Source organism: Telopea speciosissima, chromosome 3 (assembly GCF_018873765.1).
Source record: "Telopea speciosissima isolate NSW1024214 ecotype Mountain lineage chromosome 3, Tspe_v1, whole genome shotgun sequence".
Lineage (NCBI taxonomy): Eukaryota > Viridiplantae > Streptophyta > Magnoliopsida > Proteales > Proteaceae > Telopea > Telopea speciosissima.
In genome coordinates, this window is record NC_057918.1 from 35,149,671 (window position 1) to 35,293,849 (window position 144,179).

General features: G+C 40.2%; 2 protein-coding genes, 2 long non-coding RNA genes, 1 other non-coding gene and 1 pseudogene across 6 annotated transcripts in view; 1 reads left to right on the plus strand and 5 right to left on the minus strand.

The window, feature by feature from the left end:
* LOC122656122 (probable receptor-like protein kinase At2g42960) overlaps positions 1 to 5,552 on the minus strand; it is a 9,337-nt gene extending 3,785 nt beyond the window's left edge. Inside the window, exons 1-7 of the mRNA XM_043850572.1 lie at positions 5,508 to 5,552; positions 5,426 to 5,474; positions 4,205 to 4,875; positions 4,006 to 4,110; positions 3,318 to 3,440; positions 3,058 to 3,228; positions 2,735 to 2,864 (exon numbers count right to left, since the gene is read on the minus strand). Of these exons, the coding sequence (XP_043706507.1) occupies positions 2,735 to 2,864; positions 3,058 to 3,228; positions 3,318 to 3,440; positions 4,006 to 4,110; positions 4,205 to 4,851 (1,176 nt within the window). The 5' untranslated portion in view covers positions 4,852 to 4,875; positions 5,426 to 5,474; positions 5,508 to 5,552. The remainder of the gene's footprint in view (positions 1 to 2,734; positions 2,865 to 3,057; positions 3,229 to 3,317; positions 3,441 to 4,005; positions 4,111 to 4,204; positions 4,876 to 5,425; positions 5,475 to 5,507) is intronic.
* Positions 5,553 to 25,600: 20,048 nt separating this feature from the next.
* LOC122657053 (amino acid transporter AVT1C-like) lies at positions 25,601 to 56,817 on the minus strand. 2 transcript variants are annotated; one of them, XM_043851805.1, is made up of 13 exons: positions 56,612 to 56,817; positions 56,168 to 56,386; positions 53,198 to 53,508; positions 50,357 to 50,571; positions 44,661 to 44,684; positions 43,857 to 44,037; positions 42,622 to 42,841; positions 41,958 to 42,093; positions 40,724 to 40,743; positions 40,454 to 40,599; positions 40,069 to 40,112; positions 39,899 to 39,961; positions 25,601 to 25,848 (listed from the first exon to the last, which is right to left on the minus strand). In XM_043851805.1, exons 2-13 carry the CDS (start codon positions 56,347 to 56,349, stop codon positions 25,753 to 25,755), a joined length of 1,638 nt encoding a protein of 545 aa, XP_043707740.1. In that variant the 5' UTR covers positions 56,350 to 56,386; positions 56,612 to 56,817; the 3' UTR covers positions 25,601 to 25,752. The 2 variants fall into 2 exon arrangements, with proteins under 2 accessions (XP_043707740.1, XP_043707741.1); XM_043851806.1 differs by having other exon boundaries at positions 56,168 to 56,383; positions 56,602 to 56,817.
* Positions 47,622 to 47,693, plus strand: TRNAN-GUU. Its single transcript has one exon. It is a non-coding gene; the product is annotated as a tRNA-Asn (tRNA).
* A 15,402-nt stretch (positions 56,818 to 72,219) lies between the features above and the next one.
* LOC122655117 lies at positions 72,220 to 93,135 on the minus strand (annotated as a pseudogene).
* Positions 93,136 to 101,598: 8,463 nt separating this feature from the next.
* Positions 101,599 to 130,112, minus strand: LOC122656817. Its single transcript, XR_006332175.1, has 4 exons — positions 130,102 to 130,112; positions 124,617 to 124,624; positions 108,510 to 108,520; positions 101,599 to 101,714 (listed from the first exon to the last, which is right to left on the minus strand). It is a non-coding gene; the product is annotated as an uncharacterized LOC122656817 (long non-coding RNA).
* A 12,148-nt stretch (positions 130,113 to 142,260) lies between these two features.
* LOC122653684 lies at positions 142,261 to 142,624 on the minus strand. The gene is made up of 2 exons (XR_006331844.1): positions 142,519 to 142,624; positions 142,261 to 142,405 (listed from the first exon to the last, which is right to left on the minus strand). It is a non-coding gene; the product is annotated as an uncharacterized LOC122653684 (long non-coding RNA).
* Between the last annotated feature and the right edge of the window lie 1,555 nt (positions 142,625 to 144,179).

A 144,179-nucleotide genomic window follows, 5' to 3' on the forward strand; every position in this document is an offset into this window, starting at 1 on the left:
GTGGTTAACTCACCAGACTCGAGTCGTGCCCTTCAGCTTGGCCTCTGCAAATAGAATCTTTCTGGCCTCAGTCAATTCATACCATCTAAAAAATATCTCCAAATTGTGAACCTAGCCAAGGTATTGTTCTGGTTTGTTATCCCCATAAAAATCAAGGACGTCCAACTTCACTTCTTTTTCAGCTCCATACGGTGGGGGTGTAACATGAGACAGACGCTGTGAGATGAAGTTGGAAGAATCCCCAAACTGCATGGACCTCTTCCCTATATCAGATTCCACCAGTTGGTCAATAAAAGCTTGCATGGATGCCATCATTGTTTGGATGGAACTGACAACTGTGCTGAGGGTATCAACACGATCCGTAAGGTTGGCAATCTCCATCCTGCTTTCATCTTTATAGGAATTAAGCTGTTGGAGAATCCCAGTATTGGCCATCATGCTTAGGATATGAATAGAATCTCCAAATTCGTGATGATTCTGTGTTCGGAAAGCCTATTTTGAATCACTAGGGACCCACACAAGAGAACACTCAATTCAAAGTATCAGTGGAAAACAGTAATTAACTGAAGTTTAGGAGAGAATGGCACAACTGTAAATATTAAGAATCTTAAATGGCTTGATAAGGAAATAAAGAAGGGATATGAAAGGGTTTTGATTTATTAAATAGGGGTAGACTTGGAAGCCAAGAAAAATATAGGACAGAAAGGGTGGGCCAATTTAGGAAACAAGGAAAAAAAAAAAGAAAAGAAAAGAGAGACACGAGGGGAATCGTTGGGGAGGTTATTGTCTCCTACCTCACAACACCAGAAAAACCAGCAAGCGAAGGAGAAATCTCCCACACAAGAATATCAGATCACACTGAAATTTTGGGATTGGATTCTCTGCTATGGAGCTTCGGAAAACCAGGTATGAACACACATAAACACTAATTCAACTAACAGAGTAATTTTCTGAGGGTTGCTGTGACGGAAAAGATGGAGGTTAAGTCATTTGCAGACTCGATCTCACAACATGAGGAGTGTAGAAACTTGGGGATCTGGAGTTTGAATCACCCTAAGGGAGGAAGCTTACTCCCTAATTTGGAGAGAGAAGGATCGAAGTTGGTGGATTCAGTTATGCAGGGCTTCGACAAGAAAGCTTTCCTTCACTGGAAAGGCCAATTAACACTTGGGGCTTAGGGTTTGAAGTGCAACCAGGAATCAACCAGAAACAGTTGATTCCCTTCTTTCAACAGAGTAAATATTTTCTTCTTTTTGAAAAAAAAAAAGGACAAAGGAAATAACGAACAACAAAGAGAGAGGAGAAACAGGGAGAAGAAAAAGAATTCGGAACTTAGTGTGGGAAGAGAGAGATTGATAGGGAGGGAGATGGATGTGTTTCGGCTCTAATACCAAATTGGTGGAGGGCCGATCAGAGAAGGGGATGAAATCTGAGATTCTAGTTGCAGGGGAGTGAGAAAATCGCAGAATTACGCCACACTTACAGTGGTAAACCCAAACAACTTTTATTTTCCAATCTCTTTTTTGTTGGTTGCATGCAAATAAAACAAAGACTCCTAACTAGACTCTAAAACTGAAACTAACTTGCAATCAAACTGTATCTCTCTATCTCCTACAGTCCTACTCCTACCGTCCTACGCATCCAACTCAAACAAAACAAAACATGAATAAAAGGCATAAAGACTAATTAAACTACTACCAACCCTTAATGGACCAAAAAATCGGGTTGTACCGGTTCCGTCTGGGTTTGGGTTTCCAAACTGGTCATACAGGTCCAACCAGTACTTTTCCATGCTTTATTTTATTTTCCCTCACTTGCTCAACAAAGAGACAGAACCTCTGTTTTGAAAACAGTATGAATGTATACTTATTTGATCATCAGCCAGAGGGTAATCAGAAGGAAGCAATACTTGCATTAGATAAACCATCTATTTCTTGTGGATGTTCAGAACATAGTTGTCCAGGACACTAGGTGTCCCAAGGCACCCGCCTAAGCATTACCTAGGCACCCTAGGCGTGCAGTATATGATTATATGTAATATAGCAATGATAATTTTATATGATAATGCTTAGGGAGAGGGTTCCCTCCAAAGCCTGTGTGCAGTTTCAAGCAAAGGAGGGTGGTAGAATAGCAAACTTTGTCAAATACGGGGGTATTTAGGACTTTTTAGAAGGGGGTGCTACAGTTTTTCGAGCAGAGGTGTGCAGTTTCGGCCTGGACACTGGCGTCGTGGGGATCTTTTCCCCTAATGCTTATATGCAATATAGAAGCCATATCAATGTAATATGATATAATTATGCTAGTAATGACCTAATATGAGCAAATCAATATATAATAAACAAAGTATAGGATATACTATATGCATATTCATCAAAAAACAAAGCAATAAACATATATCAGCATATACTCATGAAGTGTCAACAAGGCGTGCTGTCGCCTTGGACCCAAGAAAGAGCCTGGACGACTAAGCAGTGCCTAGGCAACGCCTTGACAACTATGGTTAAGAGTGGATCAGGATAGAAATGAATTTGAATTTACAATATATGTCATGAACTAACTGAACTTGTAAGAATTACTTTAGGCAGAACGGTTATCAAAGATCAAGCAAAATCAAAATTATCAAGAAATTAAGATGTTTAATAGATATTCCATAAATCCCAATAGCAGAAACATACACATGCAGATGCTGAACAACAAAATCCTGTAAAACTATCCTCGCAACCTTTTACCATACCTCATGAGCAGGGCGACCATAGTCCACAGGATCTCTTCCCGTAATTGCTTCCAACAGCAAAACCCCAAAGCTGTAAATGTCACTCTTTTCATTCAAAAGGCCCGTATTTGCATATTCTGGAGCCACATATCTAGAAAATTAAAGAAAAAATATACATGTGAGAGAGAGAGATAATTGTTCCTCTACTCATGGCATCCACAACTTCTCAATTGAATTTTAAAAATGTTGACACTCAAATAAATAAATTCTGAAGAAAAATAGTAGAGAGAGAGAGATGATGATCATAAAAGTATCCACTAGATGTAGATTGCAAAATTAATTACCCAAAGGTGCCCATAACTCGGGTCGTGATATGACTTTTGCCGGCACCTAGAAGCTTAGCCAGCCCAAAATCAGACACCTTGGCATTGAACTCATCATCAATCAATATGTTACTGGATTTGATGTCCCGATGGACCACTTTAGGCTCAATAGCTTCATGTAAGTAAGCGAGCCTGAAGCAAATATCAAATGCTATTAGAAAAATGAAGCAACATGGAAGAAAAATAAATCGACAAATTCAGATATGGATGAATCAACTTACGCCTTAGCAGTGCCAAGGAGAACCTTCATGCGGGCTTCCCAAGTAAGATATCCATGCTGACGCATAGCTCCATGAAGCCATTGCTCTAAGTTCCCGTTGTTGACATACTCATAAACCAACAACCTACATATATTTAATACAAAGTAACCAGAACCATTACTAGAGCACATACTGATAAGCCAACAATCTACACAATTTTAATAAAAGTAACCATAACCAAACCGAGACCAACTACTCACACAATAACTGAGGGTGAATTCATTCAACCTGCTCAGAATACTCCATGAAAGTTACAACCAATGTAATTGGTGGTGTTCCCTCACATGAGCAGTATTTCAGTACATCAAGTTTCTAGGTAGTAATTTCCAGAAAAGGCAAAGTAAAATAAGTACATGGTTCGTTCTGGTACAGTACGAAGTAAAATATATATATAAAAATATTAATCTATAATAATTAAATTGTAGTGGGTTATGTCATGTGCATTTGAAAGCTTCCAGATCCATGCAGTTATGAAAGGGGTTTTGGAGACAAATGCATTTCATGGACATAAAATAATATCCTTGCTACAATACAACATACACTTACATATACGTGCATAACTGTCAAGTTTGGGGGATGGAAAGACGGATTAATAGGTATACTATGAATGCTGGCCATGTTCCTCACAAGCATGGAAAGGGGATCATACCTGTGAGTTCCTTCAACACAGTACCCCAGTAGCCGAACTAAATTTTTGTGACGCACATGGCCTATAGCTTCCACCTCCACTCTAAATTCCTTCTCTGCTTGGCCTCTGTATGGAAGGATCCATTAAGTTATTGTAAGTACACAAATTGAAATAAGGGAACACAATGCAATTGGGTATACAGAAATATTTTTGAACTTACAGATTGTTAAGGAGTTTCTTCACAGCCACTGGAGTCTTATTGATCAGACAGCCCTGGTAGACAACTCCATAACCACCCTCGCCAAGAACATTTTCCTTGGAAAATTTGTTTGTTGCAAGCTCGAGATCCCTTAATGTAAACCAGTGCCCCCAACCAAGGTGAGAGAATTCAGGCAGGCCAATTAGAGGTGATGGAGCAGTTATGGGATATGAAGATGTCCTGTGGACAGCATATGCTCCAGAATTCCCTTCTTCTCCAGATTGAGACCCAACACCGTCTTTCTCCAGGTGATGAAGTGAACCCGATTGTCTGTTATTATCCCCATTCTTTGTTTTGCCCGCACCCACATGAACCATAACCTTATCTGACTCTTTATCACTGGATTTATCATGAACGGTGAGAGTGATCCCATCATTGTTTAACACTTGGTCCATCTTCACCTCTTTGATTTCCTTTGAAATAGCTGGGATTCGGCTGAAGGGAAGCTTATCAATGGACCTTCTCGATTTCCTCCATGAAGTAAGGCAAAAGGAGAGTACAGAGAGAATGACTAAAATAAACACGCCCACAGCTATCCCAATTAAAACCCAAACCTTGAGATCGAAAATATCTGTTTTCTTGGATAGTTCAGCGTTAAGACTCACCATTTTCCCTCTCACAAACGTCAAGACCTACAAGATGGAACGCAAGAAGTGACACTGTATTCCAATTTCCAAGAATGCGAAAACTAATTTTTTAGATCTTTCTTTTTCATTATTACTAGGACTGGCCTAAGCTTCCATTCTTTTCCCATCAACCCAAGAATAGCCCAGGAGGTTAAGAAGGTGAACAAAAATTGATGTAACTAGACATCATACCTAAACCAAAATAGGGCATTTTGGGCGAGGGAGAGACCAGAAATTGATCATTAGCGACCTCTCAGAAAGGATCAGTACAACAAAAATAGGAACAGAACAAATTCTGATTCCTTCACCTAGTTTCACCAGTAGAAACAAGAAAACTGGAAACAAACTCAAACATGAATCAAGAGCATAATGTAAACTAACAAAAGCATAGACATTCTGTTTCTTCAAATTCGTTTCCCCAATAAACAAGTCAAAACAACGCATTCTTCTGATAACTAGTCATACAATATCTTCCCAAAACAAAACTAAAAAAGTATACTAAAACTAAACTAAGATAGAAATGTTACACCATTTCAACAGATTGTCATTTTCGTACCTGCGACGGGTTTCACAAGATCAAGCTTCAGAACCCAGATCTCTGAACTTTACCCCCAAAAATAATCCCAGATCTCCGAACCCTCTTCTCCACACCTAGTCCCACAGGAAAATAACTGAACTTTAACGCCGGATCTCTAGTCAAATAAACGCAAGAACCCAAGTTGAGAAAAGCCAAAAGGAGGTCCAAATCAACCCCATTGTGAAGAACACCAGATAAAAATGCAGTTGGTTAGGGTTTCCTCTCTGGGTTTTCTGTGTTGTTCAGTAATGGGTCTATTTCTTTCTCTTTCTTTTTTTTTTTTTTTTTGGTGCAGCAGTAATGAGTCTTTGAATCTAAGCTCAGAGGGAGCTTTCTGACACCACACCTGCTCCTACCTGAAAACCTTAACCCTAACGCCAGATGACAACAATAATACTCTACTATTGCTGAAGATGGGATTTGCAGGAATTACCTGGACATGGTATTCAGTGTTTGGAGGGTGTGAGGGGTTGGGTGGGAGGGATTATAAGAAGGGATGGAGTTATCAGTGGTTGGTGACTTGATAGATGCCTTAGTGCCTTACAAACAGTAAAAGAGAAGCATTGAAGTGAAAGGTTTCTTGGGCTTTTCCTTAATTTATTTAGATTGCTCCCTATCGATGATGACTGGTAATCAGAAATTTAATATAGAAAAGCCAAAAGGGCACACAGACTGAAAAGATGAAAAAAATATCCAAATTCCAAACTTTAGTATGAATTTTTTTCCCTTTTCTAAGTTTTTCATTCCCATAACAATTTATTAGGCTTTTTTGCTGGTCAAACGTCAAAGAAAACATTGATGATGATGGCTTAGCGAAGGTAATGAATGGAGTTAGTACTCAGTACTGTAATTTAATCTGAAAATCTCTAAACCAATCTAACGTGAAAGGAACAGTTTATGTAAAACTATTGCTCTAAAGTATTGGTATCGTATACTGGCGATATTTTTTTTGGTTTTGCATGTAGGTGATCCCGATACTGTGTTGATACCGTATCAATGATATAGTACGGATAAGGAGTAAAATGGACAAAAAACTTATTTTTGTCTGATACGACCGATCCATTCTAATACTGTATTGATATCATATCAGTTTTATAAGTGATCGATACTCAATCTGATACCGTACACTAGAACCATGTGTAAAACCCTTTGGAATTGGAATTGGATAGCCAGACTTTCCCAAACTACTGCCATGAAAAACATTATAATATACTTACCTCGTGTTTGAAGGATTGGTAAAAAAAGGCTTAATAAAATTAAAATAATTTTCAAAGTTAGATTACTTTGTTAAACATGGGCTCTTAGAGGGTTGACCTTCCTAATCTTCCCCACACAAGAAGCTGCCAACGTGGGATTTGCATCATGTGTAATAATTTTGCAGAGAGGGTCCATCCTAATAAGCTAATCTCAACTTTTTTTTATATATTTTTTTTGATGAAAGCTAATCTCAATTTTTGAAATTATTAACTTCCCCCACCCAAGGAGCTCTCTATGTAGGACTTGATCATGTACGATAATTATGGGAAAAAGATCTGTGTCCGAGAGTGTGGCCTATGTCAGCACTCTCATTAGTCTATCTCTCTCCTCCCTTGTTTTAAGGAGGAGAGAGATAGACACATGGGAGTGTTGGTGTAGACCACACTCTCGGACAGAAAACTATTTCCCATACATAGTAAGCTAATCTTAAGTTTTTAAATTATTAGTGGAGATTGGAAAAGTTTTCTTTCACCCATAGTGAAGGAAACGGATTTCAATCCTTTGCAGCCTGGGGTTGAACGGCTGTCGTGTTGCGCTCAACTCACAAGCCGCCACGTGGATTTGATGCAAATCTAGTGGTTGGTAGACAGTAGCTTGGCATTATTGAATTTTGAATTGAACCCGTTTACCAACCATTGGATTTGCATCAAATCCACGTGGCAGCCTGTGAGTTGAGTGAACACAAGGGTCGCCCAATCCCAGGTCACAGAGGATCCAAATCTAAAGGAAACACCCGCGAATCTACTGTCACTTTACTCAATTCAATCTTATTCCAATTAATAGGGTTAGCTACATGGATCCTTTTTATTTCCAATCAATTTAGTCAAAGCCATACTTGTCACATGTGTTAAGCTTCTTGTAGAGTCATTTTTGGGCATGCCCTTGGTTTTTTTTAGCTCATTTAATCTCAATCAAATCACTCTTTCATAATGCAACATTTAAAGGCCTGTGAGTTGAGCACAACACAAGGGTTGCCCAACCCCAGGGGATCAGGATCGTCTCCAGGGAATAGGGAATTGCTAGGGCGCTGCCAGCTGTTGGGTTATGCTGCACACATCCCTAGGCATGCATCGAGATGTGTGCGGCACAGCTCAACCGTTGGATGCCCCCTGGCAGCACCCTGGGCACACGCCTCCCTAGAGACGAGCTCAACTCAACCTCAGGTCACAGAGGATCCAAATCTAAAGGAAACACCCGCAAATCTACTGTCACTTTACTCAATTCAGTCTTATTCCAATTAATAGGATTAGCTACATGAATCCTTTTTATTTCCAATCAATTTAGTCAAACCCATACTTGTTACATGTGCTAAGTTGTGCTTGTCTTTCGTCACTATTTCTCAGTCTTTTATCAAAAAAAAAAAAAAAAATTCTTGTAGAGTCATTTTTAGGCATGCCCTTGTTTATTTTTAGCTCATTTAATCTCAATCAAATCACTCTTTCATAATGAAACCTGTAAAGGCCTTTGTTCATATGTCCATGCCACCACTCAAACAACTTTCTCATAATTTAGCAGAGTTACTTGTAAATTAATTTTAATTTGTTCATTCAGTATTTTATCTATTTTTATTTTACTACTCATTCATCTCAACATCCTCATTTTAATAACACTAAAGTTGTTTATATGTTTTTTCTTCAATGCCGTACATTCAGCTCCCCCCTATTTATTGGAGGTTCGAACTAACCTTCTTGTTCCCTACACCCATCCAAGCATAATGATACCTAATAGTGAAGGAGGAAGTGGCTTGAGGAAAACTCGTCCTTAGTTAAGAATTGCTTCATACATATTAATAAAATTTTGGGCAAGGGATCTACATATCACTTGCATGTAATGGCGTCTTTCATGTCAAATCAATGGGCAGATAAAGAGAGGTGCCTCATGACTAATATATAAGGAGTTCACGTGGTCAAGGAGGAGGGAGAGTATGAGCAATGTACATCTTTCTTCTAGAATAATAATAATACTATAAAAATGTTTTGATACTATTAAAAAATGTCAATTTGATGCAAAGTTTGCTCGTTAATTAACAAATAAAATTCCTAGTCTAATGGAGTGAAACACATCTTGTCCCAAAAAAATGGAAATAAAAATTGTAAAGGAAAAAATTTAAAAGGTTTAAATGGAAATGAGGCAATTTCATACTTTTGCTTGAGTTTGAGTTAGTGGAATTGGTAATCGAATCAGCATCCTGGGATTCAAATGATCGGAATCAATTAGCTATAAGTCAGAAATTGTTTGAAGTGAAAATCAATAATAATCATGAATCAAATCCAACCCATTCTGGATTCGATTCCTGATCCGATTTGATCAGAATTGACGATCAGATTCAGATTCTTAGAACCGTGTTCACAACCTGTTATATTTGTCTTCAATTCTTGTACCGGTTTCAAAGATTGATCCGCTCCAATATATTTGTGGCGATCCAAATGAGAATTTTTTTCCTTATATATGTGATGGACAATTTGACCTGATGGACCGATTCAACTTGGAGGAGCATTTATATGTTGGACAAAAGATCTCTACTTGGTCGCATGGTCTCTGGGCCAATGGGGAAAGCACGCCTGGGTAGATACCCAGGAGGTAGAGGCGTCATTTCATAGTGCCCTATGAGAGGGCATAGGAAGCCCCATCAAGTAGAGATCTTTTTTCCTTTATATATTTTATCGTCTTGTTGTGCAAACAAGTAAAACAAGTAAGATTTGATTTTTCGTGCTAGAATTTTTAAAGAGAACTCTTATCCATTTTTGGGTGTTCTTGAGAGATCTCTGCTGTTTTTCCTAACTTGGGACTACATTATGACATTACCTATAATGACTTTTTTCTGTGTCTCTTCACTTTTTCATTTGGCTTTTCTTGTTTGTTTTTTTTAAGTAATGATCAACTCCTCCTTTGGCCTTTAGTTATGAAGCATTTATTCTATAGTCCAAACGTGAATAACGTAAGAATATTCCAATCATCCACCCAAAAAAAACGAAAACAAATCAATATGCATTAGGGATGTGAACGGATCGAATTCGGTCGGATAGTGGCATTATCATATTCGTATCCGATTATATTCGGACTGATTCGGATAATATCCTATCGTTTTCGGACGAATTCGGATTATTTTCGGATAGTGATTTTTTGAATATAGGTTCTCCTAAATGGATATGAATACGGATCGAATATGATTTTTCGACTATCCGTTGATATATTTACCGTTTTTATGATGAGGGTTAGGGTTGAGACTTGAGAGTTCAGTAACTGCCATTTCTTCTACTCTTCTTAGTCTTTTATTCTCTTACGTTTTTTACTTTTGATTTTTTAATAGATATGTAATTCCATGTATCGCATTGCATAAAATAATATATATAAACCAATAGCAAATCTAGAAAAAGAATCACATTATCTTAACTTATAAATTTATAAAAATAAGATAACAAAATCCAATAAGGTAACTTAAAAGGATAGACAAACATAGAGTTATATTTCAGATATTTTATTAATGTCAGACTGCTAAACGAATCGGATAATAATTGGTCGGATAGGGGGATTATCATATTCGTATCCGATTAGTTTCGGACGGATTCGGATACTCCTAAACGGATACGAATGTGGATCGAATACGGATTTACGAATATCCATTTACATCCCTAATAAGCATCATAACAAATATAGAAACAATTAAAGAAATAAATAAACAAATGAACAAATAATTAAAAAAATTTGTGTGTGTGTTAACCATGAGCCGCGGCCACAAAAACAGAACTTGTCATTCCAAACATGAAACATAGAAAACGAATACAGAAAAACAATGTAAGAGGTGCTCTAAAACAAATGCAGACATTGTAACACCTCCAAGTTGGGGGGAGAGAATAAAACTAGTGGGAATTCAAAAAAGGCTGCTTTAATCTTCAATGGCTTATGACCTTTATATCTATTTATCCCCTAATCTGATAAAATTTAGACCCCATGGACCCAAATGATATAGATCTGAATGTGGATGGTTTGTTTGTTGTTTGTTTTTTTAACGCGATTTCTGAATCATTTGCGATGGCAAGAGTTTTTGTGTGTTCATATTTTCATGTATGCGTGTGCGGACAATAAAAAGTCATTATAAATTTATGATACTTAAGGAGGGAAATGAACAAATTTATCTTCAAATTCAAGAGTTACTGTTGACCCAGAATGCAAATTGGTCGTCCAATTAATCTAACCATGTTTCAGCCTGATTTTATTCCAATGAAACAAGAAATTTAAATAACAAAAAGGGCGAGTTTTTTCCCCCACCCATTGTGAAGAGAGAACCTCTTAATTCAAGGGAACTGACCTTCCAATTGAACCCAAAAAAGGAATTTTGGATCTAGGAAACAAAAGTTAACGATGAGAATCCAATCATAGCATCAAATCGCCTTGGGCAAAGAGATTTTTTTCTTCACCTTTGGTTGACTGAAAACCTTTTCCTAACAAAGATATTGTTAAATATGGTAAGTCACATCAGCTGTTAGTTGAGCAAAAATTTTAGTGTGTTGATTAGAGAAAATCAATATTTCAATTTGCTACTCTTATGTATAGATTTGGATTTGGTTTCTTTTATTATTCCATTCCTAATCACCATCCAATTCATATGTCAATAATGTTGGAGATTTTAGCAAAGGAAGCCGCAAAAGAAGCCCCCATTGTCTCCCACCATCTTTAAATGTCTCTTTTATTCTAATAAGTTGTCTATATTGACAATCATAAGTAGTGTGTTTTGTCTATATGGATTGTGGAGCCCTTGTGCCCCTAACCAATGCCACTAGAGGACACTGGTTGTTGTTCATTGTTTTTTATTGTGAGTTGATACATGGAAATCTCAATCCAGATTGACTGATCTGATCCTGAGTCTTAAAATGATACATCTCAGGGGCCACGTGCGTGCTGGCATCTCAAGGGTAGAATTTTTTCTATTAATGGGGGTGGAGAAGTCATTTCGCCCACCATTGTGTCTGGACGTGGCCTGCACCCTACCCCACCCCACACCACCCGCATAGGATCTGCTGGTGTTGATTAACCAAACCCTTTCTTTTAAGAAGATATAATGAAAAATCATGATTGGTCTCCACAAGAGCATTCCTATCCTATATATGCCATTTGGCATGAAAGAAATGTTGGATTTATGTGTTCATCAAACCTGGTTTACTTTAAATTAAATTGTTTATTTGTTTTGATTTAATTTTATCACATATGATATAATTTTTTTAAGCATTATGTGTCTTTAAGTATATACTTTAAATTGGAGTCACGATTAGGGTTTGGGTTGGACGCCCTTATCATATGGTCGTCAAATTGGGTACGCCTAGACATGTTGATGTCAGGGTACGAATGCGAATACACATATGGATATGTATTGGCAAAGAATCTATTTGTGTTGATTTCCTCATTTTTTACTACCAGATGTAGGTTTGGGATAGATATGTATCACCGAGACCCAGTAGCTGAGAGGATCTTGTCACTGTAAAATGTGATCACATACTTTGGTTCATTAATGACTGAGGCTCTATGAACCAAACCAGATGTAGGTCTGTGAATGCTCGGATGAGAATCAGGATTCTCTGCAATTTTAGAAATGGTTTGGTTAAAAATGTTTGATAGTGTTTTGTAGATTCCAATCACATGCACATACACTTTGATATGGACATGTACTATGGAATGGGGTTTGGCAGTATTTAAATGCATGTCCTAGATTCCATAACGATGATGTTGATTAGTGGAGGGCCGGTACTTAATAAAGTGTCATTATGTAAGGACATTTTTTAGATTTTCTAATTAAATATTAATGGACTTCTTTTTTTGGAAAGATTGTTTGTAGGTGGAACTGTTATGGCGGAGCTCGTTGATGAGTCATAGAATCCCCATCTGACAAAAAGTGACACATGGACAGTTTGAGGCTGAACCCGAGGGCCGAGCCGAGCACAAATGGTGCAGTGCCGAACCAAGCCAAACTTGAGGACCGAACCGACCCGGCCGAACTGAGCCAAGGGAGTCCAAACCGAACACTAGGGGGTAATCACCCCACTAGATACGATCGAGCACCAGGGGCGAGCATCGTAGTCGCCGAGCACTGAGTTGAGCGCAAGAAGCACGGTCAAAAGGGCAATCGTCGCTAAGCACAAATGCCTAGTCAAGCCCCAGTCCAATCCGAGGACCGAGCTGAGCCAAACGGTGTGGCATCAAACCAACCTCCGAAGGAAAAGGCCATCACCTTGATCATCAACACGGCCGAGCACTATGGCTAAGCACGGCCGAGCCATGAGCTGAGCCCGCTCAAGTCAGCCATAGGCCGAGCACCTGGCAGACCCGAGTTTGGCCGGGTTTACACATACGCCTGGAGGCAGCTCCCATGCCAATTGTGCCTAGCATGAGGCCAAGCACCGAAGACTCGATCGCCCGAGGCAGAGCACCGAGGACACAGTCGCCCGAGCCTGAGCACCGAAGACTTGGTCACCCGAGACCGAGCACCGATGACACGGCTATCTGAGGCTGAGCACCGAGGACACAGCTGTCCGAGGCCGAGCCCTCCCCAAAAGCAACAATAACAGCCCATCGAGGACACAGCTGGAAGACCACCGCAAGGGGGAGTAACTCAGCGAAGCGTGGGCGTCACTGCCAACTCGGTTCCACCGCCGAAGGGAGGAAATGGTGGAAGTGTGCTTGAAGCGATGGCAGTCAAGGGCGAACCCCGAACTGAGCCGAACCAGAGTGCCACCACTGCCTTTACCGCAAAATTTGAAACCGGAGGCCCCAACGAATAATTGACAAGTTATGGACCTTCAGCTACAAGTGCTTCGCACTAATGAGATGTTGCGAACTCTCATAGGACAGATGTCCCAAGGCAGGTTGTTGGGCCAGCCCCCGACGGCACCCCCCTTGGCACCAGTACTCATTAGGGGGAATTTACAGCAGAATGGTGGCCGACATTGGGCCGAGCTGAGCCAAGCAGCATCGTCTCATCCGCCCCGTCAAAAAACTCCTCCTCTGCGTCCCAATAGGAGTGCTCGATGGGATGAGCTGGAGCATCGTCAGAGCCCAAGGGCAGGGCGAGAGATTGAACCAGCGGCATCGGTTGCTAGAAGATCGGTATTTTTTGGATGGCTCAGAGAGGACGGGCAGCCGAGGGGACGCCAAGAACAACGGTAGGAGCCCAATGAGAGATGTGTAGTGAGGAATGGAGAAAGATCTCACCATAGCCCTCGGTGCCGAAGCCTGCCTCTCCGACAAGAGCAGCAGAGAAGCCCCCGTGGGTCCAACTTTTAGGAGGAAAGAAGAAGAGTAAGGAATGACGCTGATCGAGCCGACCACAGCCGCCGACCTCGACGGGACGAACACACTAGCCAATCCTGAGCCGAATAGCAAAATGGCCGACCTCGGCTGAATGAACAGGATAACTTGCACCAAGCTGAAGGCCGAAATGGCCGACCTAGGTCGGAGGAAGTAGAGGACCAATACCGAGCCGGGGATTAGAATGGCCGAGCCCCTGAGTCTGAGTTGGAAAAGAGGCTACGAGAGTTGGCCGAGCAGGTTGAGGGATTGAAGAAAGAGGCGACTCCGGACGCCTACTCCCTTGTCGAACAACACCCATACCCTCCCGAGATCATGACTACACCACTACCGGCTGGGTTCAAGCCACCTCCCTTCTACTGGTATGACGGGACGATTGACCCGACGAATCATATTAACTACTTTAATGTAATGATAATCATGTACGGGGGGACCAAAATTGTCTCCTGCCGAGCTTTCCCATCATCCCTCTAAGGTGCGGCGACCTCATGGTTCTCGTGGCTGCCGTTGAACTCCATCATAAGCTATGCTCAGCTCTACAAGGCCTTTGTGACCCGCTTCCAGAGTAGCATGAAGCACAAGAAGATGACGGTTAACCTCCTCAACGTTAAACAAAGGCCTGACGAATCGATCCGAGCATTCGTCTCCCGCTTCAACAAGGAATCCTTAGACATCAAGGATTTAGGCGAGGCCACGGCTCATACGGCGATGAGCAATGGACTCACAGATATGGACCTCATCAAGGACTTGGCCAGGAAAGCAACTAAAAATATGGCTGAGCTCTTGGAAAGGTGCAACGAGTTTGTAAACATGGCAGAGGTGCTCTAAGCCTGGAAGACGAGTGAAAATGAGGGAGAGAAGAAAAGGTCAGCGATTGATGACCGAAGGGATGAAAAGCAGACCAAGACTGACCGTCGAGCCGAGAGCTCAGATCGAGCTTGGAGTCCCGAGTACACTCCTTTAAACACATCGCAGAAGGAAATTCTGATGCAAATTCAAGACGACGGGTACATACGCCGACCTCGGCCGATGCAAGCCGGGTAATCCCAAAACCCCAACAAGTACTGCCTATTCCACAAAGACGTAGGCCACGAAACTGAGGAGTGCTACCAGCTGAAACGAGAAATCGAAGAGTTGATCAAAGAAGGGCACTTGAAGTGGTACATCAAGGGGAGCCGAGAAGAATGTGGAAGTCGACGACTTGAAGATCGTGATCAAAGGAAGTCCGAGCCGAGGTCCTAGAGTCGGAGGGCCGAGCGCAATGAGGGCAAGGTTCGAGCCAAAACGAAGGATGACGGATCCAGGCCGAGCAATGAGAAAGGAGCTCCCATATACACCATCCTCGGAGGGCTTGGACAAAAATTCACCCGGAAAGCCAAGGCAAATGAGCGGTTTGTTGGAGTCGCGGAGATGCCGAGTAAAAGGCCAAAGGCCGAGGCGACGATCTCCTTCTTTTACCTCACGATGATGCTTTGGTGGTGCAGGTAGAAATAGCGAGGAGACCCATTCACCGGGTATTGATCTATACGGGAGCATCGGTGGATCTTATGTCACTGGATGCGTATCAACAGTTCGGCTTTGGGGATGAGGCACTCAAATCGGAAGGCACCTCACTCCATGGATTCTCGGGGGCCACCGCCACTATCAAGGGGTCGATAGACCTCCTGGTCACGTTCGGGCAAGCTCCATACCAAGCAACGATCCAAGTGAAGTTCATGGTGGTACGGTTGGTGGTGGCCTTCAATGCCATACTTGGTCGTCCATCGCTCACCGCCCTCCAAGCTGTCATCTCGCTGATACACTTGAAGATAAAATTCCCCACAGAGAACGGCATCAAAAAAATTCGAGGTGATAAAAAGAGAGCGAGAGTGCTACACCACCTTTGTCAAGCAAAACAAAGGAAATGTCTGAGGAATGGCTATGTGCGTTGAGCACCTCCCTGAAGACCAACGGAATGAGCTCACCGAAAGGCACCGAAGGCCCGTGAAAGACCTCATCCTATTCTCCCTTAGTGACGAAGATCCAACGAAGATGGTGCATCTCGGGTTATTGCTGAGCGAAGAACAAAGAAATCGGCTCAGAAATTTCTTGCAAATGAATGCCGACGTCTTTACCTGGTTGGCCACCAACGTGCCCGATATACCAAGGCACATAGCCTAGCACAAACTCCATATGGATCCGAGCCAAAAGGGGATCCAACAGAAAAGAAGGAACTACGCCCTCGATCGGCAAGCCGCGATCAAAGAAGAGCTCCAAGTGAATCTAGCTATGACCCCGATAGCGGTCAATGCGGTACTGATCAGAGAGTAGGGCCGAGAACAAAAGCCCATATACTACATTAGCCATGTGCTCGTTCATGCTGAGACAAGATACTCCAAGTTTGAGAAAGTAGCATTCGCCCTTGTCACGGCTGCGAGAAAGCTGAGGCCCTATTTTCAAGCTCATCCGATCACGGTGTTAACCGATCAGCCCCTTAAGAAGGTACTGCACAAGCCCGATGTGTCAGGTTGGTTGATTGTGTGGGCGGTAAAGTGGAGCAAATACGATATAAGGTATCGCTTGAGGACCACGATAAAAGCACAAGCCTTGGCCGACTTTGTCGTCGATTGCACCATGCCTGACCAGGAGGCCGGAGGTGAGAGAGCAGCGGAAGGGGCCGAGGCTGAGGCCAAGTAATCATGGACCATGAATGTAGACTGCTCAAGCAACTCTGGTGGTGGTGGAGCCGGGCTGATCTTAGTTAGCCCCGAGGGATTTCGCATCCAATACGCCTTAAGATTTAAGTTCCCCGCCTCCAACAATGAGGCCGAGTACGAATCCTTTCTAGCTGGACTCCGAGTAAGCAATGTCATAGGAATCAGGCGACTGAAGGTACGAAGCAACTCCCAACTTGAGGTGAACCAGATCAACGGGGAGTATGAAGCGAAAGATGAAAGGATGGTAGCTTATCTGAGTCGAGCATAAAAACTAATAGCCGAGCTCGAGCACTTTGAGATGACCCGAATACCAAGAAAGGAGAATGTTGTGGCTAATTCCCTATCAAGATTGGCTGAGGCCGACCTCCCAAATCTAAGCCGATCAGTGTACATCAAAATTTTGGAAAAGCCATCCCTACAAGAAGAGAGAACGCTCTACTGCTGAATACAACATACCAATAGAAGACAGCGAGGTACTACGACTTAAGGGTGAAGGAATGACACTTTCGCTAAGGAGACCTAGTCCTCAGAAAACTCAGCGCGTCTCAGCCAAGGAAGCAAGGAAAGTTAGTGCCTAATTAGGAAGGACCGTACATAGTCTCCAAGCAAATTCGCCCAGGGATGTATCGCTTGCAGACTCCGGGGAGCAAGAAGGTACCGAGGCCTTGGAACTCAGAAAATTTAAAGAAAATTTTTCAATGAAGTATTCTGTTCAGCTCAGCTTTCAACAAGCACTTATGTACTCGGCTGCGGCCTCCACTTTTATGATTCAGTTAAGCTCAGATGTTTATTTGACGTTTGAAATCCAATAAAATGAGATTTTCCCCACTTTTGAGTCCATCTCAAATCCCCAACATGCCGAGTAGTAAGACCAGTCCTCATAGACTGGCCGACGTTAAAGATCGACCCTCAAAGATCGGTACCCAAGCCATAAATGCCGAGTCTTAAGACCAGTCCTCATAGACTGGCCGACGTTAAAAACCGATCCTCATAGATCGACAGTCGTGTCATAAGACCAGTCCTTATAGACTGGCTGACGTTAAAGACTAACCCTCATAGGTTGGCACCCAAGTCATAAATGCCGAGTCATAAGACCAATCCTCATAGATTAGCCGACGCCAAAGACCGACCCTCATAGGTCGGCAACAAGGTCACAAGGACAGCTCTCATAGGCTCGCTCACTCACAAGATTAACCCTCGCTGGTTAACTACCTTAACACCGGGTGCGACGATCGAGCTAACTGATGACTGAGTACAACCAAAATTGCCCAAGGCCTAAAGCTCGGTCGAGTGGATGGCACGGTACGATAACCCTCCGCCAAATGCCAAACACAGCGACCAAGCCAAGCAACGATTGTTTACACGAACCAAGTCTGTAGGCTCGGCTGGGAGATTAGGCTCAGTGCCTTAATATAAGGCAAAGGCTAAACGCGATGACCGAGCCGCAGGGTCGAGAGCTCGGGCTCAACTAGACATTTTTGCTTTATAGCCAAACGCCTTAGCCGAGCCAACAAACGAAGTAAAATTTCCTAAGGCATGAAGCTCGGCCGAACACTCGGAGTGAGTGCTCGGCCTCGGTACTCAAAGATAAGAACAACATCGCCAAAGTAATAAGAGGCGAATTATCACCTATTTATAACCTCCAACTCCCTAAGATCCGACAGTCGAGAAGAGCTCAGTGAGATTCAACGGTCTGGATCGAGAGATGATTCAAATTCTTGAATGCCATAATGTTGTCGAATGACGTGGCACTGACAACCCAACTGTCAAAGTCCGTACAACGTCAAATCACCACAGAGAAAGAGATCGGACTCGGCCTCAGGACGGAATAGTTAACACACCAAAAGACTATACTCATCAAGGACAAGCCGAGCCTTGATGAGTGGGGGCCTGTAATGAGTCATAGAATCCCCATCTGACAAAAAGTGACACATGGACAGTTTGAGGCTGAACCCGAGGGCCGAGCCGAGCACAAATGGTACAGTGCTGAACCGAGTCAGTCGAACTGAGCTGAACTCGAGGACCGAATCGACTCGACCGAATCGAGCCAAGGGACTCCAAAATCGAACACCAGGGGGTAATCACCCCACTAGATACGATCGAGCACCAGGGGCAAGCATCGTAGTCGTTGAGCACTGAGTCGAGCACACCAAGCACGGTTGAAAGGGCAATCGTCGCTAAACACGAATGCTTATTCAAGCCCCAATCCAGTCCGAGGATCGAGCCGAGCCAAACGGTGCGGCATCAAACCAACCTCCGAAGGAGAAGGCCATCACCTTGATCACCAACACGGCCGAGCACTATGGCAGAGCACTATAGCCAAACAAGGCCGAGCCATGAGCCAAGCCCGCTCAGGTCAGCCATAGGCCGAGCACCTGGCCTACCCGAGTTTGGCCTGGCTCACACATACGCCTGGAGGCAGCTCCCACGCCAATTGTGCCGAGCACGAGGTCGAGCACCGAAGACTAGGTTGCCCGAGGCCAAGCACCGAGGACACGATCGCCCCAGCCCGAGCACCAAAGACTCGGTCACCCGAGGCCGAGCACCGAGGACACAGCTATTCGAGGTCGAGCCCTCCCTAGAAGCAATAATAATGGCCCACCAGGGATCACGAAGCCACGTTGACATGCCCCGATAATCACGGGATAAGAATCGAGCTACGATCCCCACCGCGATACGAAGTTACACTCCAATAAGGACTCTTACCTTAGCGAGAGTCCGACCCCGAAAATAACTCTCCACTCTGCCCAGCGCGAAAGAGCCCTACCAACAGAGGACTCTTACCATACAAGGACTCCTCTAACCGCCTCACCTCATTCTATAAATACTCAGGTATGGAGCTCAAACGCTCATCTGACTTTTACTATGCAGTTACGCTGTTGCATTGGAGACCTGACTTGAGCGTCGAAGAGTCCTAAGCCGGAGCCACACCTGCTCTCTTGCGCTCACTCGGTTTTTGCAGGCTCATCCATGGGTGAATCGGACATCGGAGGTTTTCATCCGCAACTCGTGATGTTTGCATGCGTTGGTCACTTGTACCACGTCCAAATTTATTTAATTTAATGGATTTGTTGTAATTATTTTATTGTCCATTAAAATTAAAATAAATAATTATTTACTTTTCCTTTTAGATTATGCTTCTTTCCTAATTAGAAGCACACTAGATGGATGTTGAGATTCAAGTCAACTTGGTGGAGAGAGAGAGAGAGAGACAGTTAGACTCTCACAATGACTAAAGAGGCAACCTCACTTGGGGCATTATATAAACACAAGGGGAGGGGGGCTATTACATCTGCACCCAAAATTCCTACTTATTTGAACTTTCAGTGGGTGTCGCTCTGATGACTGTTGGCACCAGTGTTGCGTGTGAGGTGGCAGCCAGGAGGTCAATTGGAAGAAATGACAACTCCTCATATACGTGCCGTGGTGTGAGGAAGGCTGCAGGAAATACCCGAAGCCCTTTCGGGTGAGTGATGGTAAGTAACTTCACTTAAGATGCATGTGAAATGTATCGAAGAGAATCTCGGGTCAATTGAAGTTGAAATGAGTACTTGAGCATCATACCTTGGATACATGAGGACCCTCCTTGGGTGTACGATGTGTATTGGGGCCTGAGATATTCAGGCTACTTGCGAGGAAGTAGATTTGATTTTTGACCATAACAAGGCGGCCCAATCGGGATAGAAGAGCTACGCCAATGTTAGATGGAAGAATCTAGAGTTTGTACTTGGTGAACAGGTTTTCCTCGGGCATCACCCACCAAACGAGTAATGCCTTCCCACAATTCTTCATTCCATCCGATGAGCCAATTTCGAGGATGAAATTCTTATAAGGTGTGGGAAATGTTATACCGATGATCCAATTGTACTTATGATACATATGTGTGTGTGGTAGTGTAGCTTGGACAACCCTTCGGAGTCCTGGAAGAAGACTTCGACTAGGTAAGCTTTAGACTTAGACTTTGTACTTTGTTGTTTGCCCATCTTGCATGATTGATTCTTGATCATCGTTTTAGCGTCTATGCGCATTAATTATACTCTTGCATGCCCTCTTTTATTGTACAAACATCCCCTATTAAAACCCCTTAGAACCCCTACTGAAATATCCTTGAAGAAGGCAAGACCACCTGGAGTTGATTCAATTCTGGTTTGCTGTCAATGCACTACAGCCATCTTTGAACCCAATTTTTATGACCTCACTTTCTGAATTAGTCAAAGGGTTTTTCATAAAAAATGTATCCCTTTAAGTCTAGTTTACAACTCATTTTGAATCGTGTCATTTCGTTATGTATCGATCTAGTTATGGCCAAAACAGTGGGCAGAGGTCTGCTGCATTTTGTCCTGTGGACGAAAGGCTACAGACGAAGTGTATCAGTCACAGCCACTTCATCCACAGAGGCCAGAAACGGCATATTTTTATGCTTTTGACTTGGGCTTGAGCTCAAGGCTTAACCCCAGCCTAACCTAAGGTTATTTATGACCTAATAGACCTAACTAAACCCTACGATGGGAACCCTAAGACCTATTTGGATTCTAATGGGTTTTAAACCCATTTTGAACCTTAAAACCAACCCCAACCATGCTTTTATGCTTTTGACTTGGGCTTGAGCTCAGGGCTTAACCCCAGCCCAACCTAAGGTTATTTATGACCTAATAGACCTGACTAAACCCTAAGATGGGAACTCTAAGACCTATTTGGACTCTAATAGGTTTTAAACCCATTTTGAACCTTAAAACCAACTCCAACCAAACAAGGCCTAGGATCTTTAGCTAAGCCAGACCAAACCCTATCTCTGCCTCATTTCTCTCATTTTCAGCCATAGAGAAGAGAGGAAAATGTGGAAGACTAAGGAAGGAGGAAGAAGGAAAGAGAAGAAGGAAGAGAAGGAGGAGCCCTAACCTCCATTGGAGCCCCTCTTGAGTGCAAATCACCTCCCAACCAGCTGGAGATCCAAGCTTGGAGCTAGGAGCTCGTGGGAAAGAAGAGTTGCAGTCCCATTTCAGCCTTGAAGCTTGCCCCTTTGCTATCCTAAGCTAACCCCATTGTAAGTGAGCCAATTCATGCAAGTTCTAAGTCTTTTTCCATTTGGATTTGGTTGGAAACCATCCAATCCTTAACCAAACCCTTGGACTTTATACCTTACTGTAATGAGACATTCTATTTGATGTTAAAGGCATCAACTATTGACATAAAATCACTCATCCACAACCACATGGCTTAGTTGCCATGAAACCCTTTTGAAGAACCTCCAATTTAAGGATTCTTGTTGTTGGAATCTATCCAATCCCCTACCAAACCATAGGGCTTTTTATCCTCAATGGTTTAATGACCTTAATAGATGCTGGAAGCATCAATTGATAGCTTAGAGACCCAATTCCAACTTTATGCTTTAGATGTATTTGAAACCCCATTTATTGAACTCCAACTTGGAGATTCTTGTGATTTGGAACCCAATAACCATTATGGAATCTATTTGAATTGAATGCTTGTGTATATTATCACTCTATGAGTCTTATTACATTCCCCAAATGACCCCCTATAGCCCCATGGCCTTGAGCCAAGGCTGAGCTCAAACTAAAGCTGTAAAACAGTCTCTACGAGCCAGCGGACGAATGCCTGCAGACGAAGTGTATTGTCTACTGCCCCCTTCGTCCGCTAAGGCCAAATATTGCTTCCCTACGGACGATAGTTTGTGGATGAAATACTTCATCCATAGTCTATCAACCGCTGTGAACAGAAAAAAAATTGAAATAGACTTTGGTTTTGGGGCTTGACTCCAGACCCTATCTCACTTACTGTACACCTATAGAATGATTTGTTAGGATAACTTACTGTGGTTGCAGGAGTGTACGTGCGTTCAGGACCCAAGGATACATGTTATGACAATTGTGAGTGGATTAGATACTTGGACTTAATTTATGGAGTGTTTTTGTGATGACCTTCTTTGAATGCCATTCATGCATGTATATGATAAATGATATGATGATCTATGCTAATTTCAATGCATGTTACCAATGATGGATCATAGTAAGAGTGATTTAAGATTATCATGATGAATACTAGTTGTTTAGGGATTTACAATTATACTTGAACTGTTATCGTGAATGCGGATACTGGTTATGTGTTGAAACATGAATATGAGTTGTGATTTCATAACTGTTATGCGATGAGATGTATATGCGAATGATGGTTATGTGTTGGATATGCGATGTGTTTGATAAATGTGTGTATTGGGATTCAAGTGTCGTGAGTGTGTGTCGAACTTGGGATCGCTATGAATGTATGGGTTTGTGATCGGGCAGACCGTTATTCAGTATCACATCTGCCCTACTCTCGCATGTGCATGTGTAAGCTAGAGGGGACGAGAGGGTTGCTGGGCCGACCGTGATTTTGGTACTATGGACTCGACCTCTGGCTTATACGTGTGCATGCACCCTTCTTTTTAGATGCATGGTTAGGATTACATTTCTCCAGTGCTGCATCCCTTACCAACAGGGGGAAAGGTGTTGGATAACAGATGGTGACTTTTGATGGACTGGGGTGTCATTCTCAACAGACCATCGAATTTGGGTGAGAGCTTGGGTTATATTAGGGTTTGCGAACAACCTGATAGGGTCCGATCTCGTAGGCTTCCAATCGTAACTCGGGTTGCTATCGCCGGATTGTCATCTTGTTTTGACTCTGGAGGCCGGGGAAGCTACTTAAGGGATGTTGCAGTAGCACTTTACCTCATGGACTTATGCATTTTGATTGTTAGGTAGATGTATACTAAAATTGGAATTCATTCATGTGCATGACTGTAAACTGAATCTGATGTACGAATTGTCCTGGTGGTATGGGACGCTATGGGATTCGTTTATCAGGTTCGGGTTGCATCCTAATGGATTATGCATTTCATGATTGTCTGTGTATGCTCGAGGGACCTCTCTTTCTAGATATGGTTGCAGGTATGTTGGGACGGGTCGATGGTGATTCGACATATTTGTAAGTTAATGGCTTCAACGCTTGGGAAGTTCCTGGCGAGGAGAAGCATAGACCAGAGTGTATTTGCGGGGCCAGTGTTCATGATGTGGCTTAGTGCGGTCTTGAGGCCTATATGAATTTTGGATTGATTGCTGAAGATTGATGTAATTAAATGCAATTTTAACTTTTGAAATTTAATTGCTTGTATTTTAAATATATTGTAGTTAACGTTACAGACTTTGAAATGTTAAAATAAGATACCACTTACTATATGATATCACCTGTGTAGCTTTCGCACTTTGATAACTTATAATTGTTATATAGCTTCCGCACACACTCTGATTTGATTTGTTATGTGGGATTAGTGATCATGACACTGCAAAGTGTAGATCCTCAGGATTAGTGCGGAATACCGGGGTATTCCAGTTGCACGCCCCTAGGTGTAGGAAGCAGGGTGTGACAATAGCAGCCCAATAGCTTGGCAATTTTTGGCTCTCCTCCCTTTAGCCAATCTCTCTCTCTCTTGTCTATTCTCTTGTTCTCTTGGTTTCCATCTTAGAACCTTGAGAACTTAGGGTTTGGTGAAACCCTGATTTTAAATTGTTGAAGAGATCGTTGTTTTGACTTGGAGAATCTTGGCTGTATCAAGAAAGGTTCAATAACATCTTTCCCTGTGTGCTCATTGGAGGAAGAACCACTATTTGGAGGATGTACAACACTTGAGGCTCTTCAGGTTAACAAATCTAACTAACTCTTTTGTGGTTAATCTTATATGGTTTGGTAATCTTGGGATGTGAATCTGAATCGATTATTCTGTTGCGCATTCAGATATGAGATGGTTTCCTTTTTTCATGGGACGAAAGAAAGAGGTCAGTTTAATAATTTTTATTGAACCAGAATTTTTAATTATTGATCCCAGTCCAACAAGAAACCAAATGGTTTGCAATCAAAAGAAATGGAACCCTACTTCTATAACTAAAACATATGTTTGAGTCTTGGACCAATGAGTTAACCAATTATCCACCAGAACCTGATACATTGATGCAAGAATCAATTGAGTGGTGTTATATTATTTGATGGGTAAGTCGACAAACACATGCATTAGCTTTTGTCATTACAAATACAAGTTATTTTTCAATTGGTTCTTTGGGTTGGTGTGCAATTATCGTATGACCATGATCTTCCAAAAGCTATGTAAGGATCAGATATGGAGAATGTGCCATATCTTTTAAGATTGGAGAACCAAACTTCATACATTGCTATATATACTAGAAGTATTAGTTCTCATCCCACATTTTGTGCAGATCAATCTGGCCACTTGACTTAAAATGGTAGAAACTTTAAAGGTCGTATGATTTTTCTCTATTAATACTCCAGTTGCCCACAAATACTTAGGTGGCATACCTACTTATCCTCTCATGTAATGGTATACCTTCCCACCCATGTATGTTTATGCATATTCTCAATAATTCATGCACATTTTGGGTACTCATAAATTTTTCTTTGCTTTATTTCACCTTTGGCAAACTCTATTTGGGTAGAAACTTGACATGGGTAATTATAAGGGTTTACTTGTCCACCAAATTTCAGCCCCGTCTGAACTACCCACATGACAAATAATGATTATGGAAATGAAGTTACAGGTTTAAGACACAATGCAAGCAGGATACTTTTAGCCAAAGCAAAGTTTTCTACTCATTGAACTAACTATTTGGTAGTTTTGGTTGTTGATTGGATACGAACCTTTAGATTGATCGCAATTCACAAGTCAAGTTTGATGACCTTTCTTGACCATATGATCCACCATGCAGAGAGTTTCTATTTTTATTCTGACAGACTCCCTAATCTTCCAACAAATATAGGAGGATACCCAATCAAAGGCCTAAACTAACTAATAGATTCCAAAATGCTAAAATCTCTACATTATCAAATTGATAAAAACAACTTTTTCAATAGCCTATTTTCAAATTTCTCAATAAAATTTGTTGTTCACCATTCAAAATACTCAGCAAAATGGAAAATTAAACATTATTATATGTTTGTATAGATAATCCAAATGATTTTTTCTTGTAGGACGATCTCTCTGTTGCTTTAGCTTAAATTCTCTATTATTTTAGAGATGGCTGAGCAGGTCCCAAAGGCAGATGATACAACGCCTACTATAATAATCAAAATGCACAATAATACCTACATAGGGAAATAAAGAAGAATTAATAATCAGATAGTAAGAGAAAATATAAAAAGAGTTTTGAATGAATTTACAAATTTGTTTCAAAGCGCTTACTATAATAATCAAAATGCACAATAATACCTAACTGCCTTTGTGCAACAAGTAATCAATTTACAAAAGTTTTATAGCGCCATTTGGATCCAATGTGACTTTTCAATGAATTTACAATATGTTTCTTTTGGACTTCAAACCACTAAATGAAATGAAGAAGTTTCTTTTTCAAATATCATGCGAAACCAAACTTAAAAATGAAACACTTATTTTATGGTATTTTCAACTAGCCTCAAGAAATAAGTACTACAATTTGATTGTTCTAAAAGACGAAAGTAACAAAAATAATTCCTTCAAACAAGAAACTTATGATTTCATAACCATACAACAAAAATGGAACACGGAAGAGGGAGGGTTTTAAGTTTAACATTGGCTATCGCTATTCCATTCGAATCTGGGGAACCATCCCACTAAATGAATTATATGGAAAGGAGATTAGTATTAGTTATATTTTTTTTTGGGTAGAAGCATTATAATTATACATTAAGTGAAAAAGAGTATGTCATATCCATATCCATACAGTTAGTAAATATGTGTATTATATGTGTACTTGTATTATATGCTTAAATTTTTTTTAAAATAGAAATGCATTAGTATATGAGATTTTTATAAGATGGTGTATAATAAATTCTAAACATATTATACGCCTTAAATTCCGTAACTTTTGAAGGAAAAAAAAAATCAAAACCAAAAAACCGCCAAAACCCCCAAATCCAGATTTATGTTTCAAACCCCTTCTTCCTCAAGTATTGAAATCCTGAATCTCTTTCGACAACCTCTTTTCGTTTCTTTCCCAGTGGGTTGCAACAGCGGTTGGTAAGTCTTCATCTAAGAGTATTGAGCCCCCTACTCCCTTCCTCTAATTAGTCTCTAGTGGATTGCAGCGGTGGTGAGTTTCCATCCAAGGGTATTGAGCATTTGAGCCCCCCTGCCCCTTTCCCCCTTCCCCCTTTCCTCTTCTCCTTCTCCAGTGGATTGCAGAGGCAAGTCGGCGAGTCTCCATCTCCATTTTTCAGCGGATTGCAGTGAAATCTTTAGTCTATAACTCTTTAGTGGATTGCAGTGGCCCCTTACTCTTCTTCGTCTCTGACATTATCTCTCAAAGTATCTCAATCTCTCTCTCCTTCCCTGATCGATTATGTATCTATGGTCTCATGGGACTTGGTTGTTTACCTGTTGAATTGAATCACTCATGTAGAATAGATACACTTGAAGCTATTAATTTTGGATGTTGATTTCTCGATAGAGAAACAACCCACGGGTGAAATTTGATTGAGAGTTTTGTTTATAGTTAAAAATCAAACTCCATGGATTGTTTTGCTATGTAACATTTAGGAAAGGTTGAGAAAATTATTATTACACATCTAGAATTTTTTACCATGATTTAAAAGCCATTGTTCGCCACTCTAAATTGATGAATTGATTCGAGCATGAGGAGTCCTGTTACAAAGCAACAGATAAAACTGTTCCTTTATGGTGGCCATCACGATTATGACCAATATGCTTTACCATATATTCCTTCAACTAGAAAATATAAGGTCATCTACTATTATCCTGGTAATTCTTATGAATGCATCAAACTTATTTCAGGTTCTAACACATGGAGCTAGATTGACAAACTTAGTGATTTTTCAAACATATATTCTTTTATTGACCATTGTCATCTATCAACCAATGAGATTGTATATTGGAAAAAAAATTTCATCATAGGGATGAATGGTCATACATTCTTTCTACAGATGCAAATACTGAAAAATTCCATATAACAAATCTCTTTGAAGAGAATAGTAGAACATATATATATAATGATTATCAATTTGATAATCAACTTATGAAGATGAGGGAGTATCTAGCATTTATGTGTGCAACTCAGGGGTTCTCTAAAGAGAAGTGTATTTGAATTTTGGAAGATTTATACAATAGTAATTTACTTTTAATTACAACGATATATGGTAGTATTATTCCTTCTTTCCATTGCCTTATGCAAAAAAGGGTTTGTAGCTCCCTCACCATCAACTACGCAAAGGATTATGGCTTTAAAATCGAATTTTTCCAAGTTCGAACTGTCTTATTATCCTTATTTAGTGCACGAAGCGCCTATGTTTACACATCACTAGGTACGTTCGAACGTATTCCAATATCATTTTCTTACTTACAAGCCAAATAATCAATATACTTCCACCATATTCCTTATAACAAAATCTCTAACAACATAACAATCCAAATAGTGCAGCAATCTCCCAATAACATTATATTCCAAAACAATCAAACTTTTTCAAACAACAAATAATCAACAGTAAACAACCTTTGTATAAATCTTCTAAAATCCAAATGCACATCTCTTCAGGAAACCTTTCAGTTGCACTCATAAAATACTAGATACCCTCATCTCCAAGAACCGGTTAGCATATGGGTAATCATTTGGTATAAGTACCACTAATCTCTTTTGTGAGATTTGTTATATAAAATTTTTCAATATTTGTATCTGTAGAAAAAATGTATAAACTATCCATCCTTATGCTGAATTTTTTTTCCCAATGCACAATCTCATTGACAATTAGATGTTAATAGTTAATAAAAGAGTATATATATTTGAAGAATCACAAGGTTTATTAATCTGAATCCATGTGTTAAAATATGGAATCAGTTTGATGCATCCCTGAGAATTACCATAGAAATAGTAGAGGACTTTATATTCCTTAGTTAAAGGAATGAATGCTAAAGTAGATCAATAATAACTGTGATGGACACCATGAGAGGCAGTTTCATTTGTTGGTTGGTAACAAGACTCTTCACACTTGAATCAATTCACCAAGGTAGAGTGAAGAACAATGGCTTCTAAATGATGGTAAGAAATTTAGATAACTAATAATAATTTTCTTAAATCTTCAAAATGTCCAAAACCATGTATGAAGTTTGATTTCTAACTATAAACAACCCCAATCAAATTTCACCTCTGGGTTTTTTCTCTACCAAGAAATCAATACCCAAAATTAATAGCTTTAATTGTATTTATTCCACATATGTGATTCATTCCAAAGGGACACATCCATGTCCCATGAGGTTATTGATAATTACACAACCATTCCTCATTAAACCCCATATATATAAAAGACATACCTAGTGCACAAGGCCCCAACAATTGCGAGGTCTGGGGACGTATCTAGAATTTTTTACCATAATTTAGAAACCTTTGTACACCACTCTACCTTGATGAATTGATTTGAGCGTGAGGAGTCCTATTACTATGCAACAGATGAAACTATCCTTTTATGGTGGCCATCATGGTTATGACTAATATGCTTTAGCATACATTCCTTCAACTAAGAAATATAAAGTCATCTACTATTATCTTGATAATTCTCATGAATGCATCAAACTGACTTCAGGTTCTAACACATGGAGCCAGATTGACAAACTTAGTGATTCTTGAAACATATACTCTTTTATTGACCAATATCATCTTTTAATCAATGTTATTGCACATTGAAAAAAAAACTTCCATCATAGGGATGGATGGTCATACATTCTTTGTACATATGCAAATACTGAAAAATTCCATATAACAAATATTTTTGAAGAGATTAGCAGAACATCTATATAGAATGATTACCAATTTGATAACCAACTTATGGAGATGAGGGAGTATCTAGCATTTATGAGTGCAACTCAAACGTTTCCAGAAGAGATGTGCATTTGGATTTTGGAAGATTTATACAATGGTAATCTACTTTTAATTGCAACGATATATGGTAGTATTTTTCCCTCTTTCCATTGCCTTATGCAAAAAAGGGTTTGTAGCTCTTTTACCATTAACTACGTAAAGGACTATGACTCTAAAATTGAATTTTCTCATGTGAGAACTATCTTATTATCCTTATTTAGCACATGAAGTGCCTATGTTTACGTATCACAAAGCATATTTGAACGTATTCCAACATCATTTTCTTACTTACAAGCCAAATGATCAATATACTTCCACCATATTCTTTATAACAAAATCTTCAACAACATAACAATCCAAAATAGTGCAGCAATCTCCAATAATATTATATTTCAAAACAATCAAACTTTCTCATAGAACATATAATCAACAGTAAACAATCTTTATATAAATATTCTAAAATTCAAATACACATCTCATCAGGGAACCTTTTAGTTGCATTCATAAAATACTAGATACCCCCATCTCCAAGAGCTGGTTAACACATATCTAATTATTTGGTGTAGAATTATTACTAATCTCTTTTGTGAGATTTGTTATATGAAAATTTTCAATATCTGTATCTGTAGAAAAAATGTATAAACCATCGATTTGTATGATTTTTTTTTTTTAATGCATAATCTCATTGCCTGTAAGATAGCAATGGTCAATACAAGAGTATATATGTTTGAAGAATCACTAGGTTTATCAATCTAGCTAGCTCCATGCGTTAGAACATGGAGTCAATTTGATGCATCTATGAGAATTATCATAGAAATAGTAGATGACCTAATATTCCTTAGTTGAAGGAATGAATGCTAAAACATATCGGTAATAACTGTGATGGACACCATGAGGGACAATTTCATTTGTTAGTTAGTAACAAGACTCTTCACACTCGAATCAATTTACTAAGGTAGAGTGATGAACAATGGTTTCTAAATGATGGTAATAAACTTTAGATAACTAATAATGATTTTCTTAAATCTCCAAAATGTAACATACCAAAAGCATTCATTAACTATAAAAAAAACCCTCAATCAAATTTCACCTCTGGATTGTTTCTCTACCAAGAAATTAACACCCAAAATTAATAGCTTCAAATGTATCTATTCCACATGAGTGATTCATTCCAAAGGGAGACATCCATGTCCAATGAAGCCATTGATAATTACACAATCATGCCTCATAATACCCCATATATACAAAGTATGTACTTAGTGCACGAGGATCCAATCATTGCAGGGTCTGGGGAAGTATCTAGAATTTTTACCTTAATTTAGAAGTCTTTGTTCACCACTCTACCTTGATGAATTGATGTGAACGTGAGGAGTCCTATTACCAAGAAATAGATGAAATTGCCCCTTTATAGTGGTCATCACGGTTATGATTGATATGCTTTAGCATACATTTCTTCAATTAGAAAATATAAAGTAATCTACTATTACCCTAGTAATTCTCATAAATACATCAAACTAACTCTAAATTCTAACACATAGAGTCAAATTGACAAACTTAATGATAATTCAAATGTATACTCTTTTATTGACCATTGTCATCTTTCAACTAATGAGATTGCACATTGGAAAAAAAATTTCCATCATAGGGTTGGATGGTCATACAATCTTTCTACAGATGTAAATACTGAAAAATTTCATATAATAATTTTCTTTAAAAACATTAGCAGAACATATGCATAAAATGATTATTAATTTGATAACCAACTTATGGAGATGAGGGAGTATCTAGCATTTATGAGTGCGATTCAACCGTTCCCTGAAAAGATGTATATTTGTATTTGGAAGATTTCTACAATAGTAATTTATTCATAATTGCAACAATCTATGGTAGTATTCTTTTTTTTTTTTTCCATTGCCTTATGCCAAAAAGGGTTTGTAACTTCTTCACCATCAACTACATATAGGACTATGGCTCCAAAATTGAATTTTCTCAACTTCAAACTATCTTATATCCTTATGTATTGCACGAAGTGCCTATGTTTAAACATCATTACACATATTCGAATTTATTCCAACAATATTTTCTTTCTTACAAGCCAAATGATCAACATTCTTCCACTATATTCCTTATTACAAAATCTCTAACAACATAATAATCCAAAATAGTGTAGCAATCTCCAACAACATTATATTTCAAAACAATTCAATTTTCTCACGGAATAAATAATCAACAGTAAACAACCTTTGTATAAATCTTCTAAATCCAAATACACACTTCTTCAAGGAATCTTTCAATTGCATTCATAAAATGCATGATTACCCCCATCTCTAAGAACTAGTTAGCATATGGGTAATCATTTGCTGTATAAGTACTACTAATCTCTTTTGTGAGATTTATTATATGAAAGTTTTCAGTATTTGTATCTGGAGAAAAAATACATAAATCATCCATCCGTATGATGGAATTTTTTTTTTTTAATACACAATCTCATTGACAGTAAGATGACAATGGTCAATAAAAGAGTATATATATTTGAAGAGTCATAAGATTTATCAATTTGGCTCCATGTGTTAGAATATGGAGTTAGTTTGATGCATTCATGAGAATTACCATGGAAATAGTAGAGGACCTTATATTCCTTAGTTGAAGGAATGAATGTCAAAGCAGATCGGTAATAACTGGAAAGAACACCATGATGGGCAATTTCATTTGTTGATTGGTAATAAGATTCTTCACACTCGAATCAATTCACCAAGGTAGAATGATGAACAATGACTTCTAAATCATGGTAATAAATTTTAGATAACTAATGGTAATTTTCTTAAATCTCCAAAATATTACATACCAGAACCATCCATGGAGTTTGATTTCTAACTATAAACAACTTCCAATCAAATTTCACCATTGGGTTGTTTTTCTACCAAGAAATACACCCGTAAAATTAATAACTTCAAATTTATCTATTTCACATGAATGATTCATTCCAAAGGGAGACATTGGTGTCCCATGAGGCCATTGATAATTACAATCATGTCTCATTATGTCCCATAAATATAAAGCATGTATTAAGTATATGAGAATCCAACATTTATGGGGTCAGAGGATGTATCTATAATTTTTTGCCTTGATTTAAAAGCTTTTGCTCACCACTCTATCTTGATGAATTGATTTGAGTGTGAGGAATTCTGCTATCAAGCAATAGATGAAACTGCCTCTTTATAGTGTTCATCACAGTTATGACCGATATGCTTTAGCATACATTTCTTCAACTAGTAGATATAAAATCATCTACTATTATTACCTTAGTAATTCTCATGAATGCATCAAACTGACTCCAGATTCTAACACATGGATCCAGATTGACAAACTTAGTGATTCTTTAAACGTATACTCTTTTATTGATCATTGTCATCTTTCAACCAATGAGATTGCCTATTGAAAAATAAAAAATTCCGTCATAGGGATGTATGGTCATACGTTCTTTCTACAGATGCAAATATTGAAACATTTCATATAACAAATTTCTTTGAAGAGATTAGTAAAACATATACATAGAATGATTACCAATTTGATAACCAACTTATGGAGATGAGGGGATATCTAGCATTTATGAGTGCAATTCAAACATTGCTTTAAAAGATGTGCATTTGTATTTTGGAAGATTTATACATTAGTAATTTACTCATAATTGCAACAATCTATGGTAGTATTCTTCTATTTTTTCATTGCTTTATGCCAAAAAGGGTTTGTAGCTCATTCACCATCAGTTACGTATAGGACTATGGCTCTAAAATTGAATTTTTCCAAGTCCGAGCTATCTTATATCTTCATTTAGTGTACAAAGTATCTATGTTTAAACATCTATAGACACTTTCTTTTTTTTTTTTGTGAGATCATTAGACACATTCGAATGTATTCTAACATCATTTTCTTTTTTACAAACCAAATGATTAATATCTTTCCACCATATACCTCATTACAAAATCTTTACAAAATCTCTAACAACATAACAATCCAAAATAGTGCAGCAATCTCCAACAACATTATATTTCAAAACAATCCAACTTTCTCACGGAATAAATAATCAACAGTAAACAACATTTGTATAAATCTTCTAAAATCCAAAGACACATCTCTTAGGAAACCTTTCAATTGCACTCATAAAATACTAAACACCCCCTATCTCCAAGAGTTGGTTAGCACATGGGTAATCATTTGCTGTATAAGTATTACAAATCTCTTTTGTGAGATTTGTTATATGAAAATTTTCAGTATTTGTATCAGGAGAAAAAAATATATAAACCATCCATCCGTATGATGGAATTTTTTTTTTCCCAATACACAATCCCATTGACAGTAAGATGACAATAGTCAATAAAAGAATATATATGTTTGAAGAATCACAAGGTTTATCAATCTGGCTCCATGTGTTAGAACATGGAGTTAGTTTGATGCATCTATAAGAATTACCATGAAAATAGTAGAGGGTCTTATATTCCTTAATTGAAGGAATGAAAGCTAAAGCAGATCGATAACAACTGTGATGGACACCGTGAGGGACAATTTTATTTGTTGGTTAGTAATAAGGCTCTTCACACTCGAATCAATTCACCAAGGTAGAATGATGAACAATGACTTCTAAATCATAGTAAGTAATTTTAGATAACTAATAGTAATTTTCTAAAATCTTCAAAATATTACATACCAAAACCATCCATGGAGTTTGATTTCTAACTATGAACAACCCCCAATCAAATTTTACCCTTGGGTTGTTTCTCTACCAAGAAATACACCCGCAAAACTAATAGCTTTAAATGTATCTATTTCACATGAGTGATTCATTCCAAAGGAAGAAATCCATGTCCTATGAAGCCATTGATAATTACACAATCATGCCTCATTATGTCCCATATATATAAAGCATGTACTTAGTGCATGAGGATCCAACCATTGCGGGGTCTGGGGATGTATTTAGAATTTTTTGTCTTGATTTTGAAGCCTTTGCTCACCACTCTATCTTGATGAATTGATTTGAGCGTGAGGAGTCCTATTACCAAGCAACAGATGAAACTGCCTCTTTATAGTGGTCATCATGGTTATGACCAGTATGCTTTAGCATACATTTCTTCAATTAGTAAATATAAAGTCATCTACTATTACCCTAATAATTCTCATGAATGTATCAAACTAACTCCAGATTCTAACACATGGAGCTAGATTGATAAACTTAGTGATTCTTTAAACGTATACTCTTTTATTGACCATTGTCATCTTTCAACCAATGAGATTGCACATTGGAAAAAAAAATTTATATCATAGGGATGTATGACCATACATTCTTTCTATAGATGCAAATACTAAAAAATTTCATATAACAAATTTCTTTGAAGAGATTAGCAAAATATAAACATAGAATGATTACCAATTTGATAACCAACTTATGGAGATGAGGGAGTATCTAGCATTTATGAGTGTAATTTAAACATTGCATGAAAAAATGTCTATTTGTCTTTTGAAAGATTTATACATTAGTAATTTACTCATAATTGCAACAATCTATGGTAGTATTCTTCCTTTTTTCAATTGTCTTGTGCCAAAAAGGATTTGTAGCTCATTCACCATCAACTACGTATAGAACTATGATTCCAATATTGAATTTTTTCAAGTCTGAACTATCATATATCTTTATTTAGTACACAAATTACCTATGTTTAAATATCATTAGGCACATTCGAATTATTCCAACATCATTTTCTTTCTTAAAAGTCAAATGATCAACATCCTTCCACCATATACCTCATTACAAAATCTCTAACAACATAACAATCCAAAATAGTGCAACAATCTCCAACAACATCATATTCCAAAACAATCCAACTTTCTCACGGAACAAATAATCAACAGTAAACAACCTTTATATAAATCTTTTAAAATCCAAATACACATCTATTAGGGAACCTTTCAATTGCACTCATAAAATGCTAGATACCCCATTTTCAAGAGCTGGTTAGCACATGGGTAATCATTTGTTGTATAAGTACTACTAATTTCTTTTGTGAGAATTGTTATATGAATTTTTTTAGTATTTGTATATGTAGAAAAAATATATAATCATCCATTCGTATGATGGAATTTTTTTTTCAATGCACAATCCCATTGACTGTAAGATGACAATGGTGAATAAAATAGTATATATGTTTGAAGAATCACAAAATTTATCAATCTGACTCCATGTGTTAGAACATGGAGTTAGTTTGATGCATCCATAAGAATTACCATGGAAATAGTAGAGGACCTTATATTCTTTAGTTGAAGGAATGAATGCTATAGTAGATCGGTAATAACTGTGATGGACACCATGAGGGGCAGCTTCATTTGTTGGTTGGTAATAAGACTCTTCACACTATAATTAATTCACCAAGGTAAAATGATGAACAATGACTTCTAAATCATGGTAAAAAATTTTAGATAACTAATAGTAATTTTCTTAAATCTCCAAAATATTACATACCAAAATGATCCATGGAGTTTGATTTCTAATTATATACAACCCACAATCAAATTTCACCCTTGGGTTGTTTCTCTACTAAAAATCAACACCCAAAATTAATACCTTTAAATGTATCTATTCCACATATGTGATTCTTTCCAAAGGGAGACATCCATGTCCAATGAGGCCATTAATAATTACATAATCATGCCTTATTATGCCCCATATATATAAATGATGTAACTTGTACACGAGGCTCCAACCATTGCGGGGTCTGGGGACGTATCTAGAATTTTTTGTCATGATTTAGAAGCATTTGTTCACCACTCTACCTTCACAAACTGATTCGAGCGTGAGGAGTCCTGCTATCAAGCAACAGATAAAACTGCCCTTTTATGGTGGTCATCACGGTTATGACCGATATGCTTTAGCATACATTCTTTCAACTAAAAAATATAAGGTCATCTACTATTACCCTGGTAATTCTCTTGAATGCATCAAACTGACTCTAGGTTCTAACACATAGAGCCAGATTGACAAATTTAGTGATTCTTCAAATATACACTCTTTTATTGACCATTGTCATCTTTTAACCAATGTTATTGCATATTAGAAAAAAATTTTCCATCATAGGGATGGATGGTCATACATTCTTTCTACAGATGTAAATACTGAAAAATTTCATATAACAAATCTCTTTGAAGAGATTAGCAAAACATATACATAGAATGATTAAAAATTTGATAACCAACTTATGGAGATGAGGGAGTAACTAGCATTTCTGAGTTCAACTTAAGCGTTCCCTGAAGAGATGTTCATTTGGATTTTTGAAGATTTATACAATAGTAATTTACTTTTAATTGCAACGATATATGATAGTATTCTTCCCTCTTTCCATTGCCTTATGCAAAAAAAAGTTCGTTACTCCTTCACCATCAACTACGTAAAGGATTATGGCTCCAAAATTGAATTTTTTCAAGTCCGAATTATCTTATTATCCTTATTTAGTGCATGAAGGAATTGATAAGGCACATTCGAATGTATTCCAACATCATTTTCTTATTTACAAGCCAAATGATCAATATACTTCCACCATATTCCTTATAACAAAATCTCCAACAACATAACAATCCAATGATAGTGCAACAATCTTCAACAACTTTATATTTGAAAACAATCCATTTTTCTCACAGAACAAATAATCAATAGTAAACAACCTTTGTATAAATCTTCTAAAATGCTAGATACCCCCATCTCCAAGAGCTGGTTAACACATGGGTAATCATTTGGCGTATAAGTACTATTAATCTCTTTTGTGAGATTTGTTATATAAAATTTTTCCGTATTTGTTTCTGTAGAAAAAATGCATAAACCATCCATCCTTATGATAGATTTTTTTTTTTCACTGCACAATCCCATTGACAGTAAGATGACAATGGTCAGTAAAAGAGTATATATGTTTTAAGAATCACAAGGTTTATCAATCTGGCTCAATGTATTAGAACGTGGAGTCAGTTTGATGCATCCATGAGAATTACCATGGAAATAGTAGAAGATCTTATATTCTTTAGTTGAAGGATTGAATGCTAAAGCAGATCGGTAATAACTATGATGGACACTATGAGGGACAATTTCGTTTGTTGATTGATAACAAGACGCTTCACACTCGAATCAATTCACCAAGGAAGAGTGATTAATAATGGCTTTTAAATCATGATAAGAAATTTTAGATAACTAGTAGTAATTTTCTTAAATCTCCTTAATGTTATATACCAAAACCATCCATGGAGTTTGATTTCTAACTTTAAACAACCCTCAATCAAATTTCACCTCTGGGTTGTTTCTCTACCAAGAAATCAACACCTAAAATAAATAGCTTCAAATGTATCTATTCCACATGAGTGATTCATTCCAAAAGGAGACAGCCATGTCCCGAGGCCATTGATAATTATACAGTAATGCTCATGATGCCCCATATATATAAAGGACGTACCTAGTGCATGAAGCTTGCGCCACTGTTGGGTTTGGGGATGTATCTAAATGTACCCAGTCGTACCCCTATTTTCGCAAGGAGGTTGTTTCCAAGACTTGAACCCGTGACCATTTTATATATATATTATATATATATATATATATATATATATATATATATATATATATATATATATATATATAGAGAGAGAGAGAGAGAGAGAGAGAGAGAGAGAGAGGGTGTTGCAATCCATTAGAGCCGGAGACTTGAGAATTCGCTACAATCCATTAGAAGTGGAGAAGAGACTCACTGTTGCAATCCATTGGGAACAGAAATGGAGAAGGGGAAGGGGGCGGGGGGCTCGATCAATACCCCCTTAGATCGATACTCGTCGGTCGCTATCCCAATCCACTGGGAACATAGATTGAGAAGAGGAAGGGAGAAGCTGAGAAGGGGGCTCAATACCCTTAGATGGAGACCCACCGGCCTAGTTGTAAACCACTGGAAATAGAGACAAAGAAGAGGTTGCAGAAAGCAATTTAGGGTTCCAAAACCAGAGAAATCCGAGAAGGGTTTCTTTGGTTTGGAATATAAATCGGGACTTTGGGGTTATGGTGTTTTTGGGTTTTGATTTCGGTTTTTTTTTTCAAAGCAACGTAAGTTAAGGTGTATAATACATTTACGACTTATTATACGTGTTCTATACACTGTCTTTTAAAAATTGTGTTTATACCGTATGAATGCATTTATAGATAAAAAAGTTTTTTTGGGTAACATACGTACACATAGGTGTATAATACATGTATGTACTAACTATGGTATAACTTTGTGAATATTTTATAAATGGACATTGCATTTTCAATCAGATTTTTACAAGTACAAATTAATTATACCTAGATGTCTTCATTATATTTGTTGTTTCTAAATCCACTATTTATCAACAAATCCAACTCCCTCACCAAGTAAAAAAGTAAATAAAAGAAAATATCTTTGTTGAAGTATATTGGGTGATCGGGTCCAAGGGAGAAGAGGATATCTCGATATTCGCGAGATTCCTCTCCTCCTCCTGTGACTCCTATTTTAAGTATGAATCTGTCCACTTCTGGTCTGAGTTGTTAGTCGTAGTTCTAGTTTGAGTTATTAGTCATAGTTCTAGTTTTATTTCTTTCTTCTTTTCCTATTGTAATTTGGAATCCTATCATGATTAGGAATTCCTAACATGATTAGGAATTCCCTTTCTTATTGTAATTTGGTATTATAAATACAAGTAATGTGAGAGAGGCTGTCATATTCGAGAGTTTTCCTCTTCTCTCCCATCTCTCGGTTCTGGTTCTCTAATAGGTGCTCTCGCTACAATCTTAAAAACCCTCATTAAAAGAAATCTAAAAAAACTCATTGATTAATTTCCATATCTGTCAGACCCTTCTAAAATTCTCTCTCATAACTACTAACAATATTTTAGTTGTTAAAGCAATAAAAATATCTAAAACCTGTGATAGCATATTCAAAATAAAAAATTATTTATATATTTTGTCATAACATGCTATACTAACAAAAAATTATAAGAAGGCATAGGAGCTTGAACTTTGAAGGACATTTCCATCACTTAACTTGTGATTTTTAGGGTTACTTTGAACGTTTCAATAATTCCAACAACTAAAACATTCTAAGAATGGATTCTGGATAGAATTTTACCTTTTTATGGTTTACAGGTGTAAAAACTAAGCATTTTTTCAATTAGATATTTTTATTGTTAGGTTTTAGAGATAATTTCCCAATAAAATGAAGAATAAAAGCTAATTTAAATTTGGGGAGCAGATAGGATTGTACCTGCAACCAGGTTACTTTACCCCTCAGGATGCTCAAAAAGCAAGCGCAAGGAAGTATCAAAGTCTGCCAAAGAAACAATTATAAAGTGATTATCTAACACAATTTCAATAATCATCATCTAATGCCGGAAATAATATTTATTCTGCAAGGAAACCAAAAAAAAAACTCACCACAAGCATAGTAAGCAAAGATCCAATCAGTGCCATCACGAGACCTGAAGATGATAATAGAGGTTTTAATTGTTGACGAAGTTTGTAAACATGAACATTTATGGAGTTTGGACAAAAAACTTAGCCACATGGTACATATACATATTTTGATTCTGCTATTTCATGGCAAACATGGTAACCCCCAAAAAAATTACTAGTTGCCAAATAAATTCCCAAATTTGAAAGGGTATTCCTAGACCAATGGCAGTGGAGACACTTTAACAGTATTCCTAGTTCAATATAATGAAGGTACAGCAATGAAGTGTTCTGTTTCCAGTGGACAATGATATTAGACTTTCTGAAACTTCAATTATTGATTCATGAAGAGAAATTGAAAGAAACTTACCAAAGAAAGGGATTGAGAGACCCACAAGCAATGTAGAGATCACCAAAGCTGTCCTGATGAGGATTGCATACATGTGAGATTTGCGATGGCTGGATGGTATCAGTTCCTCCAAACTCATTGCCACCGGGGTCATGGTTAATGCATATGTGAATCCCAGTTAAGGAAAAAAGAATATAAAACTATTCTCTTTTTAGCACAAACAGAAGAGGACTATTTGAACTTTGGAAGAAAACATTTTTTTCTATCTGATAATTTCAGAGAAAAGGATATTTAGTGAATGGATTAACCACCTGCAAAGATTACAACATTCCCAAAGAAAATTAGTGCCTCAAATTTCAAGATTAATCATTTAAAACACTAAACAATATAACTTTTAATTAAGTTTTCCTCAATCCTCAAAAATCTAAGATGTGCTTGGTTACAACCTTGAAACTAACAAACTTAATATCATCAAAGAGAAAAATAATAATTTTTCCTCCAATATAATAGCACTGGTGTTCAAAACATGGTGGAAAGTAGTTACTATTGCCTGACAAATCATCAATCGATTCACTTAGACTGATAATCAATTGACTGTGAATTGTTTCCTAAAATGTGAACCAGGCAAACCAAGTTTTTGGACTTCTTTAGCACAGTTAAGGACATAATAGTTTAGTACCTAGTAATATTATGAATATGGTTAATGAACTAAACAAACTAAGTATCTCTGTTGGCACAGATCAAGTTCATGAAAGTAGCAAATTAACATTGTTAACCCGAAAAATGCTAAAGAGACTGCATTGGTAATTTACTGGCTCTTGAAGCAGTCCTATGGTTTTATATGAGTTCTCTTAGTCCAAATGCAGCGCAAACAGTAGGCAGTTCCTAGATGAGGGTGGTCTCTGTAGCATTATTCTTGTTGACTAGGTTGATGGACCTCCTGAACTTAATGAATCAAAATCATGAACTAAGTGAATTGATGCTGATTGACTCTGTACTTGGATACAATAGCCAATTTATGAATGATGAATTGTGAATGGGGGCATGCCTTGGATTAAATAATGAGCCTGAGAAATCTGTGCGTTGAGCACAAGAACCAGGAATGAATCACTCCCTCTCCAAAACCCAAAGAAATAAAGAGCATAGGACCGGAGGAAGCAATGCTCCTTTTTAAATGAATTAAGTATCGGGGATCAATCCTGAACCCCCCCCCTCCCCGGGGGTCATTCCTTTTGGGCAATGGAAAACAAAGTTTTCCTTTGCATATAACTTCAGTTGACTTTTAACAAAATTTGTAATGCTCTTCATTGTACCAACAAAAAACCCATCAAATGTCAGCAAGCCAGAAGTACTTGTTCCATTACCAATGTTATGCCACAAAATGAAAAATGTGTATCTAAACACTCTGCCCAGGGATCAATGTAGAGATTACTCCAGCCCCATCAATATCTTCAGATCTATTGTATAACTCTTCATTTCTTCATAAAAGGAAAGAGAAATTATACCAAGGAGTTTAGGGGTATACCGTAGTCCAAACAGCAATCTTTGTTGCAACTAAATCATGGGGCAAGTTGAGAGTGAATTGTGACTGTATTGACTCCCCAAACATTTTGTATCCCATCAAAGCAACTCCAGCATACAACAATGTACAAAGACCAAAACTGCAAAGAATAAGGAGAGAAATTATAAACCGAAACTAATAAAGTATGCGGAACTAGCAATGTTTTCCCTATTAAGGAATAATTGGGTAAGTAAAGCAGATGGCTGGTTAATATTCCCCCACTTCTATGGCAGAGATTGGGGTGATGATGCAGCTAGTGAGTCAAAACAAGGGGCATCAATTACGGTTTGGAAACAATGTGTACTTCCTCATAGGCTTGTGTGAGAACTTTTAAAAGGCTCCTTCAAAATGATGATCAAGAACTATGATTGTTCTAACCATAATATTGAGGATGGAGCATGCTTCTTGATCTTGCTTAGGGATCTCAACCTCAAATATCAACCTGTTATAATTGAAATATATCTACAAACTTGAAGAGTACCCCTATATTGAAAAGGTAGTGGAAACTTTGGTGCTAGCATTCAGACACTAAATTTCTAAATTTGCAAACATTCAAATTTAACTAAATAAGGCTTTCCTACTTTCAAACTTCAATGTTACATGAAATGGTTAAAAGCAGTAAGCTTACGTTGTTAGGAGAACAGATGGGAATTGGCTTGGTTTCGCCATTGAAGTATAAATATTTGGGAATACAGCATGTCCTGAGTAGCAATAACCATAAAGGCCAATTGCAACTGGAAAGGTTGAGAGATTTAGCGTAGTCCCCTTGTTGTGAAAGCCGACTTGATCCACCAATCCCACCCAGAACAAGCAGACAGCAACCAATATAGATGCAATGACTCCTCCAGCTGGAATGAGAGAGAAAACTTAAGTAAATGGCATCCAAAGGAATTGACCACAACTTTGATAACATTACGAAGAAAAGATAAACAGTGGTCTTAAGCCTGAAATCAGGACACATTTCATGTACACAGTGAATTTGGCATCATGGGCACTTCGTACAAGATTTGGTAGATCAAAGTCAGCATGATAGAATAATTTTCTGTCATCTGAGCTGCAAGATTTTCTATGAAACATTTGTGAGAACTTCTCAATTGTCCGAAGGAATAGAATATATTTTGATAAGTTGACATAAGCTAACTCTTTCGCAGAGAGGCAAGTTAGAGTCTGGAAACAGCCTCTCTGCGAAAGTAGGGGGAAGGCTGCGTACATTATGACCCTCCCCAGACCCTGCAGTGGCAGGAGCTTCGTGCACTGGGTATGCCCTTTTGGATGGGGAGTGGGGAGTGGGGAGTGGGGGGGTGGGAGCGACCCTATGAAACTCCTTGGTCATACCTATTAAATCTTGTAACCAGATCATCTGTGTGATAGATGCTTTTCCATATAAGGATTGTGTGCTTTTGAGTACATTTGCTTACTTACAATTCCTTAATTCTTCTAGCACAAAAAGTATGAGTTTTTAGAATGCATCAATTTTGCACCTATTGGAATGGGGTGTTGAAGTTTGGACACAAATAGGATATCAGCTTGATCATCTGTCTAAGAGATTTTCCCAAACAAAACTGGATTCAAAATTACTTCAGTAGATATGTATGTCTACTTAATTCAATAATATAATTCACTCAAATGCCCGGTGTTGGTTACTTTAGTAAAATGAATCTTGTTTACCATAAAAAGAGGTAAAATGAATTTTTAGAATCTGTTTTTTGTAAAGAAGATGTATGATCTGTCCACAGTTAAAACATAAATTCCACCATAAGTCGAGATTGAAGAATAATCAATCTAATTGGTGGTGCCTTGTGAAGGCTTACTTCACCAATATGCTGAAGCTCAGACTGGATTTTGACTACAATTGCTACTGACCTGAAATGTAACTGAGAACACTGAGATCCCGAAGCCACACAGTAGGAAGAACAGCAAGGGTGGCCATCAATGCGAAAAGATGGTGGGAATCCAACACAAATCCACCTATGCTTAGATGCGCATTTGGGAACAACGATGACAAGTTATCACTCTCCAAAATTATATATTCAACACAACAGGCCTGCAATGAAAACCATGTTATTTTAAAAGTTGAAACTTAGATTGGTGAAATGAGATGATGAAAGAATGCTAGAAAAGGAAAAATCAAATTGAAGAAAATTAATTGTGGAAAGGGAGCATCATAGATGACACTCCTACCCCCTGTACTATAAATGTAGCAAAGAGACTATCAAATAAAGTTAATCAATCATTCATATCAAGCTGAGAAGTACAGATTTAATCATCCATTGAAACTTGAAAGGTCATAGTTGACACCAAACACAAATAAATATTCAAGTGATAAGCAGTTGTTTCACATCCCATGACATTCTTACATTCTTGTGCAGTTCAGATAATTTCTAATTCTGGAAGTGTTCACTACAAAGAGATGTGAAGAAGTGATACATACATAATGAGCCTACGTTACATCCACTACCGGATAAGAATGTGTTTCATTAATGCCAATACACTAGTCACTGGGAAAATTGGTGATGGGTGACTTACAGGCTAATAGTTATAGTGCCAGAGCACCTTAGAATGTGCTTTCTGAATCATTTTCCTAGCTATGAAGAGAATGAGAGACATTTATATTGCAGTTCCAAAAAATTTAATTGGAAAAAAAAGTATTGAGTTCAGTGTGCTTACATAGAGTTCCACGTAGAGAATTATCTGCACCCAAAATAACATAGGTGAGGAAAAGTATGAGCCATTATCAACTTAATTGTAATCATTTTAAGAAAAAGAAGATTTTAGAAACAACACACCCCACCCCTCCTCCCCCCCCCCCCTCCAAAAAAAAAATTGCTATTTAGAGCAGTGAAGTACTGAAGTATAAGAAACTAAATGAGCAAATTTAAAATATAGGATATAGTGGGCAAGCCTTGGTGTAACAGTTAAGTTGCGCTATTGCAACCTATTGGTTGCGGGTTCAAAACTTGGAAACAGCTTCCAGTTGATCCAGCTCATCAGTTGTATTGAATTCTTTTTCTGCTTCTTTTTCCTTTTTTCCCCTTTCTGTCCCAAGTTCTTCTAAAATAGGTAAGGCCAAACACTACAAAAACGGCGGAGGTCTATGGCTGTGGATTCCGAGGACCATGACAAAAGAAAGTTTATAGCAGCGGTTTTTACCAAATACGGCCAAAAGTCTGCCAAAATTTGAGCCAAGAGACTGAATATATGGTTGGGTATAGATTTGGTAAGAGGGAAAAGATCGCGTTTTCAATGCTCTTCATACAATCAGTCCTTTTCATAGTTTTAATGCTAAGGGTGCAAATTGGTCTGGTTTTGGGTAATGGGGTCCTAAGGGGCAGGCTTATAACCGGTCCATGTATATCCATTTATCTATGTTCTTCTAAACTAGGCAAATGCATACACTACAAACGAAAAACGCTCAAAAATGCGCTTGGGCAGAGGTCTACGGCCATGTTTGCCGAGGACAGTGGTGAAAGAGAGTTTATTTATAGCAGCACTTTTTACCAAATGCGGCCAAAGGTCTGCCAAACTTTGAGCCAAGAGATGGAATACATAGTTGGGTATAGATTTGGTAAGAGGGAAAACATCGCGTTTTCGATGCTCTTCATACAATCGGTCTTTTTCCTAGTTTAATTCTAGAAAGATTATTAAGCATCAACAAGGTGCAAGGATCAACTGCGCATGTTATCGCATGCTAAGGGTGCAAATTGGTCCAGTCCTTAGGGGTAGGGCTAAAACCGGTCCATTTATCCAATGGGTTCCAAACTTGAGATGCAGAACAGTTTACTAATGGGCGGGCCGATTCTGATTCGGAATTGATCCAGCTCATCATTTGGGTTGAGTTCTAATTCTTCTTCTTTTTTCTTTTCTTCCCTTTCTGTCCTAAGTTCTTCTAAACTAGGTAAGTGCAAACACTACAAAAAAAGCACATTTGGGTGCAGGTCTATGGCCGCGGTTGACCGCGGTGAAAGAGAGTTTATAGCAGCGGTTTTTACCAAAGGCGGCCAAAGATCTGCCAAAATTTTAGCCAAGAGACTTAATATATGGTGGGGTATAGATTTGGTAAGAGGGAAAAGATCGAGTTTTCAATGCTCTTCATACAATCAGTTTTTTTCCTAGTTTTAATGCTAAAGGTACAAATTAGTCTGGTTTGGGTAATTTGTCCGGTCCTAAAGGGCAAGTTTAGAACCGATCCATGTACATCCATTTATCTAAGTTCTTCTAAACTAGGTAAGTACAAACATTACAAAAAAAAGGGCTCAGAAAATGTTCTTGAGCGGAGGTCTATGGCCTCGGTTGCCAAGGACTGTGGCGAAGGAGAGTTTATGGCAGTGCGGCCAAATGTCTGCCAAAATTTGAGCCAAGAGATTGAATACATGGTTGGGTATAGATTTGGTAAAAGGGAGAAGATCGCGTTTTTGATGCTCTTCATACATTCAGTCATTTTTCTAGTTTTAAAGCTAAGGGTGCAAATTGGTCTGGTTCTGGGTAATTGATCTGGCCCTAAAGGGCATGGTTAAAACTGGTCCATGTATAACCATTTATCTAAGTTCTTCTAAACCAGGTAAGTGCAAGCACTACAAAAAAAGCGCTTAGGCGGAGGTCTATGGCTGCGTTTGCCGAGGACCATGGCGAAAGAGAGTTTATAGCAACGCTTTTTACCAAATGCGGTCAAAGGTCTGCCAAAATTTGAGCCAAGAGACTGAATACATGGTTGGGTATAGATTTGGTAAGAGGGAAAAGATCGCGTTTTCGATGCTCTTCATACAATTAGTCTAGGTTAATTCTAGAAAGATTATTAGGCATAAACTAGGTGCAAGGATCAACTGCGCATGTTACTGCATGCTAAGGGTGCAAATTGGTCTGGTTCTGGGTAATTGGTCTGGTCCTTAGGTGCAGGGCTAGAACCGATCCATTTATCTAATAGGTTCAAACTTGAGATGCAGAACCGTTTACTAAAGGGTGGGCTGATTCTGGTTCGGAATTGATCCAGCTCATCATTTGTATTGAGTTCTTTTTCTTCTTTTTTCTTTTTCCCTTTCTATCCTAAGTTATATTTATCTAATGCGTTCAAATTTGAGATGCAGAACCGTTTACTAATGGGTGGGCTGATTCTGGTTCGGAATTGATCCAGCTCATCATTTGTATTGTGATCTTTTTCTTCATTTTTTTTCCCCCTCTCTGTCTTAAGTTCTTCTAAACTAGGTAAGTGCAAACACTATAAAAAAAGCACACTTGGGTGGAGGTCTACGGCCGCGGTTGTCGAGGACCGTGGCGAAAGAGAGTTTATAGCAGCAGTTTTTACCAAATGCAGCCAAATGTCTTACAAAATTTGAGCCAAGAGATTGAATACATGGTTGGGTATAGATTTGCTACTAGGGAAAAGATCAAATTTTCAATGCTGTTCATACAATCAGTTTTTTTCCTAGTTTTAATACTAAGAGTGCAAATTGGTCTGGCTCTGGGTAATTTGTCCAGTTTTAAGGGGCAGGGTTAGCACCAGTCCATGTATATCCATTTATATAAGTTCTTCTATACTTGGTAAGAGCAAACACTACAAAAAGCGCACTTGGGCGTAGGCCTACAGAAGCGGTTTTCGAGGACCGCATAAGAGAGTTTATAGCAGCGCTAGATTCCTCAGTAGCTCAGTGGTAGAGCGATCAGCTGTTAAATGACTGGTTGTAGGTTCGAATCCTACTTGGGGAGATTTGATTCATTCTAAATTAAATGAATTCAGAATGAAAGGGCACGCTTGATTTTTCGCGTCAAAGGCGCATATATCGCGCTTGTCTTTAGCCTGTTTGAGCTGAACAACACCTACCCTTACCCCCTTGCTTTCTATTGATATGGCCCAGCAGATTCCAGGTGTAAATAAAACTCAGAAAATGTCCCGCTAAAGCCCCTTGACAGGGGTTCTGTCGGGCCTGCTCATACTAATCGGGTACGTCATTCCAATCGTATTTCTGTTCCTCTTGTTCAGTTTGCTGATGTTGATACCTTTTTACCTCGACATAGAGCCTGAACTTGCTGCCATTCACACCTTTTGGATGATAAGCCCTAATTAAATGATTACCAAATGTGGCCAAAGGTCTGCCAAAATTTGAGCCAAGAGACTGAATACATGGTTGGGTATAGATTTGGTAAGAGGGAAAAGATCACATTTTCAATGCTCTTCATACAATCAGTCTGTTTTTCTAGTTTTAATGCTAAGGGTGCAAATTGGTCTGTTTCTGGGTAATTGGTCCGGTCCTAAGGGGCAAGGTTAGAACCGGTCCATGTATATCCATTTATCTAGGTTCTTCTAAACTAGGTAAGTGCAAACACTACAAGAAAAGCGCTTTATAAATGCGCTTGGGCGGAGGTCTATGGTCGTGTTTGTCGATGACCGTGCTGAAAGAGAGTTTATAGCAGCGCTTTTTACCAAATGCAGCTAAAGGTCTGCCAAAATTTGAACCAAGAGATTGAATACATGGTTAACTATAGATTTGAAAAGAGGAAAAAGATCGCATTTCTGATGCACTTCATACAATCAGTCTTTTTCTTAGTTTAATTCTAGAAAGATTATTTGGCATCAACAAGGTGCAAGGATCAATTGTGCATGTTACCACATGCTAAGGGTGCAAATTGGTCTAGTTTTGGATAATTGGTCCGGTCCTTAGGGGCAGGGTTAGAACCGGTCCATTTATGTAACGGGTTCCAAATTGAGATGCAGAACCGTTTACTAATGGGTGGGCCGATTCTGGTTCGGAATTGATCCAGCTTATCAATTGTATTGTGTTCTTTTTCTTTTTCTTCTTTTTTATTTTTTTCCTTTGCTGTCCTAAGTTCTTCTAACCTAAGTAAGTGCAAACACTACAAAAAAAAAGCGTACTCGGGTGAAGGTCTACAGCCACGGTTGTCAAGGATCGTGGTGAAATAGAGTTTATAGCAGCGGTTTTACCAAATGAGGCCAAAGGTCTGCCAAAATTTGAGCCAAGAGACTGAATACATGGTTGGGTATAGATTTTGTAATAGGGAAAAGATCACGTTTTCAATCCTCTTCATACAATCAGTCTTTTTCCCAGTTTTAATGCTAATGGTGCAAATTGGTCTGGTTCTGGGTATTGGGTTAGAACTGGTCCATGTATATCTATTTAACTAAGTTCTTCTATACTAGATAGCTGCAAACAGTACTTGGGCGGAGGTCTACGGTTGCGGTTGTCGAGGACCGTGGCGAAAGAGAGTTTATAGCAACGCTTTTTACCAAATGCGGCCAAAGGTTTGCCAAAATTTGAGCCAAGAGACTGAATTCATGGTTGGGTATTAAATTTGGTAGGAGGGAAAAGATCGTGTTTCCGATGCTCTTCATACAATCAGTCTTTTTCCTAGTTTTAATGTTAAGGGTGCAAATTGGTTTGAATCTGGATAAATGGTCCAGTCTTAAGAGGTAGAATTGGAACCGATCCATGTATGCCTTTATCTAAGTTCTTCTAAACTAGATAAGTGCAAACACTATGGAAAAAAATACGCACTTTGGCTGAGGTCTACAGCCGTAGTTGCTGAGGACCGTGGCAAAGGAGAGTTTATAGCAGCCGCAGTAATTCCACCATGAATTAATGGTGAAATGAACAACAAATTTGGTAGGAAAAAAAATAAAGGAGTTGTTTTAACTAAAACTTTTGTATGGAAGGAAGGGTGTCATTTGATTTGGTTTTGGTGTAAATGGTTCAGTTCGTGTATGGTTTTTTGGTAAAATCAAAACTGAACCATTTAGTAAACAGTTTCGATTTTACTTGATTTTATTTGTTTTTATTTTTATTCAAATGATTTCTTTTTCTTCTAATATTTAATTGAAATAGATGTAAACTTAACATTGCAATGACTTGATTATTGTTGTATGTTTTTCTTTTACTAATTGAAAAATTATAGTTGTTTACATGTTTTAATTTTTATTCCAAAGATTTGAATCTTTTAAAGGAATTTATTTATTCTGATCATAATTATTTATTCTAACTATAAATAACTTATCTTACTATGTATATATTAATCCGTATAAAAGGTTTATCGTCAATTTAAATAGTTCAGTTCGATTTAAATTCTTTAATTAAACGATCTGAATTTCAAATCTCAAACCAAACTATTTATTAAATAGTTACATAGTTTAGATGTAAACAATTCTATTTGTTTTCAATAAACTGTTTCGATTTAATTTTGATACGCTTAAGTGGGAGTGCCCAATCCCAGCCAAGAATGAAGCTTAAGTGGGAGTGCCCAATCCCAGCCAAGAATGAAGTTAGCCTAGTTAAATTAGTCCTCTCATGTCCACCAAAACCTTAAACCTTAAACCTTCCCTAGTGGTCAGAAAGATGGTTGTTTAAGAAATGACTTACAGATACTGCCAAACGACCTATGGTGCCAAAAGCTGCCTGACCAATGTCTGGGTAAGTCTCGAGCCCAGGTTCGCTGTCTAAGCAGTAGCGCAAGAGAACTCCAGTGTACCAAGACAGCGCCGCAAAGATAAATAATATGGACAGCCCCATCCAACCACCTTCCTTCGCTGCATAGGGAGTAGACAGTATTCCAACCCCACACAGAACGTTTATCCCTGCATTTACAATCCACTTACTATCACCAATTTACCAAATATTTGCAACAACTGGATAACGCTAATTTTTACAGTTCCGTTAGTAGATAAAGCACAAAGTGTATGAACAAAATAAAATAAAATAAAAAGATGCTCCGCCGTTTACATATATTGAGGGGCCCATCTAGCTTAATCTATCTAAATTAATAAGCCCCGTTATTAAAGTATTAAACATGGTCTTCTTGTCCTTTACGATAGAGGTTGAGGTCCCACCCAATAGGATCTTGAAGAGTACAGACCGAGTCAAAACACTGTTAAAAAATTAAGCACAAGAGACGTACGACAAGATTGGCTTAGGTCGGAGTGTCGAACCAATCGGCCCGGTTATATTTGATGGAAAGGGTTGATAGATTTCTAGGCAGTATAATTGTAAGATTTTCTTCCACTCACGGTGAGAGAAGGCAAAAAGCCATGAAGCCAAGAAGGGTATTGGGAGGAAAAAGATCCTCTGCACCCATGGCGGGAGCTGCACCTGTGTAGCATCAATGACAGCAAAAGTAGGGGTAAGGTAGTCATTTTATAGGTGGGTCCCACCTGGGCCCTATATGTAAAATGATCACCTCCCCCCCTCTGTATTTGGGGTGGTTTTTGTGCTGCACCTGTGCAGCTCCCATCACGGCTACACAAGAGCCAAATCCGTATTAGAAGGGTATTTTAAGAATATATTAAAACCCTATAAGGATTTGTGAATCTTAGAACAGTGGGTGAACCGCCTTGTACGGATGGAGGAAAAATTAGTCCAATATTTTGATTTCGTCCATAATCTCTCTCCACATTAAATATATTGTTTCGTTGTTTGCTATTGACTTTATTATTTGCCATGCTAATATAAACAAACAACATATAAATCCCTCCCGCCCAAAAAGAAGAAAAAAAAAACTATTTGCATACTAACCATTGAACGAGTGACCCCCCCCCCCCCCCTTAGATTAATCTAATGTAAAGTTTTGGCCTCCTGTCTCAACCAACGAACTACCCACGCACTAACCTTTCAGTGTTGTTTATTGGCTATTGGGTTCCTGATCAATAAAGTGGAGAGACAGAGAGCAATGCTAGTCTGGGGTACTTTATATTTGAGTTGATAGAATACATCAGTTATTAGGCAAAAACTTACTTTCACTTTTCCTGCTGATGTAACTGTAATTTTAAAAATCGGAGTTGGACCATTTTAACTTTAGTTTTAAAAGCAGGAATCGGACTGGATGAATAAATCCATTTGAATCGGAATTGGTTAAGCAATTAAGCCTGGTCCTGATACTGTTTTGGAGCGGTCGATTCACATTGCATTCTTGGGGTTCAGGCATAACTGACCACAATTCCCATCCGATTCTGGCGGAATCAGATTGGAATGAGCCAGACCCAATTTAGATATTTATTCCTTAATTTAAAACTTTAGTTTTAATAGTAGGGTATATCCAAGGTGGTGAAGTTAGAAGTTGTAAATTGTTCTATATTTTATTTCCAAAAAATATTTAAATTAAAAGATAAAAACATATTTTCAAAATAAGTCATAAAAGTAACTAAGTTTGACTCTTTTTTTTAACACCTATTTGTCTTGACCTAATTGTTTTGTAATTAGTTTTTTTTTTTTTTAATCTTGTAAATAAATTAAATAATAAACAATAAATTAACAGTTTAATTTTTTTTTTTCTACCTAGATGATAGACCTCTACCAATTTTTTTTTTCTTTCTCATATATCCACCCAAGATTGTTCAAGAAGAATAAAAATAAAATAAATCAATAAAACAATAAAAAAAATATAATTAAAACAACATCATCACAGTTTTAGTTAGGTTCATTCAGCAACAGGCAATAGGAGTTAGACTTAGGCATGGGTGTGGCTCCTATAGGGTTCTCTAGTTGCAAGTAATAGGAAAGGAAGGGAAGTGAAATTAATTTAGAAAAGAAAAATGAAGCTTTTGTAATTATGATTGCATAATTATTTAAAAAATGATCATATTTGTTAACTATAAAATCCAAGAGATTTAATTGCAAAGTAAAATAAAATTTTAACCAAAAAAAAATCATTTAAAATTAGTTAGAAAAGCATGTTAGGTAATGATTTTTTTTTTTGGTAAGTATTAGGTAATGATTCTAATCAATACAAAACAGTTTCATTTTAATTCATGATTTAATTTCACGTCACTTTCCTTTTAAATTCCCTTGCAACAAAAAAAAGCCTGAAAAATAATTTAAGGGTTCACTATCAATCATGTTATCTTCTCATAGGCCAATAATAGCACAAGGCGCAAGTGTAGTCCACATTGTGGTCCCAATTTCCAAATTTAATTCAACTGGATAATCTAAACTTAACATAAATGTCAATACCATTGTGTCATTGTTTGGGTATCTGATCAGTTCAAACGGGTGGACCCAAGTCCATTGTTTAAAACTAAATGTTAAAAAATAATTTAGGGAAATTTTCAGTAATTTTTCTACACTATATTTTGCACAATTAAACCCAATTTCTTAAAATTATGTGTGATTATTATTATTGACGCCCTAGTGCGACTTCCTAAATATGAAGGCTGCGTTTGGTTGTGAAGTGTAACAAAATTGGGTGTGAAGTGTAATATTGTAGCTTACCATTCAGCACGGTTTGTCCATAAGAGCATTGTCGAGACACTCCCGGTAGTTCATGTGGGATTGAGACCTGAGATACCCTTTTGGCTGAAGGCTTCTTTGAGGGAATAGGAGGAGGAAGCAGAGCATGAGAACTCTTGCGCTGCTGTTGTTGCTTCTCATCTGTGGATAATAAAGGCGAAGAGAGTACTTCAGGAGTGTGTCTCCTTGTTAGTGTTGATGAAAGGAAAGAGCTGCCTAATCTCGACAATGTAGGTGTCCCCAGAAACCCGACATTTGGAGAAGGTATGCTACTGTACATATCAATGGATTGCCTGACAAAATTAATGGAAAAGAATGTTAATAAATATCCTATTGAAGGAAAGAGAAAGGATTAATATAATGACAAAATTTTCCTTAAACCATGGTGAAGAGAGAATATCTTAATCCACAAGATTTCCCTTCCATTAAACTTAAGAAGGATGCTTTTGGATCTTCATTAATAATAGATGGTAGGTAATAATGCGACGCAATCAGAGCGTCAAATCACCTTAGATGATGAAATAAATTTCTCTAAAATAAAAAAAAGGCAAAAATTGTCATGCACCGTCGAGCAGGTACATGATCTGCAATAAATGAAATTAGATTGGTACAAGCCCATCTAAAATGACAAAAACACCTCTAACTCCCCTATTTGATGGAGATGATGGGGGAATCTCCCATATACAAATACCTTTCCCAAAAAAGAACGATGTTCCTTAATTTAACTTTCAGATGAATGGCAATTTGCCGAGCATAGAACTGATTAAAGTCGCATATGCTTAAAGGAAAGAGATTGAGATCATCAATTTCATCTTAATAAGGATGGTGAAGTGTGGCAGTTGTGAAATTCATATCTTGTGTGCTACATTCCATCTATGTTCAACTAGGATCAAAGGTTGGCGATCGAGTTTCTCTAACATTTCAACTTTTAAGTGTTCTGCTACTCAAAGCCACAAAAACTCATAGTGGAGTTCCATGCATTGTGGGTAACTGGATAGGGAGGTTAACAAAAATAAAACAGATTATAATGCCTCTATCGATTGAATTTAGACTAAATTCAATCCGATCATTCAATGGTTCCACTCCTCCTATGATCTTAGGATCTCAAAACCCAATTAAGAATCAGAAATACATGTTTAGAATTGGGGAAATAATTGAGTGTCATACAATCTATAGACAAGGCTAGTCACGAGAGATCCCCATTTTGTGAATTGTGACAGATGGAACTATGGATTGCCCCATTGGTGTGCTCTCTATTAACTTTCTTTGGAGAGAACCAAGAAATGTAAAATTTTAGAGCCTACAGAGGAGGTAACGAGTCCAGATCCTCTACCCGTATGCTGCAAAATTTTTACTGCTACACTTGTAGCAGAGATGTTTCTGCTACAAGGCTAGCAGCTAAGGAAATGGAATAATTCACTTTCCCTTTGTGTTCATAATTACCTTTGTAGGTTTTTGTATTTTCTAAAATACCCTTTAAGATCCCATTTCCTTGGCTGCCAGCTTTGTAGCAGGAACATTTCTGCTACTAGTGTAGCAGCAAAATTTCGTTCTGTCTTGCTGCTCTAAACATAGATATAAGATTTTCCTCTGTTATCTCTTATTTTTTTTTTTTTCCTGGACTCGGAATGGTTCCCAACTATTAACTAATGGACAGCGTTTAAGATTACCTGAACGATGTCACAAACGCAGCGGAGATGGATCGAAACGTCCTTGATGGACAGCCGATCGAATTATATTAAGTGGCCCCTTCTCCAAAGAACTCTAAGTGGACTCTATATCGGTCCACGGTTGCCCCAGGTGGGTGCACGGATTGGGTGAAACCGGATCCACTAACACCAACTAACGTAATATGATTGAAAACAACTCTTAGGCTCTGTTTTGTTGGATCTTTATCCCCTACAATTCCTTGCCCAGTCCAATTTCCCTAATGCCCCTAATAGGACGGGCGCAATGACCATTCCACCCTGCCCAGGTCGGATCCACCCCCTCTTATTATAGGCACCAGGGAATTGGACCGGATAGGGAATTGCAGGAGATAATTTTCCCTGTTTGGTAACACTTTTGTTTGATAAGGATCACTAACACTAAAAGTAAAAGTAACACTCTTATTATGCATAATGCTATTTGCTCTGTTTGACTTGTAGTATAAGCATCTCTTACCAAAAAATAGACTTGTAGTATTAGCATATAATTAGGAAAATAATCCTCTCCAATTCCCCAAAAGTGCAGTTTGGGGTGGAGATATTGACACCTGGTAGGTGTGACATCCAAGTAATCCAACGGTGTGAAGCTTAAGAAGAAAGAAAAAATAACTCGAGCGATATAGCTCACACCGTTAGATGTTGCGCCTGCCAGAGCTCGACTTCTGCACCTGGAATTGCACCATAAGGATCACCACCACTCATGGTTCTTGATCTCCGTATCGTCTGGATCAGATCGGATCGGGATCGGGATCGGATCGGCCAATACGAATTGGGATCGTCTAAAGTCTGGCAAATATGACACTTTTGTCTCTATTTTCTTATAAAAAAACTAATTTTTTTTATATTTTTACCCTTATCTGTACAGCTGGATCGGATCGGATCGGTATCGGGATCGGTCTTGGCCGATACCGATTCGGCCAAAATCGGCCGATCGGATCCGATACCTCAAACCATGCTACCACTACAAGTCATGCAGAGCAAAGCAAATTATTGCTACAGTAATAAACCTATTTATGGTAATGTTAGGCTGCTAGAGGAGTAACAGAGTAATAAGGTCTCCTTTTGGAAGCTAAAGACCAGCAAGGGTCGATGCTTTCAGAATTTAAGTTCCCAGGGAAATAAACTCAAAATCAACACTGGAAAAACTTCGAACTAGTGAAACAGAGAAAGACAGGATGAACCAGAGCATAACACACAAACAGAGAGAGAGAGAGAGAGAGAGCGAGGCTATGCGGTATCTGTATACCTGTAACTTTGTGGCCATTGAGTATTGTAGGAACCAGGTCGGTTCTGCTGGTGGCTTTCCATGGATGAAGCATCTGAAAAGTCTGAATCATTGCCATCATCTCCCACTTTTTCAGACGCCTTTTCAACGTCTTCGTCATCGCTTTCGATGTAGAAACTCTGCTCCGAAACTGAGTTTTTCATTTTACTTCCGCTCGGAAAATGAGTTTTTCCCTGCCTGCAAAAGATCTCAAAGTTCATGTCTTCTAGTGGAATCTGATAAGGAAGGATGAAAAAAATTTAACAGAAGTAAGATCTGAAGAGCCCGATCTGACTCCAGAAGTAATATCCTTTAGCAACCAAAAGTCCATAAAGAGAAAAAAACCAAATTACAGGTCTAAAGCAAGTACAATGAGCGAAATGAAACGAAAGATATCCTCGAAAAATCTGCCATACCTGTTTTGAGTTTTGACTAGTGATGAAGTCTCTCTAGGTCCAGAATGTCTTCTTTTAGAAACTTCGAACGAGTGGATTCAGAGTTATAAACTGCAGAAAATAATCCTCAAAATCAGAATTTTAAGCACAAAACGGATTCTACAATTTTAGAAACTCAAGCATTAGCGAATTAGATTCACGCCATGGAGATAGAGACTCGCCAAAAAGAAAGAGAAGAGGATTAAATTATTAAGGAAAGAAAGGATCGACGACATAAATTACGAGCGGAATACAGACCATCAACGTGATGGCTCTGATGAACTAGAAATCTCTAAAGCGCAAATTCCGATCTTGAACAAAAGAAAGATAATACTCGAATCCGTGAGATTCAAACCAAAATCCAATTTCTGAACTTCTGAAAAAGGCGTATAAGGAGAACAAATGTCTCTGAACAGCAAATGTCGCTGAACAGAGATCCGAATTCTGAAGCGGCTGCTCAGAAAGCAAGGAGATTCGGGATTCGCGAAGCTCTCTGGAGAGAAAGCGTGAATGTACTCTCTCTCTCTCTCTCTTCTGTCCTGAGTCCTGACTCCTGACCACTGCCGAGAGCTTTTCTTCGTCCGTCGTGGCTGGTCTCCTATTCCCTAGTATTATTATATATATAGTCTCTCTGTGTCTCTGTCCTTTCCTCAACTCGGTTTTCCCTGGAGCGTCCGGAAGGGGGTTTATCTTGTACGTCTGTTAATTTACGGAATTACCCTTAAAAACCAAACGTTTTTTTCTCTCTCACGATGTGTGTCATGCAGGGTTTTTAGTAATCGTCATCGGCCAACGGACAGATTTACCCTAGTTTCCTTTATAAAAAAAACTTATTTTTTTTCTTTTTTTTCCTTCTTTGGATTAAGAGCTTCTATAATAGGAGGGGGGGGGGTATTTTTACATTTTTACCTTTGTCCGTATCGATTCATCGATATGGAATAAAAAATGAATTAATATCAATCTCCACCGATACTGGTATGAATTGGCCGATCCAATACCAATTCCTCAAACCATGTTGTCATGTGAACCAAACCAATATTTTGTGGAAAATATAGGGGATGATGTCTTATTTGGGTTCTCGTTTGATTATTGGAATCTTCCAATATAAAGCTATTTGATTAAATTCTATCATCTCACGCATAAGTTATAATTTTGGAACCAAGGTTTTAGGTATTGGTCTAAGATATGGGTAACATTCTTTGGAAAATGATTATCTATATCGATTTTGTACTCTATCGGACCAAGATTGGATAGAATTTCAAAAAAAGACTGTATCGATTATTTTTTGGTAAATTAGAACTCTATTGATGATAAGAGCGCGTAATAGCCAAAGCTTCATTTACACAAATAATGAAGCCAAGAAGGAGAATTAGGTCAAACCATCATACACACTAACGACAGGGTCTTTCTGGCAAGGGAATGAGCTACACCATTTACTCTTTTTGGAAGAAAAGAAAAATTACATTCAATAAAAAAGAGGAAAAAAGACCCACTTGATGTGCATTAAGGGTTGAAATCAATTGATGAATTGTAACCGCTTGATAAACAAGACCCACTTGGTGAGTTTTGAATTTTGTAATCAATTGATGAGTTGTAACTTTAACCGCTTGATAGTCAAGACTTGTTTGATGTGCATTAAGGGTTGAAATCAATTGATGAATTGTAACCGCTTAATAAGCAAGACCCACTTGGTAAACTTTGAATTTTGTAATCAATTGATGAGTTGTAACTTGTAACTGCTTGATAGTTAGGACCCATTTGATGAGCATTAAGGGTTGAAATCAATTGATGAGTTTTAACTGTTTGATAATCAAGACCCACTTGATGTGCATTAAGGGTTGAAATTAGTTGATGAGTTGTAACCGTTTGATAAGCAAGACCCACTTGGTGAGCTTTGAATTTTATAATCAATTGATGAGTTATAACCGCTTGATAATCAAGACCCACTTTGTGTGCATTAAGGGTAAAAATCAATTGATGAGTTGTAACTGCTTGATAAGCAAGGCCCACTTGGTGAACTTTGAATTTTGTAATCAATTGATGAGTTGTAACCGCTTGATAATCAAGACTAGGGATGAAACTGAGTCGAATTAGGCTTGGTTTTTTAAAACCCTAGCCCAACCCTGAGTCCTCTTAGTTCAACCCAAGCCCAATCTGGCCCTAGGTCGTCCAACCTTGCCGAGCTCGGCCCAACCCAACCCGACCTTGATTGACCCTGATCCAGCCGGACTGGGCCAGATTGGCCTTGATTGACCCTGATTTTTGCTAGGGCCTAGTTGACCCTGACTTCTTCTGCTTTTTCACCATTTATGTCATCCTATCATTAAAAAAATAAGACACATGTGATTGGGTATTGGTTTGTTTCATACTCAATTGATTATTAGACTTTTTTTTAGGTTAAAAACCTTAGCCCAATCTTAAAATTATAAATATTTTCGTTCAATAGATAATTAGTTTTTTTTTTGATAAACCAATAGATAATTAGATAATAAACAAAAAATTATAAAATATAAACAATAAATTGTAAAGCATAACTTAACACAGGGTCAAGCCGGACTGGGCTAAGCCCGAGGCCTCAACCCTGGCCCAGCCCAATCCTGACCTAGGGCTTGAAAATTTCAACTCTAACTCGTCCTCAGGATTGAAAAATCCAGCCCATACCCTATTTGGGCTCGGGTCGATAGGGCCAAACTTACACCCCTAATCAAGACTCACTTGATGTGCATTAAGGGTTGAAATCAATTGATGAGCATTAAGGTTTCAAACGATATCATTTTTTCTAGCAAAGGTTATGGTTGAAGAACAATTTAGCTTCAGCGTGAATGTCGATGAAGGGTGTTCATGGTTCAAATGGCACTCAATTTCATCAAAATAGGAAAACATATGTAGCCTTTCTTCCTTGATAACAAACTCAACATGAACTTTAGATTGGCGACAAACGGGAAGAATAGCTTGGAAAACAAATCTTGGGGAGTAACGAAACTATGGGTATCATGGTCCTCCGGATGTGGATTTCTTCACCTTGCGGGCGGGATCCGTTTGATTTCTGAGGTCCCTTGACGATAGGGACATGGGTTTACTACTGAGATTCATTATTGAGATAGGGGTTTGGTATCATACCACATACATACTAAAATAAAAGGAGGTGCAACCTAGGATTCGGGCCTAGGTCTCAATGAGTGGTAGCCCTATCCAAGGTGAGTAGAAAGAACTACCTGATTTCATATAGTCTGGCCAAAGAGTTTGAGTAAGTGATCAGGTTACGAGAATGGGAAGGTGTTAGCACCCCTCCTCGCTTGATTAAATCGATCTTTCTACTACATGTTTGATTTTGAATATTCTCCCACAATGATATGTCCTATATCAACATGTAAAACTAATTTGAAATGAATTAATCATAAAAAGAAAATAAACATATTATTCTTGTAAAAAAATACTATTTATAGTAAAACAAGTTATTTTAATGGTCTATATTGTGTCAAAAGTAAGGGAAAAAGTAAAGATGTATACCTGCGAGTAAAACCAACAAAAATAAAGAATGCCAAAAGATACGCAAATGGAAAATGTAATTTGACTTGGGTGGAGACGGACAAAAGGCTTGCTTTTCTCTTTTCGAAAAGAATAACGACTGTATAAAATGGGTTTAAGTTAATCGAATTTTAGGCAAAATAACGGTTGTAAAAGGGACTTTTGCTACTCATACTTCAAGCAAAGTAACGGTGTCACGAGAGTTTTGGGAGTCTATTGCTTGATTCTCGGACAAAATGACAGCGTCACACGTGACTAATGAGATTTATAATGAAGGATGATGAGTATAAAAAGGGGGGAGATGAGGTAGAAAGACGGATTTTGATGACTCAAGTTGCAGACATGATAATGGGCACAAATTTTAAGGTGGAAGTTGGGTGAAACTCTGAAATGGGCTAAATGGGATCTTTTAAACACTCTAAAGGCCAAAAAAATGGCTATGCTGCACTTCTCGAGGAGGCTTGGAGGTGTGTCCAAATGAGGGGGTCTCTATTTATAGGGGATGTTGGCGTTCCGCAATGCCACAGATGGGAAGATAATCTTAATTAGGCATTCGCAGCATTGTGGAGGAAAGAAAATCGTATCTCCCAGCTTGCGGCGGGTAGATAATCTTAATTTGGCGTTCCTAGAGCTCGCGGCGGGAAGATAATCTTATCTCCCTGCCGCTCTCCACATGGCTAGTGGAACCGTTGTGGTCGGGGAAGGTGAGCAGTATCTCCTTCAGCATTTGGTAACAAGGTCTTTTAAATCATTTTAGGAATGTGACCATTATATGGTTTGGGTGCAATGACAAGAGTCCTTCTTGAGAGAGATACTGATATTTGTTCATTTCCCGTTATCGTCATTACCGAGGGAGGGGTGACAAAATTCAGCGTCTACAAAAATAGATATCGATCGATCTCCAGTAGAGAAACCTCCACCTCGTGTTGGAGCATTCCATGCAGAGACCAACACTTCAATCACAGTCTGCTTGCGATAAGGCTTACCCAAAAAGGCACATCCCACCAGAGAATTATTCCAGGCTATTACGGCGATATCCTCAAATTTGTCCCCTACCACAAACTCGTCTTCGTCATCTTCTTCTGCGTCTCTCTTCATCTTAGAAACCTCCACCTCTTCTTGAACATTTCATGTCGAATTATTCCAAGCTATTGCAGCACAGTCCTCAAATTCACCCCTACAATGAATTTGTCTTCGCCTTCATCTTCAACATCTTCATCTTCACATTCGCCTTCGCCTGAACAACATCTAATGGTCATGGTGATTCACTCACAAGGAGAGAAGCAAACACTCACTAAGAGGAGAGAATCACTCACCACACATGACATATTACTATGTATTGAATGATACCATTGATTGGTATCGATATGGTATTAATATCAGTCTCTGGCAATATAAATACATCAGTTGATACAATATCAATAGCGATACCATGATCCATATTTGGAATTATGTCCTAAAGATAATCCTAACTTATTGCTGTTTTTTTGAAGAGGTCTTCTCAGATCATTTCTCAATATTATCTTTCTCTTACTAATTTAATCTACAAATTTGGTAATAAATGAATATGATAATAAATGTAAAGGGACAAAATAGTATACTTCACAATCTCATTACTTAATTTGTTAGATGGACAAAAAAAATTTGGGACAGCCAATAGTGGGAAGAAGATTAACTTTGCCAAAGAGTATCTCATTGTTGTGGCGAGAATCCGTGTGGATGACATGGACGTTTTGCAAAAGGTAGAAGACACTGAAGAGGCCTGGAGCGACTCCGAGTGTGGACTCTCTAATGCCTAAGTCAAATTTCGTCCAATAGTAATAATGAGGTGGGAGTATGGTGAGAATGGTAAAGTAGCTAAGTAGTTGAATGACCCGTACCTAAGTCCCCTCCTTCACTATATAAAGGAAGGGCAATTGCTGAGATGGTTGTAGGATTCTAACAACGGCAGTTGGGATCCCTTCATGTTCAGGAATTTTGCCTGCTCTTGTGTATGTGGCAGAGTGCAAATGTGCAATTGACAATTCCTCCTATTTAGGGGGGGGGGGTATCCCTTGCCCACTCCTGTGCGAAGTGGGGTTTGAATCCCGAATCGCCTTTGATAGTGGCAGGTTCGTTTCTTGTGCGAAGACTGGGTCTTGCCCTTGTCTAGTCTCCTGCCACGTGTCATGAACCCGTTCGAGGGCTGATTTTTGGGTGTATCACTCATAAACTAATAGATCTAGGGCAAAGTTTTCCTACACAATCCTCGTCGAAATGCTAATCTATGCCACCTAGCCCTTTTGAGCAACGTTGAAGGGTCTTTTGGTAAAATCGACAATTGGATGGAGGATTGTTCTCCTTTGGGTTAACCATATGTTAAGTTTTGTATTTCATATAGTATGTATGGATGATATTTTCACCAAATTTGAATGCCAATAGATTTATGAGCCTTGGATAAGTGTCTCTACATGTGGCCATAAAAGTAAGTTTTCCTAGATTCTCATAAAAAAGAAGGGAAAAAAAGGCTGTCAGGTCGCGTGGTCTCTGTGCCACCACAGGGGCCAATGGGAGCATGCGCACAAGTATCCAACAGGGATGGACTCACAGGGGCATGATGGTCATTGCACCCTCCCTATCTCGCGCAAGGGCCGTGCGACCTAGCAACGATCCATATATCACCCAATAAAAATAAAAAAAAATTTGAAAAAAAAAAAAAATACTATATTGACAAACACGTTGGCAGAGATTGGCCTCATGCATGGACCAAGGGGTTGCTTTAGATGCGATTTTGTTAAGTCAATTTAGTAATGCAACTTCATCTATTTCCTTTCCTAAGTCCTTGTCTTACACGCAAGCAACCTTGGTGGTTGCTTGCCATCAACAATGCATGGTTTATCACTTTATCCATATTAGTAATAGGATATTTCCTTATTATGTATATATCTCTACTAATTTGAGGATATTTCCTCTCCATATCTTGGTATCATAATGCATAAGTGTAGTGTCCTAATATATGTTGATTAACAATTATTTTAAGTTATTTTATATTGCGATATTATTAGCATAGAATCATTGAAAATATTGACAAATATTTATGTGTGTTCGATTCATCTTAAAAATATATTTACTTTGCTTTCCAACATTCTCCGTTGAACTAAATGGAGTCAAAATTGTAAAATTATTGGTGATTCAAGAAAATATGTACTAAAAATTTAATGTATTTTGGGGTTGAAACTAATACCTTAATACTTCTAAGGATTAAAAATAAATGTCTTCATTATTTATAGTAAAAAATAAATAAATAAATAAATCATTGACACCATCAATTACAACTTATTAATTGGAGGGCGCGGCTATGGTCTGAGATCTTAATTATATTCTTTGATTTTTCGTTTAAATAATAAACAGGTTTTAATCAAATTAAACAAACATAAAATTAAGGCATATTTTTCCTTGTTCTAGCAGATTGTTTCAAATTGCAATACATTAACATGATTATATAGATAGATAAGATACGTTATCCACTCATTCAAATTCAATTCAATGTAATTCAAATTTAAATGTTCCCACCGTTGAGTTGATCCAACTGTACATCCCTTACTTACTTGTAGAACTTCCTCACCTACTCAAGATAAACTTGAGTTTATCTCTTGTCACAGTTTGGATTATTATAAATATAGCCTAAACCCAACGATCAGGGTATGGCAGATTCAAAACAATATTTGTTCAAACAAATGGTGGATCCTATAACCAAATTTTCCTTAGCATTATCAAGCTTTAAATTATGCCTACTTTAATAAAAATCAAAGTACATAAAATGCTCTCTATGAATGGTATAATTGAAAATTTTAACTACATAGACACTAAAATCCAATTAATGTAATTAGTAGAATATATGTTCTTAAAACATATTTGTTTGAAGAAGATAAGTATCATTTTTGGAATGTTCTCGGGATCGGCCCTAGATGTTATAATGTTTCCGATAGTAGACAGTTTCTTTACTAGAAGCATTGGGAGTGTAGGGAACATATCTTGAGAACATTCTCAAATGATACTTAATGTACGTACCTCTTTGATCCCTTGTTCAAAATCGCTTCCATTACTTGAAACATTAGGATTGTAAGAAACATATCTTCAAAATACCTACAAATATTACATAAAAATCTTAATTAGAGTGTTAGAAGCTTTTTTTTTCAAGGAACAAATCAGTTATGGTCAAGAAGACACTCAAGGAAAACCATTATGGTTTCTTTGACGATTTTCATCGCTCTAATTCGATAAACTTTAGCCATAAAAGAGTTCAATGATGTTGAAGTTTGGAAAGAAATCCATTGGATAATTTAACTTTCACAAAATTCAATTGTTAACAAAAATGCCTCTCTCTCTCTCTCTTTCTCTCTTCCGTGAAAGTCGTTTGACGTGGCATGGTCATGTTCAACGAAGGTCTTGGGATGCACTAGTACAGAAGAGCGATTTGATTTTGATTGAAAGAACTAGCTAAGACAGTTAGGGGCAGGCCTAAAATGACCCTAGGAGAAGTAGTAAAGAAAGATATGTATAGTTTAGGCCTTGTCCCTACTATGACTTCGAATAGAGCTAAATAAAAGGCTAAGATCCATGTAGTCGACCTATTTAGATGAGTTTTGTTGAGTTGTTGTGCTTTTTTTTTTTTTTTTTCTTTCTATTCTTCTTATTATCTTGTCTTTAGAGAAAGAGGAATTTTTTAAAATTAAATTTCCTACATACTAAGGAGAAATCCAACCAATGAGAGGAAGATTGCATTGACGCCCAATGATTTAGAAACATAGATGCAAAAGGATGGTATTGTATAGCTTCAACCACTGTGGCAGCCAAGGGTCAAGTCCAGATATTGTATAAGGAGCCAGTACCAATTTTCCAACAGGCGAACCTCCTCAGAGAAGTAAAAATGTGAGAAAACCCATTCCAAAACCATGAACCTCTCTTGGAATCTATGCTTTTGTTTAGTTTGTTTTGCCACACTTCAATATCATGGAATTTTTCTGCGTACTGCAAATTAACCTACAGAGTCGACACCATTTTATTGCTCTCACTTGGCACTTCAACATTGCGTAAATCAATAAGTTCAAAATTAATTAATGCAATTGATAGCTATACTAAATTCTTTGATAAGCTTATTATTATTATTGCTTTCCAATGATTTATATAATTCCATTGATCTTTGGATTGTTGTTGTCGTTGCTTACCAATGGAGTCCAACATGAACACCGCTCATGTTCATCCATCAGGTTCTTATACTCTTGCATTATTATGAATAAGTATAGTGCTTCTAAACTTTCGAAGATGTAATAGACTAAAAGAGGTCTTACATTTGAACAAGTCCTCACATTTCTTATGAAATGTTCGATGAAATGATGACATGCAGTCTAAAAATCAAGAATACACTTTAGCCAACATGTGTCCAAACAGTGTTCTCATTCTGAAAAACCCAAAATCACTCTGACCAATCAAGGATTGCCACGTGTCCAAAACCCAAGAAGAAGGGCCAGCTCAGGACTAGAACCAAACAGGCGAACCAAGGAGAGATTCGACCCAAACCGGACACGGGCGCGGACCCCGGGCACAGACCGCAGACCCCTGGCACAGACCGCAGGACCCCGAGCGCAGACTGCCCTGGGCGTGGACTCAAGACCCCGGGCACGGACTGCCCTGGGCAAGAAACTGAAGACCCGGGCGTGGATCTCCTCGGACGCAGTCTCCCTCGAACACGGCGGCGATCACCACCATCAACAAGACAGGTCACATCGCAAAGGACTTTAGGCCATCGCCTATCAGTCACGTAGTTTGAACGGACTTATACACCGAGAACCTCATCTACCACGAAGATAGGTCTATCCATCAAGGAAACCAAGTCTATCAGGACACTACGTCTCATGGGAAGACAACTATCAAGTCTATCATGACACTACATCTCATGGGAAGACAACCAATCAAGGATGAACCCTACTACTCAGAGACTCTATCAACTACGAAGACTACTCACCATCAACAGGGACTCTCCACACCGCCATACCACGCTATAAAAGGGGAGGTACTCTACCCATCTAATTTTATCTTGAATACTATTATTCATCTGTTTGCTCAGGAGATCTGACTTTGGCATCGGAGAGTCCTAGGCCGGAATCACACCGGTTCTCCTTTGTCATCCCTTGATCCTTTTGCAGATTACGGCACTCGAAGGACCGCTTGACGATTTCTTGACGCAACACATTCCAAGTAAAATATGCATTTCACACAGCCTAAATGTAACAAAATAAATATATTAATTATTTATTCATGTTATGACCTCATATACTTTTGGAGATAGAATGAAATTATTTAATGCAAAATAGAGCCCAAGTAAGGTAAATGATTGCAAAAATAAAAAATAAAAAATTTAAAAAGAAGAGCGAAAAGAAGTTCTCTGGGTCTTTGGGAGGAGGGAGCTCTCCTTGAACCATCAATGGCTGCCACGAGAATCTTCAGAAATCATTTGGTTGACGTGGGCTTTGAAGTTGAGCTATGTTTTTTGATAAAAAGTTGAGCTATTCGCTTTATCTTGGGATGTATCTCCAATGATTAACTTGTGCTGTTTGAGCTCTAATAAAGCGATATTAGACTAATCATTAAAACTAATCCCTAATTACATTCACTCTCCGAGTCTCCGCTTTTGAACAAATCACCCAGCCAAAATTACCCATATGCTTTATCCTTAATTCATGGTAAACTCGAATTAGGGCACTTGATCTATCTATCTTTCTATTATAAAATAAATAGACTACTAGAGTCCACACAAGAAAGAGAGAGAGAGAGAGAGAGAGAGAGATGATGCATGTTGAAATAGGGACAGATGACCTGCCTTGGATCTATCATTAAGGTTATTAAATATTTCTTTGTGATGAATAAGGTTATTAAAATTAGAATCAAGGTTGAATCATTAGTGTCAAATTTGATTTCGTAGATTGAAATTGGTTGGAATCAGTCTCAAAAGCCCTAGAATTGACTATCAAATCGGAGAACATAGAGATCCAATGACCAAAACCCTATAATCAGCCACCAAAACAGATGGAATTGGGATCAGTCACAATCAATCCCAATCTAGATCCGGATAAAACCCTAGAATCAGCCATCTAATACAATAACCAAAACCTTAGCATTGGCCACGTCGAATGAATCAGATTTGAGATCAGGCATTACCTGGTTGGATTAATTCAACCGATCCAATTATGATTTTTGAAATAATATCTATCATTTTATGACTCGATGATAGAAAAAATATTTGTCACCATTTTTTTTCTTCTAACAAGGTATCCAAGTCTTCGTCCTGACTATTTCCTAGGGCCCATGCAAGCCCATAGTCATAAAACCAGATCATTCAAAGATTTAAATAAAAAATTAATTAAATCCAAGGTGAGTGGTCTCAAACAGGTAAAAAGAGTCTATCAATTTAGACCAACACCCATGCTAACTCGACTACCCCTTAGGGTTATGTATCACCGTTCATCAGTAAACTCCCCAACTATAGTTGCTCGGATAACCATCACCAATATTTTTTATTTTTTTTTATTTTTAGATTAAAAATTTTAAGATCTTATCAAGATTGAAGACATGTGACCTGACCATAACCCTAACAGCTATGTGTCGGGGGCCATGTTTGTGCCCCAGACAGAATGTATTACTGGAACAGGGACGCGGTGGCCAGGGTGCGTCTTGGTGTCTTCCCAATCCCAGGTCAATTTATTATTATTTCTTTTGTCTTAAGGTTCAGAATTGTTTTTTTTTTTAATTTTAGAAGGAGCTCACAAGCAATTATCATTTAACAATGGCGATTTTGTCGTAATCATTATTATTACAAAATATGGTCTTATTATCATTCATTTTAAACCGTTTCTCACGCTGCATGTTCCTAACGCCACCGCAACTCTAAATATTTTTTGGTTTTGCTTTCAAAATTTTATTACTTAAGACTGTAGCCCTTATCAGGTGCCACGTCAAGGGAAATTTTTTTCTATATTTTATATGGGAATGATGCCAGCGAGGAGTGGGTTTTCCACATCACATTAGGATTTTAATTCTTTTCAATTTTTAAAAGCGGTCAGTGCAGTGAAGTAATGCTAGGCAGAGAAGTCAACATATGTGCACATGTGGCAACTCGGACATCTAACAGTAGATGTTAATGAGCTCAGAATTATAGAGGATTACTTTCTCACTAATGGGTGAGAAGGCGTAGGAAATATCACCAAGTAAATCTTTTTTATTTTTTATTATTTGGTTTTGTTAATAAGACAGAAGAGGAAGTGTAAGAGAATTGGTGGAGAGGAGAGATTGTTAGAAAGCATCTCATTCAAGAATTTAAACTTACAATTGGGGATTGAATCAGTCCCTAACGATGTAGATCCCAAAAACTTAGAATCAGTCATTTTGAAATGATTAGAATTGGAATCAATCGATTTCGATCGAAATAGATTAATTTGATGATTTTGATTTTGATTTTGATTTTACAACGTTGACCCCATTATGATGTCAATAAAATTATTATTTTTTCATTATATAATTTTGGAGAAAAGTTTTTGTTTTGTTGACAAAAAACTAACTCCGTGGTCTGGATTGGAGATTGACTGTGGTTTGGATCGGGTTTTCTACTCAAGATTTCTAAACTCATAATCGGAGATTAAATCAGTCCCCGACAATATCAATCCCTAAAACCCTAGAATCGGCTGATTCAGAATGACCGGAATTAGGATTGGTCATGCCGATTCCAATCCGAATTGATCAATTCTATCATTCTGGTTTTAAAACTTTGATCTCACTGTGACGTCATGGAATTGTTTTTTTCTTCATTATAAATAATTTTGGAGAAATTTTTTTTGATCTACATACCAGAAAATTGACTTTAAGGTCTTGATCGGGCATCCCATTCAAGAATTTTAAATTCATAATTGGGCCTCGATCTAAATTGGTCAAAACAGCATTGGCCCTTTAGATCTGATATACTGATTGAATCAGTCCTTGGCGATATCAATACCCAAAAACCCTAGAATTGGTTCCTCAGATCTGAAACCTAATGATTTTGTCAAAAAAAAATCTTAGAATCAGTTACTCCGAAAAAGCTGGAATTGGATTGGGTCATGACCGATTTGATCAATCTGATTTCGATTCTTAAAACGTTGATCCCACTTTGACGTGGTAGAATTTTTTTTTTTTTCATTGTATATAGTTTTGGAGAAAAAATTCTATTGACCAGAAAACTGACTCTGTGGTTTGGAGTTATCAATCGTAGGGAAAGAATAATACTCCCCAATGAAGTGGTACAGTCCACAGCGGGTCCCCCACATGCCATGATACTGTACGCTTTGGCTAAGGTTCGCCACATGACTTTAAAATGTGTAATTTCATGTGAAGGTTGACCGCCACTTATATGGATATTCCATGGCTTAAGCACAACCGATGTTGGACTGAATTACGTGGTACAACATCCACGTTGTACGGCAGAATCATACCAATAGCATTCCCTCACATCTTAGCTCTGATACCAATGAAGTACCATAGTCCACAACGGATCCCACATGCCACGATACTGTACGCTTTGGCTAAGGTTCGCCACACGACTTTGAAATACGTCATTTTATGTGAAAGTTGATCGTCATTTATATGGACATTCCATGACTTAAGCACAATCGATGTAGGACTGAATTTTGTGACACAACACTCAATTAAATGAAATTACTGAAATACCCCTTACATTCCTTCCAACAACCATTATTATTCTACTTTTCTTTAAATCCGTCGACCAGCGAATTATTCTTCCCTATCGTTTTCATTGATATGATAGGAGCTTATATTAGGAGGTGTCCCAAATGGTTCTTATCCGAATCTGATTTCCAATTCAGCATGAGAATAAAATATTAAGAAGTGGGGCCGGAGGAGGGGTTAAGATCAGGGATTGTCCATGTTAATTCTTTATGGACAAATGAGAAAAGAAAAGAAAAAAATAAAATGGTGGTTGTTTTCTTGTCCAGCTGAGGTGTTCCTCTCGTGGGTCCATGTGATGGCCCCACTCTTAAGTGAATTCTTACATCCACTCACATCCGTGCCAGCTTCTTATGTGTTGGTAGAGGTGTGGTTCTGCTTTTTCTTCCATAATCCGAGGACTGAGATGCATTGTTTATTTTAAAAAAAAAATTGTGGATAACAAAATGGTTTTAAAAATTTTAAAAGATCAGATCGATTTTCTGATTTGAATCAGAATCGATGGAGGATTGGTACTGGAGCTGTGCTTTCCTAATTTGGTGGAAATAAGAAGAAGATGATAATCATGAACTCAAATCTGATCTACTGATTGAATAAGTCCTTGAAGTTTAACTTCTCTTCCATCAACGTTCAAACTCATCCACAATTTAGAAAAATCCTAAATAATGGGATCAAGTGGGACCAAATGGGACCAAGTGTTGTCGGCCATTGAGTTTCCAAAATCATCTCATACCCTTCGAAAGATAAATATTGAAGTCTACCTCAATAGGGAAGGGCTGCAAGTTTGTCCCTAACAGGGCTTGGCTAAAGATTTTTGACCCTGATGGCGGATTAGGGCCGAAAATTTTTGGCCCTGAGTCAGATTCGAGTTGGGTCAGGGTTGAGATCTCAGGTTCAGTCTGATCTTGATTTTAGCCTTGATTTTGTATATACAAAACAACAAAAGTGCTTCTTGATACCTTACAATGCTAGTATTGATCAAATTTTGCTAGACATTAAAACAAGTTTAGAGGACATTAAATAAGACAAAATGACTATTTTTCTGGGCTTTCTCAAGTAAGGACTTTGAAGGATCAACTTTAGTTATCAGAACTCATGTTTGAGGAGTAAAATAATGTATAGCTGGTATGTACAATTTCTGTACCTTATTTGTTTATTGTGTTAATATTCTAGTATGTCTTCTATGGTTCACTAAAGCATCATTTATGGGTTGTACTCCGTGAAGTAAATTCTTTATTATCAAAAAATAAGAAGTTATGATGATACATGTGATCAAAGAATATAATTATTTAAAATGAGACCTAACCATTGTACCAAGGAAAAATAAACCTAATAAAATAACCAGATTAATATGAATCCATCCTTTATTGTGTTGCTATATAAACATTCAACTATTTTAATTTGCTTATTGCAACAAGAGCCGAGTGAGGGACATGAACTGTGGGTTTGACTAATGGAAGAGGTCAATATAGATTTATTACATGTAACATTTCACATGTTTGTAACTTAAACCATTTTTGTGTCAGGGTCAGGGTCGAAGTCAAGGTCGGAACCAGGGTTTTTAGGTCCTGAGTCAAGGTCAGGGGGGCCAGGGCCCAGCTAAGGGGACTCAGGGTTGGACTAGGGTTTTAAAAAGCCTAGCACAACACGACCCTGTTACAGCCCTAATAGGGACTCCTTGGAGAAGCAGCTTGATGTTGGAACATATCACCGGGCTAGATAACTTTTGCTCGATGCACTACAAGAAATCTCACTTTTGGCGATGGTCTTTTACTGTTGCCAAAAATAAAAAATCCATTACTAAAAATATGAGTGACATTATTCTAACCAGTTGCCTTAAATGCTGCAGCCGAAAATAGGCTATAGTAAAAAGGCCGGGAAAAATATATTAGGCAACGGTAGACAAAATACCGTTGCCAAAAAACTGTTCTTTGTTACGGAATTAGAAAATATCATTGCGGAAAAAAGTTTTTTGGCCATGATATCTATGACACCGTTGCTAAAAAAAAAATAAAAATATTGGCAACGGAAAAAACCATTGTAAAAATGAAAAAAAACAGTTGTAAAACAAAAATATATACCGTTGATTATAGTGCTAATCTTACTTTTTGGCGACGGGATATAAAATACCTTCACCAAAATAATAATAATAAAAAAATAAAATTATTTTTTCACAATTATATATTACCTATAATTACATCAATATACATTGTACATTTCAATATTAAAATTAATCACAGATTCAAATAAGAACTGCTTTCAATTCACTTCTACTAAAAATCATAAGAACTCATTGCTCTAAGTACATTAATTGTTATGTAATCAAAAGAGGCATATAGAGGGCCTCAACAATGCAATCAATACATCAACCACAGTAAGGCCATACTCAATGTAAGGCTGGGTGCAACTGCAATCCACAATTCTTGTCCTATATGTAACAATGGTTATATCTCCAACAGCTACATCAAATTTCTACAAAGAAGAAATGATAAAATTAAGTTCCTTAGAAGAATTCAACCTACAAAACTAACAATGCCAATCCAAAATAAAACGGACCAACAATGTGTCAAGCTAACATTCAATGGGTCCCAACAAGAACAACACAGAAAACAAATCCAATTGGATGGTCATAGCTGTTAATGTTTTATACAACAATGGGAACTAAATAAATCCTAAGGACCTTTATCTGCCTTAAGAAGATGATACTATAGCAGTTCACAATCCTGAAAAGATCCCAAACTGTCAACAAGAACTAGAAATCCAAGACCACCTGTGAACAAATAGATCTAAACAGACAACATACCCCGGCACAGTTCCACATCAAGTGGCTCCAATTCTAGAGCTTTACCTGATTCATGTAGAATAATTAATATTACAAAAACTGCAACTGGCAACCGTATACAGTTGTACCAGCAGTAATGGGGTTTAAAGTAATCAAACATAACATAGTGATGTGAGGTAAACAGTCAATCTGTTGCAGAGAATTATTTTTAAACCCCCCCTCCAAAAAAGAAAAAAAAAAGACATTAAATAAATAGAAAGAAACTGTTTCAGCAAAGAACTGACAGCCAAGTTCCTAAAGGGGTTTTGTTATTGAACACATCATTCTTGCCAGAGTCCCAAATAGGTTACACAAAAGTTAATCTGAACATCCGACAAAAACTAACTTCCTGAAAAACAATATGAGAATGTTCCATTTTTAAACAAAGCCAAAAGCACAAGAATCCTCAAACAAGAAGAAACTTAAAACTACAGACACAAGAGAACAATTTCAAGCACTTTTACTTACTTTCTCAACTAGGTGCTCCTTTGGAGGTGACAGCATAAAATTTGGTGTTCCTCCCAGCTGACCCAGTATATCAAGCCTGTGTACTGATGACAAGAAACTTATCAATTAAATAAAAAAAATAGATGGATTCAACACTCCCACCCCCCACCCCCCAAAAAAAAAAAAAAAAAAAAAACGAACAAGCAAGGGAAAAAACATTTTGCTTTAAACTGCCAAATCCAGGATTTAGAATTTTCAATGTTCTATGGGAGACCACAAGATAGAGTCATTAGCAGGATCACAGCTTCCTTCTCATCTTGTGGGAACACTTGGTGGAAAGCTGAATTTTTGCTCAAATTGATAGTGAAATCTTCAAAACAAAGCTTCTTTCTGCTATGAGGGTCGGTGAGTTTGCAGCGTTTCTTGTATTGTTGGACGTACCATTTATCTGATTCTGATCTCTTCTCCTTGTGGTGCACCTTTGGCCTCATACATGATGTGCCATTCACAAGAAATGCACCGCTTGCCACTGCTGCCACCATGGCGCATCTTGCCTTCTGTTGTCGAATTCCACAGGCATTGCAAAGTGACTGCACCACATGACGATTAGTGTTTGATGATTAAGTAAATATATATGCATATGAAGATATCGAGATAAGAGTAAGAGGACCACTTTTATTCACCTAGGGACCTCTTGGGCCACTCCTCCAAAGAGGGGTCTTAGTAGTGTTATAGTCACTGCAAACCCTAACTGTGTTGTTGTTGTTAGAGGAATTGTTGCTGCTGTTGTCTGTGTCTAATGGTGATGATGGTGGTTGATGATGATCTTGAAACTTCTGTCCATTCCCCACTTGTTTATCTTCACCTGTTCGATATGAATTCATCATCTTCTTCATCAATCTCATCTTTGAGGACATCCACTTAACTGGTCCACCATTAATTGTTGGGATATCCACGCATAAGGCAAAAAGAATAGTCCCACATCGGATATGAAAGGGGATGTGGGTGGGTTAATAGGTACTTGGGCACCCTCTCCTTAACGGCTACCTTTTGAGGATGAGACCCAAGTCCCTAACAAGCTGAAATAAAATAAGAAGAAAGAAGAAGAAAGGAAGGAGAAGAGGGGAGGAAGAGAAGAGAATTGCTGCAACAGGTTGGGAGTCACAGCCATAAGAGAAGGCAGCCCCAAATCATTCATTATAAATAGGTTTCAATAGGGTGAAACCAAAATACCAAAAATACCCCTCAGAGGGAATCGTGAATTAGTGCTAGCGCTAATTCACGACCCCCTCCCCCTTAATCGACAACTTCTAACCCTCCCCCTCAAGCTGGAGCATATATGTTAATCATGCCCAACTTGTTACAAATATAATCTACTCTCACACTCCCCAAAGACTTTGTAAACAAATCAGCAAGTTGCTCCCCGGTTCGAACATGACGAGGAGAGATAATCCCTTTTTGCAACTTTTCACGAACAAAATGACAGTCAATCTCAATGTGTTTCGTTCTCTCATGAAACACAGGATTGGTAGAAATATGAATGGCAGCCTGATTATCACACCACAGTAACATAAGAGAATCATCACCAAACCCAAGCTTTGCCATCAACTGTTTAATCCACATCAGTTCACAAGTGCCATGTGCCATAACACGATATTCTGACTCTGCACTAGACCGAGCTACAACAGTCTGTTTCTAGCTCTTCCACGAAACAAGATTTCCTCCAACAAACACACAGTAACCTGAAGTGGATCTTCGATCAATTGGAGATCCTACCCAGTCAGCATCAGTAAAGCCTTCAATCCTTCCATGACCATGATCAAAATATAGAAGACCATGACCCGGAGCTTTCTTGATATAGCGCATAACCCTTACAATTGCATCCTAATGAGACGTCCGAAGAGGGGACATAAACTGACTCAGTACACTGACAGGAAAGGAGATGTCAGGCCTAGTCATAGTCAAATAGTTGAGTTTCCCTACCAGCCTCCGATACTTCTCTGGATCATCAAGGATATCACCATCATCTGCCACCAGTTTCAAATTAGGATCCATAGGAGTATCCAAAGGTTTAGGTCCCAGTAACCCTGTCTCTGAAAGCAAGTCAAGAACATACTTTTGCTGTGAGAGAGAAATTCCTTTCCGTGATTGAGCTACCTCAATACCCAAGAAATATTTCAGACGTCCTAGGTCCTTAGTCTGAAATTGCTATCCCAAATGTGTCTTCAAGCTCTCAATACCTGAAGAATCATCTCCTATGATAACAATATCTACATAAACTACCAAAAATATCCTCCCTGCATCAGACCTCTGGAAGAACACTGAATGATCACTCTCAGATCGAGTTAGTCCAAACTTCAACACAACATCAGTAAACCGGCCAAACCACGCCCTTGGCGACGATTTCAGCCCATACAACGATTTCTTCAGCCTACACACCTTACCAGACTCCCCTTGAGCAACAAAACCAGGGGGTTGCTCCATACACACTTCCTCATGGAGATCACCATGCAAGAAAGCATTCTTGACGTCCAACTGAAACAAAGGCCAATGGTGTGTAGCAGCCAAAGAGATAAAAATGCGAACAGAAGCAAGTTTCGCAACAGGAGAAAAGGTATCCAGGCAGTCTATACCATAGACCTTGGCATATCCCTTAGCAATAAGATGGGCCGCCTTCAACCGAGCCACAGACCCATCAGGATTAACCTTCACCATAAATATCCACTTGCAGCCAATCCCAGACTTACCAGAGGGTAAAGAAACAAGGTCCCATGTCTGATTTTTCTCCAGCACAGATAATTCCTCAGTCATTGCAGCCCTCCACCCAGGGTCAGACAAGGCTTCTACAACATACTTAGGAATAGGATGACGCTCAAGAGTGGATAAACAAGTAACAAAATTAGAGGACAAACCAGAATAGGACACAAAGTTAGAGATGGGATGTTGGATACAACTCCGAACTGTTAGAGTTGTTAGAATATCTTGTATAGGGGTAGTTCTGTCATTGTCTAGTTATAAGACATGACTAAGTTGTATTTTTACTTTCTTGTCTTATTTCCCTTTACCTCCCTAGGGAGGCTTGTGTAAATTGGAAGAGTTAATTAATGAAGCTAATATATGTGTTGAGAATCACTCAACACACATAATCGATTCTCCCATTCTCTTCTCTTCTTCTTCTTCTTGCTGTAAACCTCTTCTCTTACCAGATTCAACCTACCTTTAAGTTCCAACTTGGTATCAGAGCCAACATCTCTGGTTTGAGAGTCGGCTGAGCTCAGTGGTTATCTTCTCCTCTCTTTGGAACCCTATAAATGTAAAGGGGGTTCCATTAGAGGCTGTATATGTGAGATACTATACTTCTTACAGTCTTAGGAGTGGTGTTCTCCAAGTTAAGTCCATATGGAAAGAGTTTAGGAGCTGCTGAGGGTGATTTGAAGCTATAGAAGATGACTGCCAAGTTACCGCCAGCCTGTGAAGATTTTTCTTGGTTCTCCTTCTCTTCTCCATCTCTTGGCATGAGACCTATTGGATTTGCATCGCCTAGGGGTGTTGTTTCAGACCCCTAATCTCTTGTTTTTTTGAAAGGAATGCTACTTAGCTTCCAGATGTTTTGAAATCTTGGAAGCAAACCCTATTTTTTCGCCAGCCTTGGACTGTCTCAGATTCGATTTTGCCTTTGGCAGCTTGGTTGGCCTTGGAACTTGTCCCATTTGCGTCGTATGGGAGTGCCTTCTTGAAGCCCTAAGAGCCTGCTCTTGAAGGTGGAGGATAAGAGGACTGCTACTGATTTTTCCTTGCTGCTATACAGGTATCGGCTGCTCTGTTTTTTTGCCTTCTTTGAAGCTTGCTGTATTGGATGACTGAATGTGATTGAGAATGGAATGCATTGCATCTTGATACACTTATTGGGTGTTATGGACTAAAGGTTCTTGGCTGCTAGAAGAATTTGGTTTGAGTTATGCAATTTTTTGCTCTCTATATGCTTGCTGTTTTTTAGGCTTGGTCTCAGCCTAGTGGTTTGGTTGATTGAGTACCATTTGTGTATTGGTTTGCCTCCTTGTTTGGGTTGAGTATACTCCCCACTTGTGCCAACAACTTATATTGATTGTTGAAGTGTTTGCCCATTATGTCCACTGTGTCTGGACAAGATTCTGAGGTCAGTGGACCAATTACAGCCGGCAGCCCAAGTAGTGGTTTCCCAACCATGGTTTCCTTTAATAACCCCAACACCCAGATCTCGGTTGTGAAGTTGGACAATACCAACTATTTGGATTGGTCCCATTCTGTGAAGTTGTCCCTACGCAGTAGGGGAAAGTTGGGGTACATTACTGGGTCTATCACAGCTCCTGCTACAACCGATACAGGCTATCTTATGTGGGAGACTGAGAACTCCACTGTTATGACTTGGTTGATATTCTCCATGAAACTTGAGATAGGTCGGAGGTTTATGAGTAAGGAGACTGCGAAAGATATTTGGGACAGTGTATCCAGAGTTTTTGATAGAGTTGGAGATTCAACGAAAGTGTATCAAATCCTCCAAAAGATCATTCATATGAAACAGGGTGATAGGAGTATATCTAAGTACTACAACTCTGTTATTAGCTTGTGGGAGGAATATGATCACTATAAAAATCTCCAGTTGTCCAATTCTGTTGATCAGGCAAAGGTCTACAGGAGCCAAGAAAAGGAAAGGATCCTTATTTTGCTTGGTGGTCTTAACCCTGAATATGAGCCTCTTCGCCTGCAAATCTTAGGGAGATCTCCCTTTCCATCTCTGGATGACGTGTGCAGCTATTTGCAAAGTGAGGAAACCAGGACGACCACTATGGATATTGCACCATCAACAGAGAGGTCTGCTCTTGTTTCTAGTTCCCACAGAGACTGGAAAAGTGAGGGGAAAGGCCAAGGGCCACTTCATGGCGATCACCGTGAGAGATACAAATGTGATCATTGTGGCAAGCTTGGACACACCAAGGACCGGTGTTGGGATCTTTAAGGACAGCCTCCTGGTATGCGTGGTAGTTCATCTAGTGCCCGTGGAGGCTAGCGAGGGGGAGCTAGGGCTCACTCTGTGACATCTGAGTTTGAGCCATCTGGACCCCAGCCGGCTCCTGATTCCCTCTCACAGGATGATATTGCAGCCCTCCGTCGGTTGATGTCTCACCTTGGAGGGTCAGCTACTGGTTCTACCTCTGGAGGGTCTACTACTTCTGCCTCAGCTCTGCAGGTCTCGTCTGCTCCTCCTACTATATCCACCTGGATTATTGACTCTGGAGCCTCTGATCACATGACTGGTATGTCACAGTACTATGATTCCTACTCCATTTGCTCTGGCCGGGATAAGGTAAGGGTTGCTGATGGTTCCCTTTCTTCTGTCTCTGGTAAGGGTAATGTGCGAGTTATTCCTTCTATTTCCCTTGAGTCTGTCCTTCATGTTCTCGACTTTGCTACTAACCTATTATCAGTGAGTCACCTAACCAAATCCTTACATTGTTGTGTCACTTTCTTTCCTTCTTATTATGTCTTTCAGGATTTGGAGACAAAGAGGGTTATTGGCAGTAGGACTGAGAAAGGAGGACTCTATCTTCTTGAGCCACGGTTACCTGCTCAATCTACTGCTGCAGCTTATGTTTATGGTCGGAATGACCGTAGTACTTTGGAGTCTGTTATGCTTTGGCATCAACGTTTGGGTCATCCCTCTTTTGTTGTTATGAGGAGACAGTTACCCCACTTGTATACTTCTTTTCCTGCATCTTATGTTTTTCAGTGTGAATCTTGTATTTTCGCTAAACATTGTCGCACATCTTATCCTTATCGTGGTAATAGATCTACTGCACCTTTTTCCCTTGTTCATACTGATGTTTGGGGGCCTTCTCCTACTACTTCTTTATCTGGATTTCGTTATTTTGTTTCATTTGTGGATGACTATTCTCGGTCTACTTGGACTGTTTTGTTGAAACAAAAGAGTGATGTTTGTAATGCTTTTAAGGATTTTTATCAACTTATCAGTACTCAGTTTGGTACTCACATCAAAATTGTTAGATCTGATAAGGGGGGTGAGTACATGTATGGGGGTCTCCAACAGTTCTTTTTTGATAATGACGTCATCCATCAACTGGCTTGTGTTGACACCCCACAACAAAATGGGGTGGCTGAGCGCCAAAACCGCCATTTGCTGGAAATCACCAGGGGTCTTCTCTTTGGTATGCACGTGCCTAAGACCTTCTGGTCTGATGCACTTCTTACCGCTGCCTTTCTTATTAACCGGATGCCAACTCCACTCCTTGGCTCCAAATCCCCCCTGACTCTTCTTTCTCCTCAATCCTCAGTTTTTCCCTTGTCTCCATGAGTCTTTGGTTGTGTTTGTTATGTACATGTCAACAAATCAGCCCGTACCAAGCTTGATCCCAAAGCTCTCAAGTGCATCTTCTTGGGCTACTCTGATTCCACCAAAGGGTATAAGTGCTACCATCCTCCTTCCCGAAGGCGACTTCTCTTCAAAGATGTCACCTTCTTTGAGTCTATTCGTTTTTTTTCTTCTTCCCCTCGCCATTCTGTTCAGGGGGAGAGTACTAGCAGTGAACAGAATGCTGATGTCATTCCCTTCCTATCTCCCTTGCCTACCTCCACTTCCCCATTCCTATTTGATATTGGAAAGTACAAAGAAGTGGATGTTGTTGATGATGGTGTTGTTGATATTGATGCTAGTAGTGGTGGTGATGCTAGCAGGGAAACAGAATACATTGGTATAAGATTCAAAGAAGATGGTGTATTCACAAAGGTGAATCCTTGTTGAATGAAAAAGGGAAGCAACCATGGTATAAGCAACCCTGCCAAAATCCCTCTTTGGATCCACATCCTCAGTCTCATCCTCCTCACTCAGGTAATTCCTCTCCTTCTGAATTAGATCTCTCCATTGCTATGAGAAAGGGGAAGAGAGCCTGTATTAACCCCATAGCCCAGTTTGTTTCCTATGACTCCATTTCTCCTACAGGTATTGCTTTTTCCACTGTTCTTGAGTCTTCTTCCATTCCCAAAAATGTCACAGAGGCCTTATCCAATCCAAAATGGATGCAAGCAATGACTGAGGAAATGGTGGCTCTAGAGAAGAACAATACTTGGACACTTGTTGATCTTCCCAGGGGGAGAACTCCAGTTGGATGCAGATGGGTTTATACAATCAAGTATAGATCCGATGGTACAGTGGAAAGGTACAAAGCTCGGCTGGTTGCACAAGGGTATAGTCAGGTGTATCATAGTTCGAAAACTCGTTTCGTTTCGGTGTTTCGGGCTAACCAAAATATCCGAAATATCCAAAATTTCGGATATTTCAGTCGAAATTTTGTATTTTTTTGTTATGTTTCGGTAAGTCATTTCGGTGGGTTTTAGGCCAAGTTAAGGCATGAAACTTCATGGAAACCCTATTTTAGGCTATATAAACACATTTAATTGTTCGAATTGCAAAAATAGTCACCCAAAGTGGTGTTTTGGATTTGCACCATTGATTGGCAATGTACAGTCGAATCTTAATGTATAACTTAGTTAATTACACATACACATTGCTTAAGACTTTAAGTACTAGAGGACATAATAAATTAATGATTAATATGCAATTTAAACAAGTAAATTGACTTGGAAGTTGGAAACATGAAGTGAATGACTCATAAGTCATAATATTAAGTACAATAAGTAAATAACAAGTTAAGAAGATGATATCAATATGACAATATTCCCAATAGTCTAATACAAGTTAAGTAGTCATCTAGTGACTCAAATGTTTACAAATATTCTAATAATAATTACTCTGACGTCCAAGATCGACCCCACTCATAGTCCGATGGAGCCGACGTGCATTGTTCTCCAACTATTGGACAAATGAATGCCACGTCATAGTATGGGAGAAGAAACGACCGAGACTAACGAGGAGAAAAAAAAACAAAAAAACTAGATCTTGTTAAGTCTCGGTCGAAATTTCGACCGAGACTAACGAGTTTTGGTATTTATAAAGCTACTTTTGAAAAAAGAATCTCGATATCTCGCGAGATTTTGATTTTGTCTCGAGATATCGCGAGCGAGTTTTTGCATTTTTTTTATTCGAGCTTGTGTTTCGTTTAGGTCAAGTCGTGATACTCGAAATATTCGAGATCTCGACCGAGATTTCACGAGATTTAGTACTATGAGGTGTATGACATTGACTACTAGGAGACTTTTGCCCCTGTAGCCAAGCATAACTCCATTAGGGTTCTTCTTTTAGTAGCAACCAATAAAGATTGGCCAATGTACTAATTAGATGTAAAGAATGCATTTCTTCATAGAGATTTAGCAGAAGTAGTGTACATGTAACCTCCACCTGGTTTTAAGTGTCCCTCAGCTGAAGGGAAAGTGTGTTTGTTGAAGAAAGCTCTCTATGGCCTAAAGCAGTCTCTTAAGGTCTGGTTTGAGAGATTTCGACAAGCCATTCTGAAGAATGGGTATTTTCAGAGTCAAGCTGACCACACCTTGTTTATCAGGAGAGGTAATGGTATAGTTACAGCTCTCATTGTCTATGTTGATGACATTGTGGTGACTGGGAATGATGTTGCTGAGATAAATAGATTGAAGTCTTATCTGGCTAAACAGTTTGAGATCAAAGACCTTGGACTCTTGAAATACTTCTTGGGTATTGAGGTATCTAGATCAAGGAAAGGGATCAACATTTACCAAAGGAAATTTGTCTTGGATCTTCTGAAAGAGACAGGGATGATGGGGTGCAAACCAGCCACTTCCCCCATTGATCCGAATCATAAACTTGGTGATGAATGTGGTTCTTCTCTTATAGATGCAAGCAAGTACTAAAGGTTAGTTGGGAAACTAATCTATCTCTCCTTGACTCGACCAGACATCTCTTATGCAGTTGGAGTGGTAAGTCAGTTCATGCATGCTCCCAGGAGTGGACATCTGGATGCAGTGTATCGCATCATTAGATACTTGAAATCCTGTCCAGGAAAAGTTCTATTTGCCAGGCATGACCATTTGCAAATTGAAGGCTACACAGATGCTGATTGGGCTGGTTCAGTCTCTGACAGGAGATCTACTTCTGGGTACTGTACCTTTGTGGGTGGTAATCTAGTTACCTGGAGGAGCAAGAAACAACCAGTTGTTGCTCGATCCAGTGCTGAGGCCGAGTTTAGGGCCATGGCCCATGGAGTATGTGAGCTTATATGGCTGAAAAGGCTTCTTCAAGACTTGAGCTTTGAAACTGAAGGGCCAATGAGACTTTATTGTGACAATAAAGCAACCATAAGCATTGCCCATAATCCGGTTCAACATGATCGAACCAAGCATATTGAGGTTGATCATCACTTCATCAAAGAGAAGCTGGATTCTGGGTGCATTTGTACTCCCTTTGTGAAGACAAGTGATCAAGTAACAGATATCTTCACCAAGGGTCTCCCTCCTAGTCTATTTAGTACTCTATTGTGCAAGCTGGGAATGTATGACATTTATTCTCCAACTTGAGGGGGAGTGTTAGAGTTGTTAGAATTTCTGGTATAGGGGTAGTTCTGTCATTGTCTAGTTATAAGACATGACTAAGTTGTATTTTTACTTTCTTGTCTTATTTCCCTTTACCTCCCTAGGGAGGCTTGTGTAATTTGAAAGAGTTAATTAATGAAGCTAATATGTGTGTTGAGAATCACTCAACACACATAATCGATTCTCCCATTCTCTTCTCTTCTTCTTCTTCTTTCCTCTTCTCTCCCTCTTCTTCTTGCTGTAAACCTCTTCTCTTACCAGATTCGACCTACCTTTAAGTTCCAACTTGGTATCAGAGCCAACATCTCTGGTTTGAGAGTTGGCTGAGCTCAGTGACCCTTACGAAAAGCAATAGGGACATCTAAATCAGAAATAACAGGAATAGGAAGTGAAGAGGAAGTACCTATTGGAGGATCCAAATCTGGAGGCGAAGAAGACGTGGTAGAGGTAGCTAACCGGGTGCTATATTTGTCATAAGCTGAAACGTGAGGTGTTGGCTCGTCAGATGAGCGATGGTGAAACACAACAAGTGGCTGAGGAGGAGGTGGCGCTGCTGGCAAAGGATCCTACAAAGGAGAAGATTGCTCAACAACATAGAGGGGCAAATCATCGGCCAAATCCGAAGAAGGCAGCAAAGACTCAACAAACGGAGTGGACTCAAAGAATCTGACATCAGCTATAACAAAGTATTTCTTTAAATCAAAAGAGTAACAATGATAACCCTTTTGAATTTCAGAATACCCCACAAAAAGACATTTAAGAGCCCTAAGATCCAACTTAGAGCGACTAGGACGATGATCCCTAATAAAACAAACACTCGTAAAATCACGCGGGGGTAAAGCAAACTGTTAACAAAACAGGAATTTCGTGAATGGCTTGAATGATCAATGAGATCAGTCAAGCTCTCTATTTATAATAATAATAATAAAAGAGATTACAAAGGGAAACACTGTTCATAATACTATTCACGACACTGTTCACGACACTGTTCACGTGAACAGTGTCACAGCCCAAATTACAATCCTACCCTTGTTTAAAAGTACATAAATAAAGCATAAATAAAAAACCCAAAATACCCTTATAATATCGGGTAACACATCTCAACACTCCCCCTCAAGTTGGGGCATAGATATCACACATGCCCAACTTGACTAGACTAGGATAAAACAACTTCCCACTCAACCCTTTGGTGAAGACATCAGCCAGTTGATCTCCAGACTCCACAAAAGGAATACAAATCTGCCCACTCTCTAACTTCTCCTTGATGAAGTGTCTGTCAATCTCCACATGTTTGGTACGGTCATGCTGCACTGGATTGTGGGCAATGCTAATTGCTGCTTTGTTGTCACAGTACAACATCATTGGAAGATGAACAGAACCACGAATATCACGGAGTAAACTCTGAAGCCACAATAACTCACATATGCCCTGGGCCATAGCACGGAATTCAGCTTCAGCACTAGATCTTGCCACAACATTTTGCTTTTTACTCCGCCAAGTGACTGGATTTCCTCCAACAAAAGTACAATAGCCGGAGGTAGATTTCCTGTCGGGGTTACCACCCGTCAAGATCTGTGTAAGCCTCAATGCGAAGATGGTCATGAGGAGACAAAAGGATCCCCTTTCCTGGAGCTGACTTCAAGTAATGGAGAATATGAAGAACAACAGCCATGTGAGTGGAATAAGGATCATGCATGAACTGGCTCACAAGACTCACAGCAATGGCAATATCTGGTCTGGTGTGGGAGAGATAAATTAGCTTGCCCACCAATCGTTGATATCTGCCCTTATCAACAGGTTCACCATCCTTCTCTTGTAGACGGGTAGTAGCTTCCAAGGGAGTGTCACAAGGATGACAACCAAGCAAACCAGTCTCTGATAGTAAATCTAGAACATACTTTCTCTGGGAGAGAAAGATGCCTTTTAGACAACGGGCAACTTCAATCCCAAGAAAATATCTTAGCTGTCCTCGATCTTTTATGTCAAATTCCCGTCCCAAGAAAGCCTTCAGTGAGAAACTTCATCTCAGATCATTACGATCACAACTATGTCATCAACATAAACTATGAGAAGAGTGACCTTTTCTCCCTTTCGCTGATGAACAGAGTGTGATCAGCATGACTCTGTTTGTATCCACAGGAGACCATGGCTTTATGAAACCTACCAAACCAGGCCCGTGGAGATTGCTTCAACCCATAGAGTGCCCTTTTGAGCCTACAAACTTTCCTATGGGTTTTGTCAGAGGAAAAACCCGGAGGAACATCCATATAAACCTCCTCTTCCAACTCCCCATGAAGAAATGCATTTTTACATCCAATCGCTGTAGGTCCCGGCCAAAGTTGACAAAGACAAGACAGTAAGACCCGGACGTGTTCAACTTTGCAACAGGGCAAATGTCTCCTGGTAGTCGATCCCATAAGTCCGAGTGAAGCCTCGCCACAAGCCTGGCTTTATATCTATCCACTGTTCCATCTGGCTTCTGCTTGACAACAAATACCCATTTGCACCCGACTGGTTTCTTACCCGAAGGAAGAACAACTAGCTCCCATGTCTCATTTTTAAGTAAGGCCGTCATTTCTTCCATCATGGCTGCTTTCCACTTTGGATCTGCAATCGCCTCCTGCCATTTCTGAGGAATAGAAACAGAGGAAAGAGAAGAAACAAATGCACGATAGGAAGGAGATAAAGCATCATAGGAAACAACATTGGAGATGGGGTGTTGGGTGCATGACCTAACGCCTTTACAAACAGCAATAGGTAAGTCAAGGGAAGGATCCTTACCAGATGATGTAGTAGGGTCTGGATTTGGATCAAGTGCAGACGATTGTGGAGGTGGTATGGTGGTGGTGGTAGTCTCAACTTGTCCTGTGCGCTCCCGGGTATATACCTTATCAACAGGGATTTGACTGACTGGTCTACACTCCCCCTGAATAGGAGCCACTATAGGAGCTGAAGTTACAAAGGGCTCCCCCTGAATAGAAGCCGGAAGAATAGCAGACACATCTTCAAAACCCTGATCCTGCTCCCCCTGAAGAGGTGTCTGGGAATAATATGACAAGGACTCATGGAAGACAATATCCATGGAGACAAAAGTACGACGAGAAGGTGGATGGCAACACTTGTATCCTTTCTGGGTCGTAGAATAGCCTAGAAAAATACACCGAATGCTCCGTGGAGCAAATTTCCCATGAGGATGATGATTGCGGACACAGCCAACACAACCAAAAACTTTGGGGGGAATCACAAAGGAGGAGGAACCCTGGAGGAGATCAACGGGGGAACGACCATCAAGGACACGGGTAGGCACAAGGTTGATGAGATAAGCAGCGGTAAGAATGGCATCATCCCAGTAGTGAGAAGGAACCTGCCGTGCAAACATAATGGCCCGGGCTACCTCAAGGAGATGTCTATTTTTCCTTTCAGCAACCCCATTCTGGGCAGGTGTGTCAACACAGCTGGTCTGATGGACAATACCATGTGCAGCCAAATAAAGTTGAAACTGACCCTCCATGTACTCTCTGCCATTATCACTGTGTAAAATGCGCAAGGTGGCATTGAATTGGGTCTGAACCATACGATGAAATAGCTGAAAACAGCGGAAGACCTCACTTTTATGGCTCATCATGTACACCCAAGTGGCACGAGTATAACAATCAATCAACGAGACAAACCATCGATGACCAGAAAGGGAAGTACAACGGGCAGGGCCCCACACATCAGAATGAACCAAAGCAAAAGGAAACTCACTTCTTTTATTTAATGAAGAATAACTGGAAGAGTCTGTTTGGCCAAAACACAAGCCTCACATAAAAACTCATTCTTATTACAATGCTTAATCAAGCTCGGAAACAAAAGAGACAAAGTACTAAGGGATGGATGACCAAGTCGGCAGTGCCAGAGATGAAGGTCAGGGGACGAGGTGGACTGTAAATGATGAGCTGTAGAGGAAGCCGAATGCAAAGTAGAAGGCTGACCCGGGTCAAGTAAGTAGAGACCACCCTGCATCTTACCACCCCCAATCGTACGCCCCGTCTCCAGATCCTGTATGACACAATGAGAAGGGAAAAAAGTCTCAACTTGTCTTGTGCGCTCCCGGGTATATACCTTATCAACAGGGATTTGACTGACTGGTCTACGCTCCCCCTGAATAGGAGCCACTATAGGAGCTGAAGTTACAGAGGGCTCCCCCTGAATAGAAGCCGGAAGAATAGCAGACACATCTTCAAAACCCTGATCCTGCTCCCCCTGAAGAGGTATCTGGGAATAAAGAATATGGAATACCCCCACACAAAACTGAAGATGGAAGACGGTTAATAAGATAACATGCTGTCAAAACTGCATCAGCCAAAAAAATTTTAGCCACTTTCATCTCAAACAAAAGAGATCGAGTGACTTCCATTAAATGTCTGTTTTTCCTTTCGGCCACACAATTTTGTTGAGGTGTGTCCGCACAAGAGGACTGATGAATGATGCCATGTTGAACCATCAATGTAGTAAAAGGAGCAGAAAAGTATCCTTTAGCATTATCACTACGAAGAAATTTTAATGAAGTATTAAACTGATTCTGAATTTCAAGAACAAAAGCACAAAAGATGGAGAATTACTCAGAACGATTCTTCATTAAATAAATCCAGGTAATTCTGGAATAATCATCAACAAATGTAACAAAGTAACGAAAGCCCAACTGAGAAGCAATCGGACAAGGGCCCCATACATCAGAATGAACAAGAGCAAAAAGATGGGCAGCCCGTTTATTGATTTTAGGGGGATAACTTACACGGTGAAGTTTCTCAAACTGACACGACTCACAATCAAGACTAGACAAAGACTTAAAACGACTATCCAAAATTTTTAAGCTCTCCAAGGAAGGATGACCCAAACGACAATGAATCTGATGAGGAAGCGCTACATTCGAACATGCCACAACTGATGTGTCTTCAAGCAGATATAGCCCCCTAGATTCACGGCCTCTACCAATCGTCTTCTTTAACTTGAGATCCTGAAATACACAATAGCCAGGGAAAAAAGTGACAGAACAATTATGAGCTTTGGTGAACTTGTGAACAGACAACAAATTAAATGGAAACTTAGGCAAATAAGAAACAGAGGATAACGACAAAGTTGAGGTAGCATGCACAGTGCTTGTACCCCGAACCTGAGCTAAAGACCTATAAGCTAACACAACATTTGAAGAAGACTCACGAAATGAAGAAAAAATACCTGAAACCCTAGTCATATGATCCGAAGCACCCGAATCAATGATCTAAGGACGAGAAGTGGATGAGAGGCACGCAGTAGCATTACCTGTCTGAACAAGAGTAGCAGCGGAGAACTGAGATGACTGGGAATTCTGAAACTGAGTAAAGCGCTCATAATCTTCATCAGACATCGTCACAGTCTGACCCTCAGGCTTGGAGGAAGGAGGAACACCTGAATCACTACTAGCCGAGTTTGCAAATTGAGGTGGTTTACCATGTAGTTTCCAGCAAAAGCACTGAATATGGCTAGGCTTACCACAATGATGACAAGTCCTCACCTGTCCTGAAGTCTGGGAAGCACCAGAAGTGGGAGCTTTACTAGTGCTAGTCCCACGACCACGACCACGACCACCACTAATGCCTGGCCCACCTGTAGGACCATGGTTTGGTGGAAAAGACGCAAGAGCAGAATTATCAGCATTGGTGGGCTCTTGGTTGCTCTCAAGGGAGGCACGTAAAACTCGAGAAAAAGTTTCAGAAAGAGTGGTGACCTTATCCCCACCAAGAATCTGAGACCTCACCGACTCAAACTCCTTACGAAGTCCACCCAAAAATACCATAACAGCAAGTTGTTCTCGCTGGTTTTGCATTGCTTGTATATCCGATGAGATAGGAAGGACAGAATTGAGCTCCTCATATAAACGTTTGAAGTCAGCAAAATATTGGGTAACATTGATATTCTTTTGATCCACTTTATAGAAAGCCTGGGACAGATCATATATACGTGACAGGTTATCTTGTCCAGAGTACAGGACATTTAAATATTCCCATAATTCCTTAACTATGTCAATATGAGTCACCAAGTCTGCAATCTGATTTTCCATTGAGTTCAGCATCTGGCTCAAAATCCTTGCATCGACAGTGTCCCATGATGTATCTCCATCAGGTTTCGATTTAGTCAAATGATCCTGTTGATCACAGCCAATCAAAGCCAATCGAACCACCTTCTTCCATTGCTAGAAATTTGATATTCCCTCTAACTTTCGATTAGTAATACGATGAGAAGATGAAAGTTCAGTCACGGTAGTCTTGGTCTCAACCATTCTCACAAATCAAAGTAACCGTCAAACCACAGAGACAGCCAACAGATAGTCCACCAAAAAGACACAATTAAAATAAAAATCGTGAATCACCTCCAAAGCATACACCAACTCACCACAAAAAATCACGATTAAAAAAAAAAATCGTGGACACTTCAAATATCGCTGACTTCCATCAAATTCACTGCTCAACACACTTCATCAAAACCACCAAAAAATCAGACTAGTTCTTCATATAATCACGAACTAGTCTCTAGACAAACATCAAAAACAGCATAGGGTGCTGCACCCCTTCAAACGAAAGCCTGAAAAATCTACAAACCAATCAAGTTGTCAAAGAAGATTTCAGCCACTGTAGAGCCTCGATCAAAAGAGAACGATTGATCCTTGTAAGTGTGAACCAGTCCCTATCGATCCAGCTCTGATACCATGAAATAAAATAAGAAGAAAGAAGAAGAAAGGAAGGAGAAGAGGGGAGGAAGAGAAGAGAATTGCTGCAACAGGTTGGGAGTCACAGCCGTAAGAGAAGGCTGCCCCAAATAATTCATTATAAACAGGTTTCACTAGGGTGAAACCAAAATACCAAAAGTACCCCTAAGAGGGAATCATGAATTAGTGCTAGTGCTAATTCACGACTCCCTCCCCCTTAATCGACAACTTCTAACAACTTTGATTGCCATGATCTCTATCATCTCCTTCACAAACTGATACTTCTAAGCTGTCGTTAAGGACATTCTCCACCGTGGGAAGTGAAGGAGATTGAAGGAACACATGATGATGATCACTTGATCCACCTTGTAAAACATACTTGTTGACCTACAGTCATCAAAGAAATACTAGGTTAAATCACAAGATCATAAGTTTACAATTTAATTCAGTTACAGTAAAATAAAAAAATAAAAAATAAAAATAAACCCTTTCCTTCTCACCTCTTCTTGTTGTTGGTGTTCTTCTGTATCATAACTTCCTCCTTTCTCTTGAGCTGGATTGAAGAAAAGAGAATTTGAGAGAGACGAAGAACCCTCAGATGATGGACTAAAGAGTTGAAGGTGTTGATCCTCATTGGGCTCTATAAGAGGAAATGGAGAATGGATTAATCAGATAAACACCTGGACTCATGGAGGAAGAGATCAACTAGAGAGAGAGATGAAACAAAGAACAGTACTATTCTTGTAGTCCAGCAATGAAGGACGAGATATGAGATGGGGGAAGGAGGGAAGGAGAGAAAAAGGGCTCAAAGGGCCTAATCATGAATTGTGTTCCTATCGCCACACAAATTGAGGTCAAAGAAGTGAAGTTAGGCAGCAGTACCAAATGAGCATCCAAAAGACTACATATCCACGCCAATCAACCTTTTCTGATGAAGGTCAGAAATTAACCAAAGTTCACAAACCCAAAATACTGTGTTGTTCTAATGATAGGACTGAAGTCACAAGTCAAAGAAGCAAATCTGGAAAACAAAGCGGCAGATTTCGGAGATTGTTTATATCTCCAGATCAGCAGACTGGATCTGCACCAGGCCCAGGTCAAAGGTCTCTTTTAGGAGACCTTGAATATCCTCCTCAGGAGGGGTCTCGGTTCTGTCAGAAAAGAAGCTCCAAAACAGAGCATCTGAAGGGTAAAACAGTGGCTTCTCTGATATACAGCAAGCACTACAAGAATACTATGGATACCAATTAATTATTGAAGTTTGAATCACTCAAACCAGGGATTCATTCACAAGACAACAATGTCAATCGATAGAGAAATTAAAACAGCAACTTACTTGCAGGAAAACAGAGTATAGGTGAGGAGAAACTAAATTAGTGGCTTCCCACCACACACCCAGACCAAAATCTCACTATTCCCAAGGGTTTCCCACCCTTCACTAAGTCTAACAGCATCTCAATTGAAGCAGACAACAAACTCTCAATTCATGAAATTGCGGGAGCCTTGGCTCTTACAAATCTTTAAATAGAAAAGCAAGTAAAACTTCAGATTCCTAGCGGGAAACTGAAAACTGTTTGTAAAGCTAATAGGAATAGGAAACAAATTCTAAAAGAGGACTTTTTGATGATGTTGTATAGGAGTAGTGATGAGGATCCTTTAGTACTCAAAGCAAAGTCTATGCCAATGATTGGGGAAGCTCTGAGTGGACACTTTGATGCAAAGGTATGAACATTACTGTAAATAGAAGAGAAAGAAGAAGAAGAAGTGGGAGAAGCTGGTCTCTCAATATGTGGGAGAGACCAGCAATCATCATTAATATAAAAGGAGCTTTACAAGGGTAAAACAGAGAATAAAAAAGGAGACAATAGACCTAGCGTCATATGGCTGACGCTAGTCACGATACAGGGACATTTCCCTTTTTACCCTCCAAAGCCAAAGATACTTCTAACACTCCCGCTCAAGCTGGAGCATATATATCAATCATGCCCAGATTGTTACAAATATAGTCAACCCTCCCGCTAGCTAGAGACTTAGTAAATATATCAGCAAGTTGTTCTCCAGTCTAGACATGCTTAGTAGAGATTACACCCTGTTGGAGTTTTTCTCTTACAAAGTGACAATCCACCTCAATGTGTTTAGTTCTCTCAAGGAACACGGGGTTAGAGGCAATATGCATCACTGCCTGGTTGTCACACCACGGTTGCATTGGTGTAGAGCTCTTAAACCCTAATTCAGTCAATAATATCTTCAACCAAACCAACTCACAAGTAGCATGTGCCATGACTCGGTACTCTGATTCTGCACTCGATCTAGCCACTACACTCTGTTTCTTGCTCTTCCATGAGACAAGATTCCCTCCAACAAATATACAGTATCCGGTAGATGATCTCCGATAAATTGGTGATACGGCCCAATCTGCATCAAAAAATCCCTCAGGTATGACCATGATTAGTGTACACTAACCCTCGTCTAGGAGCCTTCTTGAGATACCTCAATATCCGAATGATAGCATCCCAATGAGATGTCCTGGGAGATGACATGAATTGACTCACAACACTCACAGGGAATGAGATATCAGGTCGAGTGAAGGTCAAGTGATTCAGCTTTCCAACCAACCTTCTGTATCATTTCGGATCATCAAGGGGATCTCCCTCATCTGCAACAAGTTTAATATTTGGATCCATTGGGTGATCCAGTGATTTGTACCCTAGCATCCCAACCTCCGTAAGCAATTCAAGGGTATATTTTTACTGTGAGAGAGATATTCCCTTCCAAGATTGAGCCACTTCAACTCCTAAGAAATAATTCAACTTTCCCAAGTCTTTAGTTTGGAATCTCTGTTGTAGAGTCATCACCAGTAATCACAATGCCATCCACATATACAATCAGAAAGATTCTTCCAATACTTCTGTGACGATAGAAAAGAGAATAATTACTATTTCATCGTGACAGACCAAACTCAAGAACCACCTCTGTAAATCGGCCAAACCAAGCCCTCGGAGACTGTTTTAAATCATACAAAGACTTCTTCAATCTACAAACCAAGCCAGACTCCCCCTGAGCAACAAACCCTAGAGGTTGCTCCATATAGACCTCCTCATGAAGATCCCCATGGAGGAAAGCATTCTTGACATTGAGCTGGTGCAAAGGCCAGTGATGTAAGGCAACAAGGGAGATCAAGACACGAAAAGAGGAGAGTTTGGCAACCGGAGAAAAGGTATCCAAGTAATCGACACCATATACCTGTGCATAGCCTTTGGCCACCAATCGAGCTTTTAGGTGAGCAAAAGAGCCATCAACATTAACTTTGACCACATAAACCCAACGACAACCAATAACAGACTTTCCAGGTGGCAGAGGAACAAGATCCCAAGTGCAGTTATGCTCCTAAGCCTGTAATTCTTCTTCCATAGTTGTCCTCCAACCAGAAATAGATAATGCCTCTATAGTGGTCTTATGGATAGGATGAGATGCAACAGTGGAAAGGCAAGTGCTAAAAGTAGAGGATAAACCAGAGTAAGAAACATGAGAAGAGATTGAGTGTTTTAACACATTAACGGGTACCTTTCCGATGAGCAATGGGTATATCCAAGTCAGAAACTATAGGATCAGGAATAGGATTCATAGACGATACAGGCGGGGCAACACTAGGGACAACAGCCTCTCTCCGTGGTTCATGGTGATAAACATGAATAATTGGAGGCTTCGTAGGAGGTGGCGCAACAGGCATCTATAAAGAAGGCTGAATAACACAAAGAGGAAGGTCCTCATCTAAGGAAGGATCCATAACAGACTCATGCACATAGGATTGAGACTCAAAGAAAGAAACATCAGTAGAAATAAAATACTTGCGAAGAACAGGAGAATAACATTGATACCCCTTCTGAACACGAGAGTATCCCACAAAAATGCATTTAATGTCTTTGGGGTCTAACTTCGATAACCCTGGAGTATGATCTCTAATGAAATAGACACACCCAAAAGCACGGGGTGGCAAAGGGAATAAGGGCTCAGAAGGAAAGAGTAAAGCATGAGGAATGCCACCACCAAGGACAGAGGAGGGCATTCGATTGATAAGGTAACAGGCAGTCAACACTGCATTAGCCCAAAAAGACTTGTCCACCTTCATTTCAAAGAGAAGGGACCGAGTCACTTCCATCAAGTAACGATTCTTCCGTTCTACCACACCATTTTATTGGTGTGTTTCAGAACAAGAAGATTGATGAATGATTCCACAGTGGTCATAAAATCAGAAAAAGGTACAGAAAAGTACTCCCGTGCATTATCACTACACAAAACTTTAATGTAAGATCCAAATTGATTTTTAATTTCAGTAACAAATGAAGAAAAGATAGAGAACAATTCAGAACGACATTTCATTAAGTACAACCAAGTAACACGAGAGTAGTCATCAACAGAAGTAACAAAGTAGGTAAAACCCAACTTTGAAGACACACGACAAGGACCCCATTCATCAGAGTGAACCAAAGAAAAGGGATGTAAGGCCTGTTTGTTGACAAGAGGGGGATAACTTACACGGTGGAGTTTCCCAAACTGACACGACTCACAATTTAAAACTGAAAGAGAACGCAAACTAGGAAACAATTTTTGCAAACTTTGTAAGGACAGATGACCAAGCCGACAATGAAGCTGATGAGGGGAAGCTGTGCTGCAACAAGCAATGGAAGATGAGTCCCCAAGAAGATAGAGTCCCCCAGATACCCTGCCTCTACCAATCGTCCTCTCCATCTGCAAATTCTGAAAGACACAAGAATCAGGATAAAAGGTTATTGAGCAGTTATAGGCATCAATAAGTTGACTAACAGAAAAAAGGTTAAAAGGGAACTTAGGCAAAAACAATACAGATGATAGTGATAAGGAAGAAGTGGGCTGAACAGTACCAATGCCTCTGACTGTAGCACAAGAACCATCAACTAATGTAACACTGGAATGAGAAGGTTGTAAAGAGGAAAAGATACCTGAGGTTCTAGACATATGGTCTGAGACCTCATAATCGATAATCCAAGGCCTAGAACTGGAGAGACACACAGTGGCATTACCTGTCTGAACAAGAGTAGCAATGGAAGAAATGTCTTGCGAAGCCTTCCTTTGGCTGTAGCGAGCATATTCCTCCTCTGTCATGGTCAAAGTTACACAGCTTTCCTCCATAGGGACAGAAGAATCAACACTAGCAATGTTGGCAACCTTAGGCTGTGAAGGTTTGCCATGTAATTTCCAACAGAAATGCTGAATGTGGCCAGGTCGACCACAATGATGGCAAGTTCGCAAAGGACCAGATTTCTCAGACTTCTCAGATAAGTCATGAGTACTAACAAAGGGTGCAGCTGGGGGAACCTTGGCAGGTTGACGACCCGCATAACAGCCACTACTCATAAGAGCAGTACTATCACCAAAAAAAACTCGAGTAGTGTCACGAGACACACGAAGAAGTCGAGAGAAAGTGTCTGCAAGAGATGGCACTGTAACATTGCCAAGAATTTGTGACCGAACTGAGTCAAATTCAAGGCCCCAGCTGCTCAAGAATCCTATAACTGCTAACTGCTCACGTTGTTGTTGCATTTATGTCACATCAGATGTAATGGGCAGCAGAGCATTCAACTCCTCATACATTCTCTTGAAATCAGCAAAGTGTTGGGTCAAAGGGCGACCCTTCCAATCAACTCGATAAAACTCTAGAGAGAGTTCATAAATCCGAGAGAGGTTGTTGTGCCCAGAGTACAACACAGCCAGATAATCCCATAACTCCTTGACCGTATCAATATGAGTCACAAGGTCTACAATGTTACTATCCATAGAATTCAACATCTGACCCAAGATACGAGCATCAGTAACCTCCCAAGTATCATCATCCATACTAGCAGGTTTCTTTCCAGTCAAGTGATATTTCTCACCCCTCCCTGTGAGAACCAAGGTCACAATCTTATGCCATTGCTGAAAATTCTGGCTGCCTTCTAGCTTCTTGAGGTCAGAAAATTGGGTGATGAGGACACCACCTCAGTGACAGCCTTGGCTTCCCTGGAGCCAGCTGTTTCTTTGGATGTTTCTCCCATAAAAGCCACAAAGAAAGTACTAAATAGATAGCTCACAAACAGGCACTAAAGATAGAGGCAGCAAATCAATGGAAACTCAAATAGGGACTCAAAAGCCACCAGAAAGAGTATAGCAATTCAGCCAAACAGTGCTCAGCTTGAAAACAGTAAGAACATTGACTCAGGAATTTAATCAAACAGTACACAGCCCATAAACTTCAATATCATCCACAACAAATTTCCACAACAGAACATCGATTCAGACATTTAATCGAACAGTACACAGCCCATAAACTTCAATAGCATTCATAGCAATCCATAGCAGTGCATAACAGTCCATAATAACTCATAACAGTCCCATAAAAATCGATCTAAGAATCGATATCAAAGCTGAGATTACTCCAGCAGCAAAAACAAGGCCACACAATGGATCCAATCAACCATAGATCAAAGAAAAGACACCAAACCTGAGATGAAGATCTGACCGATGTCTTCAAACCATTAGAGTAGCCTTCCAAGCACTTCAATACTTCAAAAATGGGGTAAGAAACCCCTTACAGCAGAGAAAACCCTTTGAGACTACAAACCGAGATTGAGTTGAGTCCTCCTTCTTTGATATATTGGAGAAACAAGTAAGGAACCGAGAGAAGGAGAGATGGAAGCAAGTCCTTTGATCAGAAATGCTCTGATACCATGTAAATAGAAGAGAAAGAAGAAGAAGAAGTGGGAGAAGCTGGTCTCTCAATATGTGGGAGAGGCCAGCAATCATCATTAATATAAAATGAGCTTTACAAGGGTAAAACAGGGAATAACAAAGGAGACAATATACCGAGCACCATATGGCTGACGCTAGTCACAATACAGGGGCATTTCCCTTTTTACCCTCCAAAGCCAAAGATACTCCTAACAATTACAATTACAGAATACCCATAATTTACAATTTGAAGTACACACTCACCCCAGCACAAGGGAGATTAAGACCCAGAAATGATTAAAAAAAGCACATCAATTACTTTGAACCACCTGTATGATTGTATCATCAAATACCAAAAGGAAATGCCATTTACTTTAAGAATGCACTGCACCATCCCTCAAAACATAATAAGGAGAAAAAAAAATTATAGGAATGAAAAAGAGGTTGCCTTGCCTGCCAAGACCTATAGTGAGGATGTACTTACTACATCATGGTCCATTACTAACCAAATCCACACATATTTCCCATCTCCTCAGTCCCCTCTCTCTCTCTACTTTAATCTGTTATCAAGTGGTGGTTGAAAGTCATAGCTTGAACAACTGCCACTTTTGACTTCCTGTTCTTCATCTAGGGAGCCAATTTCCTCAAAATTCAATTCCAAATAGCAGGCAGGGATATAGATCATGGCTCAACAGTATTGCTGATGCATGACGTAGTCGAGTCTTCGTAATTGTAGGTCCAACATTAAAACACCACAAGCAAGCCACTCAGACAAACTTTGATTGAGATCAAAACTTTATAGATTATTAAGGCAGGTATGGAAATATCCAACCCTAGCTATGTAAGGTGAGATACCTAAGAGATGTATGTTGCTACGGGAAAAAAAATTGTGTTTGCCTATATAAGATGATCCACTACGGTTGCCACTAAACCGTTGTCATAAATTATCAGCGTCACCCCCTGACGTTTGCCTATATTTTAAAGCACACCCACTAACTACCATAATATCAACCGCCTCCCCTGCTTTACCAAACTAATTACACACAGGACCCCTACCATTAGTTAAGAGATGTTAAGTGGTGATGTCAGCAACTTAATATTTTTTAAAAGCCAAATCTGCCCTTCTTAGTGGGCGAAGTACCTAATCTACCCTTTCAATTAAAGCACCCACAAACCCTTCTTCTTCCTCACACTCTGTGAAACCCGGTCAAATTTCCAAATAAATTTGAACTTTTGAAATCTGTGTGATTTCAGGTTCTGGTTCAATATTTGGCCATGCTAGCCTCTAAGTTGTAGGCCGTCTTGATTAAGAAATTCAGACCTATCTCATGACTCGTCTGTAAAGGCATTCCGATCAGCCAACTACCGTGGCCTTAAATGAATCTGAGGTGTCTAGCGGAAGGCAACACATAAGCTCGGCATGCTGGATTGATGGCCTGCGAAGCCTCTCTCTGTCTTAGGCCGAATCCCAGGTAAGAATCCCATTTTATATGTATATATGTTGTATTTTTAATTAATTAGTGTATTAGGGGCAGAATAGTAATTTTTACCTTGTGGGACCCCGCACTGAGCTACTCGTGTCGGTCTGCTTGGTGACAGTGCAGGACCTCCCCTTAATTAAACTCAATGTAAGTATAATTTAAAATATATTTATATAACGTTTTGTATGACCAAATAGGGTTAGAAGGGTATTTTAGTAAAATTGTCACTGTGGGACCCAGTTCCCCATGGGGAATGCTGTTCCGCATAATTACCCATGTTCGGATGACCTTTAATGTCGCCCGGCATCAAGTTATGGATAGAATAGACCAATAAATACGAATTCAGATTTATAAACTATTTTAGAAATTAGTTTAAATCTAATTTCATCAAAAGACAGATTTACCCCTTAGTGCTTAAGTAGTTAGATAAATATCAAAAGCCTTTCCAATTGATCACTATTCACAAGTTTAAGGGAGCTAAAAATTCGTTCCACTGGGAGAGAAGGAAAGAAAGAAGAAAAGAGAAGAGAAGAAGAGATGGAAAAAAGGGAAGCTTACCATAGGGCTTGTCTTCAACACTTGGAGCTGAACCAAGAATCTCCATTAGAAAGCTGCCTGCACTCTAAATCTGTTCTTATAACTGAGGTAAGCCTTGGATACTTGCTATCTTCCTCTTTATTTCCCTTATTCTCCATCTCTAGTTCACCTATTAAGAATTTCTGCCATTAAAGCTTGGAGACCAAGCTTGGGTTTGTGAAATTGAGCATAATTAGACTAATTTGAAACAGTTTTTGACTCTCTAAGACCTGAAATTTGGGAAATTACCAAGTCTGAAAGTTGTATTGCTGTTCTTGATGGCAATTTATAAACCCTAAACTAATTAATTAGGTTTAATTGAATAATTACCAAAATTATGAAGTTATTTATGAAATTGAACTCCCATATAGGTAGACCCACCTTTATATAATGTTAAAACACTTAGTTTCTTCCTTGCATGTGAAGATCTACCCAAAAATAGCAAAAACTCCAAATTCGGACACACTCCCGGATGGAGTTGCAGGTCCATGGGCGGTTGACCGGCCCTGTTGGAGTCCGCATCCGCTGGTCCTTTTGGTGCCCTTGCCCCTGTTATGTTGGGAATTGTCTCGACTTCAAATTAGACCTAATATATATTGTGTTGTTATGATATTAGGGTCTGTTCTCTCTTGTCCTTGTGTGCTCGACCTATTGGAGAATTACTTAGTTGAATTAGACTTCGATCCAGGTAAGGGGATTCGACCTTAATTTCTGTGTGTTTATCACATTAATTTCAATTTTATCTTTGAATGCCTGCTCACGCATCATTACCTCTATACCTAAAGCATGTAGTTTTCTAGCTTTTATTTAATGCATTAGATCGCATGTAAAATAGGTTGCGTAAAGACATACCGCATCGCATTTGCATTGATTATTTATATGATGTGAATTTATGATGATGGAATTCGGTAAATTATAACTCGGATCATGCTTGCCTCATCGTGTTTAGATCATGACTGGCTAGTTGATATTCATTACTCAATCTGCGCCCCTTACCAACAGGGGGAAAGGTGTTGACAACCCGTGCGAGACCGATGTGTTAGTTCCGGGATGCCATCTTCTGTCCCATGTTAGCGGGTCCCTAATTCCTGTGGGAATAAACAGCGGGGTTGGTCATTGGGGTGTCCGGTCCGATGTGTTAGTTCCGGAACGCGGGTCCTCACCGTGGTAGAATGGTTTCGCTCGGGTGACCGAAGGGTTAGTTAGGGACCGAGGTTAGCATCTACCACTAGTAGTAGTACTTATACCCATGAGACTTAGTATCTGCTTAGGAACATGTTAGTTTAGCACATGCATCGTGGATTTATTGTGTTTGTATGCTTGTACCCCCCCTACCGGCTCGTTGAGAGCTCACCCCGGATATCCTTATTTTTCGGTGATTTAGTTACTTCTAATGTTGGATTTGCGGCGCTGAGTTTGAAGTGCACGATACTTTGTGCGCACGTGATGATTGGGCAACCTCCTGATCTTGGCCTGATAGTCCAGGCTACCTCCCTACTCTTTTATGCTTTATAAATGCTTTATATAGTTATAGAATAGTTTCTTGTATACTTTTACTCTGTGCTACCTTTGAGAACTGTATAGTTGCATCACAAGCCTTATCATTTATTTAAATGAAATATCATTTAGACTTCTCTTACTAATGATGTTATCTCTATTAATTAAATTATTTCCGCTGCCTTTGATTACTGTATCTGTGAGCAATGATTGTGAATAAGGTACTGCACTTGTGATCCTTGGGGATTGGTTGGATGTCAGAGACATCCCGCCACACTTGGCCCTTAATGACCGGGCCGGTGTGTGACACACTCGGCCGATGACCTTGGAAAACATCCAAGGCAACCTACCTTCTTCTAAAGAAGAGACCTACTCCGGGGACCAAAGCAGCCCGGCGTCAACCAATGAAGCTCTATAAGGCCCCGACGATCATCTTCCTCACTCTGGCGAGTATAGTAAACACCCCATTTGCCACCTGGAAGGTAGTGGAATTTGAGCTGCCAAGGCAGCAGTGCATGGTGTACTTGGATTTGAAAAGGGAGGAGTGTGCAAACCTGTTTCCATCAGGGAGGGCTTATTCACAGGCGTTTCACCTGGGTGGGCAGGGATTCTTCCTGTCAGCTCACTGTAATATGGACTAGGCAAGCTCGTTTCACTGCTTTGGGCTATTTTTGGGGATGCAGGAGAAGGGATCTGTGAGCTTTGCAGTTGACTATGAATTTGCAGCAAGGGCAAAGCCTATGGAAGAGTATCAAAGCAAATACAAAGGTGCACCGCAAACCTCGCAACACAGCTCGCAAATGGATGGTTCTCTATAAATCTCCTTTCTTTGCTCTCTTTCTTTGCTTTGGATTCCATTTCAATACCTCCAGCACATAACTCACTGTTCTCATTCTCGTTGAATTGACCCATCTCCATCAAATCGCCCCCCAGTTCTGACCCCTGCAACTCCACTAGTTTCTTGATCAGACCCTCCTCCAGCATTGCTTCTATGGCTTTTTTCCTCCCAAAATAGGCGATGTCAAGGATACAATCCATGGCTGTGATTCGGAGCGACGAGTCTTTGGCACTTAGGAAGCTGATGATTTGGGAGATTTCTCTGTTGGATTCGATTTCGTCGATGAGGAGACTTCTAATTGATTTGATTAGGGAACAGAGGACTTGGGTTGAAGATTTCGAAGCCATGGAAATGAGGGCTTGGACTGTTGGACCCATTAACACCTGACCCACGAACACGTCTTTGTTGAATCTAACCAGAACGCCCACTGCGAGCGCCGATTGTTCTCGAATTCGTTTCGAAAATTTCAGATAACAGAGAATTGATTCCAAAAAGACTACTCTGTTATAAATCTTCTACTGCATCTCACAATTTCATCAAACAAGTGATGTATAGACCTCAATTTTGTGCAAGGAGTTCAATAGACTAGCTTTGGATCCCAAATGAGCAAAGTCCCTTTCCTGAAAACTTGCTCTTCCCTTGTTGCAGTGCCAAAACTTGAAGTTGCTTATGTTAAATACTAATGCATCTGAGACAAAAACTTTCCCTAAAAGAACAAAAGGGATGAAACAGATTGCAGCATGACTAGGTTCAAAGAAAAACCATAAGCAGACATCAAAGAATATGATCAATGATAAAATTCAAATAGAAGACAAATGCTTCCCAATAGTCACATTCCCAAACTCAGCTCTGCATTTCAAAGAACTCCTAGTTTCAAAGAATCCACAGCTTCAAGAAAGAAACAAGAGTTATTCTATTTGATGGCTAAATTCTGAGCATCCAATGCCTTATCCCTCCCTACAATGTTCAACACAAACTCCACCGCCTGCACATGATACTCCAATCTCACCAGCCCATTAATAACATGAGCATATACTTTCACAGGAGAGAAGGCAGTTGGATACCAGAACCCGTTTGCTGTACCATGGACATCCTTCATGGCTGAAGACAGCCTGTTCTTCATCAAAGGCATTCTCCACCTCTGAGCGGAGCTTACCATCAAACACTATAGAGCTTCATCAGTTGACGCCGGGCTGGTGTTGAAGGTCAATGGTAAGAAATGATTTAGGCTAGGTTTTTTATGATTTAGTGTAAAGGGTATTTTGGTCAAAGGAATTTCAGAAGTTAACACCGTTCAAAAATGGGTAACGGTTGATATTATGGTAGTTAGTGGGTGTGCTTTAAAATATAGGCAAACGTCAGGGGGTGGCGCTGATAATTTCCCTAAATAGAATTAGGCAACGGTTAATATTTTAATGCCGTAAAAAATAATCTTCTGCTACGGTTTATATTCTACAGTTGCAATAAAAACCTCTGAGGTAATTTTGGATATTATATTCTGCGACGGTTAATATTTACCGTTACGATAAAAAACTTCAGGTATTTATAGATTATATTCGGCGACAGTTGAATATTATAAAATCATTTTTAGCAACGGTTATTATATTATCGTTGTAATAAATAATATTTAGCAACAGTAATATATTTTCCGTCGCTCTAGTTGAGATGTGGTGACGGTGGTATATTTACCTTTGTTAAAAAAAAATTATATTGAGCGACGGTGGTATATTTACTGTTGTGATAAATAATATTAGGCAATGGTAATTTTTTTAACCGTTGCCAGTTGTTGTAGTGATGAAACCATCACTTCAAATCGGTTACTTTGGTCCAGATGAAGGCCGGTTTTCTTGGCTAGTGTTTCGTTCATGAAGTAGTGAGTACTTCCTGAATCGATCAACATTGTGGTGGCAATTCGCCCAACTGTCCCTCGAACTTGCATTGTTTGCGGCACGTGTGTCCCATAGTACATGGAGAGAAATTTCAGGGGTTTCTTATACTTCCTCTGCTGTAGTTTCCTCTGGTTTGCCATCGTCACCACCAGCTTCTTCATTTATTCCTTCACTCACGAACAAACGATTGCAAAGATATCCGGGCACAAAGCATTCGTTGCAATTATAACAGAGCCCCTTCGATCTTCTCTTCCAGCTCTGTTGGTGTCATCCTCCTTACTGGTAGAGACGAATTACCTGAATAGGGTATCCTTGAAGGAAACCCTTTTTTGTTTCAGGTGCGAGGGTAACTTGTCACTACATCATATTACGGGCTTTGAATAGTCTAGCTAGACCAATTGCTGCCGACAAGGAAGTAGGCTGGCCAGCCATGGCATCAGCCCATATATAATCCTTGAGACCGCTAAGGAAGCAACTAACCTGAAGGTGAGAAGGTAATGGTCCAACCTTAGACAATTACTTTTTGAACTACGTCTGGTGAATGGAACCCAACTGTTGCAACTTTGCCAACTCTGCAAAGCTATTCCAACGAGGGAGAGGAGATAAATTGTGTTCTCAAGCCCAAAGGACCTACAGTCCAGACAAGCTCGGTCCAATCACACGATAAAAAAATGTGCCATGTGGTTTCAATACAAGAACCACAAAATACACATTGGTAATCTTCTTCTTTGGTCACCAAAAACACAAAAAAATATAGAAGTTTCACTGTTTCACCAAATCTACAAGTTTCTTGGCATAAAAACTCCAAAAGACCTAAAAAGATCTGCCTTCCTTTCTGAATATATATGATCAGTCGATTCAAATCAAGATTGAATCAGGTCAATGGCATGAATTAATGTATCAGGATCGACCATGACCGATATTGATACGATGGTATCAGTTAGAAAGGTAATGTAAGATTCAGATTTAGTCCCAATTAACCCACAATAATTCTCAGCAGTCAACTTGGAAAAATCCCAATAGCAGGGTGTAACAAGGGCTGAAATTCAGAAGTAAGGCCAAGGTTATATATCAAAATCCAGCCACTCAATGGGGCAGATTTCAAGGTCGACTGCAGGTCTTAAGACTCCCAACAAACTCTCCAAATAGGAATGACTTAGGGGGGCTAGATCACAAGTTATCAGCAGTTCACCAAATTAGAAGGTAAAGAGGACTTATCTGTAGAAGCCAAATCAGCCAATAGAATAGGACCAAACTCAGGTCAAGTGGTGTTTGTATAGGGGAGAAGCTCTGCAGAAAATCCCAATCAATTCTGATGGTGAGATTGAGAGATCTAGAGGCTGCACCAAAATAGAAGGTTAAGGCCTACAGGCCAAACCAGCCAGCAGCAGGGTCTCAAGTTGGGATCGAGTGTTGATCTCCTTGACAGGGGTCATGTTAGAGTTACTAGTAGTTATGTTCTAAGGGTAGTTTGGGAACTAGCCTGTTAATAGTTGCTGTGTTTTGTAATTTCTATCTTTTTCCCTTTTTTACTGTTTACCTCCTTAGGGAGGTGTATGTAATTCCTTTACTTCTACTAATGAATCAATATAGCTGTGGAGAGACATCTCTTACACACACAAGTTACAACCGAAATATTATTCCTCCATTCTCTTGTTCTCTTCTTCTTCTCTTCTTCTTCTCCATCTTCTTCTCCTTCACTTACCTATATTCCCAACCTAAAAACCAACTTGGTATCAGAGCCAAAAGGTTTGAGAGTCGTATCACCACTCTTTTCCACATTTTTTCCCTCTCTTTGAAATCCTTTGAGTTCTAGGATTTCAAAGAAGAGGTTCATATGTAAATCCTTTGCTGAAGTAATATGACATAGGTTTTCTACAACCTATTTGGTGATTGAAGATGGTCCTTGAGATAGTGTGGAGCTCCTTTGAAGTTATTTTCAAGTAAACCAAGCAGCAGCCTGGGGTTCTGCCAGTTCAAGGTTGCAGCAGACCATCTTAGTCCTTCTTTCGATATCTTTTTGGAGCTTGGAATAGCTCAATAGAATCGTACAAGGGTCCCTTCTATGCTCCAAGTGTGCCTCCTTGATGAATGAAGGTATTGTTCAAGCATAGCTCAGTTTCGTTGGAACTGTTCTGCTGCCCAGATTTCCGCCAGTTCAAGGTTGAATCCATGGCTCAGCTTCATTTCAGCATGGGTTTGACTGTTGGACCAGCCCACTAGGATCGTACAGGGGTCCTATTTATTGTGCTTGTGGTCCTCTTTGATGGATGAGAGCATCTTTTGAGCCCACCTCAGTTTCGTGGTGACAGATTTTCTGCCCAGGTAAGCCCGATAATGCTGTATTGTCCTTGTTCTTGCATTTAGGGTATGTTGGGCTTCTTGTCTGGTTGAGAAGTGATTATGAATATCTGTATGTGAGTATTGGAGCTTGTTTAAGCTGCTTTTTCTTATTGGGGAGTGTGGGAGTGAAGCTTTTTTCTTGCTGGAATCTCTGTTTTGTGTGTTGGGATAATTTCTGTGGGTTGAGTGTGCACTCCCCCTTGCTGGCTGTTATCTGTTTATGGTCAAGTTCTATTTCCCACACACTATGGCTGATACACCTACATCTGAACTTGGTTCGGCTACCTCACAGCCTCTCCCCACAGCTCCTCCAGTTGTCTATGAGAATGTGCCTACACAGATTTCCTTTGTGAAACTTGATGGCACTAACTATTTGGATTGGTCACACTCCGTAAGGCTTTCACTAAGAAGCTAACGGAAACTTGGCTATATTACCGGTACCATTACGGCTCCTGAGCCTACCTCACCTACTTATGAACAATGGGAAGCCGACAATTCTACAGTCATGACATTGCTGATTTTCTTTATAACCCCTGAGATTGGACGGAGGTTTATAAGAAAGGAGACTGCCAAGGCCATCTGGGACAGTGTTTCACAAACTTATGATCGGGTGGGAGACTCTGCCAAGGTCTACCAGCTTCACCAAAAGATCAACTCCATGCGACAAGGTGATAGGACCATTTCTGAGTACTATAATGCCTTTCTTGGCCTCTTGGAGGAATATGATCACTACAGAGATCTTCACTTGAAGGACCCAGAGGATGAGGCTAAGGTCTATCGGACTCTTGAAAAAGAGCGTGTCTTTACCTTTCTTGGTGGTCTGAATCCTGACTATGAGCCTATCAGACTTCAGATCTTAGGCCGGTCTCCCTTCCCATCTCTTAGTGAGGTCTGTAGTTACTTACAGAGTGAGGAGACTAGACGTGTTGCTATGGAGCCAGCTTCTGTATCTTCTCTTGAGAGGTCAGCCCTCAACTCCAGTTCTTCCCTCGACACCTGTGGTGGTGGTCGTGGCTCGGGGCCTAGCCGAGAGGTAGCCAACATAGTAGAGACAGTGGGTGCCAATAGTGTTGGTTGGGACCGTTTTAAATGTGACCATTGTGGGAGAACTGGACACACCAAGGATCGGTGTTGGTCTCTTTATGGTCGTCCTCCTAGCACACGTAGTCGTGGTGGCCGTAGAAGGGGAGCCCGAGCTCACTCTGTGATGACTGAGGCAGATACTATACCGGATGACCCCACCTTTATGGAGACAATTGTTCGATGGGTCATGTCACAGCTTAGCACATCTTCTACACCTTCTGTAGCCAGCTCCTCATCATCCTCGGCCTTACATGTCTCTACTTCAGCCTCTACGCAGCCTAGTCTTGGGTCATTGACTCGGTACTCCGACCATATGGTGAGTCGTCCCATAATTATGATTCCTATACCATTTGCTCTGGTAAGGATAAGGTTAGAATAGCTGATGGCTCCCTATCCTCCATCTCTGGTAAGGGTAGTATTCCTATAACCTCGTCTATTTCTCTTTCTTCTGTTCTTCATGTTCCTAACCTTACAGTTAATCTCTTATCTGTGAGTCACTTGACAAAATCTTTGAATTGCTCCGTCACATTTTTCCCTTCTTACTGTCTTTTTCAGGATTTGGTGACGAAGAGGATTATTGGTAGTGGACGTGAAGAGCAAGGCCTTTATTTTTTTGACCCTTTTCTGCCCACAGCTCAGTCTTATATGTGTGGTCATACTGAGAGTAGTTCTGTGGAGTCTGTTATGTTATGGCATCGGCGTCTTGGCCATCCATCTTTTGTTGTAATGAGGAAACAATTGCCTCACTTATTTTCTTCTATTGTTTCTTCTCATGTTTTTCAATGTGAACCATGCATGTTTGCCAAACATTGTCGTTCCTCTTATCCATATCATGGTAATAGAACTGTTGCTCCTTTTCATCTTGTGCACACTGATGTTTGGGGACCTTCTCCTACTACCTCTTTATTTGGTTATCATTATTTTGTGTCCTTTATTGATGATTTCTCTCATGCTACTTGGACTATTCTGATGAAACATAAAAGTGATGTTTGTGATGCGTTTAAAACCTTCTATCAGATGATTCTTACTCAGTTTGACACCCGGATCAAAGTTGTTCGATCTGATAAAGGGGGGGAATACATGTTTAGTGGTCTCCAAAACTTCTTTACTGATAATGGCATTCTCCATCAGCTAGCGTGTGTTGACACTCCCCAACAAAATGGGGTTGCTGAGAGGAAGAATCGCCATTTATTAGAGGTCACCCGTAGTCTCTTGTTTGGTATGCATGTCCCCAAAACCTTTTGGTCCGCTGCTCTTCTCACTGCTTCTTTCCTCATCAATCGCATGCCTACCAAACTTCTTGACTACAAATCTCCCTTGGACATTTTATCTCCCAAAGTTTCAGCTTTCTCTCTTCCCCCTAAGGTCTTTGGTTGTGTTTGTTATGTGCAAGTAAACAAATCTGCCCGCACTAAACTTGATCCAAAAGCTCTCAAGTGTCTCTTCCTTGGGTACTCTTCTACTACCAAGGGCTATAAGTGTTATCATCCTTCTTCTCGCCGGTGTCTTATCTCAAAGGATGTCACCTTTCTTGAATCTCTTCCTTTCTTTGCCCCTTCTCAGCATCTTCTTCAGGGGGAGAAGTGTGGAAGTGAAAAGGCTGCTGATTTTCTTCATTCTCCTCTTCCTATCTCTCCTTTTATGTTTGACATTGGTACACTCAGGACTGTGGATGTGGTTAATACTAGTGATCAATCTCAATCAGATGTGAACACAGAATTGGTGGTTGAAAGTGGTCCCAATAAGGAGGAGGATTACCACATTACATACAGAAAGGGTGAAGGCATACATAATCAAAGAAAGCAAACCTACCAAGAGTCCTCTTTGGATCCAGATCCACATCTTGAGCTTCATCACTCTCAGTCAGGTGACATCCCTTCTCCTCCTTGTGATTTAGACCTTCCTATTGCTGTTAGAAAAGGGAAAAGAGCTTGCACTAATCCTATAGCCCAGTTTATTTCCTATGATGCTCTTTCTCCCACAAGTATGGCCTTTATTACTACTCTTTCTACAGCTTCTATTCCCAGGAATGTCATCGATGCTATGTCTGACCCAAAGTGGAGACAAGCTATGTCTGAGGAGATGATGGCCCTTGAGAAGAATGGTACTTAGCAATTGGTGGACCTTCCTAAGGGACGTGTCCCAGTTGGCTGCAGATGGGTCTATACAATCAAATATAAATTTGATGGCAGTGTCAAAAGATACAAAGCAAGGTTGGTTGCCAAGGGATACAGTCAAGTCTATGGGATTGACTATCAGGAGACGTTTGCTCCTATGGCCAAGCACAATTCTATAAGAGTCCTCTTATCCTTGGCTGCCAATAATGATTGGCCTTTATACCAGTTAGATGTGAAGAATGCTTTCCTTCACGGTGACTTGGAAGAAGAGGTGTACATGCAAACCCCTCCTGGCTTCAAAATGCCTTCAGCTGAAAGGAAAGTGTGCCTTCTCAAGAAAGCACTATATGGTCTCAAACAATCTCCCAAGGCATGGTTTGAGCGCTTCCGACAGGCTATTCTGAGAAATGGGTATTCCCAGAGTCAAGCTGATCACACTCTCTTTACCAAGCAGGGCAATGGTACTATCACAGCCCTCATTGTTTATGTTGACGATATTGTGATCACAGGGGATGATATAACTGAAATAAGTAAACTGAAAGACTACCTGGCACAGCAGTTTGAAATCAAAGATCTGGGTCCCTTGCGGTACTTCTTAGGGATTGAAGTATCAAGAACCAAGAAAGGAATCAACATATGTCAACGAAAGTTTGTCCCTGATTTGTTGACAGAGACAGGGATGTTAGGCTATAAACCAGCAAATTCTCCCATTGAGCAGAATCATAAACTGGGAGAAGATTGTGGTTCTCCTTTGGTTGATGCGGGAAAGTACCAACGGCTAGTGGGGAAGCTTATCTATCTTGCTATGACTTGCCCAGATATCTCCTATGCAGTGGGAGTGGTGAGCCAATTCATGCATGCTCCCAAGAGTGGCCACTTAGATGCTGTGTACCGCATTATTAGGTATTTGAAGTCTTCTCTAGGGAAAGGACTATTATATGTCAAACACAATCACTCGAGAGTGGAAGGCTTCACTGATGCTGATTGGGCTGGCTCCATTACAGACAGAAGATCTACCTCTGGCTATTGTACCTTTGTGGGAGGTAATTTGGTTACTTGGAGAAGCAAAAAACAGCATGTTGTAGCCAGATCTAGTGCAGAAGCAGAATTTCGAGCTATGGCTCATGGTGTTTGTGAACTCATATGGTTGAAAAGGCTTGTTCAGGAACTGGGATTTGCTACTGAAGGCCCTATGAGACTCTACTGTGACAACAAGGCTGCCATCAGTATTGCCCATAATCCGGTTCAACATGACCAAACCAAGCACATTGAGGTTGATAGGCACTTCATCAAGGAGAAGATTGATTCTGGCCACATTTGTACTCCGTTTATGCAGACTGGTGATCAGCTGGCAAACATCTTCACTAAAGCTCTTGCTTTTCCTTAGTTTAGTACACTCTTAAGCAAGCTGGGAATGCATGATATATATTCTCCAGCTTGAGGGGGAGTGTTAGAGTTACTAGTAGTTATGTTCTAAGGGTAGTTTGGGAACTAGCCTGTTAACTAGTTGCCCTACTTTGTAATTTCTATCTTTTTCCCTTTTTTACTGTTTACCTCCTTAGGGAGGTGTATGTAATTCCTTTACTTCTACTAATGAATCAATATAGCTGTGGAGAGACATCTCTCACACACACAAGTTACAACCGAAATATTATTCCTCCATTCTCTTGTTCTCTTCTTCTTCTCTTCTTCTTCTCCATCTTCTTCTCCTTCACTTACCTATATTCCCAACCTAAAAACCAACTGGTCAGCCCTCCAAAACTCAGCCAATTCTGATCAGGGATCATTCAGTTGTAGTCCTCCCAAGTTGCAGCAGCAAAATTAAATCGCAGGAGCAGAAAGAGATCTGCAGAGGTGAACCTTGATTCTTCTTCGGGTGATGATCAGCAGCAGCAGTCAAGAGATTGATTGGTGGAACACTTCTGGTCTTCAGCAGCAGTTGTTTGCTCACAATAGAAGTCACAGAACACAGCAGAACTAGGGCTCGATTCGGTGCAGAAGACAGTTGGAAGAAGGGGATAAGAAAATAGAGGGTAAGGATAGGTGGATTTAGCTCTCCCAGCAAGGCTCCTTCAGCCCTTCAAGAGTCAAGCACAACTTGAGAAGAATATAATTGCAGGCTTGCAACAAGCAAAAGTGTTTTCATTCAACTGAGATAAATCGAGGGGATGGCTATAACAGCCTTACAATTAAATAGAAGTGTAATAAAATCAGATTTAATGAAGAAGATGGAGAGGAAGAAGAGGAAGAAGAAGAGAAGAGGCTGCAATCCTTTAGGGAGAACAACCGATAGAAAGTTGAACTCCCCCTTTCACTAATTAATATAAGAATAGGGTACAAGAGATAAGAAGGGATAAAATCACCAAAATAACCCCACTAAACCCATCTCGGGATTAGTGCCTGGCGCTAATACCGAGATGCCAAATCTCGATATCCAGCAGTCCCCCTCAAGCTAGAACATAGATGTTAATCATGCCCAGCTTGTTACAAATATAATCAATTCTCACACTTCCCAAAGACTTAGTAAAAACATCAGCAAGTTGCTCTCTTACCAAGATCCTTGGTGTGAAATTTACACTGCAAATGTACCTTCAGCTGCTCAATGCCTTCAACATCATTACCAATGATGACTATATCATCTACATATATCACCAAAAATATCCTACCAGCCTTGCTATGCCGGTAGAACACCGAATGATCACTGCCACACTGAATCATCCCAAATTCTAGAACAACATCCGAAAATCTCCCAAACCAGGCCCTGGGAGATTGTTTTAAATCATACAACGACTTCTTAGGCTTGCACACTAAACCAGACTCCCCCTGAGCAACAAACCTAGGAGGTTGCTCCATATAGACTTCCTCATGGAGATCACCATCAAGAAAAGCATTCTTCACGTCCAACTGAAAAAGAGGCCAATGATGGGATGCGGTAAGAGATATCAAAAGACGAACGGATGCAAGCTTGGCAACAGGGGAAAAAGTATCAAGATAATTGTTGAGTAGTCCTTGTGATACTCCTTTGGAAGCCAATACTCGTCTACAAGAGAAAGATCGTACTCCCATTGATAAGGGCCGTTATCAACGGTTGGTGAGAAAATTGATTTATCTCTCTCACACAAGACCAGACATTGCATTTGCGGTAAGCCTTGTCAGTCAGTTCATGCATGATCCCTACTCCAACCATATGGATGTTGTTCTTCGTATTCTCTACTAGTTGAAGTCAGCTCCAGGAAAAGGAATTCTCTTGTCCCCGCATAATCATCTTCGTATTGAAGCTTATACAGATGCGGACTGGGGTGGTAATCCTGATCAGAAATCTACTTCAGGGTATTGCACGTTTGTTGGAGATAATCTTGTCACATGGCGTAGTAAAAAACAGAATGTAGTGGCAACATCCAGTGCTGAAGCAGAGTTCCGTGCTATGGCTCAAGGAATCTGTGAGTTATTGTGGGTTCAAAGTTTACTCCAAGATCTTAGTAGTTTTGTTCATCGTCCAATCGTGTTGTACTGTGACAACAAAGCAACAATCAGCATTGCCCACAATCCAGTACAACATGACCGTACCAAGCATGTGGAGATTGACAAACACTTCATCAAGGAAAAGTTGGAAAGTGGACAGATTTGTATACCTTTTGTGAAGTGAAGTGATCAACTTGTTGATGTCTTCACCAAAGGATTGAGTGGAAAGATGTTTCATCCTAATTTGGTCAAGTTGGGCATGTGTGATATTTGTGCACCAACTTGAGGGGGAGTGTTGAATAGTCAAACCCGAAAGGGTATATTTGTCTTTTATATTCTTAAGTTGTTTAGTCGGCTATGTGGGTTTTAGTCCCACATCGCCTATTTGTAATTCTGTCCTCTCTTTTCAATATTATAAATAGAAGAGCTTGGGGTGATCATTACTCACTCAAGCATTACATCCCATCGTGTTCTGTTAACAATAAGCAACCCCATAAATCTGTGTATAACCTTTGGCAACCAAGTAGGCCTTCAAACGAGCCAAGGAGCCATCAGGGTTCACTTTTACTACATATACCCACCGACAACCAACAGCCTTCTTGCCAGCAGGCAACTGTACCAAGTCCCAAGTGTGGTTGTCAGCCAAAGCAGCCAATTCCTCCTCCATAGCTGTCCTCCAGCCAGAGTGGGATAATGCCTCTGAAACAGACTTAGGGGTAGGATAAGACTCAACAGTAGATAGACAAGCAGAAAAGTTAGCCGATAAGTGCGTATAAGAAACAAAATGAGACAAAGGATGTTGAGTACAACTACGAACACCCTTATGAAGAGCAATGGGAACATCAAGATCAGAAGAAGGAATACTTAACTAAGGAACAAAATCCACAGACGAAGTTGAAGTAGGAGGATCAGTAGAGACTGGGGGTGCTAGATCATCTCTAGGACGCTGAACAAATGTGAATTTAACAGGAGGACGGGCTGGCCGAACAGGAGGAGGTGGAGGCAAAGGCGGCGGAGATGGACCAGTAGCCGATTGACCCTGTGAAACAGTACGTTGCACCACACATAAAGGAAGATCCTCATCCAATTCCGAAGTAACAAAAGATGTATCATCATAAGTAGTGGACTCAAAAAAGTAAACATCAGCAGAGACAGTATTTGCGAAGAACTGGTGAATAACACCAATAACCTTTTTAAGTACGTGAATAACCCAAGAAAATACATTTAATAGACCGGGGATCTAATTTGGACAGACCTGGACGATGATCTCGAACAAAGCATGCACACCAAAAATCCTAGGCGGTAAAACAAAGAGAGGTTCAGTAGGAAATAAAAAAGAATGAGGAATCCCACCCTTTAACACAAAAGACGGCATACGATTTATAAGAAAACGGGCAGTTAAAACAGCATCAGCCCAAAAGATTTTGGTACTTTCATCTAAAAAAGAATGGAACGAGTCACATCCATTAAATGTCTATTCTTCCGTTCAGCCACACCATTTTGTTGGGGTGTGTCTGAACAAGAAGACTGGTGCAACATACCACGGTCAGCCATAAAAGAATTAAATGGAGCAGAAAAATATTCAAGGGCATTATCACTGTGTAAAACACAAATATTCTTATTAAACTGAGTCTGAATTTCAGTAACAAAGCACGAAAAATGGCAAACAACTCAGAACGACTGTTCATTAAATAAATCCAGGTGACTCTAGAATAGTCATCAACTAAAGTAACAAAATATTTAAATCCCATCTTAGAAGTAACAGGGCAAGGCCCCCATACATCAGAATGCACTAAAGAAAAAGGGTACTGATGAACCATAGTTGAAATCAACCAATCAGCAGGCAACAAGAGGCAGGACCGTCCGGTAGCTAAACCGACCGTTGAACCCGAACCAGTTCATCTCTAAATAAGAATCAAAACAATGAATAAGACTCAACCGTTTGACCCAGTGACGGACGGACGGGTCCGAAGCAATGAATCGGTCACCGAGTCAGCTCAGATCGGGCTGGTCCACTCAGATCAGACTCGTTACTTTGAGTGCCTAATACAGTTAACTAACCTAACCACATGACTGACACGGTTAAGGTCATGCTTTCTTCATGACTTCTAAACCCTACAGATGTCGAGATCTAGGAACAACACCTAGGACTACATGGAACCAGAACTACTGTACATAAACGGAAACCCCCATACCACTCTAGTAATTTAAACCTATAAATAGTGACATTTATCTCAGGTATAGGGGGCTCATATCTTTCAAAGTCTTTGGATTTTAGAATTTATCTGTTGCAGAGGTCTGACTTAGGCATCAGAGTGTACTAACCGGCTCAGGTTGACACTCTTTCGCTTTATGTTGTTTACCTGTGCAGATCAGCTTGGCCAGGTGGACAACAGCTCAGACTTCGCCGCACCAGATTGGCGCCGTCAATGGGAAACACAACGTCAAAGCCATAAGTCATAGTAACCGATACAGCAAACAATTCCCGACCTGGGAATAGCCGTGCGACGGGAAATTCCCGCCGGGAGGGAAGTCGGGTTGATGGTGGCCCAGTCACACGTCAGACAACCCGAGCTATGCTCTTACCACCAGGTGCGGTACCCCAAGTGTAGCAGCCTTCGAAGGCGTTGATGGAGGAAAATCTCCCTCCCCTGCCACCATCACCGATATCGGGACTCTAGTGAGGTGGACTAAGACCCCGACCAGCCATCCCAAGAGTGTACTATCTTAACCCAAACGCACCTACGACCAATGCACAATTGCATGATCTGCGGCTCCAACTTGCAAAGACAAATGCAATGATAAAGTCGTGTCTACTACGGGTGGAGGCAGACCACCCACATCAGCAGCAACAACAACTACGCCAACCTGTACTGGAGAGGGTAGGTAGGTCCGATCATCGAACCGAAAGCAGGGCCAGCACGGCCCATGTAAGGAGATGCACCCCGCCACCACATAACCAGGAAGGGCGACGTGATGGCCCAAGGAACGGCATATTGGGCTCTCACGTACGGTCACCATCCCGACCTGATCGAAGTCCACGACGAGAATGGGAAAGAACTGTTTCGAGACAATCCTGAAGGAGCTTAGATCGTAGCAGGAGAAGTCCCTTACCGTAAGGAGCAGGGATGGATCTTTTCAGGAACCATCCCGAGTCGAGAATGACCTCCAAACTCGGCCTGAGGATATTGAGTTTGGGGAACAATTGAGGGATCTAGATGAAAAGATCCGAAGTATAGGGAAGAGTACAACAGAAGATATACTGGCCGTATCTAATCAACACCCGTTCATGGAAGGAATTATGGGGGTTGAGCTGCCTAAAGGGTTTAAAATGCCGACCTTTGTCCTATATGATGGATCCTTTGACCCGATTGATCACGTCAATTATTTCAACTCGGTAATGATGGTCTAGGGCGGGTCGGACACTGCATCATGCAGATTTTTCGCGGCATCATTGAAAGGAGCAGCAACCTACTGGTTCTCTCATTTAAGGCCGAGGTCGATCGGCTGTTTTGCCGAACTCATCCGGGCGTTTGTCATAAGGTTCCAGAGCAGTATCCGACAAAAGAAGACCGTGGCAAACCTGTTAGCCATCAAGCAGCGGCGGGATGAGACGATTCGGAACTTCGTCTCGCAGTTTAATCGAGAGTCCTTGGACATTCCCGACCTCGATGATTCTGTGGCATTCAACGCTTTGCAAAGTGGCATAACAGATATCAAGCTGATAAAGTCCTTAATTTTGAATAAGGCCAACAACATGACCAAACTGATCAGTTGGTGTCATAAGTTCGCCAACATGGCCCGAAGTTATCGCAGCACGAAATAAGGCGAATGGGGTGTAGGAGAAAAAGAAGGGTTCAGACAAAAAAGACAAGAAAACTGACAAGAAAGATGATAAAAAAGCCGAGAACTGAGCAGGCACCCAGTCCCGAGTACACCCCGCTCAACACCAGGCGATCGGACATCTTGATGCAAATCGAAAACAGGGGTCTCCTAAATTGGCCCGAACCGATGTTCTCAAAGGCCGAGGATAAGAACCCTCACAAGTATTGTCGATTTCACAGGGATACAGGGCATGATACAGAGGATTGCAGGCAATTGAATAGGGAGATCAAGAATCTGATCAAGGAAGGGCACCTGGCCCGATATGTGGACAAAAGAAGAGATTCCCGACCCGATCACAGAGAAGGGGGTCGAGATATAAGAAGAGAAGAAAGACGGGACGACCAGAAGGGAGAAAGAAGACCTGACAAAGAAAAAGAGAGAACTGGAGAAGGGCGCCTAGAGCCAAGCAAAGGTATGCCAGGGCCGAGCCGACCCTTGGCTGCACCCATTTTGACAATCTTGGGAGGACCAAGAATCAGTTCGGAAGGCAAAGGCACACGCTAGGTTCATTGGAGTGGCCGAGACGACCAGGAAGTTGGAAAAGACTGAACAAACCATCACCTTTACCAGTGACGATATGGAAGGAATCAATTGGCCCCATGATGATGCGATCTTGCTACAAATGATCATCCAGGACTGACCTGTCCACAGAATTTTGGTCGATACGGGAGCTTCAGTAGATCTACTTTCATATTAGGCTTATCAGCAATTCGGGCTGGGTGTTGAGAACCTAACACCAGATGGAACAAACTTGTACGGATTTTCCAGAGCGGTAGCTAGGATTGAAGGAAGTATAAAGATGCCGGTGACAGCAGGGGAGTACCCAAACGAGGTGACTGTCATGGTAAACTTCATGGTGGTAAGAACAGTCTCGGCTTTCAACGCCATCCTGGGCCGACCCACCTTGAACGCGCTAGGAGCCGTCGTGTCCACGAAGTACTTAAAGATAAAGTTTCTGACCCCAAACAGAGTGGGGGAATGCCAAACCGACCAGAAGAAATCTAGGGAATGTTATGTAACATTCGTGAAGAACAAAAACAACTGTGGAGGAATGGCCTTGATAGTGGAGGTACCCGACCAGAGGGATGAGCTCACCATTCGAAGAGGAGAACCTGTAGAGGATATTGTATCCGTCCCGATAAATAAAAACTTCTTGGACCACATTGTTCAGATCGGAAGTCAGATGAAAGAAAAGCAGGAGTAAATCTTGGCCTTTCTAAAGGCCAATAGTGATGTCTTCGCCTGGTCGGCAGCTAATATGCCTGGAATTCCCCGAAGTATCGCAGAACATCGGCTCAATATCAACCCAGCTCACAAACCGGTTCAGCAGAAAAAAAGAAATTTCGCTTCCGAGTGACTCATGGCGATCGAGACGGAAGTTCAGAAGTTAAAAGATTCAGGCTTCATCCAAGAAATTGAATTCCCGATCTGGCTAGCGAATGTGGTGATGGTCCCGAAATCTAATGGCAAATGGTACATGTGTGTCAATTTTACCGACCTGAACAAAGCATGTCCTAAAGATTGTTACCCCCTGCCTCGAATCGATTAGCTCATTGATGCCACCATAGGACACGAAATGCCTACTTTCATGGACGCGGATTCTGGTTATAACCAGATCCTAATGCATGAAGAGGATCAGGAATATACTGCCTTCTGAACTGAACAGGGAAATTTTTTCTACAAAGTCATGCCCTTCGGTTTAAAGAATGCGGGGGCAACTTATCAGAGAGCGGTCAATCATATCTTTAAGCCTCAGAACGGAAAAAATATGGAGGTCTATGTAGACGATATGCTAGTAAAGAGTGCCCGAGCCGAGCACCATCTGGCTGACCTAGAAGAAACCTTTGCATGCCTCAGGGATAACAAAATGAAGCTAAACCCTGCAAAGTGTGTTTTTGGTGTGACGTTGGGAAAATTCTTGGGATTCATAGTCTCAAAGCGTGGGATCGAGGCTAACCCAGAAAAGATTAAAGCAATCCAAGAGATGGAACCGCCCCGAACTATTCGAGAAGTTTAACATTTGACTAGGAGAGTCACAGCACTCAACAGATTCATTACCCGATCTGGAGATAAATGTCTCCCATTCTTCGGTACTATGAAAAACCTAAAAAACCCCCCCCCCAAAGACTTTCGGTGGACAGCTGAGTGCCAGTAGGCCTTTATGGAACTAAAGAAGTATCTTGAACAAGCACCACTCCTGGTCTGATCCGAGCACGTAGAAGAATTGCAATTGTGATGGCGTCAGAAGTTACAGTCAGCGCGGCCCTAATCAAGACAGACAAAAGCTCACAAGTACAACAACCGATCTACTACGTCAGCCATGTACTCTTGGATGTAGAAATTAGGTATTCCCAAATTGACCTAGTAGTTGCGGCCCAAAAGCTCAGACCATATTTTCAGAGCCATGAATTCGTTGTGCTTACAAACCAACCTTTAAAGAAGATTTTGCACAAACCCGACCTATCTGGTCGGCTAGTGGGATGGGTGGTGGAACTCAGCGAGCACTATATCGAGTATAAGCTTCGTACAGCAATTAAGGGACAGAGTCTCGCTAACTTCATTGTAGAATGCACTCGTGGGGACGAGGAGGTGGAAGAAGAAGAGGCTGACCCGAGCTCATGGTTATTGTTCGTAGACGGGTCAAGCAGTAGTGCAAGAAGCGGGGCGGGTTTGATTCTGATCAGCCCAGAAGGAATTAAAATACAATATGCGCTTCGGTTCAAATTTTCAGCCTCAAACAATGAAGCAGAGTACGAGGCATTGATGGTCGGACTCAGGGTGGCTTGGTCGGTTCAGGTCAGGAGCCTGATCGCTCACACTGATTCTCAGTGTGTGGTCAACCAAGTACAAGGGCACTACGAAGCAAAGGAAGAAAGAATGATAACGTACCTCAATAAAGTTCGCGATCTGGCCTCAACCTTCACTAACTTTGAAATCAAGCAGATTCCGAGAAGTGAAAATAGCTCGGCTGACGCTCTATCCAGGTTGGCCACAACAGGATGCTCAAATCTGGACCGAACCATCTATATAGAAGTTCTTGAACGGCCGTCCCACAAAGAAGAGGCTCGGGTGAACATCATTGAGGAGGGCCCTAGGTGGATGGACCCAATCGTAGCCTATTTAAAAGATGATGAGCTACCCACTGCCCGAGCAGAAGCGAGGAAAGTAATAAGAAGAGCAGCCCGGTATACCCTAATCGATGAAGTACTAAATAAGAGGTCGGTCAGTGCCCCGCTTCTAAGATGCCTAGGGCCGGCTGGGGCTCAATACGCGTTGGTGGAGGTCCATGAAGGAATTTGTGGTAACCACCTTGGAGGTCGAGCACTAGCTTACAAAATCTTACGCTAGGGTTTTTACTGGCCTAAAATGCAGTAGGATGCAATGAACTATGTAAGGACTTGCGATCAGTACCAGTTATTCGCCCTAGTGCCACACCGACCAGCTGCTTCTCTAACCTCGGTACTCAGCCCCATACCATTCGCAATGTGGGGAATGGATCTGCTCGGGAATTTCACCCCAACCTCGCGAAACAGGAAGTTCTTGGTGGTCGCCATCGATTATTTCACCAAGTGGATCGAAGCTGAACCGCTAGCAACCATTACAAAGAAGAACATAGAGACATTTTTTCGCTATAAAATCATTTATCGGTTCGGCCTCCCAAGGGTCTTTCTCACTGACAACGGAAAGCAGTTCGACAATTCAGCTTTCAGAGCTTTTTGCGCACACTATCATATTGAATTCAGGAATACCGCTGTAGCATACCCCCAATGCAATAGGCAAGTAGAGGTCACAAACCGTACTCTCCTAGATGGCATCAAGAAAAGATTGCTCGAGGCAAAGGCAAGGTGGGTGGACGAACTACCAAGTGTTCTATGGGCTTACAGAACAACGGTTTGAATGCCGACTGGCGAGACTCCTTTCAGGTTGGCATACGGACGGAGGCCCTAGCGCCAATAAAAGTTTTAGCCACATCACATCGGGTCTTGACCTTCGATGAACAATTGAATGAAGACGGACTTCGAGCAAACTTAGATCTCTTGGATGAGGCCTGAGAATTTAAAGAGGTTTTATCAGTAAAAGCCCGAACTGATCTACTTCCCTTTAGATCTACTTCATTTTAATGAAATTTTTAAAGGTTTATTCAAGATTTTGCTTCATGTATTGACTGTCAATCGAGGAGGAATATACAGATCAAAGAATTCACATTAGTTCTACAAATCTCATTACACATATCCAAATAATCGACCTCAAAGTCGGGTAAGTCCTCACCCGTGAGGCAAATTACCGACCTCAGGGAAGGTTGAGCCCTCATCCGTGAGGCATAAAAGTTCTCACCCATGAGTTAAATTACCGACCTCAGGGTCAAGAGAACCCTCATCCATGAGGCACAAAAGTCCTCACCCATAAGGCAAATTACCGACCTTAGGGTCAAGAGAGCCCTCATCCGTGAGGCATAAAAGTCCTCACCCGTGGGGCAAATTACCGACCTCAGGGTCAATAGAGCCCTCATCCGTAAGGCACAAAAGTCCTGACCCGTGAGGCAAATAACCGATCTCAAGGTCGAGTGAGCCCTCATTCGTGAGACAAACCTCAGGGTTGGATGAGCTCTCACCCGTGAGGCATGTTACCGATCTCAGGGTCGAGAAACTCCTCATCTATGAGACAGAAAACTGACCTCAAGGTCGGGAAAGCCCTCATTCGCAAGAAATAAAACTGACCTTAGGGTCAGGAAGGACTTCATCCGCAAGGCTTTAAAGTTATCTATGAGAGACAAGTATAAACCTCAGGGTCGGGTTAAAAAAAAAAAATGAAAGATCTAAATATCTGCAATGATACGGGTCGAGACTAAAGCAACACACATTCAAAAGAGAGAAAAATATAATGTCCACCAAAAAGAGGTCGGCATCGGCCAAAACATACAGCTGTCGAAAGTCGAATCATCCTTTTTACAAACCTAAAAAAAAAATCAACAACAAAATAACACGAAAACCACCCCGAAGGGTCAGTCAACAATATCTATAACTTCTTTTTTCTTTTCCTCCAAGTCCTTAGGGTCGGGTGCTAAGGAGGAGATGTCGGGATCTACGGCCTTTGGATCCTCAGTCTGGGAAGTGACCCCGGTCTTTTCCTGATGATCTTCGAGGATACCTTCCCCTTACGCAGCTTCCTCTACTTTCATCTTCTGCTTGGCTTCGGCCACCTCCCTGGCCACCTCAGGATCATAGTGTTTGTAACCCGAGAAGCTGTACCCAGGGTCGGACCCATGAACCCAATTGCAGGTAGTATTGGTACCCATGGAGAAGGCTTCGACGTTGAATTCATACACCAAGTCCTCGAATTCCTCTGAAGACTTGAACTCCTCGATAGCCCTCTCCTTAGCAGATTTCAACTCAACCTCAAAGCTATCCTTGAGATGTTCTTCCTCCGACCTGACCTTTGTCAATTCCTCCGACATCATCTTAATACTATCATTCAAACGAGTCTGTTCATTCAGAAGTTCGACAGTTTGGGTCATGGTCTTGGTCAGGTCTACTTTGATGAGGGCCAGGTCGGCATCGGCCTCCGTTTTGTTTTTGTTCAAGGTCTTGATGAGTTTGTTGGCCTCCTTCAACTTATGAGATAACCTCCGATTCACCTCATAAGCGTCTTCAAGACGAGAGAGAATCCAAGGTGGTAAGCAGCCCCTGCGAAGAAGGACGATGTGAATACCATGGCTGAGATAATCAACGTAAAAAAAAATAGGAAACTAGTCTTACCCGAGCCACGTCCTTGTACGAAGAATTGACGAATTAGCCATTTGGGAGGACCTGCAGGCAGGCAACATCCTTGGGGAGGCGACCCTTCCTCAACAGCTTGCGCGCCACTGCCCAGTCATCCATCGCCTAGTCCTGTGGCCCAACCTTCCAACTAGGATTATAAAAGGTGGGTCGGGTCGTAGCCAAGCGAGGTGAGATCATCGTGAGGGGGAGTTGGTCCTCGCTAAGCCGATCAAGAGATCGACTTCCCTCGGCCCGCTTGGGCATTTTGGCCCAATCGTCAAGACCAAATTCCTTTTCTTCTTCTTTCCTCTTCTTTTGAGAAGAAGATTTGACAACCAACTTTGGGGGAGGGGTAGGACCCCCAGTCGCCAAGCTCTTAACAGCCATAGAGCTCCTCCCCCTTTTCTCTTCAGGACCACCCGAACCGATCACCTGTTCAGGCTTGGATTTGGAGGAAGCTTCTGTTGCTTCCCTCTTCTGTAGCGCTCTAGCTGCATTTCGCTTGGCAGCCGCTGCTCCGAGCCTAGCCGGGTCCAACTTCACTGAGAAAAAGGAGGGTCCAGATCAGAATAGTGACAAAGTAATGATAATCAAAATGAAAATAAAGGAGGAACGGTCATACTGACCCGGGCTGATCCCATTTGAATAAGAAGGCCTCAGATGAAAAGTGTCGAACGTCGAACCTTGGGCCTTGAAGAGTGGCTTTGACCAACTCTTGTTCTTCTCAAGTCAGGCCCACTGCTTGGTTCACAACTTTTAGGTCGATCTTGGGCCACCCGGATCTCAAAGGATTCCCCGGGATGACCACGTTGAAGTACCGACCCTTCCAGAACTTGTTCGAAGATGGTACTTCGTTATAAAACTTAAACTTTCCCAAGTTTCACCAAGGTCACGACGAGTGAAATAAAACCAACCTCCCTTATATTTCTTTAATGAATAAAAGTAGGCAAACAAAGGTAGGGTCGGTTCGTGACCACGGACAGATAAGTAAACAAAAAAACTAAAGATGGCCTTCCAAGCATTTGGCATAACCTAGCAAGGTGCCAATCCCAATGGTCAAGCACGTCAATCAAGAACCAGTGAACGGGAAAGCGAAAGCCGGCCTTAAAAGCATCTAGGTGGATACACACTTCGGGACTTCGGTACTTCGGGATGTCGATGCCCTCTTCAGCCTATTGGGTCGTCGGGTCGTTATGGACGGAGGGATAAAATACTTTATTCTAATCTTGTCTAGATCGGAATCTTTCAGGGTATAGGGGTAATCCTCTACGTTTACAGGAGCTCGCTCTCAAACTTCAAGAACCTCAACTTCCTCGTTTGAGTCGTCAGACTCATCATCTTCTTCCTCCCTATCTACTGACCCCTAACCTTCAGCAACGTCATCTTAACCCGAGACTGCAGTTGCTCCCTGATCGAGACGAACTACAATCCGGTCCTTCTCTTGCTCCCTACCCGACCTGGTTACTATCTCCCTACCTATACTAGAACTATTGGAAGATCCCGAATCAGATTTCTAGCTCTCAGGATCGCTACCCTCACTAAATCCTTCCACGTCGCCCTTCATAGGAACGGGTTTGTATTCACTATCAGAAGACATTATATAAGGAAAGGGGAAAACTTACTTATTACGATTAGTGGCTAAGTCGTGGGTAAGAGCGAGGACCAAAGGGATGAACCGAACACAATAAGCACCAAAACTGAGCAAAAAACAGTCAGAACCGAAGACCGAAACAGCTTAAGAGTCAAATGAGAAGCATGAGAATCCCTATTTATAAGAATAGAGGGCGGGTAGGCGAAGCGTTTCAACGGTCTGGATTAAACGGGATCAACGGTGGAGATCGAGTAATGATCCCTCTACCCGAGGAATAATGATGACGAACGCCACGCGTCAGAACGTGAAAAGAGTGCAGCCGCCGCCATTCTATCCTCCCAAGTGTACGGACCCCTAATAAATGTGAACATCACATCACTGGCCTCACCGTTCAAAAAACCCGATCCAAAGTCAAAAAGGGGAGCGACCCATCCACAAACGGCGACAGTAAGAGCCCATGTGCCGAGTTCTGAACCGAGCTTACTCTCATTAACCAAACTTGCCTTATGAGAGTGGGGGGCCTCTGATGAACCATAGTTGAAATCAACCAATCAGCAGGCAACACGAGGCAGGACCGTCCGGTAGCTAAACCGACCGGTGAACCCGAACCGGTTCATCTCTAGATAAGAATCAAAACAATGAGTAAGACTCGACCGTTTGACCCAGTGACAGACGAACGGGTCCGAAGCAATGAATCGGTCACCGAGTCAACTCAGATCGAGCTGGTATACTCAGATCAAACTCGTTACTCTGAGTACCTAATACAGTTAACTAACCTAACCACATGACTGACACGGTTAAGGTCATGCTTTCTTCATGACTTCTAAACCCAATAGATGTTGAGTCCCAGGAACGACACCTAGGACTACATGGAACCAGAACTACTGTACATAAACGGGAAACTCCCATACCGATCTAGTAATTTAAACCTATAAATAGTGACATTTATCCCAGGTATAGGGGGCTCATATCTTTCAAACTCTTTGGATTTGAGAATTTATTTGTTGCAGAGGTTTGACTTAGGCATCGGAGTGTACTAACCGGTTTAGGTTGGCACTCTTTTGCTTTGTGTTGTTTACCTGTGCAGATCAGCTTGGCCAGGTGGACGACAGCTCGAACTTCGCCGCAACAGGTACGCAGACCATTTATTGACTCTAGGGGAATAACTCACACTGTGGAGCTTTCCAAACTGACATGACTATCACTTTAAACTAGAAAGGGAACTAAAACGAGGATCCAACTTCTGTAGACTCTGCAAAGACAGATGGCCCAGCCGATAATGAACTTGGTGTGGAGACAAAACACTGGAATAAGCAACTGAAGGAGAGTCTTCAAGATGATACAACCCCCTTGCTCACGTCCCCTACCAAGCATCTTCTTCGTCATAAGATCCTGAAAAACACAGGAATCAGGATAAAAGGTCACTGAACAATTGTAGGCATTAGTAATTTTACTAACCAAAAGCAGGTTACAAGGGAAGTCAGGTAAATGGAGAACAAAAGATAAGGATAAGGACTTAGTTGGGTTGACAGTACCCGTGCCAGTGGCTTTGGCAAGGGAACCATCAGCCAATGTAACACTAAACTCTGAAGACCGAGAGGAAGAAAAATTACCTAATACACCAGACATATGATCAGAAGCACCTGAATCAATGATCCAAGGACGAGAAGTGGAGAAACACGCAGTGGCATTACCTGTCTGGGCAAAAGTAGCTGTGGAGGAAGATGTAGAGGGCTGAGAAATCTGAAACTGTGTGAACCGAGCATAATCCTCATCAGACAATCTTACCACCTTACCCTCAGAAGGTGTGGAAGGAGACTCGGTACTAACTGCTGAATTAGCAAACTGTTGTTGTGGTGGCTTCCCATGAAGTTTCCAACAATAGCGTTGGATGTGTCCTGGTCGACCACAGTGATTACAAGTCCTCACAGAACCAGAATTTTCACCACCATTACTACTACCACTGCCTCTTCCACCTCCACGGCCAGTTGTACAACCACCATGGCCCCCATTACGTCCACCATTACCTCTCCCGTGACTAGAAGCAACAAGGGCAGAGCTCTCACCATGAGCAGCTGCTGGTTCATAGGAACTATTACAAGAAACACGAAGAACGCGAGAAAAGGTTTTTGCAAGTGAGGCAACTTTATCACCTCCAAGAATAGTGGAGCGCACGGAGTCATATTCCTGGCCCAGTCCTCCCAAAAATCCCATAACCGCAAGCTGTTCACGTTGATCTTGCATCTGTTTCACATCCGAACTAATGGGCAGCAATGCAACTCTTCAAACATTCGTTTATAATCGGCAAAATATTAGGTCAATGGACGCCCCTTCCTATCAGCACAATAGAACTCCTGTGAAAGCTTATATATACGGGATAGATTATTCTATCAAGAATACAAAACATGTACGTAATCCCATAACTCCTTCACAGTATCTATGTGAGTCACTAAGTCAACAATCTGTGAGTCCATACTATTCAACATCTGTCCCAAAATGCGTGCATCTACAATTTCCCACGCTTCATCATCCTCTGGTTTGGCCTTTGTAAGATGTTTCTGTTGGCCACGACCAATCAAAACAACCCACACAATTTTCTTCCATTGCTGGAAATTACTCACCCCTTCCAATCTCTTCTCTGTAATAGATTTGGAAGAGCTCGAAACAACCTCAGAGATAACACCTTTAGAATCTTCAGTTGGGTCACCCATCTCGACCAAGCAAACCGATGCAGAAATTCACCAACAACTAATAAAAACTGAACAAAAGTGATGAACCAGCAAGCAAACATGGTCGCAAACAGCCACCAAAAAATTCAGAGATCGATTTTAGAACAAAAATCGATGCATACTCAATATCCAGCAAAGATTAATTCAGGGAACACCTTACAAACAATCTTCAAACCACCAAAAAAAAAAGAAACTGAAATCAAAAAATATTCTTTTCCCAAAACCCTGAATCAATATTAAGCAATCACCACAAAAATGAGACTAGGTTCCTTTATATAATCATTAACCAGTCTCAGCAAACTCCACCAAAAATGCAGCATAGGGGGCTGCAACCCCTTCAAACTGTGGTCACGAAAACCTTCAAACCTAAAGCCTTCAAAACCGCAACAATGTCTTGAGTAATCTGAGAGTAATCAAGTAGGTCCTAGGATGTAGGGTCGACTCCTAAGATCCTAGCTCTAATACCATGTAAATAAAACCAGATTTAATGAAGAAGATGGAGAGGAAGAAGAGGAAGAAGAGAAGAGGCTGCAATCCTTTGGGGAGAACAACCGATAGAAAGTTGAACTCCCCCTTTCACTAATTAATATAAGAATAGGGTACAAGAGATAAGAAGGGATAAAATCCCCAAAATAACCCCACTAAACCCATCTCGGTATTAGCGCCACGAGATGCCAAATCTCGATATCTAACAAGAAGCAATACTTGCTTCCCAAGAAAAGACAGAAATAGAAACTAACTTATAAACTCAATCTTAAAAATTAGAAACTGCCTTAATAACTCAACTGACTAACTTAGGAATATAAGTTGCTAACTAACTACACAAGTGAGGACCACTATAAGTGACAATCGGCCCTCGCTTGTATTACAATACTTTGTCAAAAAAATGACAAGTATACCCCCCCCCGATTCTGGGTTTGAGAGACCCAGCAGCTCCCAGCCCAGTTGGGCTGGTCCAACTTAAAGTTGGTTGGCCAAGTGGGTTTGCCCACCAGTTGGTGAAGTGGACCAGCCCTTGTCCCATGAGTCTTCTTAAAGTATTTCTTGCCAAACAACTTGGTTTCTGCATCAACAGGTAGCGTTTTTTGAAATTTCGGTTGACTTGGACAGTCTGATACGAATTGATATCATATTAATATTTATGCTAACCGATACCTGTTAACTAAAAATCCTTTGGTCAATGGAGACTGCTCCAATGCCCGAATCTAAGTATTAAAGACTTGGTAATGAAACGTAATAAATGTCCAACAAACCAAGTTGTTTCTACTAGAAGAGAAGACAAGAGACACAGAGCATAAAAAGGATCATACAAAATTGGACCATTCCAATAAAAATGTTCTGGGTTTTTCAGTAGCGTATTGCCATTATATAGCTTGGGATCTAGGCTAGAAAACCTGTAATTAAATTTGTTCAAGTCACAATGCATCTGTGGCAAACGATGTAATTCATATGATAGTCTTTGCTTAGCTTGACCAGCTGTTTTACAAAAATCCTGAATTTGAATCTGGAACGACTTCATTTTTTTTTTTTTGGCTCTTGGTGAAATGAATTTGGAACGGCTTGCATTCCCAGAATTCAGATCTAAAGCTTCAAATCTAAGAGAAAATGGTTCTAACTCGTATGACATTGAAGACCAAAGTATATGCAACCGCAACCACAACCACCTAGCCATGTCAAAAGGGATTAGTGAATGCAAATAATCTTGAGTTCAACACAGAATTTGATGTTTACACCAAAAAAAAAGAAAGGGAATTTGATGTGGCCAATGGTTAATGAATTGTTGTTGACAGAGAATTTGCAGCTGAGAAGCATCGTCTATATATGTACCTCTTGGACACCAGTGTTCAAAAACCCAGAATGGAATCCGAATGGTATTGGATCAGAATCAACGTTACAACACCCTAATCCTAGGGCTGTGTTTGGTATGCATTCTTGGAATGCATTCTGAGATGATAAAAACAGTGTTTGATATGCATTCTCGACTTCTCGTCATTGGGACCTGGAATGCGTTAAAGAACGTGACCCATTCTGGAATGGGCTATTTGACCCATTCCACGTTCTCATTCTTGCTCGACACTTTACTTTTCGACTCTTTTGTTCCCCTAGAAAACCTCATTTTCTCTTTCAAATCTGAAGATGAGAGCTTGCTGCATGAAAGACTTCGTAGGCTTTCGATCAGCAAAACATGGATCTGTTGGGGCAGCCCCAACTGATAATCTCTGGTCGAACTAGATTGCTCAGCAAATGATCTAAAACCTGCAAAACACCGTTTGCTGAACCATCCATAAATCTACAAGATCAGCAACTCTAGTAGGCAGGGATTCTCTGTATTCTAGGTCTAGCAGCTGGAACCATGTCTACCATTTTGCATCTTTTTCTGAGAGAGAGAGCATCAGTAAACAATAAACATAGCCGTCATAAAGTGGAGAGAAAGTAGAAACAAAAGGTAGCAGCCATGAGACTTGGAAGGGAGGAGTTCGTTGGGTGTGATCTATAATTGTGTAGTTGGCCTATTTTTTAGGGGTGTCAACCGGTCGGACTAGGTCGGTCTCGGTCGGGCCTAACTGGGCTTAACCAAGTTCAAGCCCTGCACCGTGACCGCCCGTTTAGCTTAATGGGCCAGGCCTGAACGGGCTTGGTCGGGCTCGGTCGATCTCAGGCTATAATCGGGTATTTTAATTGGTCTGTAACCGGGTTGTGGCCATGTTTAACTCTAAACGAGCCTTAACCGGGCTCTAAACGGTGCAGCCCTAAAGCTAGGATTTACAATTTTACATGCTTCACCATACTCGTATCACTCCAGTAGTTTTGGTGGGCATGGGCCTACCATATAAAGAGTAAGCCCCCACCCAGCCCAGCCCAGCCCAAGTTAACTTGTAACAAATGTAAACACTACTAGAAAGATTCACCAAAAAATTGAGCAGTGATGGAAAAGACATGCACTGACCGTGTGTCCGTGTGGGAGTGAAAGAAGAAATCAGAGAGAAGTAATAACACATCTTTTGATGAAGGGCTGAATAAAGAGGGAACGTGTTTGTCATCTGAATTGGATTGCCTTTGGATATTAAATTACCCAAAGAATGGTTAATTACAGATATCCTTGACACCCCCCAGCGTCTTAGGTTGGAACAAAATCTCACCTTTGAACTTCAATCCTCTGGAAACAACCTCTACATGAAACGGCGAAATTCCGTTTCAGGCCCCACTTCTTCTCAAACTCCAACCGCCTCTTCAGGTCTCACTTCCTCTTCTTTTCGTAAAGGCAAACATCCTTTACCATATATTCCCCCTGCTTACCCTGGTTATCTGCCCGCTAGATTATACAAAAGTAATCAACAGCAGGATGAGCCAACTGACGAATTGGTGTCATCACCATATTTAATCACTACATTGCAGAAGGTTCTGATATAATTTTTTCAACCAACCAAAGTTCAAAAAATTATACTTATATTGAAGGACAATTTGTTTTTCCGGGTTACAAACCCTATGCCCTCGATGTCCTTATGGATACCGGCGCCACCGGTTGTATATGCAAACATAATGCTATACCAGGACATTTCTGGACCAAAAATGGACAAACCTGTTTTTGTTAGCGGCGTTTCTGGCCCCTCCATCACTTTAGAGTACAAAGCTCTAAATATCCCCATTACCCTTGGAGGCAAAGAATTTATTATTCCCAAAATTACATGCTTTCCCTCTATGCATGGTGATTTCATTTTAGGCACTAATTTTCTTTTTAATTATATGCCTATTACCATCTTACCACGTATCTTCCGGATACAACATCCCACAGGCACTGTCGATCTCAAATTACTTTCTTCTCACTCTTATATTTGTGATAAAGGCTTCACACAGGAACCTATCATAGTCTCTATTATAGAACCAACCCATTGGATCTATAACATGCTCAAACCCAATTTTAGTGACTATCCCTTGTTACATTGGGATAAAAGCCCCAGGTTTTGCTCTATTAAACTGGATCATCCACTCAAGATTATCCGGGTAAAACCGATTCTCTATTTTAAGCCTGATATTAAGGAATTTGACAAACAGATTCCCGAACTGCTTAACTATGGATTAATTGAACCTTCAACTAGTCCTCACACCTGTCCGGCGTTCATGGTACGCAACCATGCCGAAATTAAGCGCGGTAAGGCTCGTCTGGTAATCAACTACAAAAGGTTAAACCAGAATATTATCTTTGATGGATACTTCATTCCACGCAAAGATGTCTTAATCCATCGAGCTAAAGAAGCAATTATTTACAGTAAATTTGACTGTAAATCCGGCTTCTGGCAGATTAAGTTGACAGAGGAATCTAAACCTCTTACGGCTTTCAGCATCCCTTTTAATAGACACTACCAATGGACCGTTATGCCCTTTGGATTATGCACGGCCCCACAAATTTTCCAACGATGGATTGATCCCATTTTTGGCAATCTTCCTTTCTATGTTGCTTATATTGATGATATTCTCGTCTTTTCCAAATCCCGGGAAGAACATCAAAAGCATCTCAAAATTATTGTTGACTTATTCCTACAACATGGAATTATTTGGTCACCGAATAAAATTGAATTGGAACAAACTCAAATCGAATTTCTCGGTTTAGTTTTATCTAATCGCGGTCTCCAACTCCAAGATCATACCTTAGTCAGAATCAGAGATTTTCCTACCGAACTGATTGATAAAAAACATTTACAACAGTTTCTTGGAATTCTTAATTATGGACGAACTTATATAAAGGATCTTTCTACCAAAGAAAAGACACTTTTATTCAAATTAAAAAAAGATGTTGAGTTTACTTGAACAACAAAAGATTGCCAACTCGTTCAGTCCATTAAGGATGAGATACAACAATCTTGCCCTTCTGTTTACTTTCCTCTTGCCGGCGACTTGCTAATTCTGGAAACAGATGCTAGCAACGAACACAGGGGATGTGTCTTAAAGGCACGACCTCTAAAAAACCCCTCTGATGAGCAAGTTTGCGGATACAATTCCGGAAAGTTTACTCCTGCTCAAATTAATTATCTTATATATGAAAAGGAAATTCTTGCAATCGTAAATGCTTTGCAACGGTTTAAGATTTACCTTATTCCTAAAAAATTTCTTATACGCACTGACAATCAGGCTATAAGAGATTTTCTCAAATCCCAAAAACGGGAAGAAAATTCTCGACGGATTAATTGGTACAATACCATTAATCAATCTACATTTGAAATTGTTCATATTAAAGGTACTGACAACTTTTTGGCTGATTATCTTAACAGAGATGAATCCTCGCCCTCCGGACAAAGGCAAAGGTAAATTAGCCCATGGAAGTAATAAGAAAAAATCTTCCAAAGGAATACTTCCCTTCCCCTCTCGTCCTAGCGGAATACTCATCTGAGATCCCCAGTCAGCAGTTGCAGTTCCTACCCAAAGGACTGCTTTTGGAACATACGGTCCTACCCCAAGGACTGATTTTGTTCGAATTCCTGCCACCCCAACAGAATTCACTCCATCCGTCTTTCAACCATGTAGTCCCTATTTCTACCCAGGAAATAGTCAAGAACAAGATAGTCAGGATCCCTATTATTTATGGAATATGACCCCAGTCAGCTATTCACAGGTAGTACAACAATTGCCAGTTCCATCTTCTTTCTCTCAGTCTGTTACATAAACAACCGATTTCCACAGACATGATGGTGTACCTACCAAGTGGTACGAACTAATCAATAATCTCTGGCATGCACATTTGTCCGAACAAAAGAAACCTTTCAAGACAATTCTAACTCAGTTTTCTAAATCTCTAGGAGCTTTCTACCAAAAACACCTAGATTTTCAAAACATTGTTCTCGACTCAATTAAACAAATTGATTGGGAGAAAGTACACACCTTTCTCCGTATTTCTGATTTTGTTGATAATAATCTAAAAGACCCCCTTTTCCACAAAATTAGGAAAATATGTTTATATGAAAAAGCATGGGATACCCTCCCATGCGAAATCTTCCCATTGATACAACGTCAATGTGATGAAGAACAATATTTTCTTTACAAAAACTTTATGCTTGAATATAATAAAAGCATTTTTCGTACACATCATCAACAGCATAGACTTATCTTCTACCCTGGAGTATTGCTGCTGTTGAATGGGGACTCGTCGGACAGTTAGTTTTCCAAAGTGACTGTACACAGGTCCTTGATCAAGTACCCATGATGATCCGCACCATGGTTGCCTACACCACTGCCAATTGGCGATTCTCCGGTGGACTCGAATTCACCATCACCAGTACGTTGGGATGGCGACAGAGAGAACACTTCTTCCAGCCATATCAAATCTGGCACCTTCGACCGGCATCCTGTTACTCATTCCAGGAACCTTCGGTCATTACTGATGAAGTTGAAGCCGCCACCATAGCAAATCACTTCATCCATGCAGACCAGCTATTTAAACAATCTCTCATGGCTCTACACAAAGAAGCCCTTACTCTCACTCTTCAGCATGGTGTACCCGCCTTTCACTATATTGTAGCTAACGGCAGACGTATTTTCGTCACCCAATTTTCTATGGATTACGAAATCCCTAATGACGTTGCAGCTGCTTCTTTTGATTTGGTCCTTAACCTACAGAGACTCACTCTGTTGGATGTTCCGGTTACCCTTCTCTATGAAGTCGAGGAGGCTCTCGCCGAACTTGAAGCTCTAGCCACAGCTGACGAAGCAACTGCCCCGCCCCTCACAGCTTCGGACTTTCAAATGGATTCGGATGAACTCAAAACGGATCCGATTGACTTTTTGCTAACGTCACCACCTACGTCAGCACACATTATTAAAGCACAATGAATAGTACCGGACAAAAACACTATTCATGAACAGTGCCGACCTTTAATATTCTGATTTCAAACTTTGTTTTCAGATCCGGATTTTCCCTATTTAAGAGGAGCGACGCTCTTCATTTGAGGCACCTTCGGAAACGACATCGGCACTCCACTCTCTCTCTCTCTCTCTCTCTCTCTCTCTCTCTCTCTCTCTTCTCCTTTGTAAAAGTTTGTAGCAAAACGGTCAAAAACAGAGAAAGGCAATGGTAGATTTCTTATCTCTTAATGATGAATAAACAAGTAACAGACTAGCAGTAATAATCTGTAACACAAATAATAATATTATTGGATGGATCAACGTTTAATCTAATGTTCTATGTACACTGGAGGAAATTTAAAAATCAATCTTCCATTAATTCTCTACCTAAAAAAAATAAATTCTTCCATTAATTCCTCCTAAAGCATAAATCAAATGGTAATTACAGACTATAAAGTGCAAATTCGGGTGGCTCGGTCGGGCCTGCCGGGCCGGGCCTGGAATTGACACCCCTACTTTTTTTATTGTTACTGGTAACAAGAACAGTCAAGGTTTTCAAATATAATTGTAAAAGCACATACTAAGACCTTGCATCTCTTCCTCTCTTTCTGATCTGACTCACCAACTGATCATTTTGGTTAATGATTTTTGTGGTTTTGAACTTCTTACTTTGTTTGATTTTGTAGTTCTTTTTCTCTTACTGATTTTGGGTATCATAGCAGCTTTCTTTGGTGATGCCAATAAATTGTTCGATAAAATGTGTAAAAGGGATATCGTTTCTTTCCACTCTTTTGATCCTAATAATGCACTTAAGCTGAATATGGATCCTGTTAATAGATCTGAATTAGAGAATATTGCTTGTATGATCAATGTGATCAACAAGCCTTGTATTTATAATAAAAGAGATTACAGCATAATGTCTAAAATAACCCTAGCTTGGCTAACTAAACTAGGAGATACATAAACACAATATTACAACTATAAAAAGACCAGAATACCCCCACGGTATTCTGGTGTACATTATTCAACACTCCCCCTCAAGTTGGAGCAAATATGTCAATCATGCCCAACTTAACTAAGTTTAGATGAAATAGCTTTCCAGACAATCCCTTAGTGAAAATATCAGCAACCTGATCAGTAGACTTCACAAAGGGAACACAAATCACCCCCTCTTCTAATTTTTCCTTGATGAAATGCCTATCCACTTCAACATGCTTGGTGCGATCATGCTGTACCGGGTTATATGCAATGCTGATTGCAGCCTTGTTGTCACAGTACAACATCATAGGAAGATGAATAGGAATACCAAGGTCTTGTAGCAAGCCTTTCAGCCAAAGCAACTCACAAATTCCTTGTGTCATAGCACGAAATTCTGCTTCAGCACTAGAACGAGCCACCACATTCTGCTTCTTGCTACGCCAAGTGACAAGATTGCCACCAACAAAAGAACAATACCCAGAGATAGACTTGCGATCTATAGAACTAGCCCAATCAGCATCAGTATACGCCTCTACCCATAGGTGACCATAAGGGGACAAGAGAATCCCTTTTCCAGAAGTTGACTACAAATAGTGAAGAATGCGAAGAACAGCCTCCATATGAGAAGAGTAGGGATCATGCATAAATTGACTCACAATACTCACAGCAACAGCAATGTCAGGAAATGTGTGTGAGAGAGATAAATCAGTTTCCCCACTAGTCTTTGGTACTGGCCTTTATTAACAGGTTCACCCTCCTTTTCTTTGAGATGAGTATTCGCATCCATAGGAGTATCTGAAGGATGACATCCTAATAAGCTAGTTTCAGCCAATAAATCCAAGACATACTTCCTTTGAGAGAGAAAGATGCCTTTAGAGGACCTGACAACCTTAAACCCCAAGAAAGTACCATAGCTTTCCTAGATCTTTAATCTCAACCTCTTGCCCAAGAAAGGTCTTCAAACAGCTGATCTTATTACCATCACTGCCAGTAACAATAATGTCATCAACGTAGACTATAAGAATAGTGAGTTTTCCACCAACCCTCTTTATAAAGAGAGTATGATCAGCATTACTCTGCTTATAGCCTAGAGAAACCATGGCCTTGTGAAACCTGCCAAACCACGCTCGAGGCGACTGCTTCAGCCCATAAAGTGCACACTTCAATTTACACACTTTGCCTTTATTACTATCACAAGAAAACCCTGGTGGAATATCCATATACACCTCCTCACCAAGTTCTCCATTGAGGAAGGCATTCTTCACATTGAGTTGTTGTAGGTCCCATCCAAGGTTGACTACACAAGATAGCAACACTAGAACTGTATTCAGCTTTGCAATGGGAGCAAAGGTTTCCTGATAATCAATTCCATATGTCTAAGTGAAGCCATTTGAGATCAAGCGTGCCTTATATCGATCCACAGTCCCATCAACCTTCTGTTTGACCATGAATATCCATTTACATCCCACTAGTTTTTTCCCAAGAAGAAGAGCTACAAGATCCCAAGTATTATATTTTTTCAATGCTCTCACTTCTTCCAACATTGCTGCCTTCCACTTTCCATTTGCATAAGCTTCCTGCCAATTTTTAGGAATGGAAACAAAAGAAAGAGGACACAAATGCACGAAAGGATGGAGAAAAAGAACTTTAAGAAACAAAGCGAGAAATGGGATGCAGAGTGCAAGTCCTAGTACCTTTGCAATGAGCAATAGGTAGGTCAGAGGAAGAAGTCTTACCAAGAGAAGTAGGATCTGGATCCTGAGTCGGCAATTAGATAGGCATTGGTGTAATAGTGGATTTACACTGCTCTAGTCTGGAACATCCTTTTTTATAGGTGATGATGTTGGAGTTGTCAATCCTCTTCTGAAATTCACCAATAGTTCTCTGGACTGGAGTTAGCTCCCCCTGAATAGGAACATCACCACCATTATTTTCCATGATCTCCCCCTGTAATGGATTCCCTTGAGATGAAGGGACAACAGCCAAAGGAGGCTGGGCAGCATCTAAAGTGGGCTGGAACTCAAGAGGAAGAACCACATCTTCACTAGAACTCTGCACCTGAAGAGGTGGGGAAGAATAATGAGTTTGTTCATGAAAAATGACATCCATACTGACCAGAGTACGACGGGAAGGAGGATGGTAACACTTTTAACTTTTCTGGGTTGGAGAATAACCCAAAAAAATACACCGTCACCCATGGGGTTCAAGTTTGCCAGGAGATTTGGTATCCCTAGCATAACACACACAGCCAAACACCTTGGTGGAAACCACAAAGGAAGAATTCCCAAGTAAAATCTCAGCCGGATTACGGGAGTCAAGAACACGAGAGGGCAACCGATTAATGAGATAGGTTGTAGTGAGAATAGCATCCCCCTAATATTGGGAAGGAACATTGCGAGCAAACATCAATGCTCTGGCCACTTCTAATAAGTGGCGGTTCTTCATTTCAGCCACACCGTTTTGGGTTGGGGTATCAACACAACTAGTCTGGTGAATAATCCCATGATCAGCAAAGTATTTTTGAAATTTATTTTTTATATACTGGGTTCCATTATCACTTCTCAAAATTTTGAGAGTAGCCTGGAACTGAATTTGGACCATCTTATGAAAATGTTGAAAACATGAAAAAATCTGATTTTTTTAGTGCATAAGATAAACCCATGTGTTTCTAGAGTGACAGTCAATAAAGAAAACAAACCACCGATTACCAGAAATAGAAGTCTTACGACTAGGACCCAAACATCAGAATGCACCAAATGGAAAAGTGAAGAACTCCTTTTATTTGAAATAGAATAAGTTGACCGTGTTTGTTTGGCCAAAACACAAGCCTCACAAAAAAAATCATCTTTATTACATCCTTTAACCAAAGTGGGAAATAACTGTGCTAAAATTCCTAATGGAGGGTGACCTAATCTAGAGTGTCATTGGTAAAGTTCAGAAGAGACCAAAGAGTTCTAGGGTAGCGGAGACGGTAATGGTAGTGGAGTAAGACGACCAACATCAAGCAGGTACAATCCACCGTGCACTTTACCCAATGCAATCGTCTTCCCAGAAACCAGATCCTGAAAAACACAATGGAAAGGAAAAAATGTTACTTTGAAACTAAGATCACGAGTAATACTACTAATGGAAAGAAGGTTAGTAGTAAAATTAGGAATGTGCAAAACAGAAGACAAATTAAGAGAGGAAGTGCAATTGATGATTCCTTTTCCAGAGATGGAAGAAAGGGAACCATCAGCCACCTTAACCTTGTCTTTCCCAGAAGTGGGAGAATAGAGATGGAAGAGGCTAGAGGAACCGGTCATGTGATCTGTAGCTCCAGAATCTATGATCCAAAGATGGGAAGCTACGAAAGCACAATGACCACCAAATGGAATACCTGACCGGGCAAAGTGTGAACCTAAAGGAGTAGAGGAATTTGCAGGAGCTGATGTAGTAGAAGCAGCAGCAGCAGAAGACCGTAGCACACGTAGGAATGCCTGTAGATCATCCTGGGATAGACCAGTGTCAGTAGCAGGGGCCGTGGCAACAGTCTCAGTATGATGAGCCTTGTTCTTTGTCTTTTTCTTGGCAGCCCGCTTGGCCTCAAAGTTCGTTGGTTTCCCGTGAAGTTTCCAAAATTTCTCTTTGGTGTGGTAAGGCTTGTGACAGTGCTCACAAGTAACAGTACCTGGAGTAGAATCACCAAGAGAAACATGTCCAACAGGTGCAGAAGTAGCCTAGGCAGTAGTCTGGAGGGCTGATTAGTCAGTAACAGGAGGTTGGAGCATAGCAGCCCAACGGTTCTCTTCAGAGGACACTAATGCATAGGATTGTTCAAGTGTGGGAAAAGGGGAATGACCCAACACCTGAACACGAATCTGGTCATACTCCATATTCAAACCAGCCAAAAAATCATAAACTCGGACTTTGTCCAGATGCTTCTTATATGCAGTAATATCGGCAGCATTAGTAGGGTGGTAATCCGAGAAGTGGTCCAATTGCTGCCAGAGACTGCGCTAGGTAGCATAGTACTTAGAGACAGACAACTCCCCCTGAGTAGTATGATTGGCCTTCTTCCGGAGTTCATACACCGGTGCATCATTACCAAGCTGGCCATATGTTTCCTTGCAAGCAGACCAGATTTCATGGGTTGTATCAAGAAGAAGGAAACCACTTGCAAGGTCTGATTGCATGGAGCCAATCAAATAAGGCATGAGTATACCATTATTGGAGATCCACCTACTCAAAAGAGGACCAGGTGTAGTTGGCATAGCAGTAGTGCCATCAATATGTACAGTAAGCCCACGGTCAGCAATGGCAAAGTACGCCGAGCGAGACCAAATCAGATAATTACTCCCATCCAATTTGATAGGATTAGGGAGAAGATCACGATTGTCATTCCTACAAAGCCCAACAACAGCAAAAGTGCCAGAAGAGACTTCAAAGTCACCCATAATGCAGCAGAGAAACCCAAATCGCAAAGGGGGGCTAGTAGGAGCTTTAGACTAGTTTATCCTTAGTTTATTTCAGTTCTATACTTAGTTTTATTTTTATGTCTTTAATTGAACCGGTTCAAATTGGTTGCATCCAATTGGTTCAATTTAAGTTGGTTTAATTTAAGTGAAGTGTTCCTATTGACTATTAAAATCTTATATCCTATTGGTTGATGAGGAATCTTCTTAGTTTAAGAGTTTTAAGTGTTTTAAGTTAATAGGGGTAGTTAGGACTTTTAACTTTGAGTTATTTCATTAAGTCACACTCCTTCCATGTTTTTAGAAGAGAGAGGACTTTAAATTGTATTAGGATTATGGTCCTTAGGTCCTTATTAATAGAAATCGTGGGAGAGGCTCCCCCACCAATTAAAGTTTTAAAAATAAATTTGTTTTTGTATTGCTGGCTATTGCTGTTGTTGTTTCTCTCTTTTGAGATTGTCTTGTGAGTCATATCAAGACCTTAGTTAGTAAAGTCACGTATCATACGCGTATTATACGCGTTCCCGTATTTTTAAACGTATAATACTCCCGTCCCCGTATTTTCCCGTATTTTTATAAAAAAACGCATTTTTTAAGCAAGCACGTATTATACTCGAATAATACACGTATTATACGTTTTTTTTATAAAAAAAAAATTATCCAAAAGATTAGAATTTAGGGAAACGATTTCACTTTCCCTTTCGTCCCTTTCGATTTGCGTTGAACATCCAACCGTAGCAGGCAAAAGTAGCCGCCCTCCATCTCCAATCATCCTCGCCATCTCCGTTCAACAAAGCGGCACTTAAGTCTTGTACTCTCCTCTTGTTTCTCTGGTCTTTCAACTTGCTCATGTCATTTTCAGACAATCTACATTCATTTCTTGTAGATTATTGATATTTTGGTATGTTAAATGATAATCTTAGAGATGTTATATAGCATATTATATTATTGTGTTTATTTTAGTTAATAAAATCATGATATTATTTTGTTTATTAGGTGGTGAATGCATGTTATATAATGAATATATGTCTGTTTTTTTTAAAGTATTATTGCCGTCTATGCCGTATTATATCCGTATTAAACGCGTACCGTATTATTACCGTATGCATTTTATGAAGCCGGATTTTTGAAAAGTATTATTACCGTCTAATCCGTTTAACTGCCGTACGTATCCGTTCCCGTTCAATTGCCGTTCCCGAACTTACTAACTAAGATCAAGACCCCCCCTTGTGGGTCATTTCAAGGTTGAAGGGCTGGTGGATCTCCAGTGACTCCTTACATCTTGTAGATCGGGAGGTTCATCTTCAAAGCTGTCTTCAAGGTTGCTGCCATTGAAGAACTCCTTAAACCAGTAAGTTATTTACCTTTTCAGCATTCCCCTCTTCTTCTTAATCCTCCAACCCAATCCCCACCTGCCTTAATCGATCCATATTGTCTCCTCCATTAAAACCCATCAATCCCTATAAACCCTAATTCTTCTAAATTCTGTCCAGCCTTGTTCCTCCATCCAATCTCAACCAAACTTCAACCACAGCCCCCTCTCATCTCCTCCTTCACTCGACCTAAGTTGCAGCGCCATCCAACCACTCAAACCCTAATTTGTCTTGTCTCTGTAGAACCCAAAAAAACCCTAAATTCTGTACAGCCCAATTCAGCCATCAGAACTACACCATATTACAGTCGAGTACCCTTTCCCATTGCCCCTAACACTCGACCTTAGCCCCTTGCCCTAATTCCAAGTTTAAACCCTCGTTTTAACCTAAATTCTAAAACCCAAAACCCGAAACCCTAACCCTAATTTCTGTAGTTTTTAAATTTTGTTTAAACCTTATTCGAACCTACCCTATTAGTTTCTCCTAGACCTGCCCATTAAAACCATATAAGATTCAACTCTATTCTCATAAACCTAACCCTAGATTTGACCTAAAATACCCCAATCGGCCAGCACCTTTTTGTGAGGGTTTGCTCTACCTAGCTCCTAGTAGGTCTTCTACCTATATAGGACTACATTACCCAGGAAGCACTTTAAGAGAAGGGCCAAAAATTGGTGGATAGACCTGTGTAATGATGATAATAATTGTCCCCAAAAATCAGCAGCAGCAGATGAGCCAAACTCCTAGATCGATTTTACCAGGGTTTTGGAAAAAACCTTGTTTTTTGTGAGATTGATACAGGGGGAATGGTACCAAAAAACGGTATGGATGGAGCTGAAACTGAGATCGAGTGGGCTTGAATGTGTGGGGAAGCACCCTTCCAAAGAACAGCTCATAGTTTGAGATCTCGCCGAGTTTTTTGGTTTTTTGAAAAACCGAGACGAGAGTTAAGGCGATTTTCAAAAGTGTCATATCTCGCCGAGATCTCGGATATCGAGTCAATATCTTGTTTTGAACCATTTTTATTAACAATCTAGTCCATATCTCGCCGCGAGATCTCAGATCTTGGGTCGATATCTCGGTTTGATCCATTTTTAATGCCCATCTACCATTTTAATGCCCACCTAACGTACTCTCTCGTAGTCTCTTCTTCACAAAACCCCCAAACGTACTCTCTTAGTCTCTTCTTCCTAAAATATACTCTCTTCTTCCCAAAACTGCTATCTTTCTTCAATTTTTGGATGGATTTCAAGACTTAAACTGTGATTCAGCTGCACATTTTTTATGACAACACTTATATGGGTGTTGTGGCAAACTATGTGCAAAACTACACCAACACTATGACATGGGAAATCTATGTGGATATGGTTGGTGTTGAATACATTAACATATCACATTTTATGTAACATTTGTTTAAAGATTGATGTATTATACACTTTAACATTTCTAATGCTTATTTAAGTTGTTTTACATTAATTGAATGTTTTGATTGCTTTCTATTACTAAACTATGTGTAGAGTAGGGTATTTAGTACGTCGTCGCCCTCGACGCCTACCAACCTATGGTCCGAAGTGAAACTCATATTTGGACTTTGTTTTTGCAAAATCTGATAGTGTCAGTGTGTTTAAATGGCCTAAAATAGGCTGAATACCAAGTTTCAGACCCAAACTAGGTCTAAAACCCACCGAGATGAGGCTTCGAGTCGGAAAAAGAAAATTGCACCAACTCGGCAAGATCTCGACTCGACTCGGTTTTTCCCAGAACCGAGTAGGTACCGAGATCCGAGTTTTAGAACCTTGGAACAGCTTCAACAGAGACCAACAACACAAGGATCGATATTTTTCAGGTTTTGGGAAAAACCAGAATTTTAGAAAAAATCGATCAATGGAGGAGGGATAGAAGCCTGCGTAATAATTCCCCTGCAGTTCTTGCACTTCAAAAGGTGAATCGAACCCTTGTTGTAGAGATGATCAATCCGAAAAAAAATTGAATGCAGCAAATATCGCAGAGAGGGAGCAATCTTCTATCGAGCAGAATTTTTAGGTGTATATCATGAATGAGGTAATGGAGGGCAGCATCTGGATCTTTAGATCACCTCATCAGTGCTGCCCCTTTTTGGAGAATGAAGAACAAAGGAGAGAGAGGAGGAAGAAAGAAATCGAGAATGAAAGAGAGAGAAAGGGGAAGTCAAGAATGAAAGAGAAGGGAGATCCCTAATTCGAAACGTGCTCTGATGCCATGTTAACAGATTTGAATTAGAGAATATTGCTTGTATGATCAATGTGATCAACCAGCCTTTTATTTATAATAAAAGAGATTACAGCATAATGTCTAAAATACCCCTAGCTTGGCTAACTAAACTAAGAGATACATAAACTCAATATTACAACCGTAAAAAGACCAGAATACCCCCACGGAATTCTGGTGTACATTATTCAACAGATCCAAACAATGTTCTCATTCTTGGTTAAGAATGCATTCTGCATTTTGAGAATGGGAATGCACATTCTCAGAATGGGAATGGATACCAAACACTGCCCTAGTTTCTGTACAGAATCGGCCCAAGCCGATAGGCCAGAACGATCCAATTTCTAACTCCCTGCTAGACACTGAACAAAGTGAACAGTAACAGTTACCGGATTTTCATTTGCTCCATTTCTGTCAATTCCCCCTTAGATTGTCGACACATGGCATGCTTAAATCCAACGATCAGATTTGAGTTATGGCATTCACCCACCCAACCCTAACCTAACTGAGTTACCTATTCTCTCTCCTCTCTCACTCCTCCCTCTCTCTCTCTCTGCTGCGACTCTCAGAGACGACGGCAACCAGCGCCGGCAGAACTCTCTCACTGCCGGCCCTTCATCGCTCCTCTCCTTTCTCACTCATCTCTCACTGAGTGGATAGTTGCAGCAGCGATGACGACCTCCTCTCCTCACGAGTTCTTCTCTCGCTGCAATCACTCACGCCTCTCCTCTGCAATCACTCACTGAGTGGAGTGAAAAACATGAACAAAGAAATCAATCGCTGCAATCAACTCAGAAATCACTCACAGAGTTTGTCCTCTGCAATTTGCAGTGGGAACTGGGAAGTCCTACCTGTTGCCACACCTATTGGTAACTGGGTACTAGTAAATTAGATAGAACTAGGTGCAACAAATTTTCAGTAAAGAATTACAGAAGAAACTAAGATAAAAGGAAGCAACAACAACGTTCCTTGTTAAAATTTCACAATTTTTTGAATAAAAGAATTGAAGAAGAAAGAATGGAAGTGATGTTCTTCCTTACACTTACAAACAGATGTCAAAGCCACGAACCAGTGCCTGCAGCTTCACAATAGTCCGCAGAGCTTGGTATGCTCGTCTTGCCTGTTAATTTTAAGGAAAATAAAAAATTTCGAATTAATCTAATGAATTGAACCAGTCATACATGAAGGTGAAACAATTTAAAGAGATTTGGGTTTTGGAAAATGGATACATACAAGATGAGCCCTGAAAAAGGCTTGGATCTTGATGGCAGTAAGGTCCTCGATCAGTAACAACTCCTCGAAGGATGAAAATGAACCATCACTAGCAGCATCACCACCACCACCAGGAACCTCTTTTGAATTTAGGATTTGTTCTTCTTTGGTCTTCTTCTCTTTGTCTTCATCCTTAAGCTCATTCGTGAAGGTTTCACTGTTGTTGGTGTGGAGGAAGACGAGAACAGCAACCTCTTTTGAATCGAGGAGTTGTTCTTCTTTGGTCTTCTTCTCTTTGTCTTCCTCCTCCTGGTCACTCCTAAAGGATTCACTGTTGTTGGTGTGGTGGAAGACAATCATTGTTTCTTGGGGAGATGATTTAGTACTCAACCTCCTCCGAACAGCTCCGTTGCAACTATCCACTCAGTGAGAGAGGAGAGGAGCGGTGAAGGGCCAGCAGTGAGGGAGTTCCGCCAGCGCTGGTTGCCGGTGTCTCCGAGAGAGAGAGAGTAACTTGGGTTAGGTTAGGGTACCGTGGGTAAATGCCAGAACTCAAATCTGACCGTAGGATTTAAGCATGCCATGTGTCAACAACCCAAGGGGGGAAATGGACAGAAATGGAGAATGTCAGAAATGGAGCAGATAAAAATCCGGTAACAGTTACTGTTCACTTTGTTCAGTGTCTAGCAGGGAGTTAGAAATTGGATCGTTCTGGCCTATCGGCTTGATCAGGATATGCAACATAAGCAAACAAATTGATCCAATTGTAACCAAAAAAAAAAGAGCAGTGTGCCATGACATTTTTTGAGCTGTCAAATTGAAGGAACAAACTGTTAGCTTGAACAAAACACATCTGCGGCGATCATTGGTTCAAATAAACAACAGGCAGAACTTCAGTCTATCATCCATACAATCAACCAAGACTCAGGAACGAATGCATAGGATGGAAATGCAATTATCAAGATCCAGCCATCAAAGCTTGGGGAGGGGGGGGAACTTCAGTTCTTCAGTATATCTAACTCTATGATGTAGATCCCACGGCTGACCAGAAGAAGAAGAAGAACCAAGGCCCATCGAACCAACTCCAGATGGACCAGAACTGGACCAGGTCGAGCCAGCCCAGCAGGTCTTCTAGAAGGGCCAAGGAAAAGAGGCCAAAACACTGTTCATGCACTGTTCACATGAACAGTGTCACATCCCATATTTTCCTTGTGTGGAGATATTTCTTTGAAGATTTTGTGGACCCATCAAGTGGAGAAAGATTCTATCCTAAAGCTGCCATAATTTAATATCTATTTTCAGTTTTAGAAAGTATATTATGTTGTTTCTAATTTCAGTTAGTTTCTATTTTAGTTTCATTGCTTGTAATCCAAGTCTCAGCCTTATAAGAGACTTGCTATTTTATTGTTTCTATTTTTATAGTTTCCAATTTTAGGACTTGTCAAAGTTTAAACTTTCTAATTTTTGTAACTTGAGGAGCAAGTCATTGCTACCTATTTCTATGTAAGGCTTTTAGAAGCCAAAGGTACAATTTGAATAGTTGAATGAAAAAAATTGCTTTGAAGCAAAGATTCTCTTGTCCAATGGCTGTGACATGAAGGGCTGGGGGGCCTGGTTGAGAGAGCCAAAATCCTAGGGCCGAGAGAGCCTGGCTGAGAGAGCCGAATCTCCTTATCCCTTTC

Bases quoted from the DNA above. Each gene is read 5' to 3' on its own strand.
- LOC122657053 (XM_043851805.1), bottom strand. From the start codon at position 56,349: ATGAAAAACTCAGTTTCGGAGCAGAGTTTCTACATCGAAAGCGATGAC. The intron at 42,842-43,856 runs GTCAGTAGCAAT...CTCTCATTCCAG, and splicing joins TGTTCTCAGTTACATTTCAG to CTGGAGGAGTCATTGCATCT. The intron at 39,962-40,068 runs GTGAGTTTTTTT...TTTCTTTGGCAG, and splicing joins CTTTGCTTACTATGCTTGTG to ACTTTGATACTTCCTTGCGC.